The following is a 144179-nucleotide window of genomic DNA, read 5'->3' as shown; positions in this document are numbered from 1 at the left end:
TTGGGTCGTAGCAGTTTATGCAGAAGACATTTACAAACACTGTTATTTCGATTGAGCACAAAAACTCAGAATTGGGAGAAAATCAAGTTTGCCGAAACTCAGTTCGCCTAAACTCAGTTTTTGAGAAAATCAATAAATTACAAAAAACGGTAAAAACCAAATATTGACTTTTCCGAAGGTCATAACTTATGTGTAAAAAAATTAGGCGTAGTCGATTTAACAAGGGAGTTTCACACAGCCCGTTTTTTTACGGAAGCCAAAATCTCAGATTTGAGAGGGTAGTTTTCGAGAAAAAAATTCCAAACGGTAAAAAAAATGGAAATTTATTTTTCCGATGGCCGTAATTTTTTGCATAAGAATTTCGGGCATGGCCTTCTATGCACAGAAGCTGGTAATCAATTAAACTCAAAACCTCAGCTGTGGGATGGTGGTTTTCGGGAAAACTCAAAAAACGGTAAAAGAATCAATTATTTGACTAATCCCAGGGCCAATACTTTTTGTTTAAAAAAATATGAGCGTGGCCGCTTATGCAGGGGAGCTTCCCATATTAGTTTCCTGTTTAACTAAAAAATAATAATTTATTTATTAAATATCAAAAAATATGTACCTCTAGAGCAACTTTCAACTTTTGTAAAAACTGTTCGAATCAAGAATTAAAAAACTCATGGTTTGGAAAGAAACTGCATAAAAGCGTGCGTACCAGATAACGAAGTACATTTTGAAAAAAATGTAGCCATTTCTGCAGAAAACATTCACATAACCTGTTATTTCGATTGAACTCAAAAACTCCGATTTGGGAGGGTAGTTTCAGAGAAAATCAAATAAGTACAAGAAACGGTAAAGAAACAAACATTGATTTTTCCGAGGTCCATTACTTATTTGTAAAATTAGATTTTGGTTGATTTTGCAGGGGAGTTTCACACATTGCATTACTTTGATTGAAACCAAAAAAGCTCAGATTTGGGAAGGCAGTTTTTGAGAGAATAAAAAACTCAAGAAAACAATAGAACTTTCAATAAATTTTCGAAACTTTTGTTCTGCAAAAAGGTCGTGGCGCATAAGCGGATAATAGTCCCAAAACCTGAGTTCTCGGTTGAACACTTAACCTAAGAATTGGAAGGGCAGCTTTCGAGAAAAGACAAAATACTTCAAAATAAAGGTAATAAATCAAAAGTTTGGCTTTTCCGAGAATCATAGCTTTTTGTGCAAGAAATTGGGGCGTAGCAATTTATGCAGAAGACATTTACAAACACTGTTATTTCGATTGAGCACAAAAACTCAGAATTGGGAGAAAGTCAACTTTGCCAAAACTCAGTTCGCCTAAACTCAGTTTTTGAGAAAATCAATAAATTACAAAAAACGGTAAAAACCAAATATTGACTTTTCCGAAGGTCATAACTTTTGTGGAAAAAAATTGGGCGTAGCCGATTTAACAAGGGAGTTTCACACAGCCCGTTTTTTCACGGAAGCCAAAATCTCAGATTTGAGAGGGTAGTTTTCGAGAAAAAAATCCGAACGGTAAAAAAAAATGAAAATTTAATTTTTCCGATGGCGTAACTTTTTGCATAAGAATTTCGGGCATGGCCTTCTATGCACAGAAGCTGGTAATCATTTAAACTCAAAACCTCAGCTGTGGGCTGGTAGTTTTCGGGAAAAGTCAAAAACGGTAAAAGAATCAATTATTTGACTAATCCCAGGGCCAATACTTTTTGTTTTAAAAAATATGAGCGTGGCCGCTTATGCAGGGGAGCTTCCCATATTAGTTTCCTGTTTAACTAAAAAATAATAATTTAATTATTAAATATCAAAAAATATGTACCTCTAGAGCAACTTTCAACTTTTGTAAAAACTGTTCGAATCAAGAATTAAAAAACTCATGGTTTGGAAAGAAACTGCATAAAAGCGTGCGTACCAGATAACGAAGTACATTTTGAAAAAAAAACGTGAAATTAGGACGAAAATTACAAAAATAAATATGTAAACAACGCTTGCTAATCGCAACCGCATTAGGATACAATGCTATTGCCTCATAAGTGACACCAAAAGAGAACTTATATTTGGTGCTCGGGCTAGAAAAAAAACCATCATTATATAAGACTACGCTCAGCTTGAAACTATTTGGCGCATACAACTCGGCACAATTGCATATTGCAATCCCCCGTTTGAAGACTATTGCTCCTCTCATGGGCACGTAGGAGCAAAGGTTATGTCGAATCTGTGATCAGACCTGAAACCAGCAGAGCACAAGTCCTCTTGTTGTTGCAAATCAGAAACATTCATTGCGCTAAGCAACATTTCATACAGATGCAGCAATTTTTTAAAATAGGAGCGTTTTCTAGATTCTAGGCAAAAAAACATGTGCAGAAAATCTAGTCAATTATCTTCGAGCAATCTCATGCAAAAGCAAGTTTTTTTTTCAGAAGCCAATTTGCTTCTCAAGCTGATTGGATGAAAATAGTATGTCTATAATAAATGCCGCATCATGAGCCTAAAATTATTCTAGAATGTTTTGCGGAATCAGCTGATTGTTATTTTTTTTTTGAAAAAGAACCGTAGAAAAAAACGCGAAAAAACAAGTGTTTGAAAAAGTGTTTTAATCAAGTTTTTAATTATCACTTGTTTTTTCTGCCAACCCTGCTACTCACACTAAAAAAAGAAAAAAGAGTAAATTACACGTGTAACTGCGAAACATGGCAATAAGTAAATATCAAATTTGCCTTATCTTAAATTTGACATCAATGAGTAAAGTTTTGCTTCTTTTTGCAATCTAGTTAATACTTCTACCAGCCCTGCAAGAGTTTTTTTCACGTTCAACTTGTATTTTTGCTTTCCAAATGCTTCCAGAGCAGTCCGGATTGCCGGACGTTTCGACGTGACCCAAACTTCGCGATTCACAATTGTAAAATTTTTCAAACTTTCAGACGAAACATTTGACAGCCGAGATTTCACATTGGACGACAGATTTTCTAAGCTGTCCGATTCGGATTCGGTTGTTCTGCGAGAAAAGAGCCAAGACTTCGGGTTAATCGAGGAAAGCGATTTGGTCTGAGATGAGTTTTTGTTTTCAGAGTCGATTAGATGTTCTCTGTTGTAATTTGTTGCAGATGAGTACGTGCAACGCTCAGTCACACACATTGAAGTTCGTTGGTTGAGGTTTTCAGTCACCGTTACGAATAGTTTTCGCTTACGGTCTACGAGGGAATGCTGAAACATTTTGAGTTATTAAATCCAATCAAATTGCAGTTGAAACGAAGGAAAAACATTGCCAACAGACAAAGCTGCTTGAAATTTTTAAAACCCTTTCACCTTCAATAACTTTCATAACATTTCAAAAATAGATATCAATTTGAACCTCTCTAAATACTGCTCATGATTGGCATTTAGATTTAGAAAAAACTAGATCGATAGGAAATTTTTTTATTCCTCTGGAAATTCTGAAAATAACAATTGTGACTTAATTAAGCGCAATAGCAGGTTTTATTCTCTAAAAAACCAGTGTTCAATGTCCATTTTGGACAAAATTTACTTCGATTTTAGGCAAAATTCTCTTGTTATTTACAATGAACAAGAGCAAACGATCAAAACTACCCTCTATGAAAGTATCAGAGTTTGGTTTCACAGACTAACCAATGTAATCCGGGTCTGAAAATGCCAGATTTCCTCATCTGCACTAAGATTTTTTACTTCGCGTGAAAAAGTAGGAAACATCCGAGTTTAGTGAAGTTTTCACATTGATTAAAACCATTTTTCACTGGGAATGTTTCACGTCGCATGAACAATTTTTTTGCTCTGCTTATTCAAGAAAGAATTCACTACGATGCAAAACTTAGTGCAGATAAAGAAAACTGGCCTTTTCAGACTCGGATTACAGTCATTGACACCAAATATTGATAATTTCATAGAGGGTAGCTTTTGCTCATGGTCATTTTCTCTTATTCTATGTAAAAACTTCGCAGAAAATTGAAGAAAATGTTGTCCAAAATGGACATTGAAAACAGTCCTTTTAGAGAATAAAAACCCAACTTTGCGCTTAAATTGGTCCACTGGTGTACATTCCATTTTTGAAACTAGAAGCCATTCACGTTTTTCGTGACACTCCCACTTTTTCTGTTCGATAGTTCAGTTTGACTTAATTTAACAAAGAAAATGAAGTGAACTTAAAAAGAAATCGTAAGTCAAACCGCAAAAAAAATCAAACTTGAGCGTGAGCTAATTTCCTGCAAAAAGATACAAAAAATATCAAGACTTTTATAAGGCAAGTATTAAAAGTAGCATAACATCGGCTAAACTGGTGATCGCCTTAAAATCACTTAAAATTTGATCCACTCATTTTTCTCACTTCGATGACATGTACGAATGATGTATTAGTGATACGTTGGGCCCACTGGGGAACGATGCTCCTTTTAGTGAACATTCTCACAGAGTACAATTGAGCAGGGCGCTCTTCAGAAACACCACCACCACTCCCATCCACGATTGATGAGTCAGCAAGAGGGGGGTTAGTGTTCACAACTGCAGAAGAGGCAGCAGTCCAAGTTCTCTGCAGAGTGTCTTCTGAGGTCACGTGTGGCGAGTATGAGTTGGGGTACCTGGACATCAAACTAATATTAATTATTTTTTTGTTCCGACATCCGACCACTAAGACTTGAATGCTTTTTTTCTCACGCAAAATTGTTGGTAAGGTTTACCAAACAGCATGGTAAGTTAGCCGACAGGCAATGCAACGAAATACTAAAGGTAAAAAATTGTTTGAACAAAAATTATAATATAAAAAAAGTTATTCTTCGGAATTTTCGACCAAAGGTTTGTCTCGAATATGCGGAGAAAAACACTTTCCAGTATTGAATAAAAACTGAAAAAATTATCAAACACTTGAAACACTAACTAAACACTTGATGGGTTTCAAGCCTCATTGTATTATACCATTTAAATCATTATTCCGATGCCAAAAATTCATTTCAAAAAACCTCATTTGGTGTCGAGAGAAACTGGTCTGAAGACCTTTTTCAACCTGACTTTTACCTTAACAGTAAGACCCTATTTTTGGAACAACTTTACTCATTCAGCTGTTTTTTGAAGAATTATTTCATTTTTTTACCGCGGCCAGAACTTTTTGCGCTCTATGCACAGCCACCGGCTACTTTTAGTTTTACAACCATTTAGTGAAAGCGTATTAGTGCTTTTCAGGTGCCTGCAAAGTTGTTATCTGGAAACAACATCCGATTATTTTCTGAAAGAGCAAAGCAAACAAGCTGGCTTTAGAATAAGTACCAAATATTCCCAATTTCAAAATAGCAGTTACAAAATTAAGATGCTTTAATTATTTTAAAGCAGTCTTTAAACAGTGCAACTTTCCAATTGAGTCCTCGATAAAGTATGTACCGCACCTTTGAAAAACAACCTTTCAAAAACTACATGTCAAAAACTACAAGAACATTTTAACGCAAAGCGATGCCTAACTACGCACCACTTGCAATGGATCACAACAGCATGGTAAGTTAGCCGACAGGCAATGCAACGAAATCCTAAAAAAAAATTGTTTGAACAAAATAATAATATAAAAAAATTACTCTTCGGAATTTTCGACCAAAGGTTTGTCTCGAATATGCGGAAAAAAACTCTTTCCAGCATTAAATAAAAATTGAAAAAATTACCAAGCGGTAACAAAGCTATTTTTCGTACAGAAAGCACACACACTTAGACAAATACATTTAACCACGCAAAATTTGACGACTAAAGCGATGTATTATAAACGGATTACGCTTTTTAAGCAAAAACAAATTGAACTTTCCACAAAATGTAGTTGAACGAACAACTAAGAATTAACAAAACAAAACTACTAATAGCACATATACTAAAATGCAGACATGCTAAAAATTGTCTGAGACTGAAGTCTCCGAAAAATTCGACAGTTGAAGAACATAATTCCGTAATCTCTTGGACAAATGTTTATTCAAAAAAGTCTTGGATAACACTTGCTAACCGAAAACTCAAGCAGCTAAATTAGCTCAAATTTGAAAATACACAGTTTAAGGACACAGCCTAAGCCTCAATTTTCAAATACAAGCAAACATATCACAGATAACTCTGAAGAAAGATAGCCTTCCCAGGCTTTCACAGTTCACTTTAAATTTTGACAAAAATTTGATAAAAAATTCAAAAACGAAAAAAACCCACTCTACGCCATCTATAGTGTTTTTTTTAAGAAAAATTTAGAAACATAGCCAACAGACAGTTGAAAAAAGTCAGTGAACGCAAAGACTTCGAAAAACACTTTTTTTAATAAACTCAATTTTCTAAATTCAGCGAAACAAATATATGGCCTAAGGCCAAGAACAATTTATGATTGACACTTCATGATAAAATTAACCCCTTTTGAGAAAACTGGTGTTTCAGATTAAGTTTTTTTCCTTTGGGAAATTTAAAAAATTAATTCCATTTTAGAATCAGATATCAATCACGTTTTTTCGCGCCATTTACGCATTTTTAATTGTAGCGAATTTTGCCACCCTTTCGCAAATTAACTTGAATTGAACTCACAAAACGCACACATATCTAAGGGCATTTATACAAGCATTACTACGTATGAATGGGCTTCCATAGTTATAACAGCACTTTTCACAGAGGCGAAGCGTAGCATAGCATCACCTGCGATACAAAAATGTATGACTATTATTACCAGCAAATAAAACAAATATGAAATTTTTTTTTTAAATCTTCAACACGAAAATTTTTTTTTGTCAAAAAAAACTTTGAAAAAATTGCAAAAAAAACACAAAAATCCCGAAGTAAAATAACCAGCACCATTAGAAACTTTCATTACACCATTAGAAACTTTCATTACACCATTAGAAACTTTCATTACACCATTAGAAACTTGGAAAGAGCTTTCAAAGGGCTAAAAAGAAACCGAACATGTTTGCCGACAAAAATTAGCAGACACGAAACCTATATATTCGAGAAGTTTTCAGTTTCAACAAAAAACAGGTCCCGACTGAATAAAAAAAACTGGGATTTGTCGTCTCAAGCATGGGTGTTACTAATTGCACAGCCCTTATTGCACAGTACACTCCTTGAATTAATAAAATCACAATTTTCAAAAATTTTCAATGGACAGCATGAAAAAAAAATCAAAAAAATAGCGAGAAAATAGGCAAAACATCTTGGATTTCATTTACTTGCCCAATACCGGAATACACTGAAATATTTCTTAATTCGAGTAAAAATTCCCAAATTTTTAGCAAATTTGGTGCCTCGGTAACTGAGTCAACAAAAAAAGCTGGCCGGATTCGAACCATTGACCTTGGTCTTTATGGTCTGGTGTGTTACCTCTTCGCCACATGCGCGAACTAACGTCTGACTTTTGATTTGATTCGAACCAAGGTAAATGATTCTAGTGAAAATTTTTCCTGAAAAGAAAAAATAAAAAATCATCACGATCTATAAGAGTCTGAACTAACTTCATGAACTCTTCGTTCTTTAGCAGTGGCTAAGCTCCATGAGCACCATCAAGCGAACCAGAGAAATTAAACACAAAAAAGTCCAACTCAAATAGGGAAGTTGGATTCGTAGCGTGCTTTGTAAGAAAACAGATTTTTTTAACTGTTGCAAGCCTGTAACAAATATCTACCCATAAACTATGTAACCTCAATTATTGCAATCCCCATGTTTCTAATACAAAAAGGAATAATCTGCCATTTTCCCTGATAGAGAGAGTGGGTTGAATAAGGATACGTAGTCCAAAACAAAGGGACGAAGCCTAGCCTCAATCATTGCCTCAGCTCATACGTAGATGATTTCCACCCCTTTGCTGAAAGACCCGACTTTGAGACAAAAACGCGCTCACTAAATAGTTATATATGCAACACCTTTCAAGTTTTTCCACCTCTCGTAAGCTAGCATTCGCGTCCTCTAAAGGATCAGTTACCTTGCTTTTGTCTTACAACAAAGATTTTAACAAATTTCCAAATGTCTTTTTGAACAAAGAGCCTCTCACTCTTAATAAAAATCCAAAAACTTTATCGGTTACTTTTGACCCGACCCTATGCTTTGCAGCTCACTGCAAGAGCCCTGCTGACAAGGCTCGTCACAGAATAGACGTCATGAAAGCGTTAGCAGGTTCCTCTTCGGTTCAGTCTAAAGAAACCCTAACTTTAACTTACAAAGCCTTAATTCGCTCTTATTTAGCTCGAGCCTCCTCAACCTGGGCGCATGCCGCCAGTAAAACGTCGATTAATTACATGCAGGTCACCCAAAATCGACCCCTCCGTGTAATAATTGACTCAACTCTTATGAGCTCCACTGCCCACCTGCACACTGAAGTCGAGATCCTGAAGTCCCAAACCACGACTCTAACTTCTCGGTTTTTAATCTCCACATACCGTTTGCATCACTCACATCAATTTTATCACTCTTATTCCCCACCACGTCAAGTTAGACAACCCATTTTAATTGCTTTTAAAGGCAACACACGCCTTTTCAACCGACCAAAACCCGTCACAAAATCTTAACGACTCAGAAGAAGTTTCTACTTTCGTTTTTAAGCAGCAAAAATCCCTTCAAACAAAACCATACAAACCTCGTAACCAAGATCTTAGCAGAAACCCCTCCCTCAAAAGTCAATTGTATACCACCTCCAAGCATCGACCCCTCAGAACAGTTCCTTCTCAGAAGCACCCACTGTATGCTTTCCCAACTTCGGTTTGGTTACAGTCGGCTACCTCGCCCGCATATACAACCTATTTGTCTTTGAACTGTCTAGACAAAAGTTCCTTCCCACTCCGGAAGTGGTCGGAAGAAAAATCGTTTTGCCGTATATTGTACCTGAAGTCAGTTTTAGAGCACTGAACAGAAACGGCTTTTACTGAATTTTCTGGTCGAGTCATGCAGCATAGCAAAATCTGTTGCTAATTACTCGCTACCATTTTGGACCTTTTTTGCAAGTTGCAGCATCTGTATAGCTATGACTCGTGTGATACGGAAACCATTTTATGACATATTTTTTGATAATGATCCGAAATAGTTTTCCATATTTTTTTTTTCAAAGAAAGCTGGAAGTGGGTATGAAAACGCTCCCAAAAACACTATTCGTTGGTGAGTATGTTCAAAAATCAAAAGTTGATTTTCAAAGACTTGGCGGAAGTGCGCATCAAATCTCAGTAGTTTTTTTTGTGGTTCGGAAATTTTGCCTTAGATTTTAAAAATTTCATACAAAATGTCAAATTTAAGTCTTTTTCAAGAAAGTCGAAAACTCTTATAATCTTTTAAGCGCGATAACATGGTAACCGGTACCGCAACACATCACATCAAAAGACCTTTCGCAAAACTCGGCCTTGCCAAGTAGCGACTGCTTGCTTCGCTGCGGTTAAGTTCGGCACGAGCAATATAATGCCCGAGAATCAGTGTTTGTCGCTTATCTCGATTGTAGTAAAAAATAAGTTTAATTATTTATTTTTTATGAGTTGTCTCTTTCCTTAAATGTTGACAGTTGTCTTTTGTTGCCAATTGTCGTATTACGATTTCAACTATGCGGCAAAAGATTATTATTTGTCGTACTTTTTTGCCAAAGTCTGAACAAGCTTCTCCTGTCTCTTTACATCCTTAATCTTTCTACAAGTCAACCCTGTCTGTGGATTTGCCCTACGGCGTTCATAGGATTGCGGGTTCTCGCAATGCAATAGGAGGAAACCGGACGCGACCTCGACTATTATCCTATGAGCAGTCGTGGTCAAGTGGGTTAGGCACATCTCTCTTAACACGAGGATCATGCGTTCGAATCCCGCTTCGGTCACGGCTGGAGGGGTCCCAGTGTCATCAGCCTCCTCAAGGTGGGACCGGCTGCGGCAAAATGGATGACATCTCCCCCTCCCCCACGGTTGGTCCTGCACTGAGCAGGCCGGGGGCAAATAAAAAAAAAAAAAACCGGACGCGATGTGAGGAGGTCTTGGTTCTTTTATGCGACGACTGACCTGAGCCAGAGTGCCTGGCATACATCTTCCCAGGAGAAGCAGAGCAACTGCACGCCACTCCACGACTTCATTGCCACATAAAATTACTGCACACTCCAAAACACACCCGCAAAAACAATGCAACAACTCAACACCTGAAAAGACACAATGCTTATAGTCAAAATATGCCATTTTTTGGTAATTTTTGGAACCCCCGCCCCAGTTTTTGGACAAATTTTAGAACCCCCCCCCCCGAAAAATTGCAATCTTTACAATGTGCCACGCTCCCTATTAGACATTAACTGAATCCGATAAATAATAAAATTGGTTTAAAAAAATTGAAGCTTAAAAACTGGAGCTCAAATTTGTTTATTTAATAGGCATGAGATACGATGGTAAGTATCAAGTTTTTCTCAACTTAAGTAGTTCTTTTAACATACACATCGTTGCTTTTCTTTAAGCCAAGACCTTTTTCATTGGATCTTGACAACAGAACAATTACATTTTTCCCTATGACACCAAGTTGAGAATCCACCCATGAAGAGAACTATATCAAAGACGAAGCGAATGAGAAAGAATATTGTACCTAATAACGACCTTACTTGAGAAAAAGCGATGGTGGGACTATTTAGAAGGATCAAGGGCGGATCTAGGATTTTCTCGAGGGGAGGTTTCAAAAAATTTGTCGACCTTTTTTAGGTCGACCAAATTGATTTTCCAAGCTATCGCCCAAATCACTAAAAATACCTTGCTTTGGCCAACTTTTGCGCGCAGGCAAATTTTCGAACAAAACAGGCCAAAAAAAAGACGTTTTAGGCACTTTTTGGACAATTTTGACCCAAAAATTGTGTTTTTGCTCCCCCACATCTTGTTATGCTTCGAAACTATTATCGAATGAAAAAAATTGAGTAGTTTTTGAGAGTATCGAATATCTTCAGTTTTCAGTTAAAATAAAAATTTTAAGCTCAATTACGACTCCACATGTGAACTGCAATTATCGATCACTTTACAGGTTAAGTTTGTGATCAAATTTCAAATATGACATGGCACATGCTGTTAAAATGTGCAAGAGAATAGCACGCTTTGGCATTAAACTGCATCAATTATCATTATAATCATCTCCAGATACAAATGGTCAATCAAATTTCAAATTTATCTTTTGAAACATTTTCGAAAACATTGTTTAATTTCAAAAACATTGCAAATATTGTGGTATGTTGTGAACAGCGTGATACTACTGGAGTTTTCTTCGTTTTTAAGAATTTGGAATTTAAGATAAAAAATTAAAATCAGAAAAAATTCAGTGTTGGCAACACAGAAGTTTCTGGCCACTAACACATTTTGACAGAAAAAAATTTCTGGATTATCTAGGCGTTGTTTTTCGACGGAATAGACGATAGCGTGGATCAAATTAACATCCTTCCATACCCCGACCTAAATGCTCGAATCTGATTGACTCAAAATTTCCAATCAGAACCAAATTAACATCCCCCATGGCTTTGGGGGATGTTCACTTGCTCCGATAGCTTACTTATTAGTATAAATGCTTTTTCTTCCCATACCGAACAAGAACAAAGCCAATATTTTATAGATCTAAACATGCAAATAGATCTAAACGGGAAAACATACAAACAGATTTTTGTCGACACTGAAAAAAAGTTTGGAAATTTTTCGTTGCAGCTCGAACCACCACTGAAGGTACTTCAATATGATAAGTCAATTGATCTTGTCGCCCACCAGCGGATTTATGTGGGGGGGGGGGGGGGGGGGTTGCGGGGGGGGCGGACGCTATCTCCTCAGGAATTCGACCCCCTGCCGACCCAAAGAGTCCCCCCTTTGTACTATTTTGAGATATTCATATTCCATATTTGGTGACGGACCTTAAAAATTTTCTAAAGGCGCCATTATATTCTAATTTTTTTTTGGGGGGGGGGGGGGGGGGGAGCGTGCGCCGAAAACACGCAATTTTTTGGTCAAAATTTTCCAAAAATTTCCTAAAAACGCCTTTTTTGGACTTTTTTATTCAAAAACATTCCTGCGGCGCAGAAAATTTGGTCAAAGTGGGGTCTTAAGTGATTTAGGAAAGCTCAGAAAATCATCTGATCGACCTAATAAAAAGGTCGACAAAATTTTCGAAAATCCGCCTCGCCTTTGAGAAAATCCTAGATCCGCCCCTGTTGTCCCCACATGTATACTTTTATTACGTGCGTTTGCGAGGGGAAAACGAATCCAAAATCAAAACTCCTTCCCACACATTCCAAAGATCCGCACGAAACGATCAGGGCAAGATATCGAAATCTCATTACACTTCTAGTCATTTCAAAATTGGTCGGAACAATCTGTGCTTTTTATTGCGTCTAAAAAGTCACATTCCGTAAAACTTTCATTGATATTAAACTTCATTGAAATGAAAACGCCACTGACATTGATTGATCGAATTTGAGTCATAATTTAGAAGCAAAATGGTACACCGGTGACATATTGTCAGCTCAGCGGTAGTCAAAACTGTTCGATTCATTTTGAGATTTTTTCGACATACAATCTACTCGTGATCTTGTTAACTGTCATCGGAATAATAGTCGATGATCAACTAAACTGATAGCGAAAAAACAACCAGTTCAAAAACGATGGGCAATGGGAATTGAGAGAGCCTTTCATCTCCGCACCGCTTTTATATCTCTTTCTTTTTCATTTCCCCTTTAGAGGGTAGAGGCGGAGAAATCGGGAGGGTTTTTCTTGGATTTGTGAAGGGTGGGCGGTATTTTTCAAAAGATCAAAGGCTACTCCCGGGGCGCTGGTCGGTGGGTTGAATTGGTAAATCAATTAGTGCATTAGAGTCTATAGCAACTGCATTGGACGTGCATGGGGTGATGTATTGAGAGGCGGCTCTTTGATGTTGCCGCCTGCACCACTAAGCACAGTCAGTTCCCGTCAATATTTGGAGAGACGCACGACAGCTCGTTTGATTGACAGCTCCCAAAGGGAACTTCAAAGGAGCCGCCTAATCAGTGACAGTGACATGAACCGTCCCTCCTGCCACCAACAGCACCGCCACTACAATAGCAATTACAATTATACCACCACTACCACCCCCCTCTTTCTGTTCCGCTCCCTCCCTTATTTTACTTGCTTCTCTCTCTTTACTCAAATTCGAAAATATATCCTCTCAATTCAGTTGCTAGCTTTCAACTCAATTCCTTGTATCTTGTTTTACATCAACTGAAAAAAAAACAGATCCAAACCATCTTACAACCAAACTTGAGATTGAAATTCAAAGCTGGAAGGAATTTTAAGAACACCACAACTATTTCTCCGAATTTTCCGAAAGTTAAGTCCGGAAACCTTTACAACTTTATGATCTCAAAACTTACCACTAAGTAAAACGGTCACCAAAATCGGCGGTCACAACAAATTCGACTCCTGTCAATTTATAATCTCCATATAATATCCAAAACTATACCTACAACACTTCAACTAATAAACTCAGCCCCGTCAATCAAAACAACTCTTGCTAAACGTGGCAAGAGATATTCGCTTACAAATAGCTCTTCTTAACTTATCAAGACTCCAGTTAACTTTTGGTGACATTAGTCAGTCACGGAGTCCAAATTAGTCCAGTCGGATTAGAGCCGAGACTTATCGAGAATTACGGATTAAACTATCCGACACTTATCCTCCAGTAGCTGGAAAATTGGTGATCCAGGCAAACCTCACACGCTCAAATCGCACTTTCCAGATTTATCAGAAACTGTCAATTCCAATCGCTTCTTCAAACCTCTTCAATTATTACAACAATCATAAATCACTGATTCCGATCCAAACTTCAGTTCTCTATTGCTTCAGAAAATATTCAACTCTTCTTTTTGTTTTAGTCAAAACACATTGAGTGTTCGAAAGCAAAAACTATTCGATTTAAAAAATGTCTCTCAAAATAGCATTCCTAGTTGCTTTCATTGCTTCCTTTATTCCGGTCAACAGATCCTCGGCAATTACAAAACGAGATCCGAATGCAACTCCAGTCGAAATTTGGGCTCTGCAGGCATTTTCGATGTTGGACGCCTTAACATGCCGCCAACTGTACATTTTCGATGAGGATCTCTGCGACCGCATCAAGATCTCAACACATCGAACTCAGATGAACTTGTACCTCAGCAACGAGGGCAAATTGGGAAACTACACAGTTGCGTACCCGGACAACGGGTTCGAGCAAGATCCCAGACACTCAATGGTTCTTGGAATTGATCCATTCCCCGAACTTAGCATTCCGCACGTTGTCTTCATTTTCTTCTTGGATAAATTCTCTTCTAATCAATGTGAACAACGTTCGGGTCAGTTCTACAACAAATTCTGTCTGTATCTCGCTCAGAAGAAACAATGCGGACAGGACTTAAACCTCTACTGTCAGTTGAGATACTTGCCTCTCGTTTACGAAAACGGAGACCATAAAAAGTCTCAGCAATTCAAGTGTCACGAAGATGTTCTTGTTACGGCAACCTGTCCCAAACCAACCGAGTTAAACAAAAAAGAGCCTCTTTGTGTGCAACAACCCGATCACCCAGTCTGTCTGAAATCCAGGAAAACTAACCTTTGCCAGAATGACATCATATGCGACTACGGGTTCATAATTTCGGGCGGCTGGAACGAGATAAACGGACGGAAACAACTCGAAACTGGAGCTCTGGCAATGTACAAACAGCTCACTAAGCAAGGATTTCACGTTGACAGTCTAAGGCTCCTGGTGAATAACGCTACGAGTTACCGACGAGCTAAGAACCAGGAACCGGAGGTCGTCTGGGGTGCCCGAGACAGAGCCGAGATGCGAAGTAGCATCCGAAAGGTCTGCAATCGGGAGTTCTGCGCAGATACTGTTGTCATATACCTCTCAGGAGTGACAGCCGACGATGGGTCCCTTCTACTTTGGGATCTCAACCAGGACGGAGTCGTGAACAACAACGAGCGCTACTCCCCATTCCACCTACTCAAAGACACCGCCAACTGCAAAGCGAACAGGGTAATCCTCATCGTCGATTCCACGAACACAGAATCTCTCATCACAAAAATGTCGCAGTCTAAGGGCAAACACGACAACATGATTGTCATCGGAGCTGGCAGATTCGGACAATTACCAGACGATACTTTCGTTAAAGTTTTCACTGAGTTTTCCGGAATGCAGTTTTGCCTGGCGGAAGCACTAACGGATGTTGAACGACACAGCGAAATCGATCCATTTTTGATGCTTCCCGAAGGCAGCACCAATGTCAATGTGACTCTAACAGGAGCGACTTGTAGTCGACACAGTAATTTGCCGACTAAGACTTCCGGTTGTATGCAACTACCTTCAATGATGTGGAAATTATTCACATGAGCTCCCCGAAATAATCACACCAAACAAAATTCCAATGAAGAAACTTGTTGATGATTTTATACCTAAATACTTGTTCTGATATAGTTCTGTTCCAAGTTTCACTCAAGCAAATGTCTGAGTTTTATCTTTTAATTTTGTATCATAGAGCAAACTAATTGATAAATATACAATACATAATGGAAAAATACAGCAATTTAATTTAGATACATTTTCTACAAATTGTCTTCTTCCACAACACTTCCACAATTCATAGAAATTCCAATTCCGCGTGGAATTGAGCGATTTTTATTAATTTTAGCAGATGTCGATTTTTTGTCTGGGTCGGAACTCAAAAAATTCACCGCCTTTTAGTCAGTCAAAAAAAACTCAAAGCTGTACCAAATAACCAAGACGTACCACAATCATATAAGTTATTTTCAGCCTACACGATCATGGTATGAGGCATAGATAATTCCGATTATTGCACGAGCTAACGAAGATTAGAATGAGAATCATCAACGAATTGGGTAAAAAATTGAATCAAAATGGCGGTCGTGGTTAGTGTGTTTAATACGGAACCTCGCTATTTCGTGGATACCGTACTTCGGTTGCAATGCACATGCTTGCAGAAGATCTTAACAGCAGCCCAGAAAAATTTCCAGAACACATGGTATTGCGTCTAAGCATAACAGCAGATAGAAAAAACTGGAAAATGCGCGAAAATAAGTTGCATGGCTTTGATGGCAGCTTGGGATTAAGCACTTCATAAGTGTGTAAGCCAGCATCGATTTTAATTGAGTCAGCGAGGAAGAGCGGCGGCTGATGGCACTATCCGTACTCATACCGCTGCCATCCTACCTTAGCCTCGAGAGTAGCATACACCTGCTTCAATATGATAACGCTTGAAGTCAACATAAATATTCTTTCACAAGTACCGTTAATTTGTCACCGAAGTGGGCCAAGCGAGTCAAGTTGAAATGAACCACGCGCACATACGAACTTAGGTTCCAGAGAAGGCGCTTCCAAGAAGCGAACTGGCAAGCATACGTTTGTAAAATGCCTTCAATCCACACGCACAAACGGCAGACACAAGTCGCACATTTTATGCATAAAAAAAAAGCTTCTACGCAGAATAAAGCTTAAGTTCACAAAAAAATGCGAAATTATTGCAAATTTGAAACACTTTCTCTGACGCCCTAAGAACTAGTGTTTGCTTCGAAATGCTCGCTCAAACTTGACAGTTTTACATGATGACTTTCTTAGAACTCATTAGATACAAAAACAATAAATAAATCAACATTCGCCCCGGTTGTTTAGTAATTTCAAGTTTCTCAAAAACATCTGAAATCGCAGAAACAAGCCTGACAGAAAGTAACTAGTTGCCTCGCAATTATTTCAAGAAAAAATATCGAAAATCAGACTTCAAAAAACATTTCTTTTCAAATTGGAACGTGAAATCTACTGGTTTTAGTATTAGTATACGACCTTTAAATGCATGATGCAAACAGATTTCACCCGACAAATTTTGCCCTATTATTTCATAAATTATTAAACCATCAGCTGTCCCATTGATTGATTAAACTTGCATTTGTTACTCCATTAATTAGGAAGGTTGAATGTACTCATACAATCGGGCTGATACGCGTTGCACGCTTGCCAGTTCCGGAACAAGAGCTTTTATTGAAAACGAATGGCGGTTACTGGCAGATAACGCCAACCCGTACCCACCGACAGTTCAACGGGAAGTAAATTTTTGCAAATGGACGAAACCTGCTAGAAACCAAAACAGCGCGCAAGCTTTCAATTTGGTCTGAAATGTAACGAGATCTGAAAAGAAGGAAAAAATCTGCGCTAGCAATTCAAAACATTAATGAGCCTTCCTTATATTTTAAAGTAAAAAAAATCATCTAAAATTAAGCGGGAAACAAAAAGACTTTAATTTAGTTCCTTCCAACTCGTTTGAAAGGTCGGAACAAAAAACCTTGTTTGATTTGAATTATTCGAACTTAAACTTTGAGTCTCACATAAAAAATCAGAGAACCACTTTACTGGTGAACAAGCAATAATTAGCTTTAAGTTCAGAGGAAGCTAAAAATAAGGATGAGAGGTAAGCTCTCGTGAAGAACAAAAAGACTTTGACGGATCATGTTCCTTTCAACCAAACATCTGCTTCTTGGATGGAGAACCGAGTACCAGTCAAATTCAAGCGCCTATTCATTTATCAATACGCCAGATGATATGTACAATCGGATTAGCCTCAAATACAAAACATAGCTAAATACTTCCAATCGAATTAGTTCAAAAATACATTCAAATCCCTCGGCCAACAGACGTCTGCATTTTTGAGGACTCTTTCACTGTAGGTAGCCATTTCACCGGCAGTTCCTGCTACTTACCATTACATTAACAAACGCCTCTTGAGAAAAAAAACCATATTTGATCCTGCACTGTAGAATACTCAAACGATTCGATGTTCAACGTAGCAAGAGGGGAAACTAAGCCAACAGAAAGAAGGTAAGAAAAGTATCTATTAACTAATTAAAAATTTGTAACAAGAGGGAATTAAAGCCAAATTTGAAAATGAGAACTTACTTATGAAATCCACTTTTTTTCTAAAACGATAATTCTATTTTCAAAAATGATGATCCCCCAATATGGGATGCTCATCGATGCTCCTCCAATATGGGACTATGTTAGTAACATTACTTTCTTTACACCTATTTTTTTATTTTATATTTATATATTATTGTAGCAAAATGGACAAAGAAAATAGGACTTCTGCGAAAGCCGCGAACAAATTGAAGGAGATCCGCGCTCGAAAGTGGGAGGCAGTGTCCAAGGATCTCAGCGACTGGGGAGTTCCCGTTAAAAACTGCCAGAGATATATATCTGATTACGGTCAGTTCTCTTCAATAATCATAGACAAATAGGTCTACAATAGGAAAAAACATATGAAGATTGTGGGTGTCAAGATTTTTGAGAAACTGCAGTCGATACAGACGGTGAACCCTTCATCACAGAAGGAACGAAAGGCTAAATTCTTTAGTGCGCCAATCACAATTCTGTTGTCAACAATTGGAAAAAATTAAGCCAGGAAAACAGTCAATTGTGGAAATTTTAAAAGGCGTCGATTCGTTGAGATCTTAAGCGCATTTGGTCCTTCTGTCATTCGACCGTAAAAAACCTACTGGAATAAATTTTTACAAAGGCAATGGAAAATTTCGCATATCTTTGCAAACCAAACTCCAATCAAAATAAAATATAAGGTAAAATGAAATGAATTCAAACGTGAAAATATCGGAGGTTGTTAACTAGCTTCCTAATATACACAGCGTTAAAAAAAATCGATTTTAAAAATCTATATTCATTATCAGAAAAAGTTTACTTTCGTATGAATGTTTCTTATAATTTAATATCACAAAACCGCTCATACCAACAAACCCTGTTTAAAAGAAGCCAGTCGATACGATGTAATCAAATGCAAAAGCCCAAAACTGCAACACGTTTCACAGAAAAGCATTTAAAAAGCAGAAATGACATATCTTATAAACTAAATAGAAAAAAAAATGCCCAATAATTCTGTTCTGTTGTTACAGGTACAATTATTTAGTAGAAACCGAAAACAAATCCAAGAAAAATATTGAAAAAAAATTTCAATATGAAAAATCAAAGTTTTGCACATCAGGTAATCCGTCTTTCGGCAAAATTTCACACAAAGCGAAGATACGCAAACACTATCGAGAACACGACAAAAAGCAGCTCTATAAAAAGCAAAAAGAAAAAGTAGAAATGAGCCCCGAATTAGCAAAAGTTAGACTACGTCTGAGATACTAACCTGCGACTTAGAGATTAAGAGTCTCACACCTAACCAGTCAGCCACGGAAGCTTGATACGTAATAGCCAACTACTAGTCATAAAAAACAGAGCAGATGCTATTTCCAATGCTACAGTGAAAAATCTAGATAAGTGAACACTTTTAATGGACCTTTTTATTTGCGAGTTAGTTTAGAAAAAAGAAGGTTCGTAACAATACACCAAGCTGACGCTTGTGTATAGAAGTAAGAACATTAAAAACACAACAACCAAATTAGGTTACGAAATAACAATAGTACACGCTATAATACGAAATAATACAATTACACAGAGATGAACCGGAGGTTTGTACTTCTTGAGATACAAAAAAAAACAAAGCGTTACAAGCTAGCCGAAAAGAGATGAGATGTTGAAAAAAACATCTGCCGAAACTTTCAAACCATTAACTCGAATGAAGCTCTATTTCGTAAACATAGCCAACCGACTGCTGAAAAAGTGTCAATGGAGGACTCAAAGAAAAATGATAAAATTAATCAAAACAAATCCCGGCCATTGGGTTTCAATGAAAAAAATATCACCTTAAAGATCATTGAAGTTCAAGAATCTTTGATGAATGAACTTTCTTGATAAAATTAACGTAAGTTGAAAAGCTAATGTACCTTCCATTTAGCAAACGAATATCAATTGAAAACCAAATGAATATCAATTGAATTATAATTGCAAGTTACTGGGCAGCACAAAATTTAACGACCAGTTTTATTGAAAGAAACAAAAAATATATATTTTTTTGCTTTTTTCAAATTGAGTTGCTTTTTGTGTGTGGTTATTTAGTCCATTTGTTTTTATTAGTTTTCTACTGAGTGCACTTAGGTTAAATAAAAGAAATTCCTTGATTTCCTCTCTTAAAGTTGAGTGAATGTAAAAACTTTTGCTTTTGTCGATCGGCGCAAGACTGCTCTGGATAATGATATCACTCAACTTGGGTCCAGATGTGACGCTTTCAAATAGTGGACGCGACAGATAGCATCAGATGTCTGCAAATGGCACAACCTCAACCTCCCGACAACAGGGAGCGCCGATTGCTCGCGAAGCCCGGGTTTTTGGGTTCAGGGCGTCGAAACCTGCCAGGCTGTTCCGTCTAATCACTCAACTTATTCGGATGATTTATAGTGATGCCAGAATTGCGTGGAAAAAATTGAGCTCCAGAATATAAAGTTCATCGCCACTTTCACTGGTCGGAATAGAAAAAATCAAATAACAAACCGCGAAAAAGTAACTTGGAGCGAGAATTTTTAAACTTATTCCAGAAAAAACGCACAGCCTAAATGAATACCTTCACAATGTTCCTTGACAAAAAAAAACATTTCGAGAAAGACACAGCAAGCGATAAATTATGATTGCAACAACATTTAGCAAGCGTAACTATGCCGACTATCTTTTGGTAGTCGCCTGTTCAGCCGAAAAAATGATGTTATGAAAAGTTTGGAGTTATGAAGTTTGTTCCCCTCAGGCCTTTCTCGTTCTAAGCATTGTACAAGCATAGTCGTTTTAAGCATTGATTTTATTATGAAGTAGGTTTTGAAGCGCGTAACCTCTCTTTGAAGCGCGCAAATTCTGTAACTAACGATTTTCACGTGAAAAAAAATATTACCCGGATCTAAAATCTTGTAATCAATTGCCAGGGTAATTAGACACATTGTTTTAACAGTTCTACATAAATTCGGCAATCAGCAGACATTAAATTCTACAAAGATGTATGAGGGAGAGCATCAGATATGCTGACAGCAGAAAATGCAAAAATTTCAAAAAAACAGCTTTCTATGACTTTTGGAATTTGAAGTCATTAATCATTTTTATTGGTTTAAGATAGTGAAATGAGCTACTTTAGTTGAAAAAAGGGAATTGACCAATTGGCATGGCAGTACGCTTGCCATCTTGGGTTTGTAATCATGACATGCAAAACTAAATTGCTATCTTTGATAACTTTATTATATTTAATAAGTTTTTTGGCTTCAGGGAAAGACAAGATGATAGAGATGTGTGAGTGCTTCAAAATATTTGACCATACCGAGACAGGCTACATCAGTAGACCCGAGATGGCACTCGTCAGCAACTGTCTCGGCAAGGCGTGGAGTCGCAATTTCATTCAGCGCATGCTACAAAACTGCGACAAAAATGGTTAATTTATTTGCATCAGATCAACTTAAAATCTCATCTACCTTCTTAGATTTTCCACTCCACTCAAAACTGCTTAGCGCTGCGTATCAACTACTCGATTTTGATTGACTAAAAATTTCAAATAAAACAAAAGTTAACATTCTCTCTCCTAGAACGCTTTAGGGGGCGTCAATTTGGTCCTTTGCATCAATTTCTCATCTTGTATTTTCAGCATGTAAGATAACTAGCGCGTAGCGCACCTTTGGTGATTTCTAATTTTGACAACTCATGAAAAAACCGCATATATTGGAAATACGATCTGCATCCTTTGGGTGTACCTTGAAAGCACCCAATTAGAGGGTTGGTAATTTCAAATTTTGTTAGTTTTTTTATTCAAGCTTTCTTTATTCAAATTTTGAAAAACCATAAAACTTAGTGAATTTTTTTGTTCTTTGAAATTTTTTTTAACTTATATAAAAAATGTCACATCTCGGAAACTGAAAGCAATTGAGCAGTCGCATTTGGACGCAAGATTTGCAGCTCTTGAGAGTAATCTCACAGTACCCAACTACAGCGTTGGAAATTTCAAAATTAAGTTTTTTAAATTTTTTTGAAAAAAACCATAAGAACGCCATTTCTCAAAAATTACAAAAATTTGAGAAGAAATACTTCGAGATATGACTCGCAACCCCTGAGAGTACTATAACAGCCCCCAACTACAGGGTTAGGAACTTCAAACTTTGAAAAAAAATTAAATTTTGAAAAAAAAAATTGAGCAGTCACATTTGGAGGCGAAATTCGCAACCCCTGGGAGTTCCTTTACAGAGCCTCAAACTTGTGGAATTTTTTATATCTAAGTTCTTTGAACGTTTAAAAAAATGACCTAAACGTCACATCTTGGAAACTAAAAGCTTTTGAGCAGTCGCAATTGGACGCAAAAATTGCAACTTAGAACTCCTGAGAGTACCCTCACAGAACCCAACTGAAAGGATGGGAATTTCAAACCTTTTGAAACTTATCTAAAAAATTAAAAGAAATTATGAAACACGTCATATATCAAAAACTACAAGGGTTGTAAGCAGTCAATTTTGGAGGAACAATTCGCAACCCCTGGTAGTACCCTGACAGAGCTTCACTATGAAGATGAAAACAACAAATTTTTTGAAATTTTTTATATCTAATTTTTTTGAACATTTTAAAAAAGACCTAATAAACGTCACACCTCGGAAACTAACAGCATTTGAGCAGTTGCAGTTGCACGCAAAATTTGCAATTTAGAACTGGTGATAGTACCCTCTCAGAACCCAACTACAAGGGTGGGAATTTCAAATCTTGATTTTTTAAAAGATAAGTTTTCTGAAACATTGAAACAAATCATAAACACGTCATATCTCGAAAACTGCAAGGATTTGAACAGTCATATTTGGAGGCAATTTCGCAATCCTTGAGAGTACTCTGACAGCGCCCCACTACAGGGTTACTAATTTCAAATTTTGTGAATTTTTTTTCATTAGAGTTTTCTGAAAAATCACAGAAATTCGTCGTATCTCGTAAGCTAAGAAGATTTAGGCATTCATAATTGACAGCCCAGACAGCATCCCACTATTGGGTTGCTAATTTGAACTCGGTAAATGAACACTGAATTGAAAATGGAAAATCGAAAAAATATATATTAACCATGGCAATATGCGATATAGCTGAAATTTGCAAAAACTCTTTCGTTTAATATGCAAAAATTATACGTTGAAAAAGCTTAAAGATGGCGAGATAGTGAAGACCGCATTTAAATATATTAGGGATAAAAATAAGCCCCGAAAAAATAGTTTGGAAAGATTTGAGATAATTCCATCAAATTTATTGTCTTTCAATTACTTCGAAATTAAAAACAAAAAACTGACGTAAATTAGTGGTAAGCTTCACTCATTACTAACAAAATTAATGAGAGCCTTCTTTTCATGAGAGTCTTCCTTCTCATTTTGTTTGTCGTTAGTCTTTACATTGGCGGATTCAAAGGGATAGAACAGTGTCTTTAGAACTCAAAATTTCATAACTGTTTTCTTAAGTCCCCCTCTGTTCAGGTGACGCAGTTCTCGATTTCATGGAATTCGTTGAGTTGTACATTAATCACGAATCAGAATTCCAGAGCCTTCTCAATGATCTCAAGGTTGCCTTCGAGGTTATGGACACCGATCAAAGTGGTTACCTGTCGCCAGAAGAACTCAGGTAACTATCTGCATGTATGCTGGTGATAAAGTTTTGAGTTAATACTTTTCTTTCAAGTTTTAAATTTCAGGTTAACTGTTTTAGGATAGTTATGGACAAAATTGGACGGCCTATGTCAGATGAAGAGACAGCTCATTTTCTACTGATAGCAGACAAAAACGGAGACGGTGAAATTGATTTTGTAGAATTTGCTAAATTAATCATTAAATAATTTTATGAATGCATCAGAAATTAATTATTTCAAAAAAAATTCCAAAAACACAGCCTATTGTTTTTAATACAATCATGACATTGAAGTAAGAACCCAGCCAAATTGCACTATTTGACTCCCAGGATAAATAACTCTCGCGACAATTATATGGCTTGGTTTTTTCTCAATACTATTTGTGAAAATTGCCATCGCTGAATAATTCTCAAAATTTGTATGAATTTGCTATGCTAAAGAAGTGTCCAATCAGCAGCAGCTAGACAACAAGCATCGAATACAGAGGCAAAGCCGAGCTTCGCACCACTTACATATTTTACAAGAAAGCCGCTACGTCGAAAAAATTCAAAAAGGTCGAAAAAAACTATATCTAACTCCAACTCGACAGAATAAATAAAAAGCAAGAAAATTTAACAATCGGTAAGAACGCAGAAAATCAGAAAGCAGAAACCTATAAACCAAGAAGAAACTTGAAAAAACAACAGAAAAAAACTAATCAACCCCTCATAACACACACACGAACAATCTTTTATAAGAATTTCAAAATAAATGTTAACGTTTTTGAAGAAATTTTTGCTAAAAAGTAAATTTCAAACGTTTTCGCAACTATGTGCATCGTCAGGATTTTTACAATAAACTACTCTAAATGACGATAAAACATCAATTTACAAATGTTATTTACAATAAATCACATACAATTTGGTTCTAAACCATCATGATAAAAAATTAGCCAATCACAGTTGACCTCTAAATTACTATTAAGATTAAAATACTTTTAACCTCTAAAATTAATTAAACATTTTAAAATTAATTTGTCTGGAAGTTTCTGAGTCATAATTTCGATTTAGACATGTACGTTTTGAATAAAAAACCAAAAATATTTTGGGACTAAATTTTCAGTGTTAACTCCCTGCTCCTAAACTCATCGCGCGTGTTCAAGCCCGGTTTCTCTTTCCTGATATGTATTGCCTCTAGTGTTAGCAATTTTGTTTGGTTGTTTGACCTATCTATAATTTCCCAACTAAGATCTGCGCTATTTCCCTCAAGTTGGCATTGCTGAAGGTGGAGGCCTACCGGTGAGTCTGCTTTCCTATGTTCCTCAATTCTAGTGGTCAAATGTCGAACAGTTTGTCCGACATAGGTGGAAGTGCATCCACTACATGACAGTTTATAAACCACTCTTGACTTGAGGTCATTAGAAAATGCTGACTTCAGTGATGGTAAACATGATTGTAGTTTTCTTGTGGTGAAAACCACTTGAACGTTCGTTAATTTTCGTAACCTGTTAGCAAAATATTGGCTCTGGTTACCTCTATATTGCACCATCAGCATTGGGGGCTTTTCATCCTTTGGTGATTGAACTGACAAACCCCTGTCACTATCCAGGGGCTTGCCTTTACCCTCGATGATCTTGCACAAGGCGTCTGAAGCCACCTTTGCGGACCAATTTTCAGGGTACTGATTTGTCAGCCATTGCGCCCTATTAGTTTCCATAGCCTTATCAAATTGCTCCCAGCTAGATGTACTCCTAAAAACCCTGTGTACAGTGCCTTGGATAACACTACGCTTATACTGAGTTGGGGCGCAGCTTCTATAGTTCAGTATAGTCCCTGTATCTGTTGGTTTTTGATACCAACTGCAAGTTACACGCCTATCCTGCGATATATTTATGTTCAAATCCAGGAACGGCAAATTCCCCTCCGAATTAGTTTTCTCTAGAGTGAACTGCAAATTTGGATGAAGAGAATTGGCGGCATCGAGAAGACAACTCGGCTCCCCTCTGACTGTTCTAACAATGTCATCCACATACCTGAGGAACAATTTCACCTGGGGAGTATCCTTCTCCTTGTTCTTAGCTCGGCAGCAGCTTTCACAGTACCAGACTATCTCGGTTATTGATGCGTATACGTCATCGGATATTTTTCCGCATTTTAGATGATACCAGTTTCGGCAACTCTCGCATTCAACCCCCTTTGATCTATATGTGACTTTCCTGCTGCAACATGGGCACAAGCCGTTTTTGTCATTAATTTGCTGTACCCCCGTTCCCACCGGTATTTGTTGTCGTAGAGCAAATTCGTATTCTTTCAGCCATAAGTTTGCCAGAATTACAGCGAGGGACGCTCCCATTGCTAAACCATCAACTTGTACATACCATGAATCATTACACTTGAAATATACTTTGCTGACCGCCATATTCAAAAGCCTTTTCATGGTTGCTCTTTGAATTTCAGGAGGAGACTCCTGGCTGTACAGCTTCTGTAAAGCAATTTCAATTGCCTCCTTCAGGGGAACGTTGGTGTACAAACTTTTCACATCAAGAGATATTATGGTTTCATCCGGATCTAGAGCAATGTTTTCTATTTTTTCTCTAGCCTCTTTAGTATTGGTTTCTATATTTGCTCCATCGATGTTGTCAAAAAACTTCGCAAGCATTTTGTTAAGATTCTCATACGAGCTGCCGGGAAGTGATAGTACAGGTCGTAGGGGTGTCTCATCCTTGTGTACCTTAGCTAAACCGTACAAACGGGCGGGTTGCCCCCCTGTTGATCGTATCTTAGAATATAACTGATCACTTATCTCGTCTCTTTTGTTCATGGCTAGTAACTCTTTGTTAAGTTCTTTCTCAATTTTCAGTATCACCTCATCAGTGGTTGCATCTTTTTTCACAAACTGAGCAGATTGCAACAAGGATTCCAGCTTTGATTCATATGTTTGTTTCCTCATTATGCAAAAACCAACCCCCTTATCAAAAGGCACAGCCAGCAACCCATTATCTTTGAGATATTTCCTCGTTTTTTCAACGGCTTTGTCTCTTGGGGTTTGCCGTACGTTTTTTGCATATGCCTTTGCCGCGGCTTCTATTTCACATAACGTTTCACCAGATGTTTTTTGATTTTTCAATTGTGAGAGGAAAATGTCGATATCCGCCAAAAAATGTGTTTCGTTAAATTTGTCTCTAATTGGATGCTTGGGGCCCATTGATAGCACTTCATATACCCATTCAGGCAGTTCAATATTATCAAGTACCCTAACTGATCGCTCATTTCTCCCCCCAAGAGGTTTATCTTGTCTCTCGGACAGTTTTTCTAACTTTTTTCTATGGTTTTCTGATGTTGTCTTTAAGCTTGCCTCAACTTGCCGCCTCACGAATCGGAAAATGGATGCCCACCACTGTTTGTCAATTTCTTTTTGCACCAGTGATCTCGCTTTCCTTAGCATCTCCTCGTACCTTTTCCTATCCTCATTTGCCCTAGAAGTTTCAGTCCTTAGTAGTTTCAATTGAAAATTATGCACAGCTTGGTCCGAAAAAACCCCGTTCTCGGGGACCCTAAACTTCAAAAAGTCCGGTATTAGATCGTTTTTCAGACATTTTCTCAGAAACTTCAGTCTATGTACAGATACTTGAACTTTTTTAAAGAATTTTAAATAGTCTAACACAATTTTCCAAGTTAGTTTCCTTTTCAAAATTTGTCTGAGCCAAACAGCAGGCAAAAGTACTGTGGTCATTGTTTTGCAGGCCACGAGTAATGAAACTCACAAGGCACAAAGCAAAACAAATCACACTCTTCTCACCCCTGTCTTTGAAGCGCAGACACTTCCTCTGCCCTCAGCTTCTGCTCACGTCTTGCTTTCGCCTTCCTCCTTGTCTGTGACGGTCTCTGTTGTTTGCCCCTGATATTGCCAATCAGCTCTGACAGCCTTTCTTTGTGTGCCACTACCAATCGCAGAGATTTCAGCTCCAAATCAGCACTCTGGTGCAGCTTCAAATATTCCTTGAGCTGCTCCGGGTTGTTTTGCTTGCTCTTGGAGAGTAGTCGTTTTGTAGCTGGAATAATGAGCACCCCTGTGCCGAGAAGTTGACTAAACAAGTCGGGCGTTCCTTCCCTTCTGCAATAAACGATCGCCAATATCTGCTGCTTCTTCGTCTTCAAATAGTTTGTCAGCTCCTCGACACCAGCTGGGCGATAGTTGTTTGTTCTGTGGCTGCTAATGGTGTTGTTCACCACGTCGTGCCACACAACCACTTTTTTCTCCTTCAGTGGACTGTCTTCGAGTAGTCGTCGGAGGTTCTTTCCTTGGTTCAGCAAGTTGTTATTAAGGGATAGGCCAGGAATTGCTGTAACAAGGCTCTCGTATTGCTTTTTTTCCCCTGTGTTAAGGGTGTTGATGCTGTGGAACAGGGAGCTAGCTGCTACAATATGAAACATTTCGGTAACTCAAATAAAAATCGGCCATTTTTTACGTATCGATAAAAAAAACACTATAAAAATTCTCATTACATTGATGAAAATCATTAAAAATTTTTATACTGGCCCTTTAATGGGAAAACAGTTGGAATTTCAAGCTCTTCGCTTTTTGGTTTATCACGAATTTACAAGTAAAATTGAAGAAATTTTTGCTAAAAAGTAAATTTCAAACGTTTTCGCAACTATGTGCATCGTCAGGATTTTTACAATAAACTACTCTAAATGACGATAAAACATCAATTTACAAATGTTATTTACAATAAATCACATACAATTTGGTTCTAAACCATCATGATAAAAAATTAGCCAATCACAGTTGACCTCTAAATTACTATTAAGATTAAAATACTTTTAACCTCTAAAATTAATTAAACATTTTAAAATTAATTTGTCTGGATATTTCTGAGTCATAATTTCGATTTAGACATGTACGTTTTGAATAAAAAACCAAAAATATTTGCTTGAACACGCGCGATGAGTTTAGGAGCAGGGAGTTAACACTGAAAATTTAGTCCCAAAATATTTTTGGTTTTTTATTCAAAACGTACATGTCTAAATCGAAATTATGACTCAGAAACTTCCAGACAAATTAATTTTAAAATGTTTAATTAATTTTAGAGGTTAAAAGTATTTTAATCTTAATAGTAATTTAGAGGTCAACTGTGATTGGCTAATTTTTTATCATGATGGTTTAGAACCAAATTGTATGTGATTTATTGTAAATAACATTTGTAAATTGATGTTTTATCGTCATTTAGAGTAGTTTATTGTAAAAATCCTGACGATGCACATAGTTGCGAAAACGTTTGAAATTTACTTTTTAGCAAAAATTTCTTCAATTTTACTTGTTAACGTTTTTATAATAATTTTCATAAATGTTAACGTTTTCGCGCATTTTTGTGCATCATCAGGATTTAATTTTATACAATATTTACATAACGATCAATGATCTGAAAAAATGGCAAACATATGTAACAATTCTCCAAAACTTTTTGACCTATCAAAATTAAACAACTGTAATTACATAATAAATTACGCAATCATTTATAACATTTTCCTGTAAATGTTTGAGATTTTTCAGTTTTTTGGTCTTTCATTACTCTAAAATTCCGATTTGGGAATATTTTCGATTCTGACATGTCAGTTTTTTGAAATTTAGCCATGTTTACATTGACTATAACTTAAGTGTTAATTCCCGTCTCCTGAATTCATCGCCTGTTGATTTTCGGTCTTTCCCTCCAAATATGCAAAGCTTCTAATGTGAGTGTCTGCTGAGGTTTGGCTGTTTGGTCTATAATCTCTGGCTTCAGCTCAGCAGAACCGACTACCTCATTGCATTCTAACAAAAAATAACCTTTAGGTGAGTCCTCTTTGCGGTGTTCGTCGACCCTGTGGCCAAATGTCGGACTGTCTGGCCGATATAGGTGGAAGAAATTTTTGCTAAAAAGTAAATTTCAAACGTTTTCGCAACAATGTGCATCGTCAGGATTTTTACAATAAACTAATCTAAATGACGATAAAACATCAATTTACAAATGTTATTTACAATAAATCACATACAATTTGGTTCTATACCATTGGATATAGGTGGAGTTACATCGACTACATGTAAGCTTATACACCACTTTGGATCTCAGTTCACGAGCAAAGGAAGTTTCGAGAGATGGCAAGCATGTTTTTTGGTTTTCTTGTTGTATTATTTCTCGGTTCTGATTCCGCCACCTCTAATAATTTCTTCCCCTTATTGATCTTGTAAAGAGTTTCAAACACTATCTTGTCTGTGACATTCGACCAGAATGGACAAAAAGCAATTTCGTTTTCGAATTTTTATCGGAACATCTGACCGAGAGAATTGATAGTTTTTATGGATTAGTGACGCTAATTGAACAATTAGACGAATCGGGAGGGGTTAAATTTGACAAAAACGCTAATTTTTTAAAATTCGTTTCGAAATAATGACAAGTCGCGACCTTGACATTTCGCACCAACTGAAACGGCGAAACACAACAACAGCAAGTTTCTCAGAGAGAACAACGATTTTCGTTGAAATAAACGAGGCAAACAACACAAATTGGAACAGCGGTTGAAATTATTGTTGGAGGACCATTCCGAGTTGAAACGATTGTGCAGTTACAATCGTTAGAAGTCAATTCACGAGAACCAGGAACGGTGTTGGGACGACGTGGCCAGCCTTTCGGAAAGGAATAAGGACGTTATTTCTCCGGATTCCAGAATCGGGAAGGGTCTCGTGAGATAACTTTAACTTTATTTTAACAAACTTTTAGCTTCCTGGAGATGTCCTGAATTGAATTGATAACATCCAAATTCGTTTTCAGATTATGAGAAGCTAGGAGTTGAGGGAAAGGGTTGATCCATCTTCGATGGAGATGATGATTTTTATCTACTGAATAAAAACAATGGTAATATAGTAAATAAGTAGTAGCCCTGTTTTTAGGAGTGACCTCGTGGTCTGGGGATACTGAGACCCAGACATGAGCTCACTGTTTTGCATATAGTTAAGTTAATTAGAGCGTTCTGATCGAAGCCGGAAACAGTGAGGTTTTTTTGTCGACCCGATGTTAGAAAGAACACCAAAAGAACTGGCTTTGGCAGAGACGGTGAAAAGCATGTAGAGCTGTGTTTAGACGCTAGCCAGTCAATTTAGAACCTAGCTTTCTTTTCCGTCGATAGGCACTTCCGGGCGAATGTTACATAGATGTTTTTATGGCGCTCCTGGGTGTTATTCTTTCTTAACATCATGACCGGCAGAACCGTTAACGAGCTCTGCACCCCGAGCGGATGCTCGAAACAAGGCCCTAACCACCGGGCGGAAGGGCAGTTGGGAACGCGGAAGCAGCTTTTCGGATTCCCGTGAATAGCTGTTTAACCTAGTTAAGACCGAGTATTCACGTACCAGGAAGGGTGGGGGGATTGGCCGTCCCGTCATTTCCTCAGTGGTATGTGACCAAAAATCTTTAAAGACATACAGAAAACCAAACAAAAAGTAGCATAGTACCTAGGAAAAAACAAAAAACGAATAAATAACCGAAAAAAAACCAAAAACAGTACAAAATTATAAAATCAGTAGAAATCATCACCCCAGACGAGATGTGATCCGACCCTCCCGATTGTTGTTGTTAGATATATTGTTGTTACAGGCATTTATATCAGTCAGGATCATTACGATCAAAATTGTGGCCCGTTTGTGGTGCTTGTACTGTATGGTTATTTGAGTATTTAAGCACGTTAATGCTAATTTGCGCTCAATCCGGAAGGGTCGCGGGATTATAGATAGACTGATCCGGCAAGCAGTGCAAGGAGCGACAAGAATGGGCTCAAGGACAACAGCAATCGACTGTTGGGTATCGCTAAAAAGTTTTGTATCCCTTTTAGTAAAAAAAAAGTAGGATATTAATCTGTGTGGGGCTCGACAGTGAGTGCACTGTAGTGACCCTTCACCGAAATACGAACTTCTGAGTTAAGCACCTTGATTCGGCTATTGAACAATTTGCAGGGGCATCATACTAATAGTATTACTGTTTATACAGCCTATATTAATATTCCTTTACCGTTTTCAGTAAAAAACACAGTAAGCAGACCGGTTTTTAGGGTAAAAATAGCAATATTTTGACCCCTCCCCACAAATCGCGATTTTTGAGATACCGATACTTTTGAAACGGAAAAAAGCGCAAAATTAGTGAGTTACATTGTATTTGTACAATTTTAATAGATAGAACCGGTTGAGTTTAGTTCAGAAGTGGTTGGAACTAATTGGGTACCAAAAACCGAATTTTCTCGATTTTTCAAAAAACGAAACGCTACAATATAAGATAAATTTTTGAAATTTTTGAGGTGGGACAGTAAAAATTGTTGTCCGGACAACTTTCACTAATGAATCGACAGGTTTTAAAACCCGTTTGCCAATAACCTTCTGGGTTACAGTGAAATCGAACTTAACGTGTTTGATTTAGAGTATTCATCGATCCGGAAGGGTCCAAATAGCATTGTTTTTAACACATTTTTTCAGCTGGAAAGTTTTAGATCGGGTATTCTGCATTGAAATAGAAGAGTATAGACCTTCCGAGCTGGGATCAATAAATTTTAGGTTGAAAAGATCAGAAGTGCGGAAAAAAGTTTGGCGCAACCTATAAGAGAGAAAATTTTTTGGTTTTGGAAAAAAGACGTTTTGGTTAATTACTTTAGAACAATTGGACAGATCCAGTTGATCTTAATACCATTAGATCAAAATTTGGGTGAGCTTACTTATAGAGCCTTCACTTATCTGAAAAAATAAGCGTAAAACCTTTTTTTATTATTGTGTTTAGCAATTTTACCATTTAGTGAAAGTAGACCCTTCACTATTTAAAATTTTTTTTGGAAAGCCCTTATACCCCAACCAAAGGGTAGTAACGGTTGAATAAGGCATTTGTACGCTGTTTTAGACAAAAAGGGAGGGCCAAGGAACCCAGAAAACCAAAGTCGAATCGAAACTAGGCTAGTTACAAGACCCTTCACAATTGAGTAGAATAGCAAAATAAGAGGCCTAGCTTCGATCCGGAAGGGTCTAGGGACGGAAATTACACCCTTCCTCGTTAATTCCTACAGCATAATAGCATCGGAGAACGTATCCGGAAGGGTATCGGGTGAAAACTTTAAAAGTCACGGAAAAGCTATTTTTACAAACCCGGAGGGGTCCCAATCCGGAAGGGTCCCAAATGTTACCAATCCGGAGGGGTCCCAATTTTGCCAATCCGGAGGGGTCCTATTTTTGCCAATCCGGAAGGGTCCCAAATTTGACAAACCCAGAGGGGTCGCAATCCGGAAGGGTCCCAAATTTTGCCAATCCGGAGGGGTTCCAATTTTGCCAATCCGGAGGGGTCCTATTTTTGCCAATCCGGAAGGGTCCCAATTTTCCCAATCCGGAAGGGTCCCAAATTTTGTCAATCCGGAGGGGTCTCAACTTTACCAATCCGGAGGGGTCCTACTTTTGCCAATCCGGAAGGGTCCTAATTTTGCCAATCCGGAGAGGTACCAATTTTGCCAATCCGGAGGGGTCCTGTTTTTGCCAATCTGAGGGGTCCTGTTTTTGCCAATCCGTAGGCGTCCTGTTTTTGCCAATCCGGAGGGATACTGTTTTTGCCAATCCGTAGGGCTCCCAATTTTTCCAATCCGGAGGAGTCCTGTTTTTGTCAATCCGGAGGGATCCTATTTTTGCCAATTCGGAAGGTTCCTAATTTTGTCAAAACTTAAGTAGTCAAAAGAAAAGTAAATAGTGAAGAGTATTAGGTTATTAAGTGACTGCAGTTAACTTGCCTTTTAAAAAGACCAGACAAAAACAAAACAGGTCACAAATTTTCACTGAATTGTGTGGATTGAAATCCAAATCGTTTTTTGAAAAAATGATTGCCCTGAGGCTTTTAGTAGGTCTAGCTCGGGAAATCCGAAGGCAGATAGGTAACACAGGACTCGTAGGAATAGACGCCCACTTGAGAAAATTACTGACTTCAAGTGTTGTCTGTTTGGTGAGGCACCGAAGAGGGAAAGCTCTTTCTTTAGAAACAAGTTCGACTATTATATTGCGACTGACTAAAGTACAAAACACATACGTTTTTCATTGAAAATAATTTTATTTTTGTTCATTTTTGGTTTTAAATTGATAATATCTGCTCTTGATTGGGTGGTGAGCACACTTTCTTTTATTTATATTGATATCATCAGACTGTGCTAGCTTCATATCTTACAACTAATACTCAATCATTGTGAATAAATTGTATAAACGCTGTACTGTGATACCTTACAAGGATTCGTGGTCACTTTTAAGTGAAACTTTTGGAATTTATTGTGTCGTGTTATTATTATTAGTAGTCAAATAACAAGGACACTAGCAATCGAATTGAGTGTATAGGCAGTAAGAAGTGATAAATTGAAAATGAGTCTAGACAAGTCAAGGATACCTAAACTAAGTGATAGCTCTAGGAAAATCATACAAGAGAAACAAAGAAAGGCAATCAGCGACCCTTTTGTGGAAAGGATCACACGAAGCCGATCCGACAAAGAGAAGAAAGACTCAGGCGGAATGGTTGAAACCAGGAATCAAAAGTCCTCAGAACCTACCATGGATGAAAACCGGGACGGACATGGACCGGAAGGGAGAGGAAACAGAAGATTGTCGAGTAAATCTACTCCAGTAGAACAAGGCCAAGATTTTGCCACTTCCACCGGGACTCTAGACCGAGGAGAGATGTCGGAACTTTCCGACATCTCTAGTGAAAATGTGGCGACCACAAGATCACCCAGAGACAACACCATGATGCATGGTGTGACGCAGAAACCGGCAACGTTCTCCTCATTTTCAGAAAGAGTGAAGAACACTTTGGGAAACTTCTTTCCATTTGTCATGAGAATGGGTACAGGTGATGAAGCAGAAACCCAGGAAAAAGAGGAGGACGATGACGACCAAGATCACTTCGGATCTCAAGTCAGCCTCAATAGTTCGACTCAGGAGAACGACGCAAACACTGATAGAGAGACTGGCTCCATGGACCAATTTGGTGTAGTCAGGACAATAAGCAAGACCGCAAATGGATCAGGCCAGTCAGGAGACTTTGTGACCATGACGAATTTGGAGATGTGAACTGGGAAGAGCAAAAACACAGGGCTATGTAACCCACCTGCGGATCCAGGAGTGGATCATGAAGAGACGTCGAGGCAGAAATCAAGACCCAAGCCTCGACCAGCACCAAGCTACTTGGAGCCGACAGGGTGACGCCGCCACTTTTGACGCCATTAGTGGACAACGGAGCATCAATCGAAGAAGCTTTGAACCACATAGTGGGCAGCATAGGAGAACAGCATGAACAGATGTCCCTAAGAACGAGTGAACTAGAAGGGGCAGTCCACATCGAGACAGAAAACCTGCGGGAAGGGATCAACGGCAACAGACAAGAAGATAGCAGAAGCAAAAAAAGCTTGAAGGAGAGAATGGATGATCACTTGGCTAAGAACTTGTCGCGAATGACGAGGGAAGCTGAACAGAGAGAGTTACGATTGAGAGATGACATGGAGAAGTTGAGAATTCAACAAGAGCAGACTCTTGGGACTCTTGACACGAAGATAGACGCGATGATGGAGAGGCGAACTCAGGCTATCATTGATAGGTTGGATGGGCTACTAGGCAGCAGGAGTGGATCGAAGAATGGGGAACCGAACTCAAGAGAACCCAGCAGGGAGCCGGAGTGAACTTCAATGAACAACCGAATAGGAGAAGGATATATGGATCCACTAGAGGAAGTGGCAGTTCACCCAGCTATGCCACAGGGGACAAAAGGCCAGGGAGCCCAAACATCAGAGGAAGTTTAACTGGCAACAGACCAACCTCAAACTAACGACCGACGCAAGATACACATGCGACTGGGAGATGGGATTCCAGGAACTGGAGTCATGCGTATCAAGGAAGAAGTCATCCCAGCGATTCGAACAGGAGGGAAAATCCAGAGCCTCTATCAGGGGGCAATGATGCTCAAGCGGGGCATTCAAGGGACGCTACATCAATGGCCACAGCCTTTGAACCTCTGAACAGGTCCTTGGAAGCATTCCTAACGAGTTTATCTAGAACCAATGAATGCAGTGAAAATTCCAAAAGGATTTTAAGAAACCAAGATGATATAAAGATGAATCTGATGGCTGCATTGATACCTGGATAGAGGTAATGAAACTGCATTTTGAAGAGGAGGACTTGTCAGAAAGACAAGAATGCCGTACTCTCACCAGTAACCTGGAAGGGACAGCCCTAAACTGTGTGATGGCCAAAAAACAATACCAGCGGGACGCTGCTGAGAAAATCTTTGAAATCATGTTAGATCGTTTTGGCTCAGGGGTGCAAGGACACCAAGCAATGATGCGCTTTCAGAAACGGAGGCAACGTGAAGACGAGACGATAGACAGGTTTCTAGACAATTTGGAGATGCTGAGAAGGCGTAGCCAACCAAATGAGTCGAACAGAAGGATGAACCTGGCAGTAGCCTCGAAATTTATCGATGGTGTGAAGAATGATGAGCTTCGAACGATGTTAGCGACACATTACACACCGCTTTCAACCAATGCGCCAACACCAGAGGAGTTGACACTCAAGTATAAGGAATATCTTTCACTGAAGCCTTCATCGAGATCTGGATATTACAAAAAACAATTATGGCAATTTTAACAATGGACCAGCAAACCAAGGTAACAATTGGTACAAACCAAGGGACGATATGGACAAGAGACGCTCTTGTGCAAATTGCAGTTCGACGGACCATCATGTGTCAGCATGCCCACCCTACAAACAGGGCAGGAAAGCAATATGCTTAAGCCTCGAGGATGAAGGTGCGTCAGATGTCGATCATGAAGATTTCATGAGGGGAGTAATTGAGAAATTCGACCCAAGGTGTTAATTTGTAACTTGGAAGGTCATTTTAAATCGGATAGTCCACAATTTTGGGATCCTGTGGCAGGCATCAAGCATCCAAGGCATGAGGAAGCTTTATCGGGTGTGAAAGCCAGCAAGGCTCACCTATTGAGTGAAGCGGAGGCACGCAGAAAGGAGAAACCGCATGAGCTGGCAACAAAGAAGATGCAGGCAGTAACTGAACAAATGCGTGAACCTGAACCAGTGACTGCGGCAGATGACTTCAAGATCGACTAGAGGGCAGCCGCGAGGGATGCTCTCAGCAGAGTCCAGCAGGGGTTGGTGACGAAGGAGATCGAACAAAAGGTGAAGCTCAAGCTAGAGAATGAGAAAGGTCAGGAAAGGCTAAACGCCTTCGAAGCATCAGAAAGTGAAGAAACGAAAGCACCAAGCAGTATGAGCATGAAACTAAACGTGATCTCTGGGCATATGATCGGAATGGTGCCACAAGGAAACAGTCAATAATTTCAGTTGCGGGACATCAGGTGATCAGGAACCTAAGTGAACCCTCAGAGTTCACTATGATGAATTTAAACACATATGCAGATTATCTGAGACAGGTAGAGCCACGCGCTGAGTCGAGGGCTGTTCGAGCATTGTTGACAACGGGTGGCCCTCGAACAATGAAACTCCATGGGGGCTACGTGGAAGTCTATGGACCGTTTCAAGTGATGTTGAACATTGACGGGATAAGTATCTACACTAGGACCTACGTCACAACAGATATCGACCGAATGGGGCAATTCTATTTGGGTCAGGAAGAACTTAATGTCCGTAGAATCGTCCATGATGCCATGACGGAACAAGATGCAGTACGCATAGGGTACGAAGTTGATGTGACTGCACATCTGCTAGCCACCAATGGGAAGAAAATTGGAGTAACAGGACCACTGGATACGGGAGCAGTTGTAAACGTGATGCCAATAAAGACTTGGAAAGGATGGGCTTCACGAGGGAAGATTTAATTCCAACGAACCTCAGATTGGTGACCGCCAACCGCGGAGCAATCTATGTGGCCGGAAGGACACCAATAACGGTGCTTCACATGGGAGGACGCGATCTTGAGATGAGCTTCCTGGTGGTTGAGAACTTAGACGACTCACACCAAATCATCTTGGGCCGTGATTTTGTCCGGAATTTCGATGTGATGATTGACTTGAACAACAGCCTAATAAGGATTAGAAACCCGGACCGGAAGTATGTTAAGAAACTAATTAATAGAATAATAACAGATAAAAACAAGGTACCAATTTTTTTTAGATAGAAAGGTAAAACTACAGCCGGGACAAGCTGTTATAGCACTTTTCAGAACGAAAACTTTAAATTCGTTAAGTGATAGTAAACAAGTTTGTCTGGTACCCAACCCAAATAGTCAAAGCTCGGTGATTTTAGGCCGGAGCTTTTCGGTACCAAGAAACGAGCTGTGTGCCACTGTGTTGTTGAACACACTAGACACCATGGTTACGATCTATCGTGGAAATAAATTTGGTTACGCTTTGCCGATGAAAACCGACTATGAGGAGACATAAAACTTGAAGAGATATAATGTGAAAGACTGCCCGAATCATGCTGATAAGGATAAAATTTAAAAGAGAATTGATGAATTTAAATCTATTAACAAACTGTTTTCAATGAAATAAAAAACGGATGACGGCTTGTCGAGCTGCTCGATTTTTCCGGAGCGTCCCTCGTCATGTGATCTAAAATCCGACACACCGGTTTTGCCGGAGATAGAACACTTGAGAGGGAAAATAGGTGAGGAAGATTTTGAATCATTAAGGGCGGTTTTAAATCGGAATGCGAACGTATTTTCAAAACATAAAGCGGACATCGGTTGCTGAAACTTCGTCGAACACGAAATACAATTAGAGGAAGGCGCCATTCCTCATAGGGAAGGCGCAAGGAGAATGAAGCCTCATAAATCGGATGCGTGCCGAGCGGAAATAGAAATGTTGCTCGAATACGACATGATAGAACCCTCGAAAACGACTTGGGCTTGCGGGGTAGTCATGGCCAAGACAAAAGGCGCCAGCTTAGTTTCTGTTGCGACTTTCGTTACCTGAACGCAGTGACCATGAAAGACGCGTACCCGATACCGCGAATAAACGAGAGCCTCTCGAAACTTGGTGACGCCAAGTTTTTCACCACACTGGGTGGGTTCTGCCCTCTGGCAGATCCCTCTACGGAAGAAGGACAGAGAAAAGACCGGATTCGCATGTGAATTGGGGTTGTACCAGTGGAATAGAATGCCCTTTGGCTTGTGCAACGCCACGGCCCTTTTTCAAAGACTGATGGCTCAGGCTTTGACCAGGGTGACGAAGAAGTACGGGAACCTTGTGATGTGTTACGTGGATGACGTGGTCATTGCAACACCCACCTTGGAAGACCACATTGATTGGCTCGATGAGGTCTTTGGTTGCATGAAAAGAGCAGGCTTGAAATGCAAACCATCGAAATGAGAAATCCTTAGGGATTGAATCAAGTATCTGGGAAGAATGGTGGACAGGTATGGCGTATGGCCAGACCCGGAAGCCTTAGAGGTTGTGTTGACATGGAATGCTCCCAGAACGGACACACAACTCATGAGCTTACTAGGGTGTGCCAATTATTACCGTGAGCTCATAAAAGGATAAGCAGTCAAGGTGTACCACATGCAGAAACTGATGCGCAACAAAGGAAAGAAGTTCGAATGGAACGAAGAAGCTGAAGCTGCCTTCGAGAACATAAAGCGGGAACTGTGCGAAACGCCAGTGCTAGGAAGGCCTACAGAGAAGGGCTTGTATGTTCTTGAAACAGACGCATCATTTGTTGCCATCTCAGGAATACTGCACCAGGAGCAGGAATGAAATGGGAGAACAGTGTTCCGTCCCATTGCATATGGCAGTAAAGTGTTGAGTGACACTGAAATGAAATATGGTGCACCAAAAGCAGAAATGTTTGCAGTGGTCATATTCATGGACAAGTACCGCGCATACTTAGGGAGCGCTCCCTTTAAGTTGGCAATAGAGCGTGGACAGTAGAACGTTATCCTGGTTGAAGACGTACTCGATGGACCAGAGCTATATTGGTCGGTGGATAGTCAGATTAGACGTCTACCACAAGATAATCGAGCTCAGGATGCGTGACAATCACCAGAATGCTGACGGCCTCAGCAAGAAGACTGAGTTTTATGAAATACTTGAACAGAAGCAAGCCAATCAGGCGGAAATCAAGAGAGGGTTCTCGTTTCTGAATAAAGAAATTTATTAGGCACTTCCCTTGACGAGATTGTTAGAAAAATCTGGACATCCAATTCCGGGGCACCCCAAGTTACCGGTGGAAAAGGCAGCGGAAATAAAGATCTTATCAAAGAAGGACCCGGTGCCTTTGGCTCTGTTGCTACGTTCGAAACTGGTCCAACAGGAACTCTCTCGTATGAACACAAACAGCCTCTCAATGCTGGATAAAACGGTGCAGGTCACTCAGCAGGTGATGCGGATGCTGGGTGAATTGTTGGAGAGAGAAGTAACATGAGAGGACCCCGAGTGGGCAGCAGCCATGGCATCGCTAACACTCAGTGAGAAAATAACGATTAAGCCATCAAGACGTCAACACAAGGAAAACGAAAGGGAATGTAGGATAATAGTTCAGCAACTAGTGTCCTCGATACCCCAAAACGTCTTGAAAAGTACATCATACAAACGAAAAGAACAGGTGAAAATTACACAAAGGAAAATCGTCACCTTTGAGGATCAGGATCAGAAAAGCGAAGAGGTTGAACAAAACCTGAGGCAAGGAAGTTTGTCCGGGGAGAAAGACGTTGATGGGAAGAGGCGAGTTTATCAACAAGACCCGGGACAAAAAGTTTGTCTGGGGAGTCAGGTGCAGAGGAAAATGTTCAAGGTGAGGAACAAGACCTGGAAGATAAAATATTGTCCGGGGAGTTCAGATGGATGAGCAGAGCCCATAAAAATGATCCCGAAGAAGAAACATGCTCAGTGACCGACTCTTTTTTTGATGACAACTCAAGGAATTCAGGAATTGACACCTACTCAGACAGGAACTCGAGCACGGGATTGGAAGTGTCAGAGCCAGCGATCCACACGTTACTAGTGGAGACTCGACCAAGAGATTTAGACAGAGAGATCTATAACAAGACCCTGACAGTGATCGCTACCTGCTAAGTAGCGAAACAATCTTTAACAACACAGCTGATGATCTAGAAACACTAGCGGTATCGAAACGGTCGATGAGTTCGTTGCCGCAGAAACAAGTAGTCAGGACTGATCTTCAACCCTTCAGACAAGAGACAGAGCCATAGGCGGAAATTTGGTGCGGGGAGATGGAAGATGACACGCATCACCCCGATGAATTGAATAGTCATTTGAGGGTCATAATGACGTACTTGTAGGCAAGATACAGACTCTCAGACCTACTAAGAGCACAAAAAAATGACCGCATGACGAGTAACTTGAAAAGGTGGATCGAAAATGGAACACCAGACAAAGGTGACCTGGAGGAAGACTGTTACCGTATTCTGAGACAATTTTGCATGCTATATCTTTTCATGCAAGGTTATATCTGAACAAGGACGGGATCGTGGCTTGTAAGACAAGAGAAGAAGACAAAGTCCTGTACAAATACAACTCGATAGTGTTGCCGCAACTCTATCAGACAGAATTTTTATTCAGGTCGCATGATCAGATGGGCCATCAGGGAATCAACAAAGTGTACCAGAGGATCCTGAAGCGCTTTGAGTAGCCTGGGATGAAGAAGACATGCGAGAAGTGGGTAACAGTATGTCTGTCAAGCCAGCAGGTCAAGGATCCAAGGAAATTGTGATTTCCTTTGCAGTCGATTGAGTCATCTGAATTCAACGAGGTGGTGCTGATTTACCACCAGAAAATATGTATGACAGAGAGTGGCTATAATCAGGTCTTGGTCATGATAGACCACTTCACGAAGTATGCAGAGGCCGTGCCCTGCATAACTGCATCAGCAGAAGAGACGTGCGATCATCTAATCAATACGTGGATAACGACACATGGTTGTCCGATGACGTGTCAATCGGATAACGGAACAGCTTTCGTGGGAGAATTTACGAAAGAGCTCATGAGACGTCCACAGGTGGCTCAAGCTCACTCCAAGGCATACCACCCCCAGACGAATGGCTTAGTGGAAAGGCAAATTAGGACGCTGCTGTCGATGCTGAGGGTATACTGTTCCAGGTACATGACCGATTGGAACAGATACCTGCCACAGGTAATGGGAGCTTACAACAGCACGCAACACTCCACCACCGGAGTTAGTCCACGCATGATGTTAACCGGACACGAGAAGGCCCTCTGTTATCCAGAATTTGAGGGGAAGAAAACATCACCGCAAGTCTATGTAAGGGATGTAATTAGACATCAACAAGAACTAAACGACTTGTGTAGACGGAACACTCACCAGGCACAGGCAAGGCAGAGGAAAAGGTTCGCAGAGGGAAAGGTTCGTTAAGCAGCTGGTGCAAAATTTTACTCGGTAGGAGACTACGTATGGGTATTTTAAAACGTTATACCACCGAAAGGAACGAAAAAGCTCCTAAAGAAGCGGAGGGGACCCTTCATGATTACAGAAGTGCACCACGAGGGAGGTTTTTTTAGACTGAGTAACGGCCGAGCCGCTCACTACGAAAACATTAAGCCACACATCAACAGAAGACTGGTGTATACCTGCAGACATGGAAGAAGGGGATTATCTGATGATGGACCCTGCCTGTGAGGTCAATGAGAACGGGAAAAACTATGGGAATGAGGTCGTAGAGGAAGGATCAAGTCCACCACTGGACCTGGATCCCAACTAGGTGATTGAAGCAGATGAAGAAACCTTACCCTACGCAGAAGGGGACTGGCAAGACCCCGAACAGATGGAGGTCCCCAAGAATTTGGAACCAGATCTTCCGTTTACGATACAGGCTCGACATAGTCATAGGAAAGACTCACGAAGAAATACAATCCTTAAGGAGATGACTTCGTAGTGGACAGAAAAGATCTGAAGAATATAGTGGAAGAACTGGTGAGTCTAGAAGAAATAACAGTGTCGCAAGACATCGACATGGTCGACGACCGCGACGAGGAGTGGATCGATGACCGGTCTAAGCCCGAGTAGAATTCGACGACGAGCAACAGCAATCCTACGAGCAAGAGTCGACAAATCTGCGTGTCTTGGAATGGCTGAAAGAAATGACGTTGGACCCAAAGGAGACCAGTGTCACCATTCAAGATGTAGACCGAGAGAGCATGAAATACATAAAATCGAAACGGATGATCCTTCCTGGGCTACCCAGGAAGGGCAATTACTCATTCCTGCATCCAACCTCGACGTCGATGGATATTTTTGTCCGGGGAGTGGGGGTAGGACTTACCCACACTGAAAAAAAAATTAATAAATAAATTAATATTAACGAGAGAGACAGGTGATCTAGAAGTAGAAACAGGCGAGGACCCTAAGAAACCGGACATAGGCAGAGTAGTCGAGTCAAATTTCAACTTGCCAAATGAGTACTCAAAGAGCATAATATTGACAGATAGCGATTTTATAATTACAAATAGAACATGTCCGATAGCGATCACAGCGGATATGAGTTTTAGGACAGCATTAGCAGCAGATTGTAAAGAAAGAATACAAAAACATAGAGTACCTTTGGAAGCAAAGACCAGAAATAGGAGGCGTAGCAGCCTTGCCTCCGGCGGCGTCACAGATACCGGGAAAGTATTTATGCTTCTTGGTGACGAGGGCGGCAAAGAAGCAGCATGTGGACCCGGAAAACCTAGTCCTTTCCCTGACGAGACTGAGAGACTTCCTTGTGTAGAGGGAGGTGAAGGAACTCTCGCTTCCAGTATACGACCCGAATTGAGGACGACTGCATCCACGGGAGCTGTATGCACTGATGCACGTAATCTTTTCTGATACTAACATACAAGTATGTTTACATAAGAAATATTATTTAAGTATAGGCTGAGTTTAGGTTGCATGCAGAAAGGTGTCATACTAAGTGTGTTGTGTGTGTTGTGTGTGATATGTTGTGTGTTATGTGTTTTGTTATTATGACCCTTCGTACGAAGGGATTAGTGACCATGAATAATCGAATCACAATCTTAGGAATAGATCCAAAGTTTGGACTGTTCTGTCTTAGGTCGAATTCCAAAATTTTAGCAATAAACTGACTTAAATATATCTTTAGCTCAAAATCTTTTGATCTGACTGTTTTTGATAAAATTTAATATAAAATTAGAGTGACGCTGACAAATGTGAGATTCGTGACATATTCTCTAGATCTTGATTGAGCGTTTATACATCCGTCAGATTTCAATTGACACAAACTGATAATCAAACCGAATTTAACGAGATTGACAATTTCGATTCAAATGAATTGATGGACCTAGCGGAGGCATATGTAGGACCGATGATAGATGCAATCTATTGTCGGCTGATGGATCCAGACTTCGCTCTGGAGGACCCAGAGGTGGTCATGTTTCTGGTCGCCTTAATAAACATCTTAGGGAAAGATAACCGTAAGGACCGTGGCCAATCGTGGCCGCATATGGAAAAAGAGGAGTACTAGACCGCCCAAACATGAGGGTAATGAGGTGGAGAAACGGGGCTCTCTCACGAAGTGACTTGGCAAACAAGCCTGGATTGGGAAGTTCCAGGACCTACCAACCAGGTGAGATTCCTTTGCCAACCAAGCCTAGGCCTGGTCTGATAAGAATGCATCAGGAGATGACCAGCGAGGCTGCCTCGTCTAGTTCACAATTCAGAGCGGCTGTGCCACCAAAGAGGGCGAGAGTAGAAGAAAAAGTTCAGACGAACGAAACAAGGCAAGACCTCAACGGAACGATAGAAGATCTGGAGAAGACCAGAAGGGAGCTAGATCAATTGACGAAGACTATGCTCACTGTGGAAAAAGACAGGGATATGTGGAAGAAACTATTTGAAGATTGTACCAAGAAACATGGTCAAGAAATAGAACACTTGAGGCAGGAATATAAAGAGCGATCAGAACAGCTGGTGTTGACGACCGCAGTGGAAAAAGTGATACTTGCCAGGAATGTTCCTCATGGGCAGTCCCCGACGGAGCTCCTGACGCCTCGCGAACTAAGTCAGACAACGGAGGTGCGACCCCCAACTACGACAGGGAGAAAAACAATCCCGGACCCAAGTGACACCCTAGGTGACCCAGTCGTGGAGCAGACAGTGCGGAAATTGATAGAAACAGCTGTACGACTAGTGGCTAATCGGAATGCGCCAGGTTCTGAAGTGACAGCACCCTATGGAAGAATAGACGACACAGAGTAGAAGTCTCCCGATAAACGATACAGAAAACGGGAGTTGACAGTGTCACGTTACCAGTGAAGACATCTAGAGCCCCTGAATGGAAAATAAGGGAAATGCCAATGAAGAAAGTATCGCGAGTGTTTGACGTGCAGAAGAACAACCAAGTGAAGAATAACTTCACAGGAGTTCCGGATGCTGATTGATCGACTTGGAGTCCGGCGATGAACATGCAACAACCGCCGCTTGGGCATCTCATTGGATACTGGGTGACAGTTTGGTGAGAGTTCTCCAAAACCTGAGAATATCTTGGATCACCACGGTGAGTGCATTTGGAGGTGCAACGATAGCCCAGCTATTTCGAATGGTTGAGCTAATGAACCCAGGGAGGATCCCTAACATAATGATCCTGATAGGGACGAACAACGTATCTAGAGGCTCAGATAAGGAAGAGGCAGAATGGGAACCGATGATGGTGTGCCTATTCAATACTATCTGGCAGAAATTCAAGTGCGCGGTACCGACCGTCTGCACCGTACCCATGAGCACAAAAACATTGACATCGACAGGAAAGAGGCATAATGAAGGAGTCATCAGCTGGAACAACATACTGAGAAATCTGGCGAGTCGGAATGCTGGACGGATGATCCTTATGGACATTGAACACGAGCTAAGAGCTATGGATCAGGCCAGACTAACCACCGATGGGATCCAGTTTGATATCATCGAAGGACAAGCCTGGATGAACCGAGTCTTTCAGGAGCAACTGGATGAAATGAAAGTTGAGCTCTTTGATACGGGAGTGTTAAAAAAGAAGAAAATGACATACAGGCAGCAAAGCTCTAGCGAGCCAGGGCAAAAGACGGATGAACAGCCGTGACCTAAGGCAGCAAAGCTCTAGCGAGCAAGGGCAAAGGACGGATGAAAAGGATCGATTGGGAGAAGCGCCAGTAAGAAGAACCATTCATCCAAGGCGAAGATTGGGACCTGTCAACACAACTACAGAGAACACAAGTACCTCGAGATCAGAGACTAGATCAGAGACTACGAGTACCAGACGAGAAGAGCGACGACCAGACAGGAGCTCTTTGATGTGGTCGAGGCCCATACCTTCTCCCTGGCATATATACAAACAGGACTTGATGAAATCGAACTTTCAGACGGTAAAATTTGCAGCAGATGCCATAAGGATGCTAAATGGAGCGAAACTATCCGTCAACGGGCTGTACTCGATCGCAGGCGTGGATTGTTTGATAGCAGCTGGCATAAACTTCAGCTCCACGACCGCCTTGAGATTCGCTGACTTAGAGGGACTGCCCTCAAACAATACAATGGGTCCAGTAAATGCAAGACCTTTGCAAGATGTAAAACTGAATCATGATGAAGGAAATTGAGAAAAGAGGCCCGGAAGATTCTTGACAACGAGGGCACCAATAGGACAACACGTGAAAATGTTCAAGCAAATACGAGGACCCCCAGGTCACGTAAAAGATAGGGTGTACCCGAGACAAGTGACTCAAGAAGGCGATGTTCAGAGATATGCTGGAATGAAGACGATTAGGAAAGACGAGACCATCTTTGCAGCGTATGACAAAGCAGAAATGAGAAAAGCAAAGATTATGATAGTCGCGAACTCAGACTTCGTACATACCTCCATGTCTCTGTTTTGGCCTGACGTTATAATGTTGGCAGCGGTCGACCTGGACCTAAAGCAGTCGGTGTCGATGGCAATCGGGGTACAACGACAGACGAAAATGAACACGATCACGATAGTATTTGCCGGCATAAACGACCATCTACACAGTAGGGGTCTCCTGAGCAGACTCAGAGAGCCTACAACGGCAGAAGACGCAGTGTGGCCAGTGATAAAGGATATCCTCGAATCGATGGGTGAAGTAGTGGACACGCTGAAAGAAGGTCCCTTCCCCAAGATAACACCGAGAGCCGTGTTTGCACTTTCCCCGGGATATACACATCTCTCGGATGGACTGAAGTTTGTATACGCGATGGTGGCGTTGCTCTCGGAAGAGAAAAATGATGTGATCATATCTGCCCCAAATCGCGGAATAGAGATGGAGAAACTAAGACCACTTAGGGCGGAATTGCCTGCGGTGTGGTCTGACATCTAGAATGCGATGCGAGGATTTAAGGACCATTTACTGCACATGTTAGTGTTAGACGAAGTACTGGGGTTAGAACTGTCCAATTTCAGCCGAAAATTTAAACTGAAACCAGGAATTGACGATGACCATCGAGTATTTGTAGCGATGTCCCACGACCTATGGTTCCGAGGAATGGAAAAGAAAGAGGAAGGAGAAAGAGGGGAAAAACTCTAAGGAGACAAGAGCTCACTTGGAAGCGATGGTCATGAGAACGAAACCAGAGGCTAACAAGTGGCTGCACTTGACCCCTCGAATAGCCGCATTGGGCACGGACGCTTTCTAGCGAGTCCCAGTGATGATCAGGAAAATCCATGCCAGTCTGGTGAAAGAGGTAACCTGGCCAAAAATGCTGAAGAGAAGTCAGCCGAGTTCGTGAACAGAGTGTGCCAAGTTACCCTGGAAGCTTTCTGGACACATAATGTAAAGGGAGAAGAAGGCTTTGAACGGACTGACAGCATGCTGGAAGGGTTAGGAGCCGGATGGACCGCTTCCTTCTTGGCGAAAGTTTACCCATCGCTTTCTCGATACCTGATAAAGGAATTCCTCCAAGCAGTCGTAGAAGTATTGATCGTTGAATTACTAGCCCTGTTTGTGACGTTTGGAGCAGAGATCTTCGTGAGAGGACCAGTGATACTGCTCACCGAAGGAGTGCAGATTTTGCGACTAGATGGACTTCTAACGTTCATTGCGATAACGCACGGAAACTTGGGAGGATTGATGAATCTGATACGCTACCCGGAGCAGATGAGGGAGAACGCGAGGAAATTAGACGTGAAGCGACCCACGGATTCCTGGACCAAGATAAGAGATCTTTGACCTACTCGTATCCAATACCTTCTAGAGTGGAATCGCTTTGGAACAGGAGAGGATGAGACGATTCAGAAGGAGGAAGACGTGCGACGTCATGCTGAGGGCATGACCCTGCTAACTGACCTGAGCTTGGCTATGAGGACCGATCCCTTAGCATTGATCAGAGGAGCCACGGAGTTCGTGACGGTGATAAACGGTCTGTTAAGGTGGATGCGTACAGGAGGTCGGTGTTGCACGTGAACCTCATATCAGCAGTGGACGGAAGTGCACTTAACTGGTGTGAGCAATACGCACTACGTGAGATAATCAGTGAGGACTTGATATTCGCGAAGATATCAGAGCCGGAGATGGCCGTCATAAACTTTGACGATCACTTCCGGGACAGAATGGGAGAAATGGACAGATGGCACATCGAGGTATTCCCGAAGCTCTGGAATCTAAGGCCCTACGATAAGACAAACGGCGAAGTCACAAGAATTCCTCAACTGAATGCAGCGTGTCATAAATTGATAGAAGAAACGAAAGGCTGGGGTTACTACAAGAAACTGCCAGAAGAGGTTTCTGAATTCCCTTTGATCAGAAAGATGTTGCTCGGAGCAGACTCCGGAGTACAAACCCCTTGGTTGAGAGCCTTTGAAACTAATGAAAGCAGGGTAGCGAAATTCTCCGAGATGATGGACCAGTGCTTCGTGAGCAGAAACGTCGCAGTGCTGCAGTATACGCAGTTTGCCTACACGGATGAAACAACAAGGAGACGAAAGAACAATGCAGCGACTCCGAATCCTGGAAGATTTGACGAGGAGTGGGCGAAATTGGATCTGGCGCCAATGGTCATGAGAGGCAAGGTGGACTTACAGGAAGCCTCACTAATCTTAACGAGTGTAAAACCAGAGTTAACGGTGGTCGGAACTCTTTTGACTAGAACCATGCTAGCACCCTTCGGCTGTGAAGAAGTCAAGGTAGTTCACGGAGAGGAGGAAGATCAGTCAGCTGGCAGACTAGTTGTACCGAAGTTTCCAGATGGAGTAAGGGATGAAGAGCAAGGGCCCTCAAGTTCAGGAAAGAATCCAAGAGGAGACGATGGGCAGGGAGGAAGCCGTCAATCGGAAGAGCCTATGTAACAGGATCCCGATCAGGCTGAGAAAGAGGACGACAAGGCTTTGACAGGCAGGATGTCCAGCCTGGACTTCAACTTCCTCAGCGACTTTGAAAACGGCACAGACATGTTAGAAGCGACGACTGAGCCAGCAGACGAGAGAACTTCTACGCTGGAACCTCCCTCGGCCTTCATGGAAATGATTTGGAACTTGCCGGAGAGCAGCTCTCCGTGCAATTCTAAAAATGCTGAAAAGAAACTCTTAATGGAATCACCGAGGAGAAGAAGAATAGAAGGCACTGCCAGAGTACCTTTCTTGGGAAAGTTGCCGGAAGAATCATAGAGACCACGAGAGTAGGACAGGATGCAGTATGGACAGAGTTGCCTTCATGGAAGAGGCCTGGACAGTAGTTCAGAGCTACATACTCAGTCTATTCTGAAAATAGGTCTCAACAGACCACTAATGCGGGAAGTCCTTGAAAAACTCGACGAGTGTGAAGGGAGATTGAGTGAGTTATGGTGATTGACAAGATGAATGATACGAAAATGAAATTTGGAAGCAAAGTGAAAATGAGGAAAGCTGGAAAAACAAAGGTGGATTCTGAAATCTCGATAAAAGCCGTCAACTCAGCCAAGAGAAAACGCGTCGAAGAAGCCATGGACTTGGCACAGGGTGATGACCGATTGACTGGCACAAACAGAATGTTGACTGACGTAGCGATGGTGCAACCCATTCTCGTGGCAGAATTAATATCAGCCAGTTACAAAACCAAGAGGAGTGACCGCACTCTGACTGGAGCAACGTTAGAAATGGAAATAGTCAGCCAATGTGGAGAGAGTAGCCTACAAGAATTCAAACTGTCTTCCATGAACCATGGAAAAGGGGAGCGTTGTAGGACAGCTAGTCCCGGTGGATTATAACCGACTGACAGTGTCGGAATTTGTATCGATTGTTGAACTCGCTGGTGGATACATGGAGATGATGGAATACAGGAACTCGGCCAGAGGACACTTAATTGCTCTGGAAAACAAAAGTGCTATGGAGGGTTATCTAGATACGATGATGCAAGGCATAACCCTGAAACAGAAGGCATACGGGACTCTGGTATCGTCTGAAATGCATGCGGAAATGATCGAGCAGTTGGTGAGCCTACTATGGAGAGCAGTAGTGTTACGGTACTTCGAAGAAGAAATGCGATCCACTCCGATGATACACGCTCTGATAACGATACCCTATGTGAGAACAGAGTTACAACTGAGGTTCGCTTGGTGCATGACTGGACTGACACGCGGGGAATATGATTTCGAAGAAAGAAAAAGATCGAAGAGATAGAAAGTATTCTTAATTACGAGTGTGAGAGATCTGATAACCCAAGAAGGAGCAGCAGTATTGTGCGCGAAGCGGAGAGACGCTCTCTGTTTCATTCGAATCATGATAGAACAAATATCAGTGCCAGCATTGAACTATTGTGTCAAGATGCTAAGAGAAGGCGATGAACGAGCGAAAGCCTTGCTCTTGCTAGCACTTTTGGACATCCATCAGAGTAAGCCGATGCGAGTGAACATGAAGGAGCCTGTGGGGCTGGAACCGATAAAAAAAGAGAGTCGAAATAAGGAGATTCTCTAACAAGGAGATGAGGCTCACAAAAGAATCTATGGGAGCACTGCCGAAGTCATATAGTTACGTATCCGGAATCGTAGGGATGGCGTACAACCCTTTCATTAATGAAGACATACGCGATTGCTTCTTTGATTACGAACAAGCAGTGTTGCTAAGACTCTGGACGTGAAGAATTGCAACGATAAGAAGCGCTGCTAATCAGCAGACTAAGCTGGGACTGGTGTTGGAAGAAAAAGTGACTGCACCTTCAGTGCCAAAATCTGACAATCGAGTGGAGTTTGGATTGGGATTCTCGGACGAATTGCTAAGAACGAGTCTAATAGTGGTGTGGGAACGGATGAAACCATCATGATGTCCAAGCAATACAAGACGTGCAGAGGGAACTAAATTCAGACTGTAACTTGCGTGACTTAAACATCATTTACAATTTGATTATTACAGCCTCTAAGAGCAACGGGGAAGACAAAGTAGAGTTGCCTGGCTGGGGACCAGAGGACTGGGTTAGACCTGGTAGCTGTCTGGTGGAAGTCTTTGGACTGGAGGGTCACATCTGTGGAGGTCTGGATTGCGTAAAGACCCTGGAAAAACAACAAAAGCACTTGACGATATTGTTTGGGAACATTGTGATGAAAGCAAAAACGCAAACGGAATTGATTGCAGATTGCCATGGAGGAACCGAGGTGAATCTAGTGACTGCACTAGGTTTCTACAGCATGTTTGGTTCTTTAGAGTCACTATTGAATCTAGAACAAAAGCATGAGGTGGTCACGACCATCAGTGTAGAAGTGTTTCCGGGAGTTTTGCAAACCGGGCAAAGGTATATTGGAAAGTGGAGGGAAGCGATCGAGGCGGAAATGAACATCCGACACAGTGAAACCTATCGTAGACCGACAGGAGCGCGATGTTTAGTGGGATAAACTTTGGCTCCAATGTGCAAGAGCAGATACCCAGTGCATTTTGTAGCGGTGGATGTGAAAAGTACGAGAACGATCGTGGATCAAGCCTTCTCAGTGCCAAAATGCGTAAGACTAGCGAGAATGTCAGAAAAATCTTACGAGTTACTGTGCAAAATGTTCTCAGCAGTTCCAGAGAGAACCAAAGAGGAATTAGAATCGATTCTGGGAAAGAAGTTCATGGGATACGCCAGTGGGAACTTCAGAGACTTTGAAAGAAAAAAGCAGAAAGGGTCAACATTCACAGATTACAATGCAGTAGATGAAAATGATGAAGTCCACCGAGTGATAATGGAAGTAGAGCCACTACTGGGAGCGTCACAAAAGCGTAATTGGAGAAGCATCACGTCGACACATAATGAGTTCCCTTGCCATTGCTTGCTACAAACATGGTGGTACCCCGGGCGTAGTAATCTGGTGTTGATCTGGTACTGTGGAGAGCGGCTCTCCATGGGTTTACCAGATTCATCACAGCCCCTAACGATATTGATAGTGGGAGTTATGATGGCGACAGGATGGATGGAAGCTCATGTAAGAGAGAACAATAGACAAAAAGCCTAAGAAAGAGCAATTGCAGGATATGGATTGTCTAAAATGTTTAGCTTTTTTTGGGACAACGTGCAAATTCTTGAACATTCAGATGGAAGTGAAAACCAATTTGGGCCAGAAGACGACTGATGCCATGGTTCAGAGCCAACATGACTGCATGTTTGTACGAGTATGCCAAGAAGCATGTGTCGAAGCACAGCAGAGTGGACAGTGCGTATCCGCTGGACATTGGAGTAGGAGCTTTCAAGCGAGCTTTTGTAACTCGTCCGAATGCAGTAACCACCGCAGTGAAGAAGACTTCTATGACAAGTGAATGACATGGAAGAGAAAGAGAAGAGATGTTGAAGGAAGACTTGGAGAGAAACGTGACGTTGTGCCTCCACAACAGCTTCTGCCGAAACAGAGAAACTAACACTGATCCTCAACCTTGTTGCAAGCAAAGAGTAGAAGAGCAGAAGTGTTGGAGGACTGCCTCCAACAGCGTCAGAATAGCCACCGAAGTGTTGCAAGACACTGAGACTGAAAGTGCGGAGTCAATGTCACAGGAGGAGGAGATGGAACATTGACAAATAAGCCGAATAACAAGATGCAAAAAGAAGAGAAAGTAGAAGAATTTAGAAGTTTTAGAACTTCTAAACGACGAAGACAAAGAGTGAACAAAAAAAAGAACCAAAGAAGCAACAAAAGAGAAGATGTTAACACTCAGAATTGTTTTGTGTGAGAAAACTCAAATGAGAAACAAAGCAACTAAGTTTGCAATTGAAACTGAAGAGAAAACATTTAGTTGATTTTTGAAGATTAAAGAACTTGATGCATTTATAAGTTTGCATTATGATTTTAGTTAGTGGCTTTAGAGGCACTTACTATTTCTTTAGAGAGGCTTGAGTGGAGAGTATATTAAATAATCCAGCCTGCATGATTGTTTTCAATCAGCTAAAACGACTGATCAATTTGTGGTGACATGAAAGGCTTGGGTAATCTCTTGAAGAGGGAGATTATTTCTTTGTTCCTTCTAACCGCCGAATTCCTGAATTTTAATATTCAGGACCAACAACAACTAAATTTCCGAAGGGAAGAAGCATAATAGAATAATTTTAGTTTGTTGGTTGGCAGGACTGTCCCGCGTCCCAACACTTTTTAAACCTAGAAGAAAAAATTTTAAATCGGGGCATAGACGGGGAAAGTCAGAAAAAAAAGGTTTTATCTTAAGTTATATCCTCGAAAGTGCAGATTAGTGAAAAAATTTGGAAGGCTAGAATAGTGTAGTGTGATGCCATTTGCAATTTGCAGTGAGGCGATATGACGTGGATAAAAAAGATTTCATGCATTTTATAAATTCTGTTCGATGGCACTGTACCATTTTGATCAAGACTACAGGACTGAATGAGGACATTGACCGGGTTGTCCGTGGAGTTTGTGACATTCGACCAGAATGGAAAAAACGCAATTTTAAATTCGAGTTTTTATCGGAACATCTGACCGAGAGAATTGATGGTTTTTATGGATTAGTGACGCTAATTGAACAATTAGATGAATCGGGAGGGATTAGTTTTGACTAACATGCTAACTTTTAATTATTCGTTTTGAAATAAAGACACGTCACGACCTTGAGATTTCGCACCAACTGAAACGGCGAAACACAAAAACATCAGAGAAAACAACGATTTTCGTTGACATAGACAAGGTGAACAAGACAAATCGGAACAGCGGTTGAAATTATTGTTGGAGGACCATTCCGAGTTGAAACGATTGTGCAGTTACAATCGTTACAAGGCAATTCACGAGAACCAGGAAGGGTGTTGGGACGACGTGCCCAGCCTTACGGAAAGAAATAACGATGTTATTTCTCCGGATTCCAGAATCAGGAATGGTCTCGGTATATAAATTAAACATTATTTTAACAAATTTTTAGCTTTCTGGAGAATTGCTGAATTGAATTAATAACATCCAAATTCGTTTTCAGGTTATGAGAAGCTAGGACTTGAGGGAAAGTGTTGATCCATCTTCGATGGAGATGATGATTTTTATCTACTGAATAAAAACAATGGTAATATAGTAAATAAGTAGTAGCCCTGTTTTTAGGAGTGACCTCGTGGTCTGGGGATACTGAGACCCAGCCATGAGCTCACTGGTTTGCATATAGTTAAGTTAATTAGAAGCCGGATACAGCCGGATTAATTAGAAGCCGGACGTTCTGATCGAAGCCGGAAACAGTGAGGTTTTTTTGTCGACGCGATGTTAGAAAGACCACCAAAAGACCTGGCTTTGGCAGAGACGGTGAAAAGCATGTAGAGCTGTGTTTAGACGCTAGCCAGTCAATTTAGAACTTAGCTTTATTTTCCGTCGATATGTACTTCCGGGCGAATGTTACAGTCCGACCACATTTTTGGATAATGATTTTCAACCCATTTTTTCCAATTTTTCTCCAATGCCCGGTCAAAATTTTCTCATATTGAGTTAGTTCTGAAAACCCTATGAAACGTCCCTTCATTAACGTTTCTTTTGTACTGCAAAGGTGCGCACCCTCTAAAATTCAGAATAGTGCCGATATCAGTGTGTTTTTGGTAACACCCACATGTGACCATTTTTCATGAGTCCACTTTAGCTTTTAAATCCAAAAAGGCCACTATTTGTTTTTTGCTTACCTTTAGTTTCAGAGGTACTCAGTTAAAGATTAACTGCCTACCAATTTCACTTTTGAAACTATTTTTCACCTCATCCAAAATTCTAGTCAAGCAATACTGGGAAATGAAAATTTCGGCTGGTAAGACCTTAGACTTGAGAAATAGATTTCATGCCTGATCATAGTTTCTGAGGAGAAAGCACAATTTGATTCGCCAATTAATTTGTCTGTTTATTCTGTTAATTCGAGACATGGAAAGGTTTTTAAAAATGTTGAACAGAAAAATAAAGTAACAAAACTAGTGATCTGAAAAGCATAACTATTGTTTCTAATGGTATCATGTGTCGAACGCGGTATATTGACTTAATTGCAACAGCCATTTTGCTTAAACACTTCTTCAATTCAGCTGAAAAAGTGAGATTTTTGTCCACTAAAACTCCAAGATACCTGTCATGTTCTTTTTTGGGTATTGTTTTTTCCCTATATTTTTTTCGAAATTATTCTCTTCCCCGAAGACAATTTGTTCCGTTTTTTCAACATTAAGGACACAAGTGTGTTTTTATTCAAATTTTCATTTAATTTTTCTAGTGTTACGAGAAATGAAGTTATTAGGTCCTTGATTGAGTTTCCTGTACATAAGATATTTGTATCATCAGAAAACTGCACTGAATACAATGTCACTGAAAACTAATGGTCCCAAAACAGTACCTTGTGCAACGCCATGATTAAGTGTTATCCAGTCAAAATAATGAATTTGAAGCTTTGCACATAAAAAATCGTTTAGGGATGTTGATGCATTTGTGGAAAAACCATACATTTCATTTTTTTTTTGAGAAGATTTCATGAGAAATGGAACTCCCCTGAATAAATGTATGGCTAAGTTAATTTTTTTGGAAACCGGAAACATATTTTTTTGGCTATCCGGGACAAACGTTTTTTATTTGGCTCTCTATAGCCCTTTTCACGTAGCCCTTTTTTTGGTTACAGCTTTAAAAATTACCATGAAGATATCAATAGCCTGAGTTCAATTTTAAAAAAATGTAAATAACGTGGCACAGTTTTACATTAATTATGGAGTATCGGAGCCAGTTTTGAATAAAAATTCATATCATTCTTTTAATTCATTCCAAATTAATTTAAGGCACACTAATTGATCCACTTTATGAGCTAGTAAAGTGAAAATTTTATGATTTGTACCATACTTTGTATAGGGAAGTAGAAGTTTCAGACAAAGACTTTTTTTATTTTAAACAAAATTCTATCGAGTTTTTTGTTCCAAATTATTCTGACACATAAAGGGACAGCTGGAATATTCAGAGTCTAAATAGTAAAAAACTATCCACAAGTGAAAGGACCAACATTCGACATTCGAACTGTTTGCAGCTCATTTTGGGGAACCAATTTCTTGGCTTCTTTTCTGGAATGGGTGATGTTGCATCGCCCTCAAGAAACAAGCGCTGATACGGGCATCCTGATTCGAGCCTTATTGTCTTCATTGCTATATGTTGCCTCTAGTTTTGCAGTCAAAACTTATCAAAAGTCTCTCAAGCACGAAATTATTGTAAGCACCATGGTCATACATGGATTTATGATTCTATGGTTTATGATTTAAGATTTATGAAAACTTCAGATGACTGTAATATCAATTCTTTAAGCATTTTTGCAAAATTGATAGCAACATCTAATTAATATTTCAATCGATTTAGCTTTGTAGCCATTACATATTGGCTATTTACAAATTTGCCCCATGACGTTTCGCTGCAGACATTATCAGCTATTAATTATCGCAGAACCAATCAAAATAATTTCGGACATTTTTTGTTGAAATGATTTTCAATTTTACGTTTTTGCTCCAATCATTCAGAAGTTTTGTGAAAAAAAAAACAAATGTTCTGTCAAATCCGAATCAGTGTAATAAATCAGCGATGCGATTTCCATCCGCACGTAGACTTAGAAATAGTCTGTCAGCTTGCAATCTACTTTTACAGAGCAAAATTTCATGGAGTTTTATGCAGGAGATTAAATAATGAATAAAAATCTTTCAACAAAAACTCATCATATAATGATAAGCTAGGAAAATACATCAATATAAAATTAGCCACCGCGCTCAGACAGTGGTTGATATTTTTGTCTCAACTTTTACCGAGACTGAAGTGCTTGGTCTTCCCACTCGAGTTTGTGATTGAGGGGTTCTTGTGGCTCGGGTAATCAGTCGAGCAAACCGGATGGGGATGTGTTGCTTAAGGGAGGCCCAGACATCGGCCAGATCCTTTCGAAACCTCTCTGCCATCACTGCGTACACGAATGGCGACAAAACGAAGTTGAGGTTGAACAGAAGCTGGACATACCTGAAAGCGAAAAACTTTTTTTGCTTAATATACAGTGTTTATCTAAATATCAAGACGATCCAGACTGTTTTCAAATCTAAAACAAAGAAACCAAACCCTGATTACAATTTAGCAGAATTAAAATGGTACAATCTGTTTTTGAGCCCAAAATGGTACTCCAGAAACGGATAATTTCGCGTTTTTTAGTCAGTGAAAAATATGCCAAAACGACCACGTCAAATTCTGCCAAAAATTATATTTAAGTGAGCTTCTTACGCAGCACAACAAGTTTCAAACGGTTATAAAAAATGTTTCGCAAAAATATTTAAAAAATTTTCGCCGAATTTTGCAAAGCAAATTTCGCTTCTAGTAACCAAGCAATTATAACAACTAGCCTGCTTCAACCATTTTGGAATGAATTCCAATACGGATTAAATCTCCGCTTGTCGTCTAATAGCGCTAAATATATCACGCCTTAATTATCCCAATTGGGCCATATTGGCAATATTTAAACATTAAACCCATAACGTTAAAAACAACGATCACCCTTGAATTTTTTCAAAATATGGGACCGGGACAACAATACTTTTCGATTTATAAAAAGTTTCAAGAAATTGCTAGTGTTAATTTGCACTACCTTAATTACACTTTAAAGACCAAGTTTAACAACCTGAAAAAAAATTATCATAAAATAATTTTTCGGGTAATTCTACCTGAAAAAGTTACGTTAAAAATATATTTATATCATCTGTCTTTGCCTTAACTTTAAAGTAAAAATTTTATTGTATTTTACTGAATATCAAAAAACTTAAGGTGACTTCAACTCAATCGGTTTTTTAGTTTTTTCTCGACTTTTTGATCCATTTTTGATATATGGCTTCTGTACTGCCGCAAAAAAATTTTCCAAAAATGTACATATGCGGATAGTTATACGCGATGTACACGAAATTGCGTATACTTAACTAAAACGTCGACCAGAGTTGAAACATAAATTTTTTTTTTCATAATACAAAAAAAATTATTGTGAAATCAAAAAAAAAGTTGAAAAAAGACTGCTCGTATCAGGGCGAAGCCCGGAATGTTCTGACTGCCTTTTCAGGTCTTTGAAACAGTAATAACATGAAAAAATTAAATTACAAAAAAAAAGGAAACAAAATTTAAAAAAATGAGAAATTTTGTGAAAATCATCCCCCCCACACGCCATATAAAGAACAAAGTGATAAATTTCGTTTTCAGTAACACATCAATTATGGTAAATAAGCTTCTTTCAACCAAATTGGAACAATTTTTACGACGGATTAAATCTCCGCTTACGCGTTAATAGCACGTTAAATATATAGCGCGTTAATTGTCTCAAATTGGCCAAAAAGCCAATCTTTAAACCCCCATAAAATTACGAAAAATGATCACAGATAAAATATCTTTTCAAATGTAAGCTCAAGACAACAATACCTTTTGAATGATATAAAAAAATTCCGTCAAAAATGGCTAGTTAAAAAGTCGAAATTTGTCTGAAGAAAAAAATAACCCACCTGAGCACAAATATTCCGTTACTTTCGTATCGAAAGTCGGAACAACAATTATAGCTCACATTCATTGGGCTTAACTTTGACAGATATAATTTTCAGTCTTACTGCTGAGTGAACAAACAGAAATTTTGCTTAAGAGCTTATATGTGGAAATCTTTAAACCGCCATAACTTTACGAAAAAAGGTCACAGGTGAAATAATTTTTCAAATTTAAGATCAGAACAACAATACCTTTTGAATGATATAAAAAAAATCTGTCATAAATAGCTAGTTAAAAAGTCGAAATTTGTCTGAAGACAAAAAATACCCCGAGCACAAATATTCCGTTACCTTCGTATAGAAAGTCGGAACCCGAATTTCAAAACATGAAGTAAATTGAACGCATACTTAATAAAAAGATTTTCAGTTTTCTCTATTGTTTGAGAGTCAAGAAAATATGAATATAATTTTGCTGTATTATCTGTATTAAATGAAAATGCTAAAAAGCGGATAAAACCAATCAGAACTCTTTTAGTAAGTTTGGCTTGGAAATGTCATTTTTGAGATAAATTTTTTAACCATGGCCGCAAGTTAGTATTTTTTGACGATTTTGGCTCAGGCTTGACTGGTGTGACCGAATTGACTTCATGCAATGTAAGTCTTCAATTTTAAATTGTTTGACAAGTAAAAACCATTTTGAGTATGTTCGACCAAAAACAGCGCTTCGACTGAGTTTGTTGACGAGGATCAGTCTGGAGACAAAACTTTTACACGCTACAGTATCTAACCGAAGGGAAATTTTTTGACTGAACTCGCCCGAGAAAAATGTTTCCAGGAGCAGAAAATAACCTCATGGAATTATTTTGACCTTATTCGGGCAAATAAACATTATTTCGATTTAGCTGTCCTGAGGAACTGTTTTGACTAAAAATATATATTGCAGAAAAACATGTCAGTGTTTGAATGAGTGTTCAATTTTTTCTACTGTAATCGAGATGTGACAAATATGCTGACTAATTTGACTGAAGTAAAACGTATTTTTTGGGTTTGACTCGAGCTTGCGATGTTTTGACCGATCTTCCAAAATTGTATATTTTGGCCATTTTTTTTCTGAATAATTTGTGCAAAAACCGTACTAGTTTTGATCACCCAGCGGTACAATAAGTAGATTGAATTTATTCTGGCAACATCAGATTTTTACCGTCACTAAATTTTCTAACTTGGATGGTTGCATTGACAGAATTATAATTGCAATCGAATCTATCCAGTAAATTATACATTCGCAAAACTTCAATCAATTATATTAACTAAATTTTAAAATTTTAAAATGGAACTTTTTTGGTACAATTGGCTCCAAAATAGGTTTATCAAATCAAATTTTTTGACAAAAAAATTATCAAAAGTTTGCTTTTAAGTTTTTGGAGCAATCTAATTAAATAACTTGACAAGTTATATGCAGAGGTGGTATAAATTTCATAACAGATCGAAAACAAAAAATGAACGCTTCACTTAATGATTCAGTCTCAAATGATCAAACTTGGCAAAAAAAGGCAAAAAAACTTACTGTGAAAAAAAGTCTTTTTTGTTACAATTCATAGTTTTTTTTTAAATCAGATGTTACTTCAATTTAAACAAGGCAGCTTCTTTCAATCCACAACACTCAATGCTTCAATTCTTCCTAAAAATTTCAGAAATAATTTTTGGTTAAAATTTTGAAAAAAACAATCAATACGCGTAACAAAAGAAAGCGTTTTCTTTCTTTCTGTCCAACCTAATTAAAAATATGTGCGTCATTTATCGCAATGGCCATGTTAAGTACGAAAGGATAAATTTTGCTCCTTGTAACAAATCAATTATGGCAAATAGGCGTCTTTCAACCAACTTGCAACGATTTTAAGACCGATTAACTCTCCGCTTACGCGCTAAAAGCGCGATAAATGACGCACATATTTTTGCTATTTTATAAGAAGTAACAGATTTACCAAAAATGAATCACATATGTAAAACTTTGTTCTCAAATTGAAACAAGACTGCTCGTATCAGTGCGAAGCCCTGAATGTTCCGACGGCTTTTGAAGGTTTTATGGAGCAGTAAAAACATTAAAAATTGAATGTAAAAAAAAATGAACTTTTCTTTCTAAAATTTGAAATTTTTTATGAAAATCATCCCCCCAAACACCATGTTAAGTACAAAAGGATAAAATTCGCGCCTTGTAACAAATCAATTATGGCAAATAGGCGTCTTTCAACCAATTTGGAACGATTTTAAGACCGATTAACTCTCCGCTTACGCGCTAATAGCGCGAAATATATCGCCCGTTAATTGTCCCAAATTGGCCAAAATGGAAATCTTTAAACCGCCATAACTTTACGAAAAAAGGTCACAGGTGAAATAATTTTTCAAATTTAAGATCAGAACAACAATACCTTTTGAATGATATAAAAAAAATCTGTCATAAATAGCTAGTTGAAAAGTCAAATTTTGTCTGAAGAAAAAAAAAACCCACCCGAGCACAAATATTCCGTTACTTTTGTATCGAAAGTCGGAACAACAAGGCTTTAAGGTTTTTCAGACTCCAAGAAAGAATTTTGTTCTAAAACAGCTTTTGTCGAATTGTTTCTGAAAAAAACACCCTTGCCCACAACTTTTGACTTTTTTCTTTCAAAAGGTTAAGTACTGAAAAACTCTGAAGTCCAAAGAAATAATCAATTTGATCTGATGGCTTGAACTTTCGCTCTCAATTTTTAGTCTCGGAAATTTAAAATGTATGCGACAAGCAATGAGTCACGAAATTTAACGATACTAAGTGAATATTTAGTGTATCGATACAAATTCCTGCATTTTGTGAATTGAAACTCAATCTATACAAAGGCAAAACATTTTGCTGAATTTCCTTAACTCTCCCGAGGCTAAATTATTTTTTGTTTTCTGAAAAAAAATATGAGAGACTGATAAGGCAGCCATAATCAAGAAAAATAAAACAAGACTGCTTGTATCAGGTCAAAGCCCTGAATGTTCCGACTGCCTTTTAAGGTTTATGGAGCAGTAATAACATTAAAAAATTCAATGAAATCAAACAAAAGAAAAAAGTTTTTTCTAAAATGTGAAAAATTTTTAAATGAAAATCATCCCCCCACATGCCATATAAAGTACAAAAGGATAAATTTCGCTCCTTGTAACAAACCAATTATGGCAAATAAGCTTCTTTTAACCAAATTGGAACGATTTCTAAGACGGATTAACTCTCCGCTTACGCGTTAATAGCGCGAAATATATCGCGCGTTAATTGTCCCAAACTGGCCAAAATGGCAATCTTTAAACCCCCGTAACTTTACAAAAATTGATCACAGGTGAAGTATCATTTCAAATTTGAGCTCAGGACATCAATACCTTTCGAATGATAAAAAAAAATTCCGCCAAAAAAGGCTAGTTAAAAAGTCGAAGTTTGTCTGAAGAAAAAAAAACCCACCCCGAGCACAAATATTCCGTTACTTTTGTATCGAAAGTCGGAACAACAAGGCTTTAAGGTTTTTCAGACTCCAAGAAAGAATTTTGTTCTAAAACAGCTTTTGTCGAATTGTTTCTGAAAAAAACGCCCTTGCCCACAACTTTTGACTTTTTTCTTTCAAAAGGTTAAGTACTGAAAAACTCTGAAGTCCAAAGAAATAAACAATTTGATCTGATGGCATGAACTTTCGCTCTCAATTTTTAGTCTCGGAAAATTAAAATGTGTGCGACAAGCAATGAATCTCGAAATTTAACGATACTAAGTGAATATTTAGTGTATCGATACAAATTCCCGCATTTTGTGAATTGAAACTCAATCTATACAAAGGCAAACAATTTTGTTGAATTTCCTTAATTCTCCCGAGTCTAAATTATTTTTTGTTTTCTGAAAAAAAATTAAGAGAGACTGAAAAAGCAGCCATAAATAGGAAAAATAAAACAAGACTACTCGTATCAGGGCGAAGCCCTGAATGTTCCGACTGGCTTTTAAGGTTTATGGAGCAGTAATAACACTAAAAAATTCAATGAAATCAGACAAAAAATTTTTTTTTCTTCTAAAATGTGAAATTTTTTTTATGAAATTCATCACCCCACACGCCATATAAAGTACAAAAGGATAGATTTTGCTCCTTGTAACAAACCAATTATGGCAAATAAGCTTCTATTAACCAATTTGGAACGATTTCTAAGACGGATTAACTCTCCGCTTACGCGTTAATAGCGCAAAATATATCGCGCGTTAATTGTCCCAAATTGGCCAAAATGGCAATCTTTAAACCCCCGTAATTTTACGAAAATTGATCACAGGTGAAATATCTTTTCAAGTTTGAGCTCAGGACAACAATAACTTTCGAATGATATAAAAAAATTCCGTCAAAAATGGCGAGTTAAAAAGTCAAAATTGGTCTGAAGAAAAAAAAACCCACCCCGAGCACAAACATTCCGTTACTTTCGTATCGAAAGTCGGAACAATAATTCGAAGGCTGACTGAAGCTTGAATTATCTGAATTGAGTTTGAAGAAAAAACTGGATATGTAACGATCTTTTCATGATCTATAAATTGACAAATTATTTACACCAACAAGATCTTTTTGTAATCCAACTAATGATTGAATAGTTTATGACAATATCTCGAAAACAATAGATAATTTTGTGTTTCTCATTTCAATTAGAAGTGACCATCTGGAAGCATTTTAAAAAACTTTAGCAAGAAAATCAGCTGATGAACTCAATCAATTGTTAAAACATCACTTTGGTCCGAAATCATATGCAAACTATTTCTCAACCATCTACATTTTTCAGCTGTGATTTTGAGATTTTGAGTACGATATCAAAAAATCTATTCGTTACTCTAGAAAAACAACTCTATTGAGCTGTTAAAACCTGCACGGGTGAGGAATGTCGTTTTGGTCAAAGTTCAATCTTGATCATAAACTTCTAGCTGTTTGTTTTGCTTGAATCCTGAGCATTATTTTGTATTCAACAAATTCTAAAAAATACATGAAAACCTGCGTTCTATCGTTGACAAATTTGGGCTCGATTTATCAACAGCAATTTATTTGATGCATGGAGAACGAATGAGCCCTTTTACACAGTTTTCTGTAATAGCCAACCCACAAAAAAGTGTTTTAGGGAACGGTACTTCTTTACATAATGATCAACAACTATTAGGAGCAAGTATCCACCCAAATTTAATATAATCTAACATATGGATCAAAAAATAATTTTATATAACCAATGTAAGAAGGACCCAAAACAAGTCTCAATCGAAAAACTATCACGAGCTTATGTTATTTTCTCTCAAATTATAAAAAAAAATCAGTGTTCATTAAAAAAAAAAGAGAAAAATGTATGTGCCATTTAATTAAGAATATTTCAGCTTAATGCGGCTGAACTTGACAAAAATTTCTAGTATATACTGCAATTGATCTCAGATATCATTAGAAATGTTAGAGGCAATTGAATGACTGGCTATTTACACAAATCTCAAAAACTAGGAAAAGTTTTCGAAGCAGGGAAATTTTTCAAGTCGCTCTTTTAGTTGTAAATCTTAATTTGCTGCTTGAGATTTAAACAAAAATAAGAGAATAACGAAAAGAAATCAAAACAGAGAGCTTATTTCTTCATTTTTTTTCCAAAACAAAAGATTTTGATGTAGATTTAGGGTTTATAAACTAGAAAAGATCTTTAAACGTAATAGTTTCTAAAATACTGAAAAATAAGTGACTGAATGAGTGAAGCTTACAAAAGTTATCATTTTGAAGCCTTTTCAGCAATGAACCGAATTCGGGGGGGGAAATCTTTTCGAATTGCCTAAAATTATATAAAAAATTGTTTATAGAATTCTAATAAGAGCGGATCAACGTTTTTGCAACTCAGTATTGCGAGCGTAATTTATTTATTTTTTGCGAGAAAAAACTTTTTTCCCTTTTTTTTTCCTTTTTTTCGATGAACCTGATTGTTTTTTGATATTCTTCAGCATTAAAGAAATAAATTGTGGTTTTCAGACTTATTCAATAAAATATTATGAGAGACTCACTTCCATACTATACTTTTATTTTCTGAATGTTTAATATAAATTTAAAATCTAATTCAGTTGCTCTGAGCTAAAAATAAACAGTAAATTTGAGCCTGTTGAACAGCATCTGACTGTCCTCGTGTTTGCCCCCTCTGGTTTTTGGAAACATATGTTAGCAGAGGCAGAAATTTAGACCATTAGTCCATTCCTGACAATAAGTCACTCAGTTTTTGCTGCTGTGTCTTGCAATCTACATCGCATATTGCAGAATATCGCAAAAGGTCGATAAATTGTCTTTTATTTGATTTTTGCTCAGTATTTTATATTAAAATAGTTCGAACGAACGTTAATTTGAGTTTATCGCTTTTAATTTGTTTAGATCAAAAAATGCGATACAAAAAATGGCTAATTACAAAAAAATTTCCGCTTTAAATATGCATAGTTATTAAGCTGAATTTTGCAAAAAAAAAAACAAGAATTGTTTGTTTAAATAAGCATCTTCATAGTACCCCTGGTGATGAAAAATCAGACTTGAAAAATTGGTTTGAAGTTGAAACTATAATTCTGGTAGAAAAAGTTCGTGAAAGTTACCAGTAAGAGCGACGCCGCGCTAAACATTAAGCAGGCTATGGCTGTTGGCCGAAGAAAATGGTGTTTTCCTTAACTTTTTGTTCCGACTTTCGATACGAAAGTAACGGAATATTTGTGCTCGGGGTGGGTTTTTTTTTCTTCAGACAAATTTCGACTTTTTAACTAGCCATTTTTGACGGAATTTTTTTATATCATTCGAAAGGTATTGTTGTCTTGAGCTCAAATTTGAAAAAAATTTTCACCTGTGATCATTTTTCGTAAAGTTATGGGGGTTTAAAGATTGCCATTTTGGCCAATTTGGGACAATTAACGCGCGATATATTTCACGCTATTAACGCGTAAGCGGAGAGTTAATCCGTCTTAAAATCGTTCCAAATTGGTTCAAGAGAGCTTATATGCCATAATTGATACAATAATAGGAGCGAAATCTATCTTTTTGTACTGTATATGGCGTGTGGGGGGATGATTTTCATTAAAAAATTTCAAATTTTAGAAGAAAAAAAATTTCATTTTATTTTTTTATATTTAATTTTTTTTTGTTAGTACTGCTCATGAAACCTCAAAAGGCAGTCGGAACATTCAGGGCTTCGCCCTGATACGAGCAGTCTTGTTTCGAATTAACTTCTACTCAAAATTATCAGATTTGGAATTCAATTTTAAGACTACCAGTAGAAAATAATGGATTAAAATTCTCAAACTTTGTTTGGTTTTTGCTAAAAATGCTGTAAGTTTTTTTCAAAAAGAAGCGAGTTTGCAAAATGCCGAACAAGAGATTACAAACCGCATGAAATACGTGGAGAACTTCTGTAGAAATTGGAAGTACAACCAAACAATAGACGACATACCAATCGTGACCATATTTGAAAGAGAGAAGACGCTCGATTGCGTAGTGCCGAAAAGCGGTCAGTTAAAAAATCTATCACTAAAATTTTCCTGTCAAGAAGAGAAAAATTTAATTTTATAATTTACAAAAATTTTGAAACCGAAGATTTTTATTCTGTCTTGGAGGAAGGTTGGAAGAACACCAAAAAGGCCAGTTAACTGCCTAGGGAACTGTTTTTATCATTTGATCAAGATTGATGATCCACAAACAGCTCATTACGGCGTAGAAAAATTTTTGTGGTGAAAGATATTGTGAAGTATATATGTTTATTCAAAGTTTTTGACGACTTTGTTTCAGGCTAGTCATTTCGGTTTTTCAAACTCTCTGGAACCATGAAATGGTTATTTATTTTCAAGGTAGTTCTGCGTTTTGGACAGAATTTTAAGCTGTTTTTTGCCACCTTCAAGTGCGTTTTTAGCGCCAAAGGAAAATTAAACTGAAAATTAATGTAAGATTACCAAAGGGCCTCTTTAATCTGTAAGTAAACTTTGACTTCCATTTTTGAGGGTGGAAGTGTGGTCGCTCCTGACCTTTTGCATACCACATTACGAGCCTCGGAGCTCGAACAATTTTTTTTTAATTTCAAGGAAAACAAAGCACAATTTTATTTGATATAGGCCGCCATAAAACGAATTTTTAGTCGATAAACATCTTAAAGCTAAATCACAAAACCATGAACTCAGTTTAAAATTTTGATTAAGATAAAGACGACAAGGTTAAGATTAAAGAACCAAAAAACTAGCTATTCAACTCTCTAAGGAGAGTTGATATGTTTAAGGGTCTTCAACTCGCGGTGCCATATTCTCGCCATATTTTCACCACTAACAACCAAGGATGTATATTCATCCGATCTTCGACAAAAAATTTGCCAAGACAACGCAAAGAGGGGTTCAAAAAAGGCCAATGGATGGAAATAATTGGTTTGGGTTTATGTTTGTCAGGGACCCTTTTGAACGCGCTGTTTCAGCTTACTACAACAAAGTCCTCCAACACAATGACTTGAACGGACAAAATTGGACTATTCGCGAATATTTCATCAATTTAGTTGAGAATAACAACAACGACCACCACTTCAGACCTCAAATTAGTGTTTGGGATCCTTGTTTTCTCAATATTACCTATCTCAGAAGAACGGAAACGTTGTTGAATGACTTAAAAGCAATAATAAACAAGGAAACCAAGCTGCATTTAAAGATTCCATTCAGCCTCAAAGACGAGAAATATTTGGATACGACCCCTACGAAATCCTATCGAAGCTTCCTTCGTAATGAGTCAATTTTAAAGTAAATGGAGCTTTTGAAAAAATCTTTATTACCAGTGTAACCAGAAGCGAAAATCTTTCACATAGAAAATTCACTTCTTGATCATATTATTATGTTATGATCCAATTTTCGAAGACAAGTTTCGACTTTGTACTCATGGTGATTTGTTCCCCAGACAAATTCTGTTCAACTATTTTTTCCGTTGAGAAGTGTAAATTAGATTTACTAAGTTTAGAGTTTCAAAATCAACATATATATCAAATACATCATTTTTTGCACAAATGGCTCAAAGAGTTAGCATCCTGATTGTATGCTCAGATGTGAAAAAAAATCAAACTTCAATTTTTTTTGTAAAATTATGGGGCTTCAAAAACTACAAATTTGGCTATGCTCTGGAATAATTTATGCAAATTTTTGTTCCGACTTTTGAAAATTCGACTTTTTTATTAGCCATTTTTCACAAAAATTTCATATAGTAGGCCAAAAGTGCACGTTCACACAGTTCGGTCACAGATAATTCAGCCGATTTCAAATTAAGGCAATTCAGTCAAAATGAGTGAATCAATTCGGCCAAAGACTATTCAGACAGTTTTAAAGTTTAAAAACGTGCGCGCAAAAACTTTTCACATGCGGCAAAACATCAAAGCGTTCATTAGACGACCTATAATTAATTCCTTTCAAATGCACTTAAAACAAATAAAACTAACGGAACCAAAAGTACCTAAACATAATGAAACTTTATGCAATTCATTATGTTTCCAACTTTAGAATAGTAGCTGAGCAAAAATTGAACTCAACAAAAAACTGCACAATACTTAAAAGTTAACCAATTTACACGAAAGCAACCCGAAATTGTCAATTTTAGAGGCGGTCATAAAGCATATCAGTTAAAGGGTTGACCACCCCCCCCCCCCACCACTTACTGGCCACACAGTTAAGCTGATATTTTTATCATGCATTAGGCGGGGGAGGGTTCAACCGCCTATCAGGTAATTTGGGGAGTTGGTTGAAGCTAATTTGAAACTGAAAACGTTTTTAAAAGATAAACTAACTGCGATTAAAATATTGTCTTTCATTGATTAATCTTCATTAGCAACTAGCTTGAACAACTGGTTGATTACTATCTGAATCATTCTCATTCATTCACTCTTAGCAAAAGTTGACCTAAAATGGAAATTGTATTATCTGAACGCGGAAATAGCATCTTTGTCTTGATGGTTAAAGATACCAGGAAAAAACCAACGTAAGAACGGTCTCATTAAATGGCAATGTACATTTGGAAATCGCAGAGCAGTGGGTTATTTGTGCGAGCAGCAACAAACAATTCACCTTAAAAACCGAGCACGCTTTTTTACCGAGCCCCTCAAAAATTCAAGCTAAGTAATTTGCTAACGAAGTTCGAGAAAAAGCCGCAAACACTGGTAACGCTCCCCGACAGATTGTTTTCAACGCCCAAATTGACCTGCCTCTTTATGCAGCGCCGACAATACCGATTTACTCAACCTCTCTTTGGCGTATAAGCCGAATCAGGCTGCAAGCCTTAGAAACAATGCCAAAACCAAAAAATCTTGAGAGCGTCGACAAAATTCCCCAAACTCTTAATCTCAATCGAGACCATATACATAAGTATTTAAAATTTTGTACCTTCAATGTACATATATCCTAAAGTTTTATGCAGAGCAAGTTTGTTTTGATCTTTGAAATTTGTTATTTGATGTTTCACATTTCTTTGTTAAAGTGTTGAAAATCTTCTGACTCTGATCAAATTATAAAAATTTTAAATTGCACTTTTATCTCGTCTCTTTAATCTAAATAGGCCAAATTGTCTTTGGCTGAATTGTCTGAGTTTTTTGACTGAATTTTCTGTATTTTTGAATCGGCTGAATTGTTTGTGACTGAATTGTCTCTGCGGCCAAAAGTGTTGTTTTTCTGAGCTTAAATTTTAACAGACGTTTTACCTGTGATCTTTTTTGTAAAAATATGGGGGTTTAGAGATTGCCATTTGGGCCAATTTGAGATAATTAACGCGCTATAATTTTGAGCTATTATTGCGGAGATTTAATTCGTCTTAAAAACTGTTCCAAATTGAATTGCGGCAGGCTTATTTGATCTACTTAAAAATTGGCTATGTGCTAAAGGTTTGTACTTTATTTAGCGAAAGGGTGATGATTTTTGCAAAAAAAATCTGAAAAATAAATTAGTTTTTTGAAGGTTTCATCTGAAGCAATCACTATTCCATAGACATAAGAGTAGTCGGATCATGCGTGGCTTGGGGGCTTCAGGAGCAGTCTTGTTAAATTTACTTTGTAATTCTGAAAGCGTGACATGATTTATTTTTGTTACGATTTCTCCTGCACTAAAAAATCGTTCCAAATTAAATTCTACAACTACCAAAGTTTTTACACTGATGTTCGATATGGTGATGTTTCCCAATTTATGGTGTATAATATTTTTTTGTCACCATCAGCTCTTCCATACTGATTAAAGAAGCCGACTTTGTTTCTCAAACTTTCAGAGAAGTTCTTGGAGCTCCACCCTTAAATTTGAAGAATTCAGCTTATGACACCTCCTCTCCTCCCCCTCTTCCTCCCTCTCCAACCTTTACAACCCCCTCCTCCCCCACTCCCACTGCCTACATCCCCACTTCCTTTTTTATAATCCCGCCTAAACCTCTTCATTTACATCCCCCATCCCTGCAGAAAATCGAAAAATTATATTCCATTTTTTCAAAGTTAATGCATTTTAAATGGATTATAATGCATAAAAATGGCTTTCAGTGGATCGTGTTTTTTACCGAAACCATTGATTTTAATTTAAAAACAATACCATTGATTTAACTTTCTAATTTTACAATAACCATTGACTCTAAATATAACTATTTGAACAACAATTTTCCATTATAATCGATTTTTATCCATGAAATTCCAGTCTAACCATGATCAGTTTGGTGTTGATACCTAAGAGCATGACGCTTGAATAAGAATTGTGTTTATTTCTCTGTAAAAAATTGTATTTGCCCACTCACTGTTTTGCAAATCAATTACTATGTGTAGAAACGACCCGCACACAAGCTCCATAGATAAAATGGAAACTTTTTCTAATACACTTCTTTGAAACTTTTTAAGCTCAGTGTATTATATTCAAAATGTAAAATGTGCTTTTGGCTCGATACACGTTAAGCCAGACAAAGCTAGGTTTAATTTGGTCTTTTAGCAAAAAGTTATCTTGTTTTCATTTGTTTGCTTCAAAACCTTTTCATAATTTTCTTTTCTCATTTCATAATGACCTTTTTTACTCTCCCTAATCCAATTGTTGTCCTTTGTCGTCCTTCCAGCTAATGACACCTCCTCTCCTCCTCTCCCCCTCCCTCTCCCAACCTTTACAATCCCCCTTCCCCCCGGCTTCCATCGCCTTTTCCATTTTCTCAACCCCGCCTAAATCTCCTCACTTGCATCCCCCACCCCGTTCACATCCTCCCGCTACGAAAAAATTTAGCAAAAAAGTCTAGAATATATAATCCATTGTATTCATTTTTATTGGATTTTAAGTGGATTTTAATCCATAATAATGGCTCTTAATGGATCGCGTTTTTACCGAACCATTTGATTTAAAATAAAATACAATTGATTTCAAGGTCTAATTTTGCAATAATGAAGGACTATAAAAATAACAATTTAAACAAAATTTTTCGATAGCAATCGATTCTATCTTTAAAATTCCGTCTTCCAAACAGGGAGCATATGCTATCAAAATCAGATAATGAGCTATAATTTGCTGTAAGATAATGAGCAAATTACTCGTTTTAATTTATCACATGACTGATCGTATCAGGGCAAAGCTATGAACAAACCGACTATTTATGGATTAAAATTCACCTAAAAGTCTTGATGACGTACAGTGTATGTTTTGCTTGTAGCTAAAAAAATAAATGGACCAAAGAGCATGCGTCAACTCAATTTCCAGCGTTTTTTTATGAGAAAAATTTTTTGGTTGCGCGTTATTATCACGGAATATATCGCATTAATGGTCTCAAACTTGCAAAACTTCATTGCCCATACTCGTACAAAAATTATCACAATTGAAACACCTTTTTGATAATTTAAGCTCAAAACAAAAAAAAATAGTCAAAAATTGTTAGTTAAAGAGTCGAACTTTGCCAGAACAATAATTAAGGTTTCCGTGGCCGTCTTCCAGCAGATAATAACGGAAAATTCTAGAAAGTTGGGGAGAGGACCCTAATCTGGAGTTTGTAATTATGCGCAGGGGCGGATCTAGGATTTTCTCGAGGGGGGGGCGGATTTTCAAAAAATTTTCCAAAATTTTGACGACCTTTTTTTTCTTTTAGGTCGACCAAATTGATTTTTCGAGCTCTCCCAAAGCACTGTTTTGCCCCTATATTGGCTAAATTTTCTGCGCCGCAGGCAAATTTTTAAAAAAAACAGTCAAAAAGCCGTTTTTGGGCACTTTTTGAAAAATTTTGACAAAAAAAATCGCTTTTTTTTGGCGCGCGCTCCCCCTCAAAGTTAGTATATATTGGCGCCAAAGGCGCCGTTAGAAAAATTTTAGGGTCGGTCGGCCAAAAATAGATTTCTGAAAAAGTATCAAAGGGGGGACCCTTTGGGTCGGCAGGGGGTCGAATCCCTGAGGGGGGAGGGCGTCCGCCGCCACCCCGCCCCCCCCCTAAATCCGCCCCTGATTATGCGTATGGCATGAACGTCAATGGGCGCTGCTCAATGAACACCCTCACCTTGACAAGCAGACAGTTAGATACCCAAAATTTCTGGATACAAGCGAAACCTTATTTCAAAAAGAGAGAGACGAACCCTAAGAGATGTATCAAAAGCTGTCGGAAAAACAATTAGATAGAGAAGGTTTCAAATTTTTCTACATGGAGTTGAGCGGAACGGCAATCAGATGTAGTCTCGAAGTACAAGAGAATAAAATGGTGAAAAAATTTATACCATAATATGCGATACCGTGATGCACAAAGTTAATTGTGTGGGGAGATCAAAACACCAGAGTAAGCTTTGAAAATAACAAGTTTATATGAAAGAACGGACAACTACGCCGAGATGTAGAAAAAAGTGGGATCACTAGGACAACCGGGATGGGGATCTAAGCACTAGTGGGGAACCACAGAAAAAAAACCAACCAATTAACAACATTCGATGACCAAGAAAAAAAAAGGATTCCCAAAGAGGGTTCCCAAGGGGTGGCCGATGAATCTTTCAAGGACGCAGACGAATGAGACAACAAGATAGGAATTGCTACAAAAATGCCCAGCTTTCTCAATTAACCGCAACTACTGTGAAAAACAGAACACCACATAAAAGTTTTTGTAGGAAAAAAGCTAGCACGAGGAGGCCATTCCAATTATAATGATATAATGATCCAATGGGAGGACCTATATGACACGGAAAACGATGCCCTGGATACATAGGGTTCCCAGTGCAGTAACTCGATAGGTTTTGTGAGGAGGGCTTGCAAGTACAGCTGGTCATCTTTCGAGAGCTCAGATGACTACATGGAAAAGGCAATCAGACGGAAATGAACAATCGCTGGCCCAAAAATGATGCTCACAATCAACGGACACCAGATGCCAAACTGAATTGAGAATGCTTCTCCAGTTTCAAGTTTTAACGTGAGAGATTTAAAGAAGACACTAGAGGGACTAGAATTTGACTGAAAACCGAAGGATAAGGAAGACGACGATTTCAGGGGCTACGGCATCAGCAAGCTGAACTTAATGGCAAACACATGTGAAGTTGACAAGAAATGGATGGAAACCGCAATCCGATGGTAGCGTGATTGGAGGAAACTAGCAGTCTTTTATGGGAACAGATATCATGTTGAGATTGAGACTGAAGTTTATACAAAAACAACTGAAGAGGAAAGTTTTTGAGCATTCAAGGGTAAGAAGAAACAAAACTCACTCCGAACAAGGGAGTTACCAAACGGATGACAAGGAAGAGATGAACTCTGCTCCAGGATCGGCAAAGTTAAGAACTAAAATTTGCAATCGGATTTTTCAAAAATTTTGTCTAAGTACAACAAAAAGGCGATATCGTGCCAAATAATTTACAAGATATAATGGACCGCAAAGTAGATAAACATATAGAGTGAATTCTCAGATCTGGATTTTTCTCTCATAGTAAAAACGCTTAAAAAAGATGGCTCCGTAAAATTAGCATTGGTCTCAACAGGATTGACGAAGTAAGCTCCCAAAAACCAAAACCAGATGATGAACATTGATGATTACAGGACTGTTAAGGCCTACTGACAGGTCCTCTGCGATTCGCAGGAACTACATTATTAATTTAGTCAAAACTATGGCCAATTGATAGGCTAAAAAGAGAGGCAGTCTTCTTGAGTGTGTACGGCTAATTCGCAAAGAGCGACGAAAGAAGTTTGAATTGCATTGTTTTGCCAATTGGATAAAAATTGACCGGAGCATGCCAATTTCGTACGGGGTATTACGGGTTAACTGCAATGCTGGCTGAGATTCAATTCCTAGTTGATTCAATCTTGAATGAGTTTCCCCAGGCGAACGCATTCATAGATGAGATTTCATAAACACCGAGAGAACTTATTTTGTGGAAAGTTTTCAAAAAAAAATTATTTTGTGGAAAGTTTTCAAAAAAAAGGATTGAGGCACTGTAGATAAAATTTGAACGTTAAGCAACGTTCGAGGACCAAGAAAAAGTAGATTCCACAAGGATTGTTATTGGAACTTTCAAAGATGCGGAGGGTTGAGACAACAAGATACGAAATGCTACAACGATGCCCAGCCCAATCAATTACCCGAAAATACTGTAAAAAAGAAACTACGATAAAAATTTGTTGAGGAGGTCACTCCAGTGGGAATGATTCAAGGAGAGGGATCAATGGACACAGAAGACCATGTCAAGGATAAAATGGACACCCAATACACCACTTCGATCTCGATAGGACTTTTAAAAAGGACTCTCAAGGGGTCCTCTCTTTGTTCGATTTTAAAATATCCATTTTTGGTGATGGACCCTAAAAATTTTCTAAAGGCATGTACTAAATTTGAGGGGGGAGCGCGCGCCGAAAAAGCGCAACTTTTGGTCAACATTTTCCAAAAAGTGCCTAAAAACGCCTTTTTTGGCCCGTTTTTTCAAATTTTTGCTTGCGGCCCAGAAAACTTGGCCAAAATAGGGGAAAAAAATGCTTTGGGACAGCTCAAAAAATCAATTTGGTCGACCTTAAAAAAAGGTCGACAAAATTTTTGAAAATTTTTGAAAATCCGTCCCCCCCCCCTCTCGAGAAAATCCCAGATCCGCCCCTGATATGAAGGATTTCGATACTCATAAGGATATTTGAACGGAATACGATGCGGCCATATTAGCGTAGGGTTTGGCCTAGAACACTTAGAAACCAATGGGTAGAGAATTTCTTTATTCGCTTCTTGAATTTCAATCATAGAGGAGAAAAAGTATTCATCAAATGATTTGGAAAAGTGGGTTGAAAATTTTATACACTACGTTTCTGAAAGGCCAGGTTTGCAAACACCGACCAAAAAGCATTAATATCACTTTTGAATTAACTTTTCACTTTGTCATCAAGTTTAAGCCGCTGTCAAAAACTGGTTTAACTTTTTATCTGTCACGAAACGCCAGTGACCCCGCTAATTGTGTTTTTAGTACAATAAAACCTTACCGCTGAGAATATTTGCGCAGTCAAAAAATACTATGGTTTTACTTTTGCAAAACCAAAATCCGGTTCTTTCACCAAAATCAAAATCTCGATCAATCAGAACACAGGACGCAAAATGAAAATAACGCAACCAACGGCAGGGGGCAAAATGCATGTTTCGAAGTAACTCCCGATCAGAATTGAGCATTTTGCATATATCGCGAATTAAATAAAACCGAGAATGTTTCTGTGTTAAATAGGTGTCCTACAATTTAATGACATACAATTTAACACCGTACATTTTAAAACTTAGTCATTTCACTACTAAACAATTTAAATCGACAACAATATAACTCCTATTTTCCAGTTTAACACAGTACATTTTAACACCTAGTCATTTCACTATTAAAATTAATGCTTTATGAATTCCTTATCTTAACTCTTATCACACCAAAGTTAATCCTGCAATTAACTTACGCACCATAATGAAAAACTTGGTTTATCTTAGTTATACATGCTAAAAGGAGGCTTCATAATTTATATAAGACTCTTATCTACAGGTTTGTAATTTATTTTCAATTAGACTTTTCGCTAAACTTTTATGATTACTAAAAAAGCTGCTTGTGCTAATTCAAAACAATTTGCCGTAAAAATTCTGACAAAAATTAAATTCTGACAGTCACTTTATACTTTACTCAAGTGATAAGCAAACGCAAACAAAATAAACACATTATGATTGAGTCTTCTTTCGAGTTCACAGTTTCATCTAAAAACAAGCCAATTCTTATAGCGTCCGGCCATGAATTTTATTTCAAGCGAAAAAATAAGTTTACAGAAAACTGGATTTGCTCAAAATATCAAACACATAAATGTCGAGCAACTGCCATTACTGAAAATAACGAATTAATCGAGACGCGTGGAGAGCATAACCACGACATTTCAGCGGGAAAATCGGAGGCCCGAAATGTCATAAAGCATATAAAAGATCTCAGCGAGAGATTCACCCCGACTGTTGCAGTTGCCAGTGCGGTTTTGCCAATTACCAACGATTTGGCTACTCAGTTTGCTCTCCCAAGTAAAGACAAACTGATCCGAACGGCTGCTCGCACTCGTAAGCAGCTAGATGTAAATATGCCGCCCATCCCCGTTGCGCGAAATTTCGAGATCCCTGAAATTTTTGAAAATTTTATCCGGTATGACAGTGGATCAAATGATCATGAGCGAATCATTTTGTGCGGCGACCCCGAAATGCTGAGAGTTCTGGAGAAGACTTACGCGAATTAAGTAGCGCAAATTTGTCTGGCTTTAAATGGCAAAAATTTCTCTCGTTTAATTCTTTGATGGTTACCGAAATCCCCTTTGAAGTAAGTTTTCTTTTCATTTGGATTAAAACGGTGTTAAGTCATAGAAATTGTTTTAAAATGTAGCGATGTTATATTGCTAAGGCAACAAAAAGTAGGGAGTGAAATTGTAGGGTGTTAAGTTGTTTAGAGTTAAAAAGGGGGGAACCGTTAAATATATGGATCCTTTATCCGACGCTCAAACTGATTTGAATAAAAATTTCGCAGAAGTGCATTCCTATTCAGTCCTTTCATTCCCGGTCCTCAAAGCAACTTCAAAACTGAACTCATTTATTCAGTTATATTGCAACTTTTATTCAAGCGACAAAAAAGTCGATTAATTCCGAAATAGAGACAATAACTAATAACACCAGATTTTGTGAATGCGGTAGTGTATTATCGACTCCATCAAAATTCCATGGCAAACATTTCCTCAATTAAACCCAAAACTTGCAATAAAATCCCGTCAACCATTCTTCGAGGCTTCAAAGTTTCAGGAATACTACGGCCCTTCTAGAATTATTCAATTTAGAGTTCAGAGCGACAAACTTTTCAGTAAATTCTACATAAAAACAGCAACGTCAACGAAGATCTGTGGAGGTTGGTAAATAATGGGCCCAAAACGCCACTTATCTGGCAGCGAGAGACAACAGTGTCTGGCAGGAGAGATGTTTAGTTGATCAGCTAGCACTACAGGTCCCAATCGAAGAGATAATTCACCATGACAAACGAATAATGTTCGATGCAGCGCGAGATGTTTGGTATCTGTAAAAGTACAGAACCGGTATCTGTAAAAGTAAAAGAGTCAAAAGGCTAATGTACCGATGAGCGTAAGAACTTAAAAAACTTCTCGACAGAAACGTAGCAATGGAAAATGTCCAATACCAAGCAAGAGAAACCAGCAATTGTATTGAGTTAGATTTCTCAGGCCCTATGAACTACTTAAAGGAGAGCCGAAAAATTGTTTTCGAAGTTTTGGAAAGAATTTTCATTGTCTTCGCCAATGGACACAACTTAAAACACGGTCGATGAAATCCTAAAAACATATAGGAAATTATATTTACACCTAGGTGTCTCTATAAAAGTCACATCAAACAAGGGTCATGGTTCTAAACTACGAAATGAAATGCTTCAGCGGAAACGAGGGGACAGGATTTTATCAAATTTCCAGGGTTCCACCTCCGACAAAGTAACTCTGTTGAGAAAACAATCGGAAGTTTGAAAAATTTGGTTTTGGCATACTCGAACGAAAAAAAAACCCAAAAACGTTGAAAGTTATGGTCGATGAAACCCTCGGAGCTCTAAGTTTTTCAAGAATTGCTTCAACATGACTGAGTTTTTGTAAGATAACCCATCCAAGGTGTGCAAGTCGGAAAAAGAGATGGGATTTGATGTACACGCAACGCTGAGAAATTCACCAAGCAGGCTAATCGATAACCAACAGATTTAAAGGAATCAAACCAATAAAAAGGGGCTTTGCCCGCACCCAGCAAAAAGATTAACGAGAAAAACGTAGCAATCAAACAGCGGACGATGGACAAAAGTAATAACATCTGAAACAGAACTTACCATCATCAAATTGATAATCAGAGTTGGAACGGGGCCTGAGTTTGATGGCCGGGCCGGGCCGGGCTCGGCCCGGTTGCTTCAGGCCCGGCCCGGTTGGGAAACAAAATTTTGAAGCCCATTTTTAATGAAAACACGAATTTCCGAAGACAAAGTAAATTGAAATTCAAATGTGAATTTTTGGTTTACCAAATCAAAAATTAATAAGCCCATTGACCGTAGCCGATCCTGGGATTTCGATTTAGCTGAATTTTGCCACAGATAGGAGGACACGCTTGGCTGTCCAGATTTGCTCAGCCCTGCTGAAGCCACGCTCCCTCTGGGCGTTTGTAGCTTAAACGGTGAAAGGTGTGAACTCCTTTGAAAGTCAGGACAAGGCGGATGATAGGCAAATTTTGGTCTCAAGAGGCTGCTTTTTGAATAATGGCTAAGAAGGAGAATTGTTGGAAATACAAGAAGAGAGAGAGAGCTAGGAGACAAAAAAGCACGAGGCGACAAAAACTGGTCGACAAGCTACGGGGTGTTGAGCGACCACATTTTAAAGGGGGATAAAAAGAAGCTTAAGGCAAGAATAACTTCGGAGAAACCATAACGCAAAACCAAAATCCGGTTCTTTCACCAAAATCAAAATCTCGATCAATCAGAACACAGGACGCAAAATGAAAATAACGCAACCAACGGCAGGGGGCAAAATGCATGTTTCGAAGTAACTCCCGATCAGAATTGAGCATTTTGCATATATCGCGAATTAAATAAAACCGAGAATGTTTCTGTGTTAAATAGGTGTCCTACAATTTAATGACATACAATTTAACACCGTACATTTTAAAACTTAGTCATTTCACTACTAAACAATTTAAATCGACAACAATATAACTCCTATTTTCCAGTTTAACACAGTACATTTTAACACCTAGTCATTTCACTATTAAAATTAATGCTTTATGAATTCCTTATCTTAACTCTTATCACACCAAAGTTAATCCTGCAATTAACTTACGCACCATAATGAAAAACTTGGTTTATCTTAGTTATACATGCTAAAAGGAGGCTTCATAATTTATATAAGACTCTTATCTACAGGTTTGTAATTTATTTTCAATTAGACTTTTCGCTAAACTTTTATGATTACTAAAAAAGCTGCTTGTGCTAATTCAAAACAATTTGCCGTAAAAATTCTGACAAAAATTAAATTCTGACAGTCACTTTATACTTTACTCAAGTGATAAGCAAACGCAAACAAAATAAACACATTATGATTGAGTCTTCTTTCGAGTTCACAGTTTCATCTAAAAACAAGCCAATTCTTATAGCGTCCGGCCATGAATTTTATTTCAAGCGAAAAAATAAGTTTACAGAAAACTGGATTTGCTCAAAATATCAAACACATAAATGTCGAGCAACTGCCATTACTGAAAATAACGAATTAATCGAGACGCGTGGAGAGCATAACCACGACATTTCAGCGGGAAAATCGGAGGCCCGAAATGTCATAAAGCATATAAAAGATCTCAGCGAGAGATTCACCCCGACTGTTGCAGTTGCCAGTGCGGTTTTGCCAATTACCAACGATTTGGCTACTCAGTTTGCTCTCCCAAGTAAAGACAAACTGATCCGAACGGCTGCTCGCACTCGTAAGCAGCTAGATGTAAATATGCCGCCCATCCCCGTTGCGCGAAATTTCGAGATCCCTGAAATTTTTGAAAATTTTATCCGGTATGACAGTGGATCAAATGATCATGAGCGAATCATTTTGTGCGGCGACCCCGAAATGCTGAGAGTTCTGGAGAAGACTTACGCGAATTAAGTAGCGCAAATTTGTCTGGCTTTAAATGGCAAAAATTTCTCTCGTTTAATTCTTTGATGGTTACCGAAATCCCCTTTGAAGTAAGTTTTCTTTTCATTTGGATTAAAACGGTGTTAAGTCATAGAAATTGTTTTAAAATGTAGCGATGTTATATTGCTAAGGCAACAAAAAGTAGGGAGTGAAATTGTAGGGTGTTAAGTTGTTTAGAGTTAAAAAGGGGGGAACCGTTAAATATATGGATCCTTTATCCGACGCTCAAACTGATTTGAATAAAAATTTCGCAGAAGTGCATTCCTATTCAGTCCTTTCATTCCCGGTCCTCAAAGCAACTTCAAAACTGAACTCATTTATTCAGTTATATTGCAACTTTTATTCAAGCGACAAAAAAGTCGATTAATTCCGAAATAGAGACAATAACTAATAACACCAGATTTTGTGAATGCGGTAGTGTATTATCGACTCCATCAAAATTCCATGGCAAACATTTCCTCAATTAAACCCAAAACTTGCAATAAAATCCCGTCAACCATTCTTCGAGGCTTCAAAGTTTCAGGAATACTACGGCCCTTCTAGAATTATTCAATTTAGAGTTCAGAGCGACAAACTTTTCAGTAAATTCTACATAAAAACAGCAACGTCAACGAAGATCTGCTGAAGGTTGGTAAATAATGGGCCCAAAACGCCACTTATCTGGCAGCGAGAGACAACAGTGTCTGGCAGGAGAGATGTTTAGTTGATCAGCTAGCACTACAGGTCCCAATCGAAGAGATAATTCACCATGACAAACGAATAATGTTCGATGCAGCGCGAGATGTTTGGTATCTGTAAAAGTACAGAACCGGTATCTGTAAAAGTAAAAGAGTCAAAAGGCTAATGTACCGATGAGCGTAAGAACTTAAAAAACTTCTCGACAGAAACGTAGCAATGGAAAATGTCCAATACCAAGCAAGAGAAACCAGCAATTGTATTGAGTTAGATTTCTCAGGCCCTATGAACTACTTAAAGGAGAGCCGAAAAATTGTTTTCGAAGTTTTGGAAAGAATTTTCATTGTCTTCGCCAATGGACACAACTTAAAACACGGTCGATGAAATCCTAAAAACATATAGGAAATTATATTTACACCTAGGTGTCTCTATAAAAGTCACATCAAACAAGGGTCATGGTTCTAAACTACGAAATGAAATGCTTCAGCGGAAACGAGGGGACAGGATTTTATCAAATTTCCAGGGTTCCACCTCCGACAAAGTAACTCTGTTGAGAAAACAATCGGAAGTTTGAAAAATTTGGTTTTGGCATACTCGAACGAAAAAAAAACCCAAAAACGTTGAAAGTTATGGTCGATGAAACCCTCGGAGCTCTAAGTTTTTCAAGAATTGCTTCAACATGACTGAGTTTTTGTAAGATAACCCATCCAAGGTGTGCAAGTCGGAAAAAGAGATGGGATTTGATGTACACGCAACGCTGAGAAATTCACCAAGCAGGCTAATCGATAACCAACAGATTTAAAGGAATCAAACCAATAAAAAGGGGCTTTGCCCGCACCCAGCAAAAAGATTAACGAGAAAAACGTAGCAATCAAACAGCGGACGATGGACAAAAGTAATAACATCTGAAACAGAACTTACCATCATCAAATTGATAATCAGAGTTGGAACGGGGCCTGAGTTTGATGGCCGGGCCGGGCCGGGCTCGGCCCGGTTGCTTCAGGCCCGGCCCGGTTGGGAAACAAAATTTTGAAGCCCATTTTTAATGAAAACACGAATTTCCGAAGACAAAGTAAATTGAAATTCAAATGTGAATTTTTGGTTTACCAAATCAAAAATTAATAAGCCCATTGACCGTAGCCGATCCTGGGATTTCGATTTAGCTGAATTTTGCCACAGATAGGAGGACACGCTTGGCTGTCCAGATTTGCTCAGCCCTGCTGAAGCCACGCTCCCTCTGGGCGTTTGTAGCTTAAACGGTGAAAGGTGTGAACTCCTTTGAAAGTCAGGACAAGGCGGATGATAGGCAACTTTTGGTCTCAAGAGGCTGCTTTTTGAATAATGGCTAAGAAGGAGAATTGTTGGAAATACAAGAAGAGAGAGAGAGCTAGGAGACAAAAAAGCACGAGGCGACAAAAACTGGTCGACAAGCTACGGGGTGTTGAGCGACCACATTTTAAAGGGGGATAAAAAGAAGCTTAAGGCAAGAATAACTTCGGAGAAACCATAACGCAGATAGAGGGATAGCGATGTGCCTAAAACACAAATCATCTACTAAAACCATTACTGGGTTAATGCTTTTAATACTTGTTACCGCTAATAAAACTTGCGTCTAAACTCAAATTACGATGCATTCCAATTTTCTGAGTTGACATCCAAACAAAAAATTTTAATCATACAAATTCTTTTATGAAAAATGTATGACAAGAATTTTTCCATACCTACAAAAACTGCGAAATCATGCAAAACCGTGCGGTTCTTTCCTGATTAAAAGTCACTTTGTTTGTCAAAAACTTGAATTTTTAGTCGTTTGAGGGTACTTGATTGTTTTTTGACCTTAGTGTTGACCTCTTAATTACAGTTTGGGTTGATTTTATGGAAATACTGAGTATTAATCAAGAAGGCAAGCAAACTGCTGTTGAAAGAGTTCAAGCATACTTGCTTGGCAATCTAATGAGTTTCGAGTCGATACTCAAACGCTTTCAACAATTTATAAAATTGGTCTGAATATACACAAAACTATCCCAAGCATATATTCCTCACTTTCTTGGAAAATCGAAACAATTACCTGAATTTTTTTTTGTATATATCTTGTTTTCTTGAATGATATTGAGGCATGCGCCGCCGTCAAGCATATGGTTGTTCGTCGCGGGCCGAGACCACTCACATCGCACTTGATACATAATTCAATCTGCTACCTCAACCCACTCTCACGCTATCTCAAATTTAGTCAAACGAGCAGTCTTGTTTGTATTTGTTTTGACCTACGGACAACAATATCTTTCAGAGGTTATAAAATTTTGAAAAGGAAAAACGCTAGCTTAAATCGAGGTCATGAAAAACGCTAGCTTAAAAGTAAACAAGACTGCTCGTATTAGGGCGAAGCCCTGAATGTTCCGACTGCCTCTTAAGGTCTATGGTGCAGTAATAACATGAAAAAGTTAAATGTAATCAAAAAATGATTTTTTTTAATTTGACTTTTTTTGTGATACTCATCCCCCCACACGCCATATAAAGTACAAAGTCATCGATTTCGTTCCTAGTAACAAATCAATTGTGGCAAATAAGAGTCCTTCAACCAAATTGGAACGATTTCTAAGATGGATTAAATCTCCGCTTACGCGTTAATAGCGCAAATTTTATCCGGCGTTAATTGTCCCAAATTGGCCAAAAAGGCAATCTTTAAACCCCCTTAACTTTACAAAAATGATCACAGTTGAAATATCTTTTCAAATTTAAGTTCAGGACAACAATACCTTTTGGATGCTTTTTAATATTCCGTCAAAAATGGCTAGTTAATATTCCATTGCTTTCGTTACGAAAGTCGGAACAAAAATTGAGTGAATACAAAGCTATGACCGAATTTTGTCTGATGCTTTATAGTTCTCCTGCTATATTATGTTTTTTAATTGTTCCGGCTTTCGAAGGTGTTTTTTTTCTCCAGTTAAATTTTGAAAATTTTGGCGTTTTTTGACGTTGCTTGAACTAAAAATTAAAAAGATATTTCCCCTGTCATTATGTTTCATAACCTTATGGGGGTTTAAGGATTCCCAGTTTGGCCAATTTGAAGCAATTAACGCGCGATATATTTCGAGCTATTTACGAATAAGAAGAGTCTTAATCTGAATTAAAAATCCTCCCAAAATGATGCATGCTACTTGTCCTATTTTTACTTTACGGTTAGCAAATTTATTACTTTATATAGCGTGGGATATTTTATGAAATAATTAACATTTTTGGGAAAATTTTATCATTTTTTTTATAGTGAACACTAATTCCTTGAGATTAAAAGGCAGTCTGAACATTCTGGATTTCGTCTTGATACGAGCAGTTTTAATGGTACCACCGTGTTCTTTTTGGTGATTAATTTCAAGTCGACGAAATTAAGTCACTAGATAATTTTGGTAATCAGACTCAATTTAGTATCAAGTAAGTATCCCAATTTAGACCGATAATCAGTCTCATCTTACCTGGAAAACCATTTCGAACACCATTGATATTATTTTTCCTGATTAGTTTTTGCTCAATATGTACCGTCAATCCATACCCAATTATGCGATTTATCACATTCAGGGTGTCAAGGGAAGTATGTGATTAGCAGCATCATTTTACCAGCAACGTTTTTTCTTTTCTCAGTTACAACGTCGAATTCTCCTATCAAGTTCACATTATGATAAAAAATTTGTAGCAAAAAGATATCTTCAATTTTTCCGGACGGTTGTGAATTAATTCGAAATAAGTTCTCTGAAGACAGTGGTTCTTTTTCAATTACAAATTTTGCGATACCTAACTGGCGGATTTAAAAGCTCTAACACCGAATTTCCCACTCACCCATAAATTTTTATTCTTTGCATAACTGTGATCTATTATATGTAACTGTTTATAGAAACGTTGCCCGCCGAAAAAGATCAATTTAGCAAACACTAAAATAACAGTGGCAAGAAAAATGTCAAAATGTGAAGTTTTTTTACCCGCCGATATTTCAACAAGTTTACTAGACCTTAGTTCAATTTGAAGAAAAATTATGCAAGATTTTTGCGATGAAATGCTCATATTATTGCAAGATGTAGACTTCTGGGCAAAAGTCTTTAGGAAAAAAATGTTTGTATACAGTCTCAAAACCAATTTGACGGGGATCTTGCCAGTTGCAGCCCCTTATTGACGCAGAAACGTAACTGATGATTATGTGCATCTCTTTCAAGCATCTTTTCCACAACTTTTGTCTTTTCCTTCCAATTTTTATTCAATTTAAGATAAACGAGCATAAATATTCCGTCACTTTCGTATCGAAAGTCGGAACAATAAGCAGTAACATTTTTGATTGATTACAGAAACATGATGTAAACTATAAAAAAACCCTAAACCATTTTTAAAAAGTTTCCAAAACAAACAAGACTGCTCGTATCAGGGCGAAGCCCTGAATGTTCCGACTGCCTTTTAAGGTTTTATGGAGCAGTAATAACATCAAAAAATTAAATGTATCAAAATAAATTTAAAAAATTTTTTTCTTACAATTGAAATTTTTTATTAAAATCATCCCCCCACACGCCATATTAAGTACAAAAGGATAGATTTCGCTCCTTGTAACAAATCAATTATGGCAAATAAGCTTCTTTCAACGAATTTGGAACGATTTTAAGACGGATTAACTCTCCGCTTACGCGTTAATAGCGTGAAATATTTCGCGCGTTAATTGTCCCAAATTGGCCAAAACGGCAATCTTTAAACCCCCATAACTTTACGAAAAATGATCACAGGTGAAAACTCTTTTCAAATTTGAGCTCAAGACAACAATAGCTTTCGAATGAAATAAAAAATTCCGTCAACAATGGCTAGTTAAAAAGTCGAAATTTGTCTGAAGAAAAAAAAACCCACCCCGAGCACAAATATTCCGTTACTTTCGTATCGAAAGTCGGAACAACAATTATAGCTCACATTCATTGGGTTTAACTTTGACAGATATAATTTTCAGTCTTACTGCTGAGTGAACAAACAGAAATTTTGCTTAAGAGCTTATATGTGTTTGTTCATAGTGGCCTTAGTTTAGTTCAATTTGATCTCTTCTACGAGTCATCCATTTTTAAGAAACAATTTGAAAATCTTGTGAGAATTCTAACTCTTATAATGAACAAACAAAACTTTTACAGGTTTTTCGTTTTTTTTGAACTGCAACTTGAAATGCAAACTTCTGCAAGATTCTTCTAAAAATCTTTTGCATTTGATCTGCAGTTCAGAGTATTTCAAAAACTTTCAAATTTTTAATAGCTCTTACCTATGTGCGAGCAAAAATCTGAAATAAGAATTTTTGCTTTTCCCTATGTTCAATTGAAGCAGTATAAATTTGCTGCAAAGACTTTTTGATTTAAGACGAGGGCGGACAGCATTTTCAGAGATAGGGCACCTGACTACCCAAAGCGTCCCTTTTTGGTAATAATTTATGACATCCATGTTTAGTCCAAACTTTTGTTTATATTTTGTGAAATAATTGTGTTTCTAAATTCAGTTTTGGCACCAAGAAAAACAAAATTTGAGGAGGCCATTCACATAAAAACTGAACTTTTTTTGGTATTTTTGTTTAAAATTGCCATCGGTGGAGAATTTTTGCGGCCAAACAGAAAACTTATTTTGCTTTAGGAGTAATCATAAATGCTTCAACATTTAGAAAAAATGAGCAACCGTCGAATAAGTCCTAGATCCACGCAGGGCTTGGAAAAATCATATTTGTACACGAAACCAAAAATCCTTTGTACACGAAACCAAAAAAACTATGAAAAGGTTTTTATAACAAAAAACGTTGAGAAAAAAACTTCCGATCCCAGTGCAACACCCCCCATCCCGTGCCCCCATCACTCAAAGCCACAGCGCCTCCCCTCCCCCTTAGTTTAACTGCTTACTGACCTGATAACTGCACCTCCTAGAGGGGAAGCCTCGAGCAGAATGCTGGCGTCCCAATACATGACCTGACTGAGCATCGAACCGGGTATGAAGCAGACTACATACAGAAAAGTGATGGCCACTACAGTGTAGAGTACTCTTCGTTTCCTGGCAGAGGCGGGGTTGGGTTGTTGGGAGGGGGTCTTTATGTAGGGCAAGGTGCTGCTTCTGGATCCTGTGGACGACTGGGTACTGTTCTTGTATGTCTTGGACCCCAAATAGTTCTTGTGATTACGGTTGGACAGTGGAACTGGGAGGATGGACGAGGAGGGTGATGGAACAGCTGAAAACAAGGAAGAGTTATTTTCCCGGTGCGGATTTAGATTGGGGGCCATAAGTCTCATTTTCAGGACATAAAAACCTTCACCACTCAAAAGCTTACATCGCCAATTTAAAAGCCCTAGTTGTTAGCGTTAGAAGCAGCTCAGCGATGCACTGACGGCGGTTCATTGACCAATTTTCGATGAATCATCAATACGTTTTTCAGCGATGAATGAGCTGTTTCATCAATCAATTAGCATTGCGATGTTCAAAGCTAATATTTCAGTAACAGTGCAAGAAAAAAAAATTTTTCGAAATTATCTTCGTGTTTTTTTCTTCATCTCGATGCTTGTCTAAAATAAAACAAAATATAACACTTAGAAAAAATGCAATTACAGATTTTTCTTTTGCTAAAATAAGATTGTGAAACTAGTTTACATTCAAACTAGGTTAACCAAAAATAGAAACAATTCAAAAGATATTTTAGTAAGAGAGCAAGAAATAGTTTCATGTCAAATTCAATTTTATCTTTGTGTTTTTCTTGTGCTCGATGCTTGTCTAAAACAGAAAAAGAGATATCACAAAGAAAAAAGGCAATTACAGATTTTTTCATAATTATTGAGCTCGTACTGAAACAAAATGAACGAAATGCTTCAGAGATTTGGTAGCGGCTAATTGAATGAAAAAACGCCATTGAAGCTTCAAAAAATAAATATTCTCATTTTTAAAAAATCTTTTAATCATTCTAAATCTATGTGACAAATTTTCGCTTGGGATGAAACTGCTTGTGATTGAAAAAAATAATATTTTAAGAAAGAAAAGAAGTACTTCAAATCAAGTGTTTTTGTTCAAACCTTAAAAAGGGGAGTAACTCTGTATTCGTGTGTGTTGTTTTTTGTTCTTTTTTTTATGTTCTCTTCAGGAGTAAAACAGGAGTAAAATTGTCGTTTTTTGTCTTAACTTTGAGCAACAAAGCGAGCGAGTAGTGTCATTAATGCATAGTTTAAGCAATTTAAAAAACTTATTTATGCCTAAATTTAGTTTTACTCTATTGAAGTTAGTATTCGGATTTTTTAACGCCATTTTGCGAATCAAAAGCTTCAAACGTTCAAAAGTTTTTTTTGATTTTTTTTGATATTTTAGACTATTTTTTTTGTTCTCTAGTTATTCTGCTGCAAAAATTAGTGCGTAATTTGCTATGGATGTCGAATATTTCTACTTTTTTAGTTCAGATATTTTTATCACATCACGCAGAAAAAACAACAATAATTTGGAAAAAATGTTGTGAGTTATTAAAGACTATAATCGGAACATCCAGTGCTGCCTGCACAGTAACCGGCTGTTTTAGTTGATATTTTCGTCGAGATCCCGGGCTATCCAAAAGCAGAAAAATCTAATTGCACAGTTTCCGTTATATACATTCAGTGGATATATTTTTGAGATCAGCTTCGATTTCAAATTTTTTTTTTTTTTGCAAAAATGTCAATACTTTCTGCTAAAATACAACAAAATTGATTTGGGACTATTTTTTGGGAAACTATGGTAATATGAAAAATGTCAGTTTGTGAAAATTGGGATAGTCAACTTACTGCGAGCAATATATCGTAACTGCTGGTAATTAATCTAGGTCAAAAGTCATTTCAAATTAAATTGAAGCTGGCGAACAAGCCTAGCCGTGTCGTTTTTGGTAAGTACCAACCCTCTTTTTAGGCATCGGCTCAAAAAGGTTCCCAGTGTCTGAGAGACTTGGGACTTCGGTTTTTGGCAATACGACACAATTTTAGGATACCCATATGGAAAAAAACCGGAAAAACGGTCTATAAAAAATTGGGACCAGACAAACGTCCGTTTTTGGTCAATTTTTGGTTTGCGGAGAAAAAGGGTATAAAAAAAAGGTTTTGGGCATTGTTTTTATGTTTTTCAAAAGCGCTGCTCATGTAGTTTCCGAATATAAAATCAATTGTTGAGTTAAATTGAGTATTTAAAATTTCAGGGCTATTTTAGGTCTATCGTTATTTTGTGGAAACTCAACGATTCTGGTGGTTTCTCCAGCTAAATTAACCGACTAGACTATAAAAAATTTTTAGAGCTAACTTTCCAACCCTAAATGAAAAATATGCAATAAAGTGTAGTTACTCTGACAACCTGACTTTGATCGAGGTGATTCAGCTTCAAAAGAATTGAAAAATAAGTTACTAAATAAAAATAACCTCTACACCTTATTTTGAGCGAGGTGGAAACAGTTCCAAATTAGCATCTATAAACGAAATATTTTATTGATAAAACTATCTCTATAAAATATTACTAACTAACGAATCAAATTCCATCACTAACATTGACACTCATACAAGTAGTTTCAGAACCAGAACAATCTGAATAACTCTTAGAAAACAGTTGTTCTTCGTCTGGATAAACAAAAAGAACTAACTCGCAAAGACCAGTATACACTAGATCTATTGAGACTAGGAGATATAAGAGTCAGAGTAAGATTGATATTAGACTAAGAAATTGCACAAACCTATCCGGCCGAAAATAAGAAAGCGTGACAAACAGACGGTGTACCTTATCTGAAATTAATCTATGAGTACAGTACCTAGTACGGAACTCATCTGGTGCGACCAAAAGTGTCGAACAGACCACCTTAACTAATTTAAAATTAGACAATTAAAATTAGAATTAGACAATTGCAAATAAGCCAAATGTTAGATGGAATGTTTTTCAACACCCATTTGACATTTAATGATGAAAATGTGCATGTGAATATAGAATTGTATAGAATACCTTAAAAAAGAAAAAAAAAGAAAAAAATTTTTTTTGTCATTTTACGATCTTCAATTTTTTAATGAAAACTGATACTATCCAACATCCGTTCATTGAGATAAAACTTCTTTGATCCATTCAATCTGGACAAAAAACCAGTTAAACCTCATGTAGGTCCTCATGTATGTCGATTACTCTTTGGAAGGGTATCAGATAAAAAAAAATTGGAAAACCGAACTTTGGCGGAGAAATAGCCTTTGGTCAGTTATAATACTTAAAATATGATTTTTATTTGTGTTCTACGATCACGCACCAAAGACCGCTTTCCAATGACTCCTTGTTCATCGTAATGCAATTTTCAAAAGTTTAGTAAATTGAAATTGAGCTGATTTTGTTTTTGTTCCAGGTTTGGGATTTTTTGACTCAATTTTGAATTTCTCGCCAACTGTAAGGTATATAAAGCTAAAATTGTGTGAGCGAACTCTTCATAGAGTTTATTAAACATCCTCAAAGAGTAAAAGAAGTTTGAAAAAAAATTGAGTCATTTCACGATCTTCAATTTTGGAGTGAAATCTAGATACTCTCTAACATGTCGTTCAATGAGATTGAACTTCACTGACACAAAAAAGGCCTGCACTTTTTTTCATTGGCTTGCACAATGAATTAGCTTGCCAGCCAAATGTGTTGCTTTTCAACGTAACTTTTAAACTGACCAAACCAACAGATTATTTTTTAAATTTTTCAAACCTGCAGTGCAACGAATTGGCGTTTTTCGAATACAAATTGCTCGACATTTTTATGAGTTTGATGAAAAGTATTGTTTTTGTGTTTTAAAACTTTTTGGAACAATTATATTAATTATTTACTATGAAGAATGAACGGTGGATGCGCAAGACCCAAAAATTTTCCGCGGACAATTAGTTTTGTGTTAGACATCATATGAAAAGAATCATTTTCCGTTTTTTACATTCTATTCCATTTTTTTATTTATCTCCTTTGAACTCAGTAATCTTTTGTTTTTTTTTGTGCGTCGGGATATAATCCACCCAGCTTAGAATAAATCAAAAATGCTTCTATCAATGATTAAAAAAAGGTTTTGGGGACTTTAGCTTAAATCGAAGAAATCTAAAGAGTATTTCTTGGCTCTATATTGCTCTACAAACCAGAAATCTCCATCAGGTTTTCTCGGCGATAAGAAAACGTTTATGAATTCATATAACCTCAATCAAACTACAATTGGAGTTTGTTTGGAAAAATTGCTATTAAGAAATATTACAAGAACAACTGCTGGGCAGAATAATAATGGATTTTATCCTGTCTCGATTGAAACAAGTAGCCTTTCGTTTTCAATACTTGAAAAAAGCACTTCATTGCACACGTAGAATAATTAATCCAGTGCTCAACAATTAGACTTGCTCCAATATGCAGAATCTGGAAAACCTACCCGCATTGGAGTTCCATGAATAAAAATCGATTGTAATTGAGTTTCGTTGTCACTGCCCACAAAAGTGAAAAAAAATCCATTATAATCAATTAAAAATGGATTATAATGTTACTATTTTTCGAGGCAACAAAATTCATTTTACTCCATTATAATCGATTTTTTTTTTCACTTTTGTTACTTTTTGTTTCTGTCTAAAAATATATCACGCTGATCTATCAAATCCATTTCATTTCTCAGATCACTATATCGTTGGTGGTGACAGTTTGTAGTTTTATCTTGATAATTTTTAGTTTTTGTAAGCTGGTAAAAAAAAACTTTTTTAACCATTTTTTTACAACTTTTCGAAAATAAAATCTTAAAATAGTGCGACCTCAAAAAGTATATATGTTAATAAACATGATAATAAACGTAGAATCATTAGTATTAATTATTAACTAGGTTGAGTCTTCGTCTGCGCAGACAGAATCCAGGGTCGTGGAATATTACTCGGGCCTTCCACTAGTTCCTTTGTCCTAATTGGGAGACTGTGACTGAGAAATTCCACTGCACGAAAGAACTGCAAAAATCTATTATGAATGATTATGAATGATTATGAAATAAATTATGAATGAGGGAATTAATTTGAAATTGCAACCAGTTTTTCAACAGAGCAAAACAAGGAAAGTGGAAAAAAACCCATTTTATTGTGATTTTCTACTTATTATATAATCCATTATAATGGATTTTAATTTAATTAGAATGCATTTTAAAACAGCGAAACAAGGGAAGTGAAAAAAAAATCCAATTTAATGTGATTTTCTACTTTTTATATAATCCATTATAATGGATTTCAAATGAATTATAATGCATTAAATTTTTGCTGAAAAAAATGGATTTATATCCATTTTAGTCCAATTTTTTTGTCTGAGCGTAACATGGGAATCGATTATATTTAAAACTTTTTAGACCACGAAAATCCATTATAATCGATTTGTTTTCACTTTTCTTAAATGCGGATAGTATTTTTCGGAACAGTTTTGCTTGATTGTTTTTTTTCTACTCAAACAAATTTTAGCAATCAAAATAATTTATTGATTAATTTCCATAACCCATAAAGATATTGACTCCCTGATGTCACTACTAAAAATTTTTGAATCTTGTTAACTATTAGCCCCCCCCCCCCTATTTCGATTTTCAGAAATTCAATTTTGGCTGCCACATTTTCAATCGTTTAAAACAATTCTCAGGAAATATATTTAATTGGTATTTTTTATGTAGGTATTATATAAACAGTGAGTAATACAAATACGCGAAAATGAAACCCAATTAAAGTTTGACATTTTTGAAATGCATTTTTTATACAGAAAGGCTTGTCAAAAATAATACATGCATAGGGGGAAATAGTTAACAAGGTCCAAAAGGGGGGAAATAATTAACAAGATCCAAATTTTTATACTCTTTTTTTTAAACAATCTTGCACTACAGAATCTTTCCAAATAAGCTTCAAATAACTGTTGAACTCATACAAATCTTGTCTTGGTCTGATTTTTTTGATGTGCAAATTTCGATTTAATTGAATCAATGTTTTTGACAGACTTTTTATGCAATGTGAATTTTTTTTGATTTTGGAGATTTGGCATTGATAATATGTTTAAAAATGGATAAAAGTGTTGGGTAAACGGCAAAGCGTTTGGTCTGAATTTTTTTATATTTTTTCTAGCTTTTCAAATATTTCCAAAAAAGCTATTAAAATCTTTCCAAAAAATAATCCCAGAAATCGTCAAATGCTCAACGTAGTTTGAAAAATTGAGTGCGTGAGATTGTTTTCAGAAGTGAACAATTTAAAATTTTCATTTTGGTTCGATAAAATCTGACCAAAAATTTTCGAGTATATAAGAGGAAAGTTCACGCATCAGAAATTTGCACTTATGTTTGCATATTTTTGTATCAGAGCAGCTATGTGCAAACGTTTACAAAAAAAATAGATTTAAGTCATGTAAATATTGGAAAAGTTTTTAGTACATTAAAAAATAATTTTCAAAGGGCAGTTGTATACTTAGGGATTTGCCCTGAAACTAACTGTCTTGTTCGAAGTTTTTATATAGATGATGTTGTTTTCCTCGTTTTTAAAACAGCTATTTTCAACACTTTTTGTTAATAACATCTGAATAAAATGAAAAAAATCGGCCCAAGTTTTGAACTTTTTTTAATTGGTGTTCAAAAACTAGATCAAAATCATTTAATAAAGTTTAAAAAATTTCTTTCAAAGAGCAGTTGAATATTAAAGGCTTTGCTCTGAGCGTAAGATTGTTCTGTTTCCTCATAATGAACCAGCAATTTTTATTAGTTTTTGAAACGAAATCAGACGGTTTTAACACCCTGAGCTCAACTTTCAAAACAATTCTATCTGTAATAAAGCTTAGTTAAATCATGGCGTAGTTTTAGTTTGCTAGATTTATTTTCAAATCAAAACTGATAATGATACATTCTATGAAATTGTACGCTTACAATTTAGTTCAGCTTGGGAGAATACCAAAAAGGCATCAACCTGTCAGGTGGCATCTTCATGAGTAAATTCAATTCGTCTCCTGTTTTCAAACTTTGATCATGTAAACAAAAAAACCGCAAATTGTTTTCAAATATCGAAACCTATTTATAAAAAAAAAATTTCGCTCTTTCTAACGATCAAAATAAGATTACCAAGAAAAACTATTGCAAAGGGATGGAAATTTACTTTAAGATACTTTTAAAATGTTCGTTATCACAATATAGATGCCTGTTATTTTATGAAAAAATTGAGTCCAAAGTTTCATTGGTAGTTGTTAACGCTTGAAGAAGAATGTTTTTTTTTTATCAAACTGTATTATTTTAATAATATTACTCTAATTTCAATTTTTGTTTGCTCTTGTTTTTTTTTGCTTGTAATGCCCGATTTTGCAGTAGCTGTTATTTCCTTTTCACGTATGCATTCATGAAGTTTTTTATTTCCCCAAGATATATTTTTATATCTAAAACCTTATAATTTATAGTCTTATAATTTTATAGCTAATATATAGTCTTATAATTTTAACCATGAGTTTGAAAAAATCATATACATGTATTTCTGGGACCAAACAGAGTTTCCAGTTTTTGAATTTTAAAACAATTACTCCACGCGAGCCTTTGCTGGCTCTCTAATTTTTGTAACACCGTCTTATTAGTTGTGCCATAGAACAGTACACTATATTGATATATTGGTTGAACATACGTTTTGTAAACCATGAGCAGTGTAGATTTGATATCTGAGTTGATAGATCGTCGAGCAAGATTTAGCTTCCCTTTTCAAAGTTTTATCGATGTGTGTTTTCAAATTCAATTTTTCATCAATTACTAGACATAAATACCTATTGTCAGAAAATTCCTTCCTGTTAAATTTTAAGGTTCGAAATTTTCTTAGGTTCAGAAACTTTCATAAACTTATTGGTTGAAACTTTCAGAACTGATAGCAGTATTTTATTCAGAGCTCCTACTGTACTTATTCTTTGGTGGGTTTTCAAATCTTAAGTCAGACCAAATGTGGCGTTCGAAGTAATGGCTTCTCACAGAGTCTTTTCCAACCTTATTAACACCCTCAATGCTCGGAAATGAAAAATTTATGCTCCAATTTTTTCCATATTAAATTAGACTAATATTCGAACCCCACTCCTCAGTGGTTCTACTGCCACTCAAAGGGTTCATTTCTAGTACGATTGTATCATATCCATTTTTTTCCGCCAAACAAAAAACATACATTTTTTCTTTTAAAAAAACGCTTTTGGCGCCAGTACAGAAAAACTTTGAGGCGGGTGCGCTCAATGAAAAGAATATCAATTTTTGGTCAAATCTTAAAAAAGGAGCCCAAAACGAAACTTTTAGCCTTTTTCCAGCAACTTACCTGAGGCGCAGACGGCTTTGGAAAAAAAGGGTGTTGATAATGTCTAGGAAGACCTCCGACAATGAGTTTCGGCGACCTAATTGAAATACGGCCGAAAAAAAATCCTCTAGTTTCGATAAAACCTCTAGTTCCACAGCTAAATTTAGACAACAAAAGTTGGTCCAAATTTTGCATGTAAAACAATATTATTTGTGGGATGGGGCGAAGCTGTTATCAAACTATCTTTAAGTCAAGTTACCGTTTCAGTCATAACTTTGTACCTTGGAGCAAATTGTCGTTCTGACAAGACTCGTGTTCTTCTGTCCCGTTTAAGTTCGCGCCTGCTTTACCATCATCTTTCTTTTCATCCACGGCCGGTTGAACGTTCACTCGAACCTCTGCCACTTTCCTGCTTCTTTTTGTAGCCGCGCTAGATGAACCAATTGCCTCCGAATTCTTACTAGCACTGGGAGCAAGATGTGATTGCGCCTTGGCTTTTTCCATGTCCAGTGATTTTTTGTGCACGGTGTAAATTGTGTACCCGTAGAGTCCAGTTATCAATAGAAGCATGCACGCAAGTAGAAACCCGTGCACTGCGTGCGCAAAATCACCCACTAGCCAGTATTTCCCCTTCAGCATTGGAACGATTACAGCAGTGCTGAAAACAAATACAGTTAAACGAGACGAGACAAGCCGGTCATTGTGTAAGAAGCACAAAAAATGTTCTGGCCGAACATTTTAAGGCCAAAATGTTTATTTTGTGAGCTTAAAGCGGATTCCTCAACAGGCTCCAACAGTATCTTCACGTAATCTGCAACATTGCTTTTTTTTTATTTTTCTTTGCTGTTTTGGATTCCACAGCAAAATAGCTAAAACACTGTATTGCTCTGTTAAAACCTTGCTATTATAATGTTTGAGTTCGATTTTGGATAGTTTAATTTTAATTTTATACACCTAGGTGTACAACATTCGCTTGTGGTAAACTTTTTTTCAAAGAAAGTTCGCACAATTTTCTGTCGTAAATAACTATATGAATTACGCAACAAGCTGAAAACGGATTTGTTGCTGACTCCGCAAAACGGCTTTTTTTTTGCTGTTTCCACTAATCAATATGTTTCCACGGATCTTCTTTACCGTTGCCACAGCAAATATCCTAAGCAATGAATTACTCCTAAACAATATATTACTTATATATTAAATCCAAATTTCTTAGTTAAAAATTGACTTAAATTTTGTTGCGGATTCTGTAAAATCGGCTGTTTTAAGAACTTTTCTGAGTAAAACATTTTCTTTTCTTTTTGAAATGCTGCATAATTTGAGTCCCCCAGTTCGGTAGAATTGAAATCTGATGACTTTGATTATTCTTCTTTCTGAATTCTTGGCTTGATTCACTAAAGTAACTGAACAAGTCCGCGCTATACGAAATTAATATATCAGATTGACTGACTTCAGAAAGAGTTGTCAAAGAAATCACGAAAAATATCATCCCGAATATCATCATTCGTTCCAAATCAAAAATCGTTCCAAATTGATTTCAGGCCTGCTTTTTGGTAAAATTTTGCCTTGCTTGGTCCAAAATCTGATGTAAATCTGATAACATTTAAAGTTTGTTTGCATATTTTTGGGCTCAAAATCCACTTTATTTTGACCAAACTCATAATTTTTTAATGTAGTTGTGGCCAAAATTTTGCTTCATTTTAATAATATTATGTGTTTCATTGCATATTTTTGTTTCTATTGATGATTTTCATGATTGATTGCATTTTTTGTGCACAGGATCTTGTTTATATTGTAGAATTTTTTTGCACTTTTTGTGTCAAAAATCTTGTTTATATTGATGATTTTGCATGATAACAAGATCTTATTCATGATAACAAGATCCTGTGCACAAAAAATTGCAATAAAATTATGAAAGTTATCAATACTTGTTTATATTGATGATGTTCATGATTTTATTCCATTTTTTGTGCGCAGGATCTTGTTTATATTGAAGATTTAATTGCATTTTTTGTGCCCAAAATCTTGTTTAGAATGATGATTTTCTTGATTTGGGTCGTTTAGTTTGAATTCAACTGCTGTTTTGAATTTTCAAACAGCATGCTTCCATGAGTGCTTCCATCACTTTTTTATAAAATTTAATACAGTTTTTAAGCAATATAATCGATTTTATACAGATTCTATACAGATTTTACACCGCAAAAAAATGCATTTTCTACACTATATAATCGATTTTTCTGAGCTGTATAAAATCCCTTTATTACCCATTTTAATGTCTAATTCGGTTACACGCAAACGACTTTTTACTGGTAGAAAATCTGTTTGAAAATCGATATTAATCTATTACAATCTTAGTTTTGCCCATGCGGGTTGCAAAATGGCCCCAAAAGGACTGAAAACGTTGGCAACCAAACTTTAGGCGAGACGTCTCAAATCGGCATCATACTATAAAAATTGACATAATATGCTGGATTCATAAAACTAACCTGGTCGACTCTTGTTACAATTCCGATTATGGTTATTTATGGTGAAACTTGATTATGTATCGACGTTTTTTTTGCGACTGCTTTGTTGGATCGAACTTTTTGAAGCAGCACTTGGTACATACATTGACCCACTAGCCTAGCGGGAATTGTAAGAGCGCTGTGCTGCTTGTGGGCGAGCAGACGACCTAACCCAGCCCAGGAAAATAACGAAGAAAAACAGAAGCAGGATTTAATCAGCTCTCCGGCAAGTGTTGCTAGTTTCATTTTATTTCTTTCATTCCTGGAGAAAATATCTAAACTCTATGTTTTTTATCCAAATTATGCGGCAACTGTGACATTTACAAACTGGTCCATTAACTGGCTCATACGATTATGTTTTTTTGTGGTTTATGCTATTCGCGGAGTCTGCACAAGTCTGCACGCCAATTTTTCTTTCTTCATCAATATACTCACGACTTAGTTATTTATCAAAACAAAAAGCTATTAGCAGCCCGATACAGCTTGAGTGTTTAATTGGGAGGGGGCTGTGAAAATGTTGGGTGCGTATTTAACCTGAGTAGAGCAGCGACTGCGTTGGATGTGACTAGAGCGATAGTCACTCTCAGGGGGGTCACTCCTCTGTAGAAAGGTCTACACACGGCCACGAATCTGTCGAATGCGATCAGCACCAGAGCGAATGCAGACGCCACCTCCACGTGGAAACACAGGAAGTACTGGGTGGGGGAGAAGACATTACAGCCTGCAATACAAAACAGTATAAACATGAAACGAATAAAAAATAATAATAATAAATAAACTGAATAACTATTAGCAAATAGTGTGGTGAGGTATAGGGGATTTGAAGAGCGAGAACTGGAAAAATCGAAATGACTCTTCTAAAATCGAAATACTATTTTTTTCACTCCCCGTCAAAAGTTTGATGCGCACGTCCCAAGGACGCGCGGGTTATCCAAAAACTTTTTTGTTTGACCAAACTGACTTTCGAGCACTTCCCTCAGTAGAAATTACAAAAACTGAAAACATTTTCAAAAACCAACACTATGCAAACAATTCGGCGCAAAACTTGATACTCAACATTGTCAAACAAGCTCGATTACGTTGGCAGAGGTTTCGATTAAGCATACATTGTCTCTGGAATCCGCATAATTTGCAATAGATTCCGCAAAAGTTCGAAAAGCTTTTGAAGTCGAATATTTGATGAAATAAAAAGACAAAACTTTTACGCACTATTGAAAATCCAGTGAAAATAAGGATTTTATAGACAAAAAATAAATATTGTTTTGTTTTGAATTCTACAGACAAAAGTTTTTTTGCAGTTGAAGTAAACTGATGCAAAATGTCGCTAGATTCTACTGATTGACAGTGAATTCCACAATCAATTTGTTCTTTGTCGCTAGTTTTTGCTGTTTTTCAGTAGATTTTGCACTCAATTTGTTCTTTTCGTCATTGGATTTCACGCGCACGTTTTAACTGTTTTAATTTGTATCGGACCCATTAGTTCATCACTTGATTTTCGTAAATTAGTGAATTTATCCTCTCGAATTTTAATAAAGGCTGTTCCACAATTTCGTTTTCATATGACCATTTAAATCAGTTAATGAGACAAATAACCGTCTCTGTTTTTCAGCAAATGACAAGTCCTTGCATTTTATTAACCTCCCCCCACCTAAACCATCGTTTTCGCAAGTATCAGACAAGGACATCTCTTTATTTTACCCTCTCCTCCCTCACGAATTAAGACAATTATCTTAAATGCTATGGGGGGACCTGAAGGGACTTGTCTCACTTAAATTTATATTGAGTAGCAAAACTTATCCCGTCAAAAAAAAATTGTTCAGTCCAGTGATCAATTGAATAAAAAAAGTATCCAAATAAAGAACAACTTGTAAGCAAAAAAAGAAAAACAGAAAATAATTCTGTAAGCAAAAAAAGAAATAACCACATACCTTCAAGGCGCTTGGTTTAACCACTAGATCACATTGCCTTATTTTGAGACTAGTGAATTTATCTCTAAGCAATTCAGGTCAATTGGCTAAATAGATGAAGCAGCAGACAAGCTGCAGCGGAAGCTGGATAAAACCGAGCGGAAGCGCGTTCGAATAATTAATACTAAAATGTATTACTACAAAATCTAACTTACACTCAGTGGGATAGCACAGTTGGTTAGGCAAAAGAACAAATTTATTTAATCGATAAGCGGTTTAGTCAAAAATTCAGGACTGGTTCATACTCGTCATCACCATCTGCACGTCCAAAACCACATTTTCGTCAATCATTTCTTCATCGAAAAAGTTGAAGGCTTACCAGCTAGGTTGATCCGCTTTAAGTTCTTTTTTCCTAGAAATTCATTTACTAAATTCAACCAATTAGCAACTTTAATTTTTTTTTCAACCAGCCGAACTGCACTTCTTCCGCAAATTATGACACCAATATTTCAAATGTAACTTACTTTTGAAGATTTTTGCGGGATACTTGCTCAAACTGAGAAACTTGAAAATTATCATTTATTTTGTAAATTGAAACTAAAAGAAGAAACTTAGTGTAGCTGACTAAATTACAAAATGACGAGTTACGAAATTAAAGAATGTAAGTTTTAAAAATACAAATTTTAGTTTTAAGCGCTCAACCAAATTTCATTTTTTTTGCCTTTTGCAGGTTTCTTGGGCGTTACATCCCAAATCGACTTCGGGCTGCCGTCTTGGCTGCGATGCATTGATCCTTCGAGAATTTGCAGAATTTATAAGTTCTGCGGAGGTCTCCCCCGGAAGCAAGGGTTTTTTAGCTGGGTGGCGTGCTGCTGGTCTAGGTAATATGACCCAGAGGGGAACCTCGGGGAGAAGATTTACCTTCTCTGGGGAAAATTTAACCTCCCACAACCTACTTTCGAACCTTTTTTGATCCTCATCGTGCTCAGGTTGCGGTTTCCGGTTGCGGGGTTCCCGAAATTCTTGCTGACAACTGAGCTGCTGTTGGGCTCTTCTTGGGTGGTCATAGGACCAATTGGGTAAAGTTCATAGGGCCAACTTTGGTATATCGTTCCAAATTGAAATGTGGCCTGCTATTAGGTCTATTTAGGTCAATTTATTAGGGCTTTCTAGGACAAGTTTTGGTAAATCATTCCAAATTTAACCGAGGAATGCTATTATTAAGTCTCTTGATTAGGGCTTTCAAAGAAAAGTCTGAAAAAAGTTTCAATTTTTTTGAAATTTTAATTTTTTATCAATTTTTTATAAGAAAATTGACAGAGCTCAAAAGACAGTTGGTTTCCTGTTTTTTGTGTCATATAGTCTGAAAGCGGAAAAAAAGCAAGCTCAATTTTCTCAAAGCTTAAACAAATTTTTTGAACATTTTTATTAAGAGTTTGGGTCACGGCCAGGGGCGGATTTAGGGGGGGTACTTTTTAAGAAATCCCCCCTTTAGTACTTTTTAAGAAATCCATTTTTGGCCGACCGACCCTGAAATTTTTCTAAAGGCGCCTTTGGCGCCAATATTTACTAGTTTTGAGGGGGGAGCGCGCGCCGAAAAAACGCAATTTTTGGTCAAAATTTTCCAAAATGTGCCTAAAAACGCCTTTTTTACTGATTTTTTCAAAAATTTGCCTGCGGCGCAGGAAATTTTGCCGAAATAGGGGCAAAACAAAGCTTTGGGAGAGCTCAAAAAATCAATTTGGTCGACCTAAAAAAAAAAAAAAAAGTCGTCAAAATTTTGGAAAATTTTTTGAAAATCCGCCCCCCCCCCCTCAAGAAAATCCTAGATCCGCCCCTGGTCACGGCGGCTGATTTAGCTTTATTATGATATCATACCTGATATTTTCCGAGTACTTTAGAGGTGGTCAAAAGTGAGAAAAAAAATACCTTTTGTACTTTGTGTTTGATATGTCGGAACAGGAGTTCTATGATCATACATAAATGTATTATATACGTGAGCATGTAAAGTTAAAATAATTAAAATGTGGAAAAATTTGAAACAGTTTTTATCGGACAATAAGAACCACCTTAACACATTTTTTTCATGAATTTCAAAAACCGGTGCTATTTCGAGATGTCAGAATAGTTAATTAGCTTCAATTAGACCTGCTGACAAACCAGTTGCGTTAGAGTTTGGTAATTTCTTTAATTAGAAGAAAGTAAAAAGTTTTTGATACTTAAAACATCGACGTTCGTTCTAACTCGGAATAGACTTGTCAAGCACGGGGATAAAAGATTTACCACTAGCCTCACATTGGGCTGCTACAGTATTTGAAGTTATGCCAAAAAACTCAAGGAAAAGACTGCTTCCTGGATGTCTCCACTGCCCCCTAGCATGTCTGTCTGTCTGATGTAGATTTTAATCCTTTGTATCAATATTTTAGAAAAATGGAAAACTTGAGCTGGATTAATTCTACCGAATACCGGTAGCTTGGGGGAAAAAATGAAAAATCTGTGAGCACTAATTGTTCCATAAGACAAAAATGTCAGTTTCAAACCCTCTTGTTTTCATTAAAAAAAGTTGTGGTTGAAACAATTTATAAGTTTGAACGTTATTCACCAATGTTTTCTGCAATGAAAAAAATTGGCTCTATTTTAGAGAGTGTTGCATCGCCTCTATCATAGAGTGTTGCATCGTCGTCATGTCTCATCCGAATTCTACTATACTTTATAATCCCAAAACAACACTTTTTTGGTAAAAACTCTCTGAAATTCTTCTTCTCAAAAGTTACCTGCGATCTTTTTGCTCATAGAGTGTTACAAGAGATGATCTTTTTTCGATTAAGTACAGTAAGAAGTTTGTAATTGAAGAACATTTTCGACAAGAAACGTATACGATAGTAGCTTTTCCTACAAAACTTTATCTTTATAACCACAAAATTGATTTTTATCCGTGATTACTTAAAATAAACTCCTTTAAACTGTTTTCGGCGATTAAAAAAAGCTTGAGGCAATACCTAATAGCGACGGTTGTTATGATCTTTAGAATAGAGGGGTGGAACAAACAGTTTAGGAGTTCGGAGATTCGCTAAATCAAATAGAAAATTTTTATAGAAATTCCAAAAATTATTCACTCTTGTAGAAGATTCTCTGGCAGAATATGGAACGAATTAACCGCATCGACGGAAAAAAACTCCTGAAAATTTTCAGATTACCTTACGAGGGCGAATTGCTCTTACTGGGCTGAATATCATCATGAATTATTTCAAAATACTTTGGCCATGCAAGTACTTGTGATGAATGCTTCTAAAACGCTCAGAGTTTTTTTGTATCAGTAGAAAAAGGACAGAAAAAAAATTGCCTTCAAGCCCGTCGCGAAACAAGGGATGAAACATCAAAACCAAAAATTGTTCCTGCTTTTTTGTCACGGATCACACATTTATGGTACGTGTCTTGTCAAAAAATACAAATTTTAAGAGTTCTTTGTCTCTTTTTGAGAAAAAAGGGTAGTTTATCAAAATACATTAATGACAGGTGTATTGTATTACAACATGCAAAACAATTTATAGCTTGTGCAACTATAACTAGACTTGTTATTGTTATACTTGTTATATATTTTGAAATCCCCTACCCCAAAAGTTTCGAAAGTTTCCAAAATTGTTGGTGACTCACCCATTATGGGGTCGTGTGCATTGAAAAGTAGGAAATATTGCATTGGCATCTGCACTGAACAGCCGAGGAGGGCGAGTGACGTCATGTAGATGATGAGGTGGTCGGACATCTGTTTTTCTTTTCTGGACACGAACATGGCCAGCACCACGCAGTTGGCCACTGTTCCCACCAGGGAGAGGAAGAGGACGAGGAGGCCGATCCAGAAACACTCGACAGAAGAGTACAGCAGATTGCCTAGAACACAAATTAAAAATATAAATACATATAAATTAAAACAGTTACAGCAAAAGTAAAAGTATAAAAAAACTTAAAAATTAAAAAAAAATTAAAGCAAAAGGAAAAGTAAAAGTGTAAACATCTTAAAAATACATTTTGTTTTTGATAAAAGTATAAAAAACGTATAAAAAAATATATCGAAAAAATTAAAGTATGAAAAGCCAACAAACTAAAATTAAAATATGAAATAAAATGAGAATAAAATGTGATGCAAGATCCGGCCAAGGTAATGGAAAGTCTTGACGAGATTAAGAGAAACGTTTAGTTTGGTTGAAAAAAATGTCTCAGACAATATCATCATAAAACTGAAGATCTTGCTTGTGCTCAAGTTAAAGCAACTTTTCAGTTTAATTGTGGGCGGGCTCAATGACCTCGATGATAAAAACAAAAAATTACAACTTTTATGCTAAAAACAAAGAACAAACCACCATTTACATGAGTCGCATGATTTTTGGTATAAAGTTCTCTATTTTATCGATTGACGTAAATTGTTGGCAGACAACAGGAATAGGTGAAGACGTTTTTGATTGCTCAAAACAAACAAAAGGGTTTTGACGTAGCAAAAACATTGTTATTTTTTGTTTTACTGTTTGTTTGATCTCGCGACACTTCAGAGGTGAAACAAACTTAATTCTTCAAATTGGGATTGGCTGCCGATAGATATTACCCGCCTCTTCAAGTCGAAGCTTTTCTTATGCTCATCTCCAATGTTTAAAGTTGACTCGCGATTAGTTAAACCAAAAATGAAGTTAACAAAGTTGCGGTGTATTTTTGCTAAAACATCTCCATAGGAGCCCTCTAAAAGTTTTCGAATATGTTGCTTGCTGTTGAAAAGCTTATTCGATACGTTTAAGCAAATCCCGAGACAAGCAACTCAATTGTATCTATGATCAGAGCGATAATGTTATAAGATCTTAAAAAATGTTGTAATCTAGAAAAAAAGTAATGATAACCTGAAAAGCATTTGATGAAAAACATGGAGTTTTCAAAATTTGACGATTGCTGAAACAAAAGTTTATATTAGTTGAGTTATTCCTGATATCTTGCTTGGTTTCCGTTTTTTATTGTCGCTTTGTTTGTATGCTCAGGCACACTTGAATTCTCGTATTCGCAAGAAGTTATATAATAAGTTCCTGAAAAGTTTAGACAAATGGTATGTATTCAAACTGATTTCATATCAGGGGCGGATTTAGGGGGGGGGGGGGGGGCGGACACCCCTTCTCTCAGGGATTCGACTCCCAGCCGACCCAAAGGGTCCCCCTTTGTACTATTTTGAGATATCCATTTTTGGCTGACGGACCCTAAAACGTTTTCTAAAGGCTCCTTTGGCGCCAAGCCAAATATATGCTAATTTTGAGGGGGGAGCGCGCGCCGAAAAAACGCAATTTTTTGGTCAAAATTTTCCAAAAAAAGCCTAAAAACGTCTTTTTTAGCCTTTTTTTTTAAATTTTGACTGCGGCGCAGAAAATCTGACCAAAACAGGGTCTTTTTAGTTCTATGGCAGAATTAGGAAAATCAATTTGGTCGACCTAAAAAAAGGGTTGACAAAATTTTCGATTTTTTTTGAAAATCCGCCCCCCCCCTCGAGAAAATCCTAGATCCGCCCCTGTTTCATATCGATTCAAATTTAACAAACACTAAAGCAAAAAAATCATTAGGATTAGATTAAAAATTGATCTACATTCATCCTTTTTGTGTTTTTACAGCACTTGTCACTGCATTCTATTTCGACTGATATCAATGTATTTTCATTTAAATCAATTCAAATCAATTTATAACGATTATCATTCTTTCTTTTTCAGCTCATCGTGTTGATTATTTTTTTAAAAATCAAAACTTAATCGATTCTCAAGTATAGCCTGCTTAAATTAATAGTTTGATTATAACGCATGCTTTATGGTTTCATTTTTTTTACTGCTGTTTGCCCGCACCGAGCGCCCATCTAATCAGATATAATGGATTCTCGAGACAAAATCAATCCATTATAATCCATTAAAGATTTAAAACTCAGACAACGAAATCGATTATTTTGCCATTATAAACGATTACTTTTGAAAAAAAATAATCCATTATTATCAATTACAATCCATTATTTTTGGCAAAAAATGGATCAGTTTTGCCAAGATAATGCAGTACAATCGATTATTTTTTGAAAAAAGTCAATTATAATCCACTGTAATCCAATATAATCCATTTTATTTATAGATTTAATTTCGAATATTTTTGCAGCAATTTTCAAATTTTGCAAGAAGTTTGCAAAGTGTATGCAATGTCTTTTACTAAATGCCATGTCCATGTCTCAACGTCACCCCTTCACGGTTTTTTACCTACTCCCCAACTAAAGAGAGGGGGATAAACGGGGGTAGGTAAACTGGGGGAGGTGTTTACACGGGGGGGGAATGGGGGCGGGGTGGTTAAACTGGGCGGTCAACCATTAACCCCTCCCCGAAGTCTACCAATAACCAAACCCCCCCCCCCCTAATAGGGGAGGGGGGGGGGGCGAATGGCGCTTGTGGTAAGCTGGTAGGGAGGCGGGGAGCTGGGGAGCTAAACGTAGGGAGGAGTAAAGTAAAGAAGGCAAAGTAAAGGGGTGGTGGTGAAGTAAAGGGGAGTGTAAACTGAGATGAATTGAAAAAGTACAGACAAAAAATATACAATTTTTGTTGGGAAAAAAAAATGTTTTATGACACGTAATACGTAGCAACTGCTTTAAACAAGAAATGAGAAAACTGTGAAGAAAATTGCAAGTTTCATGATTAATCTCTGGAAAAAATCCATTAAAAAGATTATAATCGATTATGATAGATGATATTGGCATAAAAAAATTTGGACTCAAATCCATTTTTAATAAATTATAATCGATTATATTGACAGAAAAAAATTGGGATTATATTTAGTTTTTATGGATTATATCCGATGATTTTGTGCTTTTATAGATACTGACCATATTATGACAATATAATCGATTATGATCCATGGGCGCTCGGTGCGGGTGATTTGAAGTTAATGTTTTTGCGATATTTTGATGCTATTTTGAAAAGCAATGCTTTTTTTTTATGCGAAATAATTTTTCAAATTTTGTTGATTCACTTTAAAACATTGCGCTAAAGTGCTTCATCTGAAAGATGGCTTTTCAAGAGGTTTTGCTCAAGTTAATTGTTATAGGCGCGACGACCTCTTGACTGTAAAATAATATAAGGACCTCAATTGGTTTGCGGTAAACGACTCTCCTCGCGTGGACGAATATCACTGAAACAATGGTAGTGGTATCTATTGAGTGCCTTAGTTTGCTGAAATTTTGAAGCTAAAATACCTAAATTTTCTAAAAAACTTTTTCAAGCGATAAAATTAATTGTTTGAAATGATATTGAACCTTTTTCTGAGTAACCCGGAACAAAAAACATTGCAGCTTACGCAAAATTTTAAAAAAATTCTAGAAACTGATGATTTCTATTATTGAATTGAACTACGTCTTTCTTTTCGACTGAACTACGTCAAGAAGAAAATCTCTATTTAAAAAAACGGGCCCATATTTTCGATGTGCTAGTTGTCTTCCAACAAGTTTTGCTTCACCAACTAAAGAGAGATGGGATAAACGGGGGGAGGTAAACTGGGCGGAGGGATTACATGGGGGTTGGTTAAACTGCGGGAGAGGGTCAATGGGGGCGGGGGTGGTTAAGCTGGACGAGGGCCGAAACTAGGGGGGGGGGGGGGGGCTGGGGTTTAACCGTTAACCCTTCCCAAAGTCTACCAATAAACCCCCCCCCCCCCTAAGGGGGGGGGGAGGGGGCGACAAGCGTTGTCAACCGTTGAGGGGTGTCAACCGTTAACCCTTCCCAAAGTCTACCAATAAACTCCCCCCCCTAAGGGGGGGGGGGGGAGGGGGCGACAAGCGTTTCTGGTAAACAGGCAGGGAGCTGGGGAGCTAAACGTAGGGAGGAGTAAAGTAAAGAAGGCAAAGTAAAGGGGTGGTGGTGAAGTAAAGGGGAGTGTAAACTGAGATGAATTGAAAAAGTACAGACAAAAAATATACAATTTTTGTTGGGAAAAAAAAATGTTTTATGACACGTAATACGTAGCAACTGCTTTAAACAAGAGATGAGACAACTGTGAAAAAAATTGCAATTTTCATAATTAAACTCTCAAAAAAAATCCATTATAGAAGGTTATAATAGATTATGATGGAATATTTTCGTTTCATTTTTAATTGATTATAATCGATTACATTGACATAAAAATATTGGGATTATATAGTTTTTAATGGGTTATATCCAGATACATTGTAATTTTCAAGATACGGACCATTTTATGACAATATAATCGATTATGATCCATGGGCGCTTGGTGCGGGTGACTCGAATTTATTTTTTTGCGATATTTTTGATGGAAATTTTGAGGCTTTTTAAAAAAAACAAAGCAATTTTATTATGTGAAATAGTTTTTCCAGTTTCAATTTTCAGTTTTGTTCATTCATTTTAAGACATTGCGTAAAACTGCTCCATCTGAGATATGGCTTCTCAAGAGGTTTTGCTCAACCTAATTGTTTATAGGCGCCATGACCTCTAGACTGTAAATTAATATAAGGAACTCAATTGGTTTGCGGTAAACGACTCTCCTCGCGCGGACGAGGATCACTGTTACAATGATAGAGGTATCGCTTGAGTGCCATAGTTTGCTGAAACATTAGAGCTAAAAATATTCAAATTTTATAGAAAAGTTTATCAATCTATGAAACTATTTGTTTGAATTGATATTGAATCTTTTTCTCTGTAAGCTGGAACAAAAAACATTGCAGCTCGCGCAAAATTAAAAAAAAATTAAAGACTATAGATTTCAATTATTGAATTGAACTAAGTCTTTTTTTCGACTGGACTACTTCAAGAAAAAATTCTCTATCTAAAAAAAACAGTGCCTATATATTCGATGTGCTAGTTGTTTTCCAACAAGTTTTGCTTCACCAACTAAAAAGAGGGATAAACGTAAAAAACGGGCGAGGTAAACTGGGGGGGGGGGGGGGGGTTACACGGGGGGGGGGTGAACTGGGGTAGGGGGTAAGTGGGGGCGGGGGTTGTTAAACTGGGCAACCATTAACTCCTTACCAAAGTCTACCAATAACCCCCCATATAGGGGGGGGGGGGGTTAATGGCGCTTGTGGTAAACTGGCAGGGATCTGCGGAGCTAAATGGTGGGGGAGTAAAGTAAAGGGTGGCAAAGTAAAGGGGTGGTGGTAAAATAAAGAGGGTGTAAACTGAGATGAATTGAAAAAGTACAGACAAAAAACATAAAAGTTTCAATGTGAAAAGAAACGTTTTATGAAACGTAATACATAGCAACTGCTTTAAACTAGAAATGAGACATCTGTGAAAAAAACTAGAAGTTTCATGATTAATCTCTCGAAAAATTCCATAATAAAAGATTATAATCGATTATGATGGATAATATTGGCATGAACAAAATTAGGACTATAACCCACTTTTAATGGATTATAATCGACAATATTGACATAAAAATATTGTATTTGAAATCCGTTTTTAATGGACTATATCCAATTAGATTGTACTTTTATAGATACTGACCATGTTATGACCATAGAATCGATTATGACCGGTGAGGGTGACTTGATTTTAATTTTTTTGCGATATTTTTGAGGCAAATTTTTGATAATATTTTTAAAAAACAATTTTTCTTGTCTGAAATAGTTTTCCAGTTCTATGATTCAATTTTTGTTAATTCACTTTAAGACATGGCTCAAAACTGCTTCATCTGAGATATGGCTTTTCAAGAGGTTTTGCTCAACCTAATTGTTTTAGGCGCGATGACCTCTAGACTGTAAGATAATAAAAGTATCTCAAATGGTTTTGCGGTATCGACTCTCCTCGCGTTGACGAGGATCACTGTAACAATCATAGAGGTATCGGTTGAGTGTCATAGTTTGCTGAAAATAAAAGCTAAAAATATTTAAATTTTCTAGAAAACTTTTTCAAGCTATATAACTAATTAACTCATTGTTTGAATTGATATTGAAACTTTTTCTGAGTAACCCGGAACAAAAAACATTGCAGCACACGCAAATTTTTTTAACACAAATTCAAAGACTAGTGTTTTCAATTATTGAATTGAACTACGTCTTCCTTTTCGACTGGACCACGTCAAGAAGAAAGTCTCTATATAAAAAAAACGGAGCCCATGTATTCGATGTGTAGTTATCTTTCAACAAGTTTTGCTTCACCAACTAGCAGTTTTGACGGATTGTTTTCCATTATCTAAATTTTGGTTATAGGGTAATTCAAGTTCTTGCAAGAGTCTTACGTTTTGTTTAAATGAATTCGGAAAGGAACTAAAAATCGTCCTTTTATGTAAGCGCGAATATTAAAGTATCTTACAATTTTTCAAAGTTTTGGGCGGCCGTCAGAATGCTTCCCCAACCCTTTTTTCTAAATAGAGATTTTATATAAATTATCTAGCCAAATTTTCGCCTATTTTCTTTGCAGAAACTATCTATTTATTTTCTTGTTCAGAAATAAGATGAGTTGATATGAGAATTGAAGAGTTTTAAGAAAAATCCTGCTCTATTTAGACATTTCAAAAAGACTTCTGACCAGAAATTAGATTAGATATAAAATATTTCAGGTCAGAATTAAAGTATTTCTCGGTACTGGTCAGAATCTTATGAAATTTTGCAAGAATTTTAAAAGACTTTAATTTTTTCAATAGATTTCAAAACCATGTATGATTTTTAGAAGGCTCTTATCCGTTTTTGCCTTACTTTAATCATGTAGAGTTTTACTAGGCAAAGTAAATATATGCATTTCGAGCAAACATCGGATTTTGCAACTTCGGTTTTTTTCCATATATTCTTTCATGATAACTTGAATAGCGTTAAAAAAACTGTTGGATGACATGCACAATCTACCACATCGAACCAAATTTTTTATCATCATTTTGTTAAAGGATTATTTTTATCAAATAACCTTTTAATTTGACAATAAGTTTATTCCGTTGTAGTGGGCAATACGCGTGAGGGACAATGTTCATATTGAAACCTTGCGATTGTGTGTAAATGGAAGAACTTCAAAACTGATTTTTTTATGATGTTGCCATCTTTATCCAGATATGAGTCCAGACCTGATCATTTTTTCTACGGAAAGCGTTTCAGTATCGACTTTTTCCACTTTCACCCATTTTTCAAGTTTTCCATTTTTATAATTGTCTTACGTGTTATAATGGCTATTATAATTAAATGCTGTTGGCTTGTTCAAAATGCAAAGTTTAATTGCTTTAATTCAATGTTGAAACTGTTTTTAATTTGAAATTCAAACAACACTGCTTGTATCAGGGCGAAGCCTTGAATGTTCCGACCGCCTTCTAAGGTCTATGGAGCAGTAATACCATGAAAAAAAAATAACTTGAATTTTTTTATAATAATTTGAGATTTTTTCTAAAAATCAGCGGCCTGCCATTTAAAGTAAAAAGTGATAGATTTCGCTCCTAGTAGCAAACCACTTGTAACAAATAAACTTCTTTCAACCAACTTGGAACGATTTCAAAGACGGATTAAATCTCCGCTTACGCGTTAATAGCGCGAAATATATCGCGCTAATTGACCCAACTTGTCCAAAATCCAAAATAGCAATTTTTTAACCTTAATAACTTTACAAAAAAGAATCACAGGTGAAAAGTTTTTCAAACTTAAGCCCAGGAGAATAATAACATTTGAATGATACACAACAAATCCGTCAAGCGCAAAAACGTTAGTTAAAAAGTTGGAGGGGTGGAAAACAGCCTCAGTCGGAATCAGGTCCGCATTATTGCTCAAAAGATGCGGGAAAAAGCACGTTGATTTTGCTCCTCGATGAATGTTGCTAATGAGTAAAAGTTACATCCCTTAATTAGCCGAAATTAGATAAAAATCAAGCATTCCGATACTGTTATCTGATATCATGTATTCTTTTTTGAGCAGATCAAGAGGCGACAATTAGCAAATAACTAGACGCGTAACTAGACACGACGATATCAATCAATTTTTAAGTATATGTAGTTTGAGCACAGAATGTATTTTTTGAATTTGCGAATTTCAGAAATCAAAATGGGAAGCCACTTAACGTCGAAAAAATGGAGAAAAAAATGGGAAACCACTTGACGTCGAAAAAATCTTCTCGTTCAATAATGGAAGTCCTGCTTACGTCGATTCTTAAAAATTTAAATTTTTGTAGTATTTGTTCCGACTTTCGTGCTCAGGGTGTTTTTTTTTCAGACAAAGTTCGTCTTCTTAACTGGCTATTTTGACAGAATTTTCCTACAACATTCGAAAGGTACTGTTGTCCTGAGCTTAAATTTGAAAAGATTTCACTTGTGATCATTTTTCGTTAAGTTGTGGGGTTTAAAGATTGTCGCCTTGGTCAATTTGAAACGATTAGCGCTCGATACCATTTCGTGCTATTAACGCGTGAGCGAGATTTAATCCGTCTCACATTTCATTCCAAATTGTTTGAAGGAAACTTATTTACCATAATTGATTTAACCTATCATTTTGCCCCTTGTATGGCGTGTGGGTGGACGATTCTCACAAAAAAAAAATCTCAAATTTAAAAAAGAAAATTTCGATTTATTTTTTTTTACGTTTAATTTTTTCATGTTATCACTGCCCTATAGACCTTAAAAAGGCAGTCGGAACATTCAGGACTTCGCCGTCTTGTTATTTTATCCTGTCATTGTCTATATAATTTGCATGACATCCGATACGAATTATTAAACTTTCTAGCATGTTAATTCAATGTAGTCATGTGTTTTCAAGGCTATTGGTTGTTTTTTTTGTGGACTGTTTTTTTATGCCAGCCAATCAGGTCAAAAACGTATAATAAACCCACGCGGAAGCAAAATCAAAGGGCTAGTTGACGTCCGTATTGGGGAAAATTAAAAAATCTCTTTTTTCATCATTTCTTGCCACTTCCATTTTCTGACCGCAGCAGTCTTTGTCAGAGGGGATATCGGAAACGCACTTATCACACTTGGGACTTCATTATGACTTTTCAAAGATGATGTTAGTTTTTATGATAGCCTTTTTTCTATCGAGTGAGGAGACACGTATGCTCGTTGCTCGAGGTCTTGATTTTTTTCTAGTACAATTTTATGGAAAGAAAAAAGTTATTGAGCAATAAAAATGTAGCGATGCATAAACCTTGTGGCCGTATGAAGTAATTTTTTCAATGTGGGGGCGCGGTATTTTTATGCGTCTGGGAGGCCGTGTTTATTTTGTTAATAACTTGTTAGAATAGTTCAAACCTTGTTATATTTCTGCAATTTTTTTGCCTAGAAAAGCTGAAGCTAAGCGGTAAAAAATCACAAGTATAAAATAGTCATGTAAATTGGGAAAAATATTTATGTACTTAGCTCAAAACTAAAAATATATTACGTCTGTGATAACTTAATTTGAAGTTTGTGATGTGAGAATTGCTAATTTCGGATATTTGATGCGCTCAACCAGGGGCGGATCTAGGATTTTCTCAAGGGGGGAGGCGGACTTTCAAAAAATTTTCGAAATTTTGTCGACCTTTTTTTGTGATCGACCAAATTGATTTTCCGAGCTCTCCCAAAGCTTTTCAAAAATACATTTTTAGGCATTTCTTTTAGGCGTTTTTTAGGATCCGTCAGCCAAAAATTGATATTTCAAAATAGTTCAAAGGGGACCTTTTGGGTCGGCAGGGGCGCGAGTCCTTGAAGAGAGGGCGTCTAAATCCGCACCTGCGCTCTACAATTCTTGGTTCCTGTAAACGCGAACCAATTCGGGCGAAATAGTCCGGATCAGAAATTAATCCAAAATGACTTCAGGCGCACTTATTTCATAGTTCAGGCGCACTTTAATCCAAAATGACACAGTGTCACTTTTTTCTTCGTTGCATGGGAAGTTTTTTTCATAAGCAAACTTTCCAAATAATTTTTAATTTTTTGGCATGTTTAATGAGTTTTGGGCAAAGCTTACATCAAGCAACCTAAAACATTGTCGAACTTGCTAGGTTTTGCTTTAATGTGGGCGGTTTTTTACATTTAAAAAAAGTTTGTGTTTACTACTTTATTGATCCGACTTTCGTAACGAAAGTAACGGAAAATTTGTGCTCGGCATATTTTTTTCTGCAGACAAATTTCGACTTTTTAACGAGCCATTTTTGACAATTTTTTTACATCATCTAAAACGTATTGTTGACCGGAGCTTAAATTTGAACTGATTTTTCTTCTGTGATATTTTTTGTACTTTTTTGAGGGTTTAAAATAAATATTGTGGCCAATTAGGGACAATTAACGCGCGATAAAATTCGCGCTATCAGCGAGTAAGTGGAGATTTAATCCGTCTTGGAAGTCGTTCCAAACTAGTTGAACAAAGCTTATTTGCCATAACTGATTTGTTACTATGAACGAAATTTATCACTTTGAATTTTATATGGCGTGTTGGGGGATAATTTTCACAAAAAAATCTCAAATTAAAATTTTTTCAGTAAATTTGTTTTTTTAATGTTATTACTGCTCCATTGACCTTATAAGGCAGTCGGAACATTCAAGGCTTCGCCCTGCTACAAGCAGTACTGTTTGAATTTCAATTTAAAAACTGTTTCAACATTGTATTGATGCAATGAACCTATGCAATGTGAACAAACCAACTATTGCGATCAGATTTGTTCTTCATACGTTATATAGTAGTAACATCATGCATTTGGCCATTATAAAACTTAAGCCAATTATAAAAATGGAAAAAATTGAAATGTGGATGAAAGCGGAAAAGAGCTGAGACTGAAATGCTTTCCATAGAAAAAACTGATCTTAGTCTTCTGTAGTCTTGAATTTCTGGCAGCCTTTTGACGTGTTTTACGCAATTATTGGTAAAAAGTTGGCAACATCATCAAAAAAAATCAGTTTTGAAATTCTTTCAGATACTCGGCAACGCAATTTTTCTATAAAAATCTCCCCCACGCGTAATGCCCACACAATGCAATAGACTTTCTGTAAAATTTCAACGTTTTTGAACAAAATTGTCTTCAAAAAAAATTGATTCAATAGATTGTGCAATTCATTAAACAATTTTTTCACGCTCATCAAAAAATTAATGTAATGAGACATTTTTTTTTTATTTTGAAATTTTATTATACATGAAATTTTATGTAAAAATCATTCCCCATCATGCCAAGTAAAGTACAAAATGATAATTTTTGCATCTAGTAACTAATCAGTTATGGCAAATAGGCTTCCTTTAACCAATTTAGAACGATTTCTAAGACGGATTAAATCTCCGCTGACTCGTTAACGGCACAAAATATATCGCGCGTGAATTGTACCAAATTGGCCAAAATTGCAATCTTTAAACCCTCATAATTTTATGAAAAATGATCACAGGTGAACTATATTTTCAAATTTGAGATCCGGACAACAATATCTCTCCGTTCGTCTAAAAATATTTCGTTAAAAAAGCCTAGGTAAAAAGTCGAATTTTGTCTGAAGATAAAAACCACCCCGAGCACAAACATTCCGTTACTGTTGTTGGGAAAGTCAGAAAACAAATAAGTTGCCACAAAGTTTTAACTAAAACCATGTGGGAACAATTGTCTGCAATATCCTTGATTGCCTCAAATAATCATTGAGTTGTTTTATTGCATTAAAACTATGCAGCATACTTTTTGCAGCAAATCAATTCCACTTCGACGCCACAGAACTGATTGAACAGTCGAACAGAACGGACATCTTTTGTGAAACTCAAAGTCTTCCCCAGTGCTGTGGAAAAACAAGTCAAAAATTATGTTGATAGAGCTACGTCCCAATTCACGTATTTAACCTCTAAAATGCATTTTTAATGTCTTTTCTAGACATCATTTTCATAAATTTTCTTCAATGAAACTATCAATAATTGATTTCAAAGCTTACCCTTGTAATCCGTGATTGAAAAGCCAGATTTGATCATCTGCACTAAGTTTTGATAGAATGGCTATTAAAAAAATTTCTTTTTAGATTGCTAGAGAAAGAATGGTCAATTTCACAAAAATGGTTCAAAAATGATTTCTGTAGATTGCTCAACGAAGACTTCACACAAAAGATCGAGCGACCTGATGTTGTTTTTCAAGCGGGTGCCAAAAAATGATAGAGATTTATTCAAGCATATTCATCGGAATCTATCACAATCAGCCTGAAAAAATTGTCATAAATGTTGTGCATCGTAAAGGACTTTTTCTCAATTCAGCGGAGCAAAAAATTTGTGCCTGCGAGTTGAAACATTCTCAGCGGAAAATAAATAGTGTTACTTTATTTTCAGGCGGTTTATGTGAAAACTTAGTTTTTATGAGGAAATCTGGTTTTTTAAGCCCGGTTTATAGTAGCGAGTCAATGATACAATAAATTGGTTATGTCATAGAGGGTAGCTTTGATTATTTTTTTTTTGATCTATGCGAGAATTTTTTTGAAAATCGAAGTAAATGTGGTCACAAATGGACATGAAAAAAGCATTTTAGTAGATAGTCAAAACGTGAATTTGCGCTCATTTTTGTCCACTAAAGTAGAAAGAAAACAAATGTGGTACTCCACTAGAGGACTAACGTGAGCGAAAATTTAGGTTTTTACTCTCTAAAATGTTTGTTTTTAATGCCCGTTTTAAACATCTATTACTTCGATTTTCGGCGAAGTATCTACAAAAAGCAAAAGCAAATCCTCAGAGCTACCATCAATGAAATTATTGATTTTTGGTTTCGTAGACTTACCAATGTAATCTGGGTCTGAAAATGCCAGTTAACCTCATCTGCTTTAAATTTAGCATCCTAGTAAATTCTTTTTTGATTGAATGGGGCAAAAAATATTGTTCATGCGCCGTCCAAAATTCTCAGAAAGAAAATTAAACTAATCAGCATGAAAATTTTGACTGTTGTGAAAATTGGTTGTTTCCTTTTTTTGACGCCGATTGAAACATTTAGTGCAGATGAGGAAAACTAACATTTTCAGACCCGGATTACACTGGTAAGTCTTTGTAATCAAATATTTATGGTTTCATAAATGGTAGCACTGATGATTTGCTTTTGGTCGATAGAAATATTTCGCTGAAAAATGAAATAACTCTACTCCAAAATGAATCTTGAAAATATGCATTTCAGAGATTAAAAACCTGAATTTCCGAATTAGTTGGTCCACTAGTGTATCTGTTCCAATATTTCACAAGAGAAATTTCAGTTTTTGCAAAAAAAGTTACCAAAACTTTGTGATGACTATAACAAGCGCACAAAAAAATTAACTTTTCAAAATTATCATTCTTTTGTCTATCTTGATAGATCACTTTCAAAAAGACTTTCAAAAAAAATCTCATTGCCAGTAAATTTACGGAAGTTGACAGCAACACCGCAATCTTCAGCAAAAAACTAAAAAACCATTATCTGCGCATTTATACATATGGTGTGTTTGTTAGTTGATTTTTACATATAATTTTTTTTTATTCAAGTGCTTAAGTGCTCAAAATCAAATACTTTTAAAAGCATTTTTCTATGTTTTGTTTTTCTTTAATCATATAATAATTGTTAAGCCACCAATTCTTATGACTTAACCGATAAACATCTTGCAATCAATATTTGTCTTGAATTAAGTCTTCTTAAACTGTTTTTGATCAATCTTCCTTCTAGGTTACACCTTTTATTTGAAAATTTATTTCTGAGAGCATTTATGTTGAGGTACTTGGTTCTCCCTTGAAAAATTATAACGAAATTCTTCTTCAGTTTCGTTGATTGAGCCAAAAAGCATTGTTTTGACAATGAGAATCAATTCAAATAACTTTTCAATGGTTGTCATTCAAATACGTCGAAGAAAGTTTGAAAAAAAAAATATCAAACAAAAACTGAAACAAAGAAAAGTTTTTTTTTTTAAATACATTAATTGATGAAAATTCATACGTTGTTTTATTTAAAATTTCAAACTGCCATTGGAAGGAACTCTTTTTTTCTTTTTCACTTAGCACGACTAGGGACTAGGCAAGGGGGGCTTCATTTGCGGAGGATGGAGTTATCCCCTTTAAGAAATAAAACCATGTATCACTTACAACAACGGTCTTCGCTTAAATTGAATTTCAAACTGCCATTGGAAGGAACTCTTTTTTTCTTTTTCACTTAGCACGACTAGGGACTAGGCAAGGGGGGCTTCATTTGCGGAGGATGGAGTTATCCCCTTTAAGAAATAAAACCATGTATCACTTACAACAACGGTCTTCGCTTAAATTGAAATTCTGTTTAATCAGTTTTTGGTCAGAACGTTTGCGTTCTTTTTGGCGCGCTGTTCCCTTCAAATTGTATTCAGTTCGTTGGGCTTTTATAAACGGTTCACCGTTCAAAATTAAGCTGTAAACAGTCACATGCTCAATAAATTTTTGACGGATTGGTTTTTGAAAGATAGCAGCATTTTTTAGTTCAGCCATTTCGAAATTTCGGAGCTCTCTCAAAGTCCCAATGACACTTTTTAAATTTGGCAACTATAACTAAAAAGGAATTGTCTTATTCGGAGAGGGGGGGGGGGGCAATTTCACCCGAGAGTTTATTACCAAGACTGCAAAAGGCCTAAATATGATTGAACCCACAACAGACAAGTTACCTATTTGAGTCAATTAATCAAATGTTGGGGTCTTATCTGTTATACATTCCAAAATTCTTTTGTTTGCTACTTTGAAAGTGGGATCATTATTTTTGATTCTGATTGGATAATATTTTAAATTATATGAAGCTCAATTTCAAACATATTCGTTCTTCAACGTTTTGGTCATTTTGGGCAACATAACAGAAAAGACCCAAATGATGCTCAACTGAGCCGCACGTCTTCTCTTCAGGTAGTAATTTGCGAAATTGAAACTCCATTTAGTTTAGTCTGTGATCCAAATAAGCAGGAAAAACTCAAACTCTGACGGGAAAAACAAAATGCAATTTTGCTAATTGGAGATTTCTGGCCCAGTAAGCAAATTGGAAACTATATATATCCTTATACTTTAAGCAGTTTTTGAAGAATGAAAAAAGTGGAAAAAAAAACGAAACCCATTTTTTAAGTTCAAATTCAACATTTGTCCAAACTGGGTAATTTGGGGGTCTTTTTACTTATTCTGCTCAAAACTCAATATTTCACAATCATGATCTGAAACAATTCTGCTTCAATCTGATGGGCTAGAATTATTCAATCAACTTTCTTCAGCATCTTAAATTGTTTTGTGATAAGTCAAAGTATAAATAAGCCGATTTGGCCTGATATAATAATAAACTATAGAATACCTGAATACGGTAAACCAAAATATAGAATACGATAAACTACTCACTTTTTTCAAATAAGCTGCACAGTTCAAACCAGACAAGAAAAAAAGGACATCAGATCCAGAAAAAAATGACCACGTTAACATTTGCTCGAATTTCGGTCTACGAAATAAAATGATCCCATTTGCATCAACCAACCAACTAGTACGATCAGTGTACCGTTCTCTGCATTTATACATTGAACAAGGCGGCTCGTATCAAGGTGACATTCTGAATATCCCGGCTGACTTTTCAGCTCTATTTAATAGCATTTAGTTTGATAAAAAATTTCAATTATGATACAATACTTTAATTTTTTTTCACAAACCATCCCCCCCCCCCCCCACATGTTCAATAAAAGTTAATATTTTTTGCAAAAAGCAAAGTGTTAAATAGGACAAAAAACATGCCTCAATTCAATTTCCAATTAAATCCTTGCTTACGCGTTGAGAGCACGAAATATATCGCGCGATAACTATCTCATATTGGCCAAATTGGCAGTGGTTAAACCCTGACAACTTTACAAAAAATTATCACAGGTAAATAATCTTTTCGAATTTGAGCTCTAATTTGTGTGGAAAGTCCTACCATTAGTAGGCAAGCGCGTAAAAACGTAGGCGCGACAGCGGCTATTACCATTTTTTATTTTTAGGCGTAGATAGTCGTAGAGTAACTTGGTTTAGGGTAGATTGGTACGTAGGTTAGAATAACAGAGGGTAAAATGTCATAGGGCAGATTGGAATAAGTTAAATTTCCTGCTAGCTGTAAAGAGGCATTTTTCGGTAACTCTGCTTTTTGGTTGTGTTTTTCGAGCTGTAAAACAAACCGAGTATTTTTTCATTTAACGTTTGTGTGAAGCAAACGCAAAGGTGATCAGTTTAATTGTCTTTTATTATGAGTTTTTATCATAAATTTCTAATGAGAAATCAAACGATGTTATTTTAATACCTTTGAATAGGCTTTACTTTACAATCACTATGTTTTTCTGCTTTTTTTCGCCTTCTGATGTTGCGCTAACGTGTGTAACTCCATGTTCTTTTTTTTCTTAATGCAAGTCTAGTTTTTGCATAAAACATATTATTAAAAAGATATAATAGCATAGCTCAATTCAATTGGAGTGAATAGGTTTTAAAGAAGGATAATTTTGACTCGTGTCCTTTCCATTGGCGTTAAGCCACTCAAAAAGCGTGAAATTAATTTCATCGTTCACTCTCTTTTTAATTTCCTTTTGCCATCTCTGACAAGCAGCCTTTTCGGCTAAGATAAAAGAAACTTTTTTCTCCTCAAATTGGACTGATTCCTACTCGGAATAAGAGTTCTGTTTCCAACTTGAGCTTGTTTTTTCAATTTCCTATTCTGCCTCGGGATAGTACAAATACGTTTTAACAGTATAAACAGTAACATACTGAAGAAAAAAAGAAAAAAAAGTGTATATACAATCAAAAACAATAAAAATATTTTTCAATGGATACTGATTTGATCACCAAAAATTTAATCAGAATTTTTTTTGTGTATAATCTATAATGGGTTAAGAGCAATAAGAGGTATTTACGATGCACAATTTGATTGAGAGATGATTGAATGAAGAAGTCTTGTGTCAATTTGACTTTTGTTAAGGATATTTTTTCTTCCTGTTTCTTTAGTTTAAACGGATCAACCGTACAATCTCCTCCTTTAGGTAACCTATCGTACAATGTCCGCTCCAAGAAGGAATTATTTTGAAACAGATTTCCGCAAATAAAAATCTAAACAAGCGCGCTAAATATACTTGCTGGATAATTTTTACATATCAAGAAGCTATTTAATCCTGTTAAAATTGACGACATTCTGCGCTAGGTTACTTAAAGGGGAAGATTGTACGGTTGATCTGTAATCTGTAGGAAATAAGTAAAAATATCCTAGGTAAAAGCCAAATTGGCAAAAAAACTTCTTCTTTCAATCAACTCTCAATGAAAAAATGCATAGAAATACCCCTTAACCCATTATTCACAAAAAAAGAAAAATTTGTGCTAATCAGTTTATAAATAATCATAATAATATATATATATACAAGTTTTTTAAATGGCAAGTAAAATAGTTCGTTTGATCCTAATTTACCGACATGATTTGTTGTGCTCTTTCTGCTGGCTTTTGTATCATAAATTCTCCAACAACTGGGCAAAATTTTTGTCTTTTGCTGATTTGAATACAAATTTGATTTCTACAAATCAGCCCCGAAAATTTAAAAGAGGCCGGCTTTTTTGTTTTTTGATTTGTTTGCTAAAAATAGTCAAGCAAAAAGAGAAATTAACAGTGGGGTCTGAAAGCGGTCTGACAGTTTGCTGAAATTTCTCTCCTTTTTGGATCCGAAAGTTACTAAAACATTTTTTTCGCACTGCTAATTTTGATGAAAACATGACTGTTCTGATTCAAAAATTTGTTAAAGTATTTGACCGTTGTGCGAAAATAAGAACTAGGAAGGAAGAAACTGGTTATGAAAAAACAGTTTGTTGACATGATAAGCCAAAAAAGGGGCAAACTAAGATCAAAACTTACAAAAGGGTGAAAATTTCTTCGACTTGTAACATCGCAGCACACAACACAACATGAAACAATATGAAATTAGTAAATACAAAAGTAAAAAGAAGATATTATGTCAAAGTTTTTCAGTGCAGTAAAATTAGTTGGGAAGGTTTTAAATTTCTGGTGGACTTTTTTGTGAAAAATCTGATTACAGGAAAAAGCGGAGATATAGTCAAATGTTTTTTTTATAGTGGCTTTTATTTTCAGTTATTTTGAGCAAACACCGAAAACAAACTTTGCATAAGGTTTTTTTTGCTACGACTGATAATGAAAATTCATCAAAAGTTGTTTATTTGGAAAATAACGAAATGTGTGGTCATAATGATTTTTGCAATGATATGGAAAAATCGAGGATACTAGTTATTCAATTCTAGTTTTTTCCGTCAACAGGTGAAAATTCAAAAAAGTTGTTTGTTTTTCACAATTGTGCTTACGTGGAACACAATCCTAAATGTTACAGACCTTTTTGTTTGCTAACCAGATACCTTGAAAGCTTTGAAAAGATTATCAACCAAAGAATGATCAGTTTCGTCAATCACAACGTCTCAATAACCCCAATAATTTTGTTTTTGCAGAAAATAATCATGTAGTCATGCAATTTGTGAAACTCCAGGCCTTATTTGGTATGCAATAAAATGAAAAGTATCTTTCTTTTCTTTTTTTATAGATTCAAAACACGATTTGGTTGATAAATACAAGGGTTAGTGAATACAAAAAAAATGAACGCAAGGGTTCCAGAAACGTAGCGTTAAAATTGCGAGTATATATATTTTCAATTGATTGCATTAGAAAAAGCTATCTGACGGCACATCTGAAGCATGTTAGGTTGATAATGGTGTATAAAAAGTTAGTTTCAGGATCAAAATATTTTTTTTTGCTGATGATGCTTATTAAATTTATGTTACATATATCAAAAAGTAGAGAGTAATGTTTACGCAATGCAAAAACTGTGAATGATTGTTTTGCGCAAAAAAAAATCTAACTTAAGCTGATTCAATTCTCAAATTACGCAAAAAAATGCAAAATAAATATAGTAAGGTCCGGCATATATGTGTTTTTTCAAGAAAAAGTCTGTTAGACAGGGGCGGATTTAGGGGGGGGGGTTATCTTTGGTACTTTGAAGAAATCCAGTTTTGGCCAACCAACCCTAAAATTTTTCTGAAGGCGCCAATATATACTAAATTTAAGAGGGGAGCGCGCGCCGAAAAAAACGCAATTTAAAATTTTGCCTGCGGCGCAGAAAAATTGTCCAAAACAGGGACTATAAACAGGCTTAGGGAGAGCTCGAAAATTCAATTCGGTCTACCTAAAAAAAATGTCGACAAAAATTTCGAATTTTTTTTGAAAATTCCCCATCCCCTCAAGAAAATCCTAGATCCGCCCCTGCTGCTAGACTTAAAAAAATCTTATGCCATGTCGATGGTGTCATATGGTCAGATTGCGTATTGTCGTCGATCAAAAGCGTTTTTAAATAGGTTTTCTCTCGCAAACAAATCGGATTTTAAAGAACGATTTGACCAGGTGAAAAAAATCTCGGAATCGTTTGTTAAACATAGATAGATTCACTATTTCGTCTTTGTTAAGAAGGTGGAAGACTGAAGGTATTTGTCAGTAAGACTTGCATCTACAAAAAGAGGTTTCACCTAAGAATTGACAATATCTAAAGGGTAATCGGTGTTTCTGTGAGCTTTTGTTTACTAATTATTTGAAGCTTTTCTCAGCTGTTTCCTCATTTGAAGAGAACCTTGATCGGATGCGTGTAAATAAGCAATTTCTGCCTGTATTATTTCTCTAGCTGAGTGAAGATTTTACTATTTTGTAGATTGTACATGCTACTGATTTCAAATCCAGAGTAGTTTGTGCTTGCAATTCCGGCCATTTTTTGATCGTAGTGGAGAAAAAATCAAACTTCCCTCTAATTGTACTTAATTTTCAGAAGGAGCATAAGAACATTTCAGCATTTCAACATTACAATTAATCCTGTCATTTTCTGCAATCAGAAGATTCCCTAGAACAAATCATAGGACAATCGGAATAGCAAACTCGAAAAAATGTCGCACAATTCCGTAAATGGGCAGCAATAGTTCATATATGTTCAAGGTCAAGTTGTCGAATGTCAAGTTGTTCATATATGTTCAAGGTCAAGTTCTCCATAATGTCGAAACTAAAAATGGAAACGAGATAAAAGTTGTTGATTCAAGAAGAATTTACGTTTTTAGTGGAGTTTGTTCAGTTAGTTGAGTTTGCTTAAAAATCTGTCCGCGAAATTCTCGGACAAAAAAATGAAACTCATTTAGGTATAGATCTTACAACAAATAATTGTTCAACTTTAGCTGTAACTTATATAAGACATCAACGACAAAATTTTTCTTGCAATTGGCTAGGTTGCCATATTCGCTTTATTCAATTAGGTGCACTTATAACCTATATTTCATGTTTACAGAAGCTTAGTAACAACAACACAATTTTTTTTTTGCAGTTTTAAAAAATAATCTGTTCGTTTTACTGATCAACCATTACGTTGCTCCGTATTTGATTTTGATATTTTTGGTTAAAAAAAAATTGGAGAGAAAGTTGATCTGCTAAGCAGGCATTAAAATTTGATGTTGCCCTTTATGAGATTCCGAGCTAAAGTCTACTCATGTTCTGAGTGCGAATCTGTATCATCAAAAAACTGCTGCCGGAAAATATGTCAAAACGGTTTAAAAAGAAAGTTTTCCGCTCAGAGTTTTTATTTTACACATGATTGCAGAGAATTTAGCTAAAAAGTGAACTTGGAATGAACAAAACTGTCATTATTTCAGCTTTAATAGCTTTAATTATTTTACTGATAAATTTTCAGCCTATGAAATTATGTGCTTGTCCATTATCTCTTGGGCTTACGACACAGGAATAGTCATACCTGATTCACAACTATTTCATGAATCAATATCCTGCTAATGTAAAATTTGCCACTGATCAGGACCTGAAACAGTGATAATTCTTTTTCTTAATTTGCAGCACTGAATATTGTATAATTCATGGTTAAGATAACAAGACTGCTCGTATCAGGGCGAAGCCCTGAATGTTCCGACTGCCTTTTAAGGTTTTACGGAGCAGTAATAACATTAAAAAATTAAATATAAAATAAAAAAAAATTTTAAACTTGAAATTTTTTGATGAAAATCGTCCCCCCACACGCCATTTAAAGTACAAAAAGATAGATTTAGCTCCTTGTAACAAATCAATTATGGCAAATAAGCTTCATTCAACCAATTTGGAACGATTTCTAAGACGGATTAAATCTCCGCTTACGCGTTAATAGCGCGAATTATATCGCGCGTTAATTGTCCCAAATTGGTCAAAATGGCAAAAATGGCAATCTTTAAACCCTCATAACTTTACGAAAAATGATCACAGGTGAAATATCTTTGCAAATTTACGCTCAGGACAACAATACCTTTTGAATGATATAAAAAAATTCCGTCAAAAATGGCTAGTTAAAAAGTCGAAATTTGTCTGAAGAAAAAAAACCCACCCCGAGCACAAATATTCCGTTACTTTCGTATCGAAAGTCGGAACAAAAATGGTTATTCCGAAAATCAGAGCTGATTAACAGATGAATCAGCGTTAATTTTGAAATTCATCGCTGGTTCAGCGATAATTCAGCGCAAATTTTAAAATTTGTCTATGTTTTAGTCCTCATCATGGATAAAGTACCACTGATCAGTATCTGAGACAGCAATAATTACTTCTGCGACATCAACAAGGGCTACTAATTTATATACCAGTGAATATTTTCATTCGTAATAATCATTTACTGTTTATTGCTTTTGTTCCTGTGTAATTAATCACAATGAACATTTTTGGCATTTGACGGCCTATAGCTGAAAAGTCATTCTTGGGTCAGTTGACAAAAATTACGGCCAATTTATGCATTGCTTCAATAATTTCAATTGCTTTAGGACACTTAAGACAATCGTATAAAAAAGTCACCGCATTTTCAAATGGAAATAGCAATTTTGTCAATGGAACAAAACCCTGAATGTTCGACTGCTTTGTTACTGGCGAGTAAATGTTTTTGGTAAAAATGATAAATTTGAAAATTTGTACGGCCACAATCAAGTTTACACTTGTAAGGTTTAGGCAATTAAGACTAATTCGAGTGAGACTAATTCGATTGACTCATGTCAGTTTGGACAATGTTGAGTGTGGGATGATTTGCCACTCATAAATGAGTCGCATTACATAGGTAGGTGCTTTGATAAAAATCCTCATGGTTCATTATTTGGTCTAGATCCTGATCAAATTGGCGTTTTTCAAAATTGTAAAACTTCACAAAACATTACCTTAGGTAACATCAATTTTTCCACTTTACTCAAGAATCCGATATCTTCAGAAAAGAAAAAATTGTTCAACTCTTTTTATTTTGATCATTAGACTGATCTGAGCAAAAAGAAACGGTCCAAGCATTTTTCTTCAAAAATTGGACTATAAAAGACTGCTACTATGTTCTGGCTACCCTTTATCTTCCCTACATTTATATTTTTTAAATTGTGAATTTTAGTTTTTTTCGCTCCATGTAATTATCTCCATGTAAGGCAAAATTGATGCATTTAACGTCTAAACAATTACCATTGAAACCAAAAACGTTATCTCAATTCAATTTAGAATGAGTCAAGCCACTGCCACTTCAAGTCGAATTGTTCATCCAGTTTTTTTCAGAACCACGATAGTAATTTTTCTTCCAGAAATTCAAATTTAGTTACAAAAAGCACGCGTTAACACATAAATATAGCTAGCAAGAGTTTTCGTTATTGTTCCGACTTTCGATACGAAAGTAACGGAATATTTGTGCTCGGGGTGGGTTTTTTTTTCTTCAGACAAATTTCGACTTTTTAACTAGCCACTTTTGACGGAATTTTTTTATATCATTCAAAAGGTATTGTTGTCTTGAGCTTAAATTTGAAAAAATATTTCACCTGTGATCATTTTTCGTAAACTTATGAGGGTTTAAAGATAGCCATTTTGGCCATTTTTACCAATTTGGGACAATTAACGCGCGATATATTTCGCGCTATTAACGCGTAAGCGGAGATTTAATCCGTGGTAGAAATCGTTCTAAATAGGTTCAAGGAAGCTTATTTGTCATAATTGATTTGTTACAAGGAACGAAATCTATCTTTTGTACTTTATATGGCGTGTGGGGGGATGATTTTCATAAAAAATTTCAAATTAAAAAAAAAAAATATTTCATTTTATGTTATTTCATATAATTTTTTTAAACGTTTTTACTGCTGCTCCATAAACCTTAAAAGGCAGTCGGAACATTCAGGGCTTCGCCCTGATACGAGCAGTCTTGTTTAACTTATTTGCTATTTTATTCAGCCCGTTAAGTTCACACTTCATCTTCGATGTTGTCCAAATGTATAGTTTTCCAATAATTTCTTTGACCAAAATTTCTTCAAGACCAATTAAAGGGCAGTCAGAACATTCAGGGCTTTGCCCTGATATACGAGTTGTCTTGTGCTAGCTAATGATTTTCATGCTGCACATTTTGTTAACAAATTATCCTTTCAAACTGTTGTTTTGGAAGAGTTTCAATTTTACCGGCAACTGAATTTGCTGCTTAATTTGCTAGAAAAACGAAAAAAAATATTGAATCATGATTACGGAGTTCAGTAAATTTCTACAACAGCAAATAACAATATTTTAAAATAAAGTTTGATAAATGAAACAGCGTTTTAAAAAAGTGAACAACAGTTTATTTAAATGAAGTTTCATAAATGAAATGTTTTTAAAAAAATAGAAACCGCGTTTCTTCGAATGATTATAAATTTTGTTTAGTTTCCAACTATTCCGGGTCTGGATTTTTAAATCATTTTCAAATCTGTATATGCATATATAAATCGTTAACGTTAATTAGTCCTCAATATCAATCTCTTCCTTTGCGATAGAACCTAATTGGATTTTTGACCTCAATTTACCAGGGTAATGGCGGGTCTGTTGCAGAACTATTCAAGGCAATATTGAGACACAGACAGCTCAACTCGTGTGGTGGTTTCGTCATGTTAAATTAAGCTGTAGTTAGATTCTTACAAATGCCGTCAAAGTTAAACAGACAATTAAATGCACAATCGAAGACAATGGTCCAAACCAATACCAACAACTAGCAAAAAAGTTCACCCGGGACAAATCTTTCCATCGTAGAAATTATGATTCTAATCAAAAAAGGGAACACTTTTGAAAAGTGGTGGAGTTTATTTATTAGAGTTGCATGTCAGTTTGGAAAAATTTTTGTTTACTGAATGAAATGTCGAAGCTATATTCAAGCTGATAAGCTGATAAGCTAATAAGTATTAACAAAACCATAAATAAAAAGTGAACATTGTTTCAACACTCCGTTATTAAAAACAAAAATTCAAAAAAAAACTTCAAGTCTTCAAAAACATCAATTCTTCAAATTTTCATTTGGATTCCAACTTTTCTAAACTTTTTGTCAATGAAAAACCAGATTGGATGATAATTGAAAGATAAACAATTGGGTCGATGGAAATGTTTCTCCTGTTAGGTACAAACGTCCGATGGTCATACTTGAGTGATGGTCAATTTCAAATAACTCTTTTCTGAAAAAAGAAAGATCATCAGTTTTTGCGTCAGCTCCAATCTCTCCAATATCTCGACTAAATTTTTGCAAGTATACTGGACAAGGTAAATCACGGACAGGAGATCTAAAGAGTGGCTGGTTCAACAAATTGTCATCAACAAATCCGCACTGACAAAATCGATTTCGGAACGATCTAAACTGATTTTAAATCGATTTTACATCAATCCAAATCAATTAACAAGGTACAATTTAGGAACTGAAATGGATTTTGAATACACTTAAGTCGATCTTTATTTATAACCTTGAATCCATTTAAGTGTCTAAAAAAAGATTTAAATCAAATTGGATGGATTTCTATTCACTAAAATCTAACCGAATCTTGACAAAGTCCATTTTTAAAAACTTTTGAGCAGATCAATTTTTGTATTAACAAATCTATTTCAAGTCAATTCAAACAAAAATCTTATGAAATAAATTGAGAAATGGTCGATATAAATCATCTTTTGAGCTCAAAAACAAGCAATTAAATCGAAGATTTTTCAAAGTTTTGAAAAGTATTTCGAGTCACGACTGAAAGTGCTTTAACTGATTTATCACTCGACCTATTCCGATGATTATTTTTGGCTCCAGATTTTGCGTATTAAACAAAAAAACGAAAACACCCGAATACAAATTTCTATTCCATTTCAAATGGTCGGAACAATAAGTGAGCTTTTTAATCCGGAAATATATCAAAAATTTTATTTCTTGATAACTCTTAAACATTTTAGCTACTCTAAACCGTCAATTTGAACTGGATGCATGATTTCAGACTGCCAATTGGATTTTTGTCAAAACAATGCAATCGAAAGCATTAGTATAACTTTTTATAACTAAAATAATGTAATTTTCAAAACTCTGTTTATAACGAGAAAAAAACGTTTGGTTTTTTATTATTCTACCGGACATTTTGAATGAAAAATGAAAAATGATTGAAACGAATAATTACAACACAAATTCAAAACTGATGAAATCGAATAGTACAGAAAAACTATTTATTCTGCTATAAATCCATTTTAATCCCCCTAATAAAAGAAACTTGATACTGAAAAAAATGTATTTGAGTCAATTTAAAATTTTTCAAGCTAAAGTAGATCTAAATTTAATCTAGATAGTTTTATGCTTAAACTTTTTGTATCAGAGTAGAAAGACTGTATATGCTTGGCACTTTAGGACTCATTTGGTTACACGTGAGTAGATTCGAAGAAAAATTGGCGCTCTCTGTTTTTGCTGAAAAAAATTTTCAACTTAATCTTATAAGTGGACAAAAACTCTGCTATTTGGATAATTTTGCTATTCAACAATTAAAACAATGTCGTTTTGACTTGTTTTATCTGTTGATTTTGAAGCAACTCGCAATTTAAAAAAGGGAAGTCATGTTCAATTTTATGCCGTTTTTGTACACCGTTTGTTTTGAAGTACTATAAGAATAATAATAATCGATTACAATCAGTTGACGACAAATTAAAGTTTTGCTCTCATTGAAGTGCAAAATCCGTTTTAATCAACTAAATTTGAATTTTCGAACAATTTTTCAATACTATAATCCATTATTATCAAGTATAATGCAGTATAATTGTAACAATCATCGTTTCCCTATTATGATGTTTTTTACTGATATCAAAATACAACATATTTACTTCAATTTGTACAGTTTACACGACTTACGAAAAAACCCGAACGGTCTATTTTTGGCAAAGTTCTAGATCGGCGCTAACAAAACTTGGCGAACCAAGAACGACTCGATGAAAAAAACAATTCGACCCGCGCGGACCAAAAAGCCGACGAAAACGGCGTGATATGAAAAAAATGGCACAACCAGCGCGACTAAAAATTGGCGTTTCCGGATCCACGATTTAATTTCGGTTTGGTATCAGTTTTGCAAACAAATGATTTTTTATTATAACGATAATATAACAGATTTTTTACAAAATGTATAATGAAAAATAAAAGATTATAAATTCCTTAATACTTTTTATGATTATAATGGCTATAAAAAATTCAAAATTCTATTTCGGCGGTTAAAATTTTTTATAAAATTTATAAATTACAGCTATAAGGTAAAATTATGAGGCTCAAATATCAGGTTTGTAAATTTACTTTTAAAATTTGATGGTTGCATGATTGCAGAAATGATTTTTATAATTGAAAATACGGTAAAAAATGAGCGAGATAATTCGAGATTCTTGATTTTCCAGATGGAAAAACTCAGATGAAAATTTCACCTCGCAGCAACTCTTTTTTGGAATAAACCTTCTAAAGAAACACGTTTCAAAACATTAATTGTATAAAAAATAACGTCTCTTTATAATAAAAAAATGTGTCCCCATAAAATAATACCAAAAATTTTTTTCTGGCTACCACCAGCATAGCAATTTGGTCTCAAAGGTTGAAACGATAATGATTTTTAAAATTTAATTAATCCCATTTACAAAGTAATAAATCCCCTAGATCTCGGACAAAAAAATACTCGATAAAAATTCTGTTCTTGAGTTATAGCAAACAATGCAAAGTTTGATGACGTAATTGACAAATTTTTAATAAATTTGAAGACGAAAAATTAGGCCGAGTTTCCTTTGCAAAACACCATCCTTTTTTCAAGACAACTGGTTTTTTTGAGAAGGCGTTTTTCAATGTATAATGGTATCAAAACGGGCTTCACACAATACATACATTTGTTTCTTTCCGTTCAAATTCTTCTCTTGGTAACTTATAATCCAATTTTTTACCCAGCAAAACAAATGCTTCATTTACCTGAAATTAAATACAAAATTTACCTTTTGAAACCACAACTTCCTTAAAGAAGTTCCGAAAGTCTCTACGAAAGCAAATAGAAAAAACTATAAAAGCGTTGAAAATAAATTCAAGAGTGGAAAAATCAAAAAATATCTTCCTTGAATAAATTAACTAGATTTTTTTATATTTGATCGAAATGAAAATGTAGACAGATCGAAACGCCTCATAAACAGTGTTTAAACCTTTTGAAACTAAATTTTAGACAACAGTTTTATTTTGGTATACTTTTTAAGATTAGTTTTTCATCATTAATAAACAAATGGTTCAACTTAAATGGCTACCTCACAGTAAATGTGCTTTTTTTGAAAAAGCGAAAATTTTTCTGTATTGATAATTATAAGTAAGCATGATTTCTCAAATCAAGGCGGCGCCCTGAATGAAGAAAGTTTCGACTGCTCTTTGCGGAGGGTGTTGTGATTTCAGTTTTTGATTACAAAACAAAAAACAACAATAGCAGATTGTAGCTTTTTTGATGCAGTTCTGCCTCAGAACTGCAAGTTCAAAAGCTATTTTTTTTCAATTAGTAACGCTTAATTGAACCGATTTTGCTTTAGTAAAAATTGGAATGTTCGAACTGCTCTCTGAGGCATCTGAAACTCAAAAATATCTGTTGTTTCAATTTTACCTATTCTTCTTCGCCCACGCAAAGTCAACTACAAAGTGATTTGTTTTTCATTTATTAAAAAAATAATTGAACAAAGTTGTGTGTCTCAATTCAAACTGGAATGTGTGCTGAGCCAGATTTTTGGCCTTTTACTTCACGCTTTAATAGATTATTGCTAAATAGCGCGCCTTTTTCCAAAACCTTGATGATATAAACTGTTTTTGTCGCATCTACTAACACCTCTTAACTTGGATCAATTATTGCTTCTGAGCCGAAATTACTCGCCGGTTACGCGTTTTAGGAATATCCTGCTTCAATTATCTCCTTTTGGTCCCTTCCACCATTTTTGAACGCACAAAGTTTTACAAGAAAAAATTACAGGAGAAAAATATATTGTTCAGCTCATCACAGTTTATCACAAAAACATATCTCAAAAGAAAATTTATCGTTGAACAATTTTTGGCAAAAGTTCTGGTAAGAAAGGCAAAGTTTTTCTGGATACAAAAAAAACTAAAGCAAAATTTACAGTACAAAATAATGAAATTATATCAAGCAAAAAAAATAAAACTCGAAAACGGAAGCCAAAATCCAACAAAAATGGGAAGCATACTAAGTAGACACTCTTTAAAAGTGACTGATGACTTCATTTAAAGACTGATGAGAGACGGAATAGAAGTTTAAAATATGAGCTTTTAATGTTTTTGAAATGTCCGTTTATTTTTTTAATGATATGAGCCATGGCATTCAGGTTTATAACTTCTACTTGATTGCTACTTAAGGCCAAAAAATTAAAATTTATGTTTAACTGTATATCTTTGGTCTAGAATCAAACTGCAGAGCAGAATGGAAGACAAGGCTAAATACATGCGAAATGCGACTTGATTTGTCTTCAAAGAAGTGAATTGGAAATTTTTGTAACTTCAATCATAGATATATTTAGAACGAGGCTGCTCGTATCAGGGCAAAGTCCTGAATGTTCCAACTTCCTTCAAAGGTCTATGAAGCAGTATTATCAAGAAAAATGAAATTGAATCTGATAAAACGGAAGAAAAATAAAATCTGAGTTTTCTTTGTGAAACGGAATATTTGTGATCCGTGTTTTTTTTCTTCAGACAAGTTTCGACTTTTTAACTAGCCATTTTTGACGTATTTTTTAAACTATTCTAAAGCTATTGTTGTCCTGAGCTTAAATTTGAAAAGATATTTCAGCTGTGAGCATTTTTCGTAAAGTTATGGTGGTTTAAAGATTGCCCTTTTGGCCAGTTTGGGACAATTAACGGGCGATATATTTCGCGCTATTAACGCGTAAGCGGAGACTAAATCCGAATAATAAATCGTTCCAAATTAGTTCAACGAAGCTTATATGCCATAATTGATTTGTTAATAGGAGCTAAGTTTATCACTTTGTACTTAATATGGCGTGTGGGAGGATGTTTATACAAAAATTCACAAAATAAAAAAAAATGTTATTGTATTTTTTACATTTAATTTTTTCATGTCATAACTTCTCCATAGACCTTAAAAAGCAGTCGGAACATTCAGAGATGCGCCCTTATACGAGCAGTCTTGTTAGTTTTAGCATTCAAATTTACGAGTCAACGTTCAAATTTTGAATCACATGAGCTGTGGCATTGAGGTTTATATTTTCTGTTTGATTGTTACTTAAGGCCAAAAATAATGAGGAAGTTTAGAGATTTGTAAAATCTTGGTCTAGATTTATATTGAAAGACAGAATCGAAAATCAAGCTACAAATATGCGAATTGGGTTGGCCTTCAAAAAAGTGAGTTAGAACTATTTCATTTAACAAAACTGTCTAAAAAGTCGACCGAAGACGGATTATAAAAACCAACGATCTTTATCTATTCAATTGATTTTTGAAAACAGGTTTTCGTTGAAATAAATTTTGAATGTATTTTTTGAAATCAAAACAGGAATTGTTGAATTGTTGAATTGATTTGAGAAAAGACACAGAAAGTTTGTTCTTTTTAACTGTTGCTCGAGAATTGGTCTCCTGCACTTTGGAAGTCATACTTCAGTGCAATCAGGCACATATTCGTGTCTTGTGTTTGATTGAATACATAGTCTTATCTACGTATTAGATCAAAAATAAGTCACGAGTCTGAGACTATTTAAAGAGAAAGTTTGAGAAAGAAGACGAAAGTTAAAAGAAATCAAATCCATTTTTCTATTTATCAGCAGTTTTAGAGTTTTTAGGACGTTTTTTTGCTAAAAATATATTAACTGAGCTAGCTTTATAAAATTATTTATTAACTTTAAAAAATTGCTCAAAATTTTGTCATGGTTTTCTAGCACTACAGGTATCTTACAGAGAAATCATCTTTTCTTGCAATCATCTTCTAAATGAAAATGTCTTCATCATTTTATGGACCTCAAAAAATATAGTAGAAAAGCGTTCTGTGTGAATTTCCTGTTAACCAGTTAACTTGGTTAGGTTATGATATTAATGAGGACGATTATTCTCCAAAATTTTCAAAAACAGATGCGATCCAATCACTCAAGCCCCCAAGAACTTTGAAACAGCTCCGCTCATTTATGGGAACGTTGAATAATTTTCGACAATCTTTAAAGGCATGTAATAAGCAGTCGTTTCTGTGGGGAGAGGAACAAGATAGTGCCTTCAAAGGATAATCAATTTGGTGGCTAAAATTCCTAGTTTATTTCATTACGATTCTTCAAAAAACTCTCGGGTAAAATAAGACGCTAGCCATAACGGGCTACGAGCTTGTCTCGAGCAGGAAATCGAACCGCGAGTTTGGGCCCCAACTGCGTTTGCTTCGCGTTTTCTTATTAATGCAGAGGCGAAGTATAGTACAAACAAATTGGAATTGTTAGCGATCGTTTGGGCTTGTGAACACTTCCGTACGTATTTGTTGGGTAATAGTTTTCAAGTGTTGACGGATCATAAAGCCATTATTTCGGCATTGAATGAAAATTATAATAATAAGTCATACCAATCCCGTCTTTCTCGTTGGGCGGATCGTTTATTACCTTTTGATTTCGAGGTTATTCACGTCCCAGGGGTTACTCTGGGTATTGTGGATTAATTATCTCGCTACCCTACATTTTCTGCTCCTGCTCCCTCTAATTATGATGAACTTTTTGTCGTCAAGTCCATTGAGGCTTTTAATTCGGCCTTAACATTCATGAACTCATTTAGCTTGTATAATTCGAGGGATGGGTTTTGTCCTTCGTCGCAAGAGGGCGTTGATCTTCCAACACGGAAATTTTCCTTGCCTTCATCTAAGATTTCTCCGGCAGGGGGCGACTTAAAATTAATTCGATCTGTCAGACAATCAAATCACTTATGCAAATACGTGTTTCAAGTTTCTCACCGATAGAGGGCGTCGAGATATGCTCTGAGAGTGTTAACCAATCAGAAACGGCTATGCAATTTAAAAATCGTAGACCGGTTTCTCTCACTATAGATCATTGTCTCCGACATGGATCTATTCAAAACAGTCAAACCTCTTTTCTCTCAACATCTCATCTTTTCCAATCTCACCATCAAAGTATGAATTTGCCGGACCCGATTCTACCACCAGATACTAACCAACTACTCACTGCCGACGATCTAAATTCGACTCAAGTTCATCCCATTGACTCACAGACGATACTCAACTCGACGGCGGAACAAACTGACCTCCTCACATTCGTGGAAAATTTTTCTCTGAACTCATCGAATTTCAGACGTCCAAGCCCGCGTCCCCCAATAAGATCTCGACAGTTAGGTCGAATCTCTTGTATGGATCAAATCCGTCAACACAATCGAACCCGTGAGCGAGCAGCCAAAACTCGAAGAAAGGAGGGACATAATCAGCTGTTGGAGGCTCTGAGAAGGTGCCGTTTATCTAGACCTGGAAAGGTCCACACAGCCGCTAAGATTGGGGTCTTTACAGTTAACGGCGGTAAGCCGATCCTCTCGAAATCCAAGAAAGACATCGTGGGACTGCCAGGCCTGTTTGATGCTGATCTCTTAGCCGAAATTACGGAGGAGGATTGTTTTCTGGGTCCTAAGAAACGTGCTATTGTCAACAAGGATGTCACTACCTTCAATAAACTCCGGGCTTATTTGGCTCAATTCTGGCCCAAGGCGGCGGTAGTCAATAACTGCGTGATCATTGACAACTAATTGGCAATTCCCGAAGCTTTGAGACAAGCTGTTCTTGCTCGCCTTCATTGCTCTCACCCAGGACAAGATGTCAGCCTTCGAATACATTTGGTGGCCGATTTCCTTCTGTTCTCATTACCAAAACTACTGGGGCTAAGAAGGTTACAAAATTCCTCGAATCTTACATACATATTCATGGTATACCTCAATCTATCAGGACTGATCATGGTTCTGGGTTTAAGAAAGATTTAGTACAACAATTTTGTTCTAGTAGGGGTAATAGACATATTCTTTAACCTGTTGAGTCTCTGGTTTAGTTGAACGTTCGATACAGACTATAAAGCGAAAACTGGGCACTGCTTAATTTGATCCTAATTTTGGTAATTCTAAGGAGACGATTTAGCAGATAATTGAAGACATTCGCAAGAGTAATCATTCTGTGCTCAAAAAATTGCCTTTCGAGTTACATTTTGGACGTAAGCCAAATTCTGAATGGTCCCAAGCTTATCATAATGTTGTTTATTCTGATACTTCAGCACAAAGACTCGAACAAAACCTTCTTACGCCGGAACAGATTGCTAGCCAGGACTACAGCAGGGATGGCGCTAAGTGGTGCCTAGATGAAGTTCCAGCCCTCCGATTGCTCCACGATTCAAGTCGATGTTTTCTCTGGAGGGTAATGTGGCTGAGAGTGAGCCTTACAAGGCTCTAGCTGAACTCGCTCGGGCGGCCAATAAGTGGACGCAGTTTAAGCGGAACCTCCCACCGGATGGGGGAAAGCGAGTCCTCAAAGTGTTGTAGAGTCGTCATTCGGATCTTGCGCATTCTCTAAAGACGGGTCTTTCCCGTAACACACTTCGTTTTTCGGAGGGTAGGTCTGGTTCAACGCCCCCAGGCGCTCAAGCTAGTTCCCGTCGATTACCAACTCTACAACCCCGTCGCTCGACTAAAACAAGTAAATTGGAAAACCTTCTCTTATCCGATCTTAGTCGAGTTAGAGTCTTTAGGAAAATTATAGATCGTCAGTCCGGCAAACCTCTTTATAAGACTGCTAAATTCAAGATTACTCAGATTACCGATCACACTTAAGTTACTGACAAAGGGAAAGTCTATCGTAAAAACCATGTTTGCCTTAAGCCTAATTTTTGTTATAACATTTCAGCTAGCCAAAACACACTAGGTGATCGTCTTCAAACACCAGGATCGACTTCCCTCAGTGTGGGCAAAAGGCCAGCTAATCGCTCTCAACCAACGCTGTTGGAGAAATGTCCAGACGACCCTAGTTTATACCACTCGATGGTGGTGGACCTCACCGCTGATTCATCTAGCGAGGGCTCTTCTGGGTCAAATCCTCTAGAAGTGGTTAGAGAAACGGCCTAAACTTCAGGATGATTTGCCGCCTGTTACGTTTGCCAACACGACTATTACCCCCCGCCAGTCTAACATGGATAGTGTCGTCCTCTCGCCGCCTGTCAACCAATCTACTAATTCTGGCCTAGCGGATCCTCGGACTGAGTTTCTGTCGCCAGATGGTGTTTCTCCGGAGAGTTTCGCTCCACCCTCACAAGACGCGTTTTCCGAACCACACTCTTCGTATCCTTAGCTGTCTCTCCCCGCTCAGCCAGTAGTGGACGAATCGGAGGTTGTAAGGACCTCATCACGTAGCAAGAAGTCTACGAAAATCTTTGGCGATCCTTTACGTCACTCTGTTAAATTAGTGGAAGAAGAGAAACTAGTGGAGGAGGAGGTTCAAAATTTACCCTCAGGGAGCGCCTTACCGTTCTCGCATTTGCCAAGAAAACCGCTCATTCGTGATCGAACTCAATTGACCTTTTTGGAGGCGTCCTCTTCCTCATTTGTCAACAAAACTCAAGATGGCGATTGACTATTATTTACATATCAAACTATACAAAAATCTATCAAACTTTCTATGCTCTAAATTCTTTGCCACCTTGCATTTATGAGGGATAGGGGTGCTATCTATCTAATGCTCATTTGGGTGCAGTTTATTTGTTATAACAAAAATTTTGAACTGATTTTCAAAATTTTTCTCTCCCGCGGGGAATGTCATGAGCCGACCTTCGGTACCTCGCTTATAACTTGTCTTTTGCAGCTATGCCGCAGATTTATTACTAGTGCTATTCAAAGTCACTGGTATGGCCTATACTGAGTGCCACGCTGTGCGTGGTCACTCTATTGCTTTGCTACATCGTTTGCTAGATGTTATTTATTCTCATCCTCAACTCTATATTCTCTTGGTCAAAGATTGACTAATAAATATTAAATTGGAACTAAGTATCTAAACAACTAATCTATCAATTTACTCTTACAGAACAACTAAATTTTGACTCTTTATTTCTCGGCAAATGTCAGAGGCGGATCTAGGACTTTCTCGAGGGAGAGGGTATTTAAAAAAAAAACTTGAGTACAGGGGCTGACCGCGTTCAGGGTCCGATCTAGGAGTTTCTCGAGGGGGTTTCGAAATTTTTGTTGACCTTTTTTTTAGGTTGATCTAACTGATTTCCCGAGGTCTCCCAAAGGATTAAAAAGCCCTGTTTTGGCAAACATTTTGGGCGCCGCAGGCAAATTTAAAAAAAAAAGAGGTCAAGAAAGCATTTTAGAGCCAAAAAAAGAAAAATTTTGGGGTTAGTCACTAAATATGGTTATCTTAAAATAGTACAAAGGGGCGACCCTTTGGGTCGGCAGGGGTCGAATTCCTAAGGGGGAGAGGGGCTTCTCCCCCTCCTAAATCCGCCCCTCTTTGCGTTTGTTTCTTTTATATTTTCACATTCATAATTAGGAAATCAAACCAAATATAAATAACTGCAATGAAGTTTTTTCACTGGTTTACCTTGACTTAAATAAAAACCTGTCTTTGTAACTTTTTTTAATTGCCTGATGATTGTTCTGTCGCATGTCTTTTGTTATTATGATGTAATTACTTCATTTTTTAACTGAGATCACCAAAATTTTTGTCCGTTGTTTTTATCTGTCATAAATGCAAACTCTGAGTCATAAGCGCACTGTCGGTCAATTTTTTGTTCAAATTTTAGAAGGAATAGTTTTTTAGGAAGTGATGAGCGTTGGTAGACAATTATCGATTTAAATTGATTCAACTTTTTTATACCACCTCTTTGAGGAAAAGTCGCGCTGTTTCAGATAGTTTTTTGTGGTAATAAAAATGAAAGAAAAGTCTGAACTTCCTCCTCCTGTTTCTCTTCCTATGGCTCCGACACTATCTGCCACGCCCCTTCTTTCAATGAATTCTGTTCATCAATTTCTTTCCTTACTTAGAGGCCTAAAAAGGCTTCATCTGAGGATCACAAGAGGTAATCTTCAAAATTAGTCTCCTGACAGTGAATTACCCTTGCAGTATAACATAATTGAAATCATGAAAAAGATCTGAATATCCAAAAAAATATATAAAATTAGCAAATCTTTCACAAAAACCTGAAAATTGTCTTTTTTGGGCTGTTCGTTTTCAACATTTTGCCTGCAACGCAGAAAAATAAGTCAAGATTTGAGAGCACAAGGAAAATCAATTTGGTCGACATTAAAAGGAAACCCTACCCCTCAAGAAAATCCTAGATCCGTCCCTGATATATGTGTTTAATGGAAGCTGTTTTTACATCCGCTGGTTTATATTTGACCAAAGCGTTTCCTAACACTTTATTTTGCCCTTTTGTAAGCAATTTTAACATAGCACAAAGAGGGGCCGTCAGTTTCCGTATTTTCTTGGGAAAAAAACATGTTTAAACAATCAAATCAATTCTATAATTTTATTGTGCGGGAAAAGCTCGCGACTAATTTTCGGACTTTCATAGTGGCGCCCAGTGTCATTTGGATCGGACTTAAATTGTGTATATTGTTTTTTAAAGCAACAGTCAAGTCCCTTGACACTCGCCAGCAAATTAGTTCAATATTCAAAAATTAGTCGCGACAGACTGCTTTTTCAGGAATAGTTGGAATGATAAAAGAGCTTCAAACTTTTTTGAAAAAAACTTGGAATAAACAACCTTGATTAAATTATTGTTTCATCCGTGATTTTGATTCAGGAAGTAGGCTTTTTTAGATTAAATAGCTCCAAATACAAAAAGTTTGCAAATACAGGAAGCTTAGGTTATTGAAGCCATGCTTTTCGCTACAGGCTGCAAAAATTGGTCAAATTCTGATGCTGTATTTTATTAATTTGAATTGTTTTTTGTTCACCTTTTTTGCAATTTTTCACGGTATTTTGGGATTTTCACCGCATTTTATGTTCACCAATTTTTTTGTGGTTTTTTGCAATTTTGTTGCAATTTTCACCAATTTTTTTCAAATTTCACCGCGTTTTTGGTTGAAACAGCTTCTCTACTGCCGATTTCAGAAATCTAAATATTAAAAAAAAGAAAAATTTTATAAAAAATGTGGTTCGAAAAAAATCTGTGAATAGGTTTAAATGGTTTTTTTTTGTTGTTTCGATTTTCGAAAAAAGTTTTTTGTGCTTATTGTGATGGCTTTTTTGTGCAAACTATTTTGTTTAACTTATACACTAACACTTTTGAGCAGCTCATATGCTAGTTGAACAAAATTGTTATTCCCTGAGCTGAGTATTAGAAAGACCATAAATTTATAGATTTTGAGTTTTTGTCAATTTAAACAATTGGGGAAATTAAATCCCAGTAAAATCGAGTTTTAAATTCTCATTTAAGCTTATATCAGATCAACCAATTAATCACTTCAAAAGATGCTTAGCAAAGAATTTATTCCTGTCATGATATGATCACAATTTTTTGAATTTTTTAAATGGTAGTAGGAAATTTCATTTATTGACTGTGATTCCTGGTGTAATATATTTTTTATTCCAACATAATGATAAAATTTTTGAAAAAATTGAAAACTTACTTTTTTCTAAATCAACTTCAATAGCATTTGAATTGACATACTATTCTCAAATGTTTTTCGATATATATGTGATTTTTTAAAGTGGCCACAACTTTAAAATTTTGTTTCTCTTTTTCCTGTGCACCTAAATCTCTTTTTTTTTAACAGATGGAGCTGAGATAATTCCAAACAGCTACACGTACACTTTCTAGTCAACAACCTAGTAGTTGCTACTTTAGCCACTTTTTGCGGGTTTTAATGAAACAAATTCTTAATATTCTCATTGCATTTTCATTTATGTTCATGTTTGAGCAAAAAAAATCATGGTTCCTGACTTTTATCATTCAAATAAGAGTTTTAGAACAACATGTCGAAAATTCAAATATATTCAACCGCAGTGCGGACCGTAACTAGATATAGCGAAAATTTAAAAAAGCTTCAGGACAAAAGCATTCGTAACGACGTTCAAAGTTCTGGGTGACCAGCAAAAATCACGGAAACTTTAACCAAGAAAAAACTTTATCAAGAAAAAAATTAGTGGATCTCTCTGACACACAAGTAGAGAAGTTGAATATCCGTGCTGTTTGGAAATTAAGAAAGTTGGAAATCGCTTTGAACATTTTTTTTCTAAGTAAAAAAAAAGATAGCTGAAGTTGTAGATGAACTCTACATTCTAGTTTTAATTGAAATTGTGTCCAACCGTGCGTAATTTAACATCGTTTTTTTTTCAAAAACTTTCATTAAAAATTTCAGCTTCTTAGCATTGTTATTTGAGAAATTATAGGCGTTGAAAAAAGATCTTTGCCCAATTTCCTACGGCAAAAAATCTTAAAGTAATTTTAAAAAAATATTAGAAAGCTTTACCGAAAAAAAAATCTTTCACATCTTATTAATAAGTTTTTTGAAATAAAAAAAACATAGTTTTTTTGAATTTGCGTACCTGATCTTTGAATGAAATAGTCGTTTACTATTCTTTATTGCTTATACAAAAATCACTAATTTCATTTTACTTGTACAAAGCCATCAAAAGTATCAAAACTAAACGTACAAAAAACTAGAAAACTTGGACTGGAATCAAGTTAACAACCTTCTTCCGGTAAGTAGATAAAATTAAGATTTTCCACTCTTGTTTATTTTAAATTTGGACTAAAACTTGCACATTTTTCGGATTGAAATAGCTGTAGGGTGTAAAACCGATACTGACAAGAAATGATTGCAACCGATTTTATAACGATAATATAGCAAATACATAGAAAATCTGATTTGCATCTGTCAAAAATTGATTTAGTTTGATGTAGCTAGAAAACCATTTTAATCAAATCTTAATTGCTTTAAATCAATTTTTGCCAAATTTTCTTGGTTTCATTTTGGTAACGGTTTTGCATAACAATAAAATTGATTTAAATCAATTTAAATCCACTTTGTCTCTTTTTTTTGTAATTTAATTATTACCGATTCTATACATATTACATTCAGATCTTCTCGTTTATCAAAGAACAAAAAACATGGGAGTAAACTTGAAGGATATGCTTTTCAATTGACTCTCGTATTGATGTTTAGCCTGAAAAAAAACACTGAGTATAACCAACCTGTAAAGTTTCTGCACCAAAAATGAATTGTTCTAAATTGAGTTGTTCAATTATATGTCGAATACTTAACATAATTGATCCTAGAACGTTGATAAAGAACAAGAAAATTGTAGAAGTTCTGCATAATTTTGCTTTTCGACCACGAGAGCACTAAGATTTGCAAAACTCAAAAAGGTTCCCTCAATCGCTATAAGTTGCAATAAAAAAACTCTTTTCGTTGCTTACTGAAGTTTCGATGAGAGCCGACATTAAATAAATTTTGGTGCATGTTAGATGGACTTCACTGCCTTGCAAAAAACCCAGTAAAAGATTCAAATCCAAATTTTAGGCAGTAAAATTGATGGTTTTTCTGCCGTAAAAATCTATTTTATCCAAATCGATTTATCTATCTAAATGATCTCGTAAATCAATTTTTATACAGTACTTTATGTGGAGAAAAGTTGATTTAAATCATTTCAACCTCAAGTCTGTCAGTGCGGGAACGCTTTAGGGGGATTTGGATGTTAATTTTGGTCCGAATAGTGTAACTTACTGTCAGGCATTTGAGGTATGTCCTGTGCCACTTCTGAAGATGAGAGAAGTTCCAATATGCCGCCATTGCTGCCTCCCTTTCCAGAGCTGTCCTTGTAATCCATATCCATTACAAAATCTACCCGAGGTATGATTTGAAAATTAAGTGTCTCAGTGGATTATTAGAACAATGGGCTTTTCAGGCAATGAGAATCAAATTTGAATATGAGACTGAATTTAGAAGTATAGGCGTGAAAAACGTCAGAGAAGAGCTTTTAATCAGCGTCAGGGGGATTTAATTAAGAGTTTAGCAGAGCAGAGAGAGAAAGCGCATGCTATCTAATTACTATTCAGCTGATGAACTATTTCTGTACAGTATTTATTTTTTCTGTTTATTTTATATTTTTTAAAAGAAACTGACTGAAACGAGAGCTTCTTGTTGGTAATGATTATGGATTTCGTTTTCAAAAAGGATAAACGTCTCTTTTTTTAATCAACTGATACGAGCAAGCTAAAGGGAAAACTAACTAATAGGATTTGAGCCCATAAGTGAATAGCGTGAATGGCGTAACTTAAATTCAGTTCAAGATTATTTTCGAACACGAATTTTTATTTGTTCTACCCTCATTGGCGAAAAAAACTTGAAACAAATTGCTCTAAGAAAACAGGAGGTAAAATTGATGAATACTTAATGGAAAAGTTCAATTTATTATTTGAAAACGCAAAAAGTCACAAGAAAAGTAAAATTAAAAGTACGCTTAGAAAACGAACTATTCTTTAATACAGACTTTTTATCTACTTTTCTAAACATGTTACAAAAAATAAAAGTGATAAAAGTAATGGTTTGCTTTAAGTGTTGTTTTTGGGGTCTTCTAGTATATATTCCCACTAAACGATGAAAAAAAAGAAAACAAAAAAAGTTACATTGTTGCATAGATATTATTAGGAAAGACAGGATATAGGACAGCCGAAACAAAACAATTTCATCTAAACTAGCCTCAAACTGTTCTTTTCTATTTTCTCCGGATATTTTTAACTATCCTACCCGGGTTGACAAAAAATGCTTATCTAACTATTTCATACTACTTCATACATCAAAAAAAATACTAATAAAATAGCAAGATGAGTATTTTTTTTTCATACTATGAAATATTAAAAAGCATTTTTCGCCACATTCTGGAATTTTTTCGCTACCATACTTTTTATCACAGAAATTTTATGAAAATAGCAGAAGCAATTTTTTGTACAATTTATGAAATTGTATGATAAGCCTTTTTTCCATAGACGCCATATATGAAATTGTATGATAAGGGTTTTCCTTCTATGGACGTCAACCCGGGCTCTTTTGGTCCTTGTTAACTATCCCCCCTATGCATTTATTATTTTTTGCTCAATAAATTTGCTATTTTTTCGTTTTTTGGAAAAAATTGACGTTTGTGCTCGGCAAATATTTCAACAGTGACAACAGCTTTTGCACTGACCAAAGTTCTTTTCTTGATTTTTTCTACAAAATAGATATAATTTTTTTGTACATGAGTTCTTTGTCACAAAGAAAACTTTTGACAATTTCATTTCTTTCCTTTCATTTTCTTTCATTTCTTACCAAATGTTTGTTATGGACTTTTACACATTTACGGCATCTGAAAGACAATTCTACCCAAAAATGAAATTCATTTTTTGATTTTTTAAAAGTGCAGCTGCGGAAGCGTTCAACTGACCAATTGGAATAGTTGGTAGTTTAAAAGCTAATTTAAGGGTAATTTAAGTGCCTCGACCTTGCAAATTTTCAAATAATGCCTCGCGTAAGCATTATTTCAACTAAGTTGAGGCCATTTAACTGATTCAAATGTAGCGTTTATAGACGTACCGTTTATTATTTATACCCGACTTTGCATGTGACACGAAAATTTTTGGCAAAATTTTGGCAAATGAAAAAACTCATGTCTACTCCTTTGTTAATCAAGTCAAAATTTTTGACGATTTATTACAAACTAGAATTTCGCAAATTTTATTTATTTGGGACATTGAAAAAAAAACAAGGATTTCTTAGAATGGACACAATTTTTTGTTTCAACTTTTTCAGATAACTATTTATGCGCTCTAGCATTTATTTAAAATTGTGCAACTGGTAAAACACAAAGGAATAGGTGAATGTTTAGTTTTTGAAACTTGCCTTGCTCAAAATTATTCTCTCTATCAACCATAAACTTTTCTCTGTGAAATTTTGGTGCAAGTTTTTACGTTTTCCTAAGGGAGCAAAAACTTACATACAAAACGTTTTTAAGTTAAGTAGGGCTGCTTGTATATCAGTGAGAAGCCCTGATTTTTCCTGTTGCTTTTTTATTGGCAGAATTTTTGTTTATGGTCACGAAAAAAAACAAGTTTCAGCAATTACAAATAATAAGTGTGAGGACTGAATAGTAAAAAAAATTATACTGATTAAT

At 36.6% G+C, this 144179-nt stretch overlaps 4 protein-coding genes across 4 annotated transcripts; 2 read left to right on the top strand and 2 right to left on the bottom strand.

The window, feature by feature from the left end:
- Positions 1–2651: 2651 nt before the first annotated feature.
- LOC134845686 (PRELI domain-containing protein 1, mitochondrial-like) lies at positions 2652–21109 on the bottom strand. Its single transcript, XM_063862729.1, has 4 exons — positions 21097–21109; positions 9969–10104; positions 4340–4589; positions 2652–3204 (listed from the first exon to the last, which is right to left on the bottom strand). The coding sequence occupies exons 2-4, from the start codon at positions 10037–10039 to the stop codon at positions 2719–2721; spliced, it is 807 nt and encodes a 268-aa protein (XP_063718799.1). The 5' UTR covers positions 10040–10104; positions 21097–21109; the 3' UTR covers positions 2652–2718.
- Positions 12176–15497, top strand: LOC134846451 (uncharacterized). Its single transcript, XM_063863810.1, has one exon. It carries the CDS (start codon positions 13867–13869, stop codon positions 15310–15312), a length of 1446 nt encoding a protein of 481 aa, XP_063719880.1. The 5' UTR covers positions 12176–13866; the 3' UTR covers positions 15313–15497.
- Positions 17686–23981, top strand: LOC134845687 (uncharacterized). The gene is made up of 5 exons (XM_063862730.1): positions 17686–17805; positions 18044–18189; positions 21121–21282; positions 23340–23484; positions 23569–23981. The coding sequence occupies exons 1-5, from the start codon at positions 17762–17764 to the stop codon at positions 23693–23695; spliced, it is 624 nt and encodes a 207-aa protein (XP_063718800.1). The 5' UTR covers positions 17686–17761; the 3' UTR covers positions 23696–23981.
- A 32465-nt stretch (positions 23982–56446) lies between these two features.
- On the bottom strand, positions 56447–142227 carry LOC134846468 (uncharacterized). The gene is made up of 6 exons (XM_063863839.1): positions 141758–142227; positions 102500–102733; positions 97473–97659; positions 94719–95095; positions 86066–86384; positions 56447–56845 (listed from the first exon to the last, which is right to left on the bottom strand). The coding sequence occupies exons 1-6, from the start codon at positions 141864–141866 to the stop codon at positions 56605–56607; spliced, it is 1467 nt and encodes a 488-aa protein (XP_063719909.1). The 5' UTR covers positions 141867–142227; the 3' UTR covers positions 56447–56604.
- Between the last annotated feature and the right edge of the window lie 1952 nt (positions 142228–144179).

The sequence above is a fragment of the Symsagittifera roscoffensis genome, chromosome 5 (assembly GCF_963678635.1).
Source record: "Symsagittifera roscoffensis chromosome 5, txSymRosc1.1, whole genome shotgun sequence".
NCBI lineage: Eukaryota > Metazoa > Xenacoelomorpha > Acoela > Convolutidae > Symsagittifera > Symsagittifera roscoffensis.
This window is presented reverse-complemented; position numbering and strand designations above follow the sequence as displayed.

What these genes read in the sequence shown, in the direction of transcription:
- LOC134845686 (XM_063862729.1), bottom strand. Translation starts at nt 10,039, where the DNA reads ATGAAGTCGTGGAGTGGCGTGCAGTTGCTCTGCTTCTCCTGGGAAGAT. An exon ending in TGCCAGGCACTCTGGCTCAG is followed by an intron (nt 4,590 to 9,968) that starts GTCAGTCGTCGC and finishes TTTGATGTCCAG; the next exon opens with GTACCCCAACTCATACTCGC. An exon ending in CATTCGTACATGTCATCGAA is followed by an intron (nt 3,205 to 4,339) that starts GTGAGAAAAATG and finishes AAAATGTTTCAG; the next exon opens with CATTCCCTCGTAGACCGTAA.
- LOC134846451 (XM_063863810.1), top strand. Translation starts at nt 13,867, where the DNA reads ATGTCTCTCAAAATAGCATTCCTAGTTGCTTTCATTGCTTCCTTTATT.
- LOC134845687 (XM_063862730.1), top strand. Translation starts at nt 17,762, where the DNA reads ATGTTCAACGTAGCAAGAGGGGAAACTAAGCCAACAGAAAGAAG. An exon ending in ACTAAGCCAACAGAAAGAAG is followed by an intron (nt 17,806 to 18,043) that starts GTAAGAAAAGTA and finishes ATATTATTGTAG; the next exon opens with CAAAATGGACAAAGAAAATA. An exon ending in GAGATATATATCTGATTACG is followed by an intron (nt 18,190 to 21,120) that starts GTCAGTTCTCTT and finishes TTTTGGCTTCAG; the next exon opens with GGAAAGACAAGATGATAGAG.
- LOC134846468 (XM_063863839.1), bottom strand. Translation starts at nt 141,866, where the DNA reads ATGGATATGGATTACAAGGACAGCTCTGGAAAGGGAGGCAGCAATGGC. An exon ending in TGCACACGACCCCATAATGG is followed by an intron (nt 97,660 to 102,499) that starts GTGAGTCACCAA and finishes TTTGTATTGCAG; the next exon opens with GCTGTAATGTCTTCTCCCCC. An exon ending in CTAGGAGGTGCAGTTATCAG is followed by an intron (nt 56,846 to 86,065) that starts GTCAGTAAGCAG and finishes TTTCGCTTTCAG; the next exon opens with GTATGTCCAGCTTCTGTTCA.